We start from the raw sequence: 144,179 nt of genomic DNA, 5'->3' as shown, positions 1-144,179 counted from the left end.
TAAAAACACCACTTATTTGTCTCATACAAAATTGAATAGGATCTCCTAATTAGTATGCAGCCATTGGAAAGCCTTCATATACCATACTAGTTGGATCATCCTTTTTCTCGTAATCCTATAAGAGCGAAAGAAGGCCACCTTTGACAGAGCCATGCTGATCTTTTCTAAGCATAACTTGTTCTCCTATATAATAAATAGGCAACGTAATGCTGATCACCCTGCAGATATGTTTTGGCATATACTAGACTTTCTATCTCACTAGAGACATTCTCATAAGTTATGTTGATGATAGAAACTTGGCAGCTTCTTACGTACTCTAGAGCTTACCAATTCTTATTCTTTAAAAATATTTAACTTACATGTTTTTTTTTCCTGTTAATTTCCCCCATTAATCGCTCTAAATATATATATAAGTGGAATGCTAACAATCTTCTAGTTCCCAGGTACAGAAGCTGACCTTCAGAACATTATTGTTAATTCAACTATTTCAAATCTCAGTGCTTAAATAATTCTTGAATCGTTGCCATCTGGATATTGTACACTCAATGATTTGTATACTTAATCAGCTAGTTAATGTAAAGACTTCATCTTATATCACTAGTGCTTAGTTCAGCAATTTAGTTTTTATTCATTATAAGGCAAGTTATTTGCCATATACTACATCATGATCATTACTACTACTACTACCACCTTCACCATCATTTTACTTATTATTAGATTTTGTTCAATTTTTTAAAATCCTGTTTTTAATATTTTATAAGCAACTCAAGGCAGTGAACTTTTGTAATTCTTCTACTTTCTATTTTTCTTATCACAACAACCTTGCAAGATGGATTGGGATGAGAGAGAAAGTTACTGGCTCAAAGTCACTCAGCTGGTTTTTCATGACTAGAATTTAGTCTCCTGGTTTCTAGGCCAGCACCTTAATCACTACATTGAACTGGTAATCATTATCTTTATTTATAATGCACTTATCAATAAAGTGTGCAACAAACAACAAATTCAGGGGATAATTTAAAAAAAAGAATGCATAAACTAATAATTACAAATCTGAATAAGATTCAAAAAATGCAACCTAATAAAAACCAACTAATACAGAATCATAAAACCAACAAAACCAATGAAGATATATGAAATAAGACACCCTAACTAAATAGACAATAACTCAATTAAAATGAGTTTTAAAATGCTGCAGAGAATGAAAAAAAAATCGATACTGCAAGGTAGCAACTAAGTTTCCTGTAATCTCATTCCCTGATGATATTTTAATAAATTTATTATACAGCCATTCTTTCCTCTTCTTCCTCTGACTGACTTTAATGTTTTTAAGATTAAGCTCCTGAAATTCTTGAATTTTTACATCTTTTATTGTCATGCCATGTTCTGTTGTTGTTGTTGTTGTTGTTGTTGTTGTTGTTGTTGTTCTTCTTCTTCTTCTTCTTCTTCTTCTTCTTCTTCTTCTTCTTCTTCTTCTTCTTCTTCTTCTTCTTCTTCTTCTTCTTCTTCTTCTTCTTCTTCTTCTTCTTCTTCTTCTTCAATATAGTTTACTTGGACTTCAGTAAGGCATTTGATAAGGTAGACCATAACCTATTACCAGATAAAGTAGAAGAATGTGGGTTGGACAGCATCACCACCAGATGGATTCGTAACTGGCTGACCAACCTTGCTCAACATGTAGTCCTCAATGGAACTGCATCTACATGGAGGGAAGTATGCAGTGGAGTACCCCAAGGCTCTGTTTTAGACCCAGTACTCTTCAACATCTTTATCAATGATTTGGATGAGGGAATAAATGGGGAACTCATCAAATTTGCAGATGACACCAAGCTGGCGGGAATAGCCAACACTCCAGAAGACAGGCTTAAGATACAGAAGGATCTTGACAAACTTGAACATTGGGCACTATCTAATAAAATGAAATTCAATGGTGAAAAGAGTAAGGTTCTACATTTAGGCAAGAAAAACAAAATGCACAGGTACAGTATAGGTGGTACCTTGCTCAATAGCAGTAACTGTGAGAGGGATCTTGGAGTCCTAGTGCACAACCATTTAAATATGAGCCAGCAGTGTGCAGTAGGTGCCCAAAAGCCAACACAATTCTAGGCTACAATCACGTGAAGTGTTAATACCACTTTAAAATGCCTTGGTAAGGCCACACTTGGAATACTGCATTCAGTTTTGGTTGCCATGATGTAGAAAAGATGTGGAGACTCTAGAAAGAGTGCAGAGAAGAGCAACAAAGATAATTAGGGGACTGGAGACTAAAACATATGAAGAACGGTTGCAGGAACTGGGTATGTCTAGTTTAATGAAAACAAGGCCTAGGGGAGACATGATAGCAGTGTTCCAATATCTCCGGGGTTGCCACAAAGAAGAGGGAGTCAAACTATTCTCCAAGGCACCTGAGGGTAGAGTAAGAAGCAATGGGTGGAAAATAATCAAGGAGAGAAGCAACTTAGAACTGAGGAGAAACTTCCTGACAGTTAGAACAATTAATCAGTGTTCAATCAATCAGCTTGCCTCCAGAAGTAGTGAATACTCCAACACTGGAAGTCTTTAAGAAGATGTTGGATAGCCATTTGTCTGGAACAGTATAGGGTTTCCTGCCTAGGCAGGGGGTTGGACTAGGAGACCTCCAAGGTTGTTGTTGTTGTTGTTGTTGTTGTTGTTGTTGTTGTTGTTCTTCTTCTTCTTCTTCTTCTTCTTCTTCTTCTTCTTCTTCTTCTTCTTCTTCTTCTTCTTCTTCTTCATCATCATCATCATCATCATCATCATCATCATCATCGCCGTTCTAGCCACTGCAGGATGAAGACCTCTTCCAACCAATATAGCCAACTGAGCTTTCTTCTGCCAATTGGGCCCACAATATTTGCTGATGTTGTAGATCCATCTTGTTTGAAGTTTATTTTGTGGATGCTTTTCATGGAATCCATTCTATGACTGCCTTGGTCCACCTGCCATCAGTTCTTCTTGCTGTGTGACAGCCCATTTCCATTCCAATTCTTTTACTCTCTTGATGATATTGTATATTTTCATTTGTTTGCTAATCCATTGCAGGTCTTTTTATATTATCTTGTAATGCTCAGCATGTTTCTTGTGAGGTTAGTATCATGTTTCACAGGCACATGTTAGAACAGGTATCATACATCTAAAATTTTTTTCTTCAGGCATAGAGTGAGGTAGTTCTTGAAAATTACACATAGCTTGCCAAATATCTGCCAACTACATTTAACACGCTGTTCAATTTCCTTTATTGTATCACCTTCCATTCAGATGTGTTGGCCAAGCTATTTGCAATATTTATTTGGCCAACATTTTTGCTTATTTTTGTTCTTACTTGGATAGCACCTTCATTTTCTGAAATAACCCTGATTGTCTCATCGCAGCTTCCTAATTAATTTTGCTAACTAGCAACAGGTTTCTTCCTAGGATTAATATTCTTGTCTGATACAATATATACAAATTATTAAACTGTGATATTGAATAATCCTAAAGGTTCTGAAGTGCTTATTGCTCACTCAATTTTCTTGTTTTCCTTTTTTATCCAGTGTTCTTATTCTATATGCATCTATACAAATCTAAGGATAATTAGCAAACTTGATTACCTCAATAAAGAGGAAACATTATGCATGCCTTTCATAGAAGAGTGTACAAATAGTTTTTCATACATGAGTGTACAAAAACTTTAAGCACAATGAAGCTAAGAATTAATGTAAAGACACATTGCACAATCAAGGATTTTCATAGCTAAAGTGGAATCTGAACTAAAGGTTTCCTAGTTGATCACCATAAATTCTCTTACTTTTGTGCTTCCTTTCATGACAGCTGTGTAATGGGGCACACAATCAGATTAGTTTATCAAGCATGACTGGAAACAGTTAGAAAGCATTGTATATCAGTTTTCTAGATCTACTTTATATAATATTCATCAATAGTAAAAGGTAAAGGTTCCTCTCGCACATATGCGCTAGTTGTTCCTGACTTTTGGGTTCATCTCCATTTCAAAATGTTTCAAACGGTACTCATCTCCATTTCAAAGCCGAAGAGCCAGCACTGTCCGAAGATGTCTCCGTGGTCATGTGGCCAGCATGACTAAATGCCGAAGACGCACAGAGCACTGTTACCTTCCCACCAAAGTGGTCCTTATTTTTCTACTTGCATTTTTACATGCTTTTGAATTGCTAGGTTGGCAGAAGCTGGGTGTCAGGCCTGTAATTATATTCTTTTTAGGATCTTTGGCCTGCCACACTTTTAAATAATTTTCTATGCTGTTTCAATAGTGTAGTAGTTGGGAGGGGGGAATAGAAAGGAGTAGGATTGTAGAATGGATTGTTGACATTCTTTTGTAGAAGCCAAGGTCATCTTTTGTCTTCGCATCTCGACACCTGGCCGGAAGAAGATGGGTGTACATGCCAGCGTGGAAGAATATGATTGGAACATGTGATGGATTTGTGGGTGTGGGGAGAGATCATGAACTTTCAACTGGTTGAACTTAGAGAATGTACTTCCAGAGTTGAAATTTTCCATAGCCGTGCTAAATTGCCTGCGGAATAAATTGGACCAAAAAGGATGTTTTGCCTTGGACAATGATTTATTTCTGCATGGTATTTAGAACCCTAACACTGGGACAAGTAACAAGAGCTCATTCTGCTATGTGGCATTAGGAATTCCAACCCCCGAACTGTCGACCTTTCTGATTGACAAGCTCAGTGTCTCAGCAATAGCAAGGAACCTTTATTGGTCAGGACAAATTAAGGTTAAACTGAGCATCAAAGTGTGTAGCCCAGAATTAGGTAAAATAAAAGATGGCTCTCTAAATTTTCAGATTTTGCATCCTTCTTACTTTCTTTTGGTCCCACACTATGCCTCCTATACCACAGTCATCCTTCTCTTAGCAATTACAACACAGAATAGATCTCAGATAAGCTTCACAGCCAGAGGAAACCCTTTCCCTCTCTCAGTACTGGGAGAGAGAAAAGGGGCAAATCCTGAAAGAAAGAAAAAAGCATTGGGCCACACTTATCCTAAGGCAAAGATGTGCCATGCTTGGTCTTCAGTATGAAAAATAATTAAGAATATTGCACTTGAAATATCCACAAACTAGTGGAATTTTGTTACTAGAATGTTTTGCTCATTCTAAAAGAGGGAAAGGAAGCTTGTTTTAATAGATAGCCAACAGAGTGTCAGATCATACAAGCATAAAGCTTTGCAGCATCACAATGAGTAGATCAAGAAGTGAAAGGTATAAAGATAAACCCTAACATGCATACTGGAAGAGGATGAATGTAGCTTCTTTGAAGGAAGGAAATTGTGAGCTTTTCTATTCTTCTTTGTCCTGTTACAGCTTGAAACCTTGTGCTTTGATCAAGGGTGCCATATGGTGTTAGAAACATTACTCAGGGCTGTTTTTGTAGGACTGATGCAGACATGAATACCAAACAGCTTTAGAAAACCACTAAACCTTTAGCCAGATGGTTGTCTACTATAATTATTATTTAAAAGACCAAAGACAAATGTTTAGGAAATGCATCCATAACTGTGAATGACTGGTTAATTTCTCATAAGAGGTGCCTCCAGTTATGCATATTTTGTACAGAACAGCTTCAATAATAATCAACTTTTCTTTAGGCTTGAAAAAAAATTCTCAGGATGCAATGCTATTTAGGATTCTCTGGCATGTAATGTGCAGACCGTCTGGCCAACTTTAGGTTACTTTCCTGGATATTTGTTCTTCAGAATAATTTACCAGACATCCTTAAAATGGAATCACTTGTATGCCAATTTCCATTTCATGTCCCTTCTTTGCAAAACATAATATTGCATCTCAAGAACAGTGCCCCGTATTGTAATGCATTATAGTAATAATTAAATAATTATCTCATTAACTAAAACAGAACAGAACAAATGTAATTTATATGTACATGAAGTTGGTCTACATCTCTAATGGAAAAACTGGGATCTGAGGGCTATAATTAGCCCATTTTTAATAGGCCCTAGTACCCTTACTCACAATAAATAATAAAGATTGGGATAAAGCTTCCCACTTTTTGAGATGGAATTATTCAAGCAAAGCCTAACCTTGTGAAAAAGAAACCTGTGAGTGAAGAAATAAAATCAGTCCTGCATTATGGGTTGTGCTAGATGAAGAATCACCACCCCTATTTCAATCAGTTCATTAAAAAGGTAACCAGTATGTGAATACTTTGTTAAACAATTGAGGTTGATTTGGGCCACTCCTGTTCTACTATTTAGAATGAAGTTCTCACTACATAGATTAGAGGTACATCATGTTATTAAAAATTAAATATACTGAAGTTCTCTGTATATAGATTTCTTGCTTGGAACTGTTTATAAAAATCCTGGAAACCTGCCTGTGAAAGTTTATAAAACTATTTGTAAAGTTCTGGAGATCCACTGGTCTAGAGTCAAGAGTCATCCTCTTGAAATGGAGATAATTTGGGAGAAGAATGATTCTTCCCAACAATGGATATCCTATTAAAATCACTTTAAGAGTACAGCATACAATTTCTAATCACAAAGAACCCCAGAACAATATGTAATGACCTGCAAAAAAAATCAGTGTTCATGATTCCAAGTTTAGAAAAGCATTAGTTAAAAATGTGTTACAAGAGAGAATACTAAGGATGAAGCTATTGCTGACAAAAAAGGAATATTGATGCTTATTCCAAGTTTGTCTAAAAGTGCCTAGAATATTCTCTATAGTTCTGCAAGAATGTTAAGTGCACAGATGAGTAGAATTCTGGGGGCTACATGGCTATTGTTATGCCTAGCATAAATCAAACAGTGCATTCCAATTAAGAACCTCAGTTTAGCTCTCAAGCAACGAGGTGGAATTAGCATGGTTTGATGATGCTTTGCTTGAACAATTCATGGCTTGAACAACTTATGATTCTACATAAGAATACCAGGCTATGTGCTCAGCTGCCTGTCTGACAGCAACAAATGATTTCAAGCATGCAAGCAAGTAGAATGGTTGAAGAACAAATTAAATATTTTGGAGGGACCAAATTAAAAGTCCAGCCCCAAACCCCATATTAATGTTGTGATAAGACTTAAAACTAGCAATTCATCATCCTCTTTTAATTACCCCATAATCCCTTGCGGGATGGAGTCTGGGCAACTGAATAGAGCTGAGGGTTAACTGGCCAGATGCCCTTTCTGTCGTCATTTAACTCTCATCCTACTTAGTTAAAACAGTTTATCTTGGAGACATGGGCAGAAATTCTTATCCATGTGATCATTAATGATAAGAAGTCTTTAGCTGCAATTATTGTAAAAAATGCAATCAGTTACTGAATTTGGAGGTTGGTGGTGGTGTAGGAGTATATCATGTGTTGCATTTGCCACTGTAACATTCAAGGGTAAAGTTATTAAAAAAACATGACATTTGAAAGGAAATCTGAACAGAGACAAATATCCTAAAGCTCTATAGATCTTTACCATCCATCCATCCATCCATCCATCCATCCATCCATCCATCCATCCATCCATTGATATCTATCTATCTATCTATCTATCTATCTATCTATCTATCTATTTATCTATCATCACATTTTGAAACTGTCCACCTCCCTCACAGAAGCACTCTGGGCAATGTATAATAAAATATTAAAACATAGAAACAGTATATAAAACAATATACAATTTAAAAAAGAGACATCATGATTAAAAACATTGTTAAAATTAATTAGAAGAAGTGAGGGTTTTCAGGGCCCACAACTGCATTCTCCTCTGTGCTTCAGATCCACATTTTCACTCCTTTCTGGAAGGCCAGAAGAGTGGGCAGGGCACCTACCTTACCTTTGGGGTGGGAGGATGTTCTACAGGGCAGGGGCAATAGCAGAGAAGACTCTCTTCCAGGACCTGCCTGTCAGAATTCTTAAATTGACATGGTCTGAACGTACTTTCCCTGCACAGTAAAGAACTGATGTAATGAGGTAAAGGCACTTCCATGGGTAGCCTGGCCCTATTCCATGTTAGGTTTTGTTTTATTTTGGTACCTTCAAATCATCCTTCTGGTGATTAGATGGGCATATCTGTCTAATTTTCTTGACAACATTTTCACAAGTGTTTTGCTGCCTTCTTATGTCTGAGAGAAAGTAACTAGCCCAGAATCACCCAGCTGCTTAAATCATGGTTAGAACCTCAATTTCCCTGCCTCCCGATTTTCCCTGTCCAGCACCTAAACCATAGACCAAACAATCCAATATGTACCAAATCATCAAATCGTGACCACATTGTTGGATAACATATCTGTGAACTTACATATCTCTGAAAAAATAATAAGCCAGTCCTCAATGTCTTTGTATACAATTTCAATTATCTTAATTTTTTTACTTTCAAGTCAGCACTCTTTCAGGAAATGTATATGTCAAAAGAAAATTCATAAATAAAGGTTTTATATTTTGATTTCCTTGGATTCCAGAACTAGCAGAGTTCTGATTCTTTGTTTAATAGCACTGCCAGAATACATATAACAAAAAGGTAGCTATAATGTTACAAATGATAAAGAAGTCTAGTCTGCCTTTAGCCAGTGCTATAGAAACTATTTCCACTGGTGTGTAAAATTAAAAGTGTGCAAATTTAACAGTGTGCAATTATCTACCGAACATACCTAACCAACGTCTGTGAACTTAACAGTCACTTTATGAATAGCAATAAACAGAACATATACAAAATTGAAAGCCAATCATGGACTGACAAAGAGCACAATGTACAAGCAGCTCTTACAGTAGTTCTGTTCAATGTAGCACAAATCAGCAGCTCTTTTCTGTCTGGAAATGTACTGTAGATATGGTGAAGAAGTCTCTTTATTCACTTCTAAGAGATGGCATACAATGCCATCTCATCACAATGATGATGAGTTCAACATCACAATGCCTGGCTGATTACACAGAGAGTTTAATTGAGTTTAAACACAATTGCAACATCACAATGACTGGCTGATTGCATAAAAAGTTTAAAGGTAATTCTTCTGTTTGGAATAAATAAACCTATCACTTTTAATCTTAAAAGGATCCAAGGTGTTCTAGAGTTTGTTTAATCTAAGACCCTGATTTCTCTTTAATTACAAATATTCTTTTGACTTGATTGTAAAACATTCTGATTTTTTAATTCTCAATATTTCTGTTATTTTTCTTTCTCTAGCAATAATAATAACTAATAAGTGAAATTTTGTTCTCAGATTATTGCCAAGTAAATTGGACTGATGCTTAGTTCAAAAGAACTAGATTAATCGCCAATCTTCTTCAGTTGCAGCCAAATTATTTATTTTTCTAAGGAATCAATTCTGTGAGAAGAGCAGTGACTTAATATATGACTGTGTATATCTGGGTGTATTTACTGTATACTGTGTATCTGACTGATTTTCTTACAAAAAATTCTGATTCCACATTTGAGTGAGTTCCCAGAATTTGCTGGTAAACATTATGGACTAAATTGACTATGCAGAAATTATGTTATTTGCTCTGAAGTCTAGATCTGATATTCTAGAAATAAACAGACCTACAGCACCCAGGATTAGTCCATGATTGAGGAAAACTTGAATTCTGTTCTGGTTGGGAAAATTTGCTCAGCAGCATTTTAGCAAGTTTGAATATTTCCCTATTCTTTAACTTAAAAAATAACCAGGACTTGCACTACCATTTTATTGTCTTTCTTAAGGCAAATGAATGGTCTAGAAATGGAAAGAAAGACTTCAAATAATGTCCATCATACAACTGGGTTGGCCTATTAGCTGTCACTCACTCTTCAGTCAAAAGGGACAAATTCCAACAACCAATTTTTGTTGTTTGAGTTATGCTCATGTTCATTGAGACAATTTCTGCAATATTCTAAAAGTTCTCAAGAATCTCCTGCACACAAAATTTAACTGAAAGTCTAACCGCTTACCTGATTTTAATTTACTTTTGTCATTAGGCTTTGCTGTCTCAGGGTCAAGATAGAATCTTAAGATGACTCCCTTATTTTCACTCTCTCCTTGCCAGTGGTTTGCATATCTTTCTTTTTAAAATATATTTCAATTTTATAATTATTGTTTTGTATTGTATTGTTTATAATGATAGTAGTTTAATTGCTTAATATACCTATGGTTTGTATTCTTTTTGATTGTATGAAATTGTAGCTACAACCTTCTTAATCAATTTTCTAAATGGGGCTGCTAGAGAGATTTTTTTTCTGACAGGACATTAGTCCTCAGGAACTCCTAGATCCAGGCACATTCTCTTTCAAAACATAAGGTAAAGGTTCCTGACTCTAGGGGACAGTGCTCATCTCCATTTCAAAGCTGAAGAGCCAGCACTGTCCGAAAACGTCTCTGTGGTCATGTGGCCAGCATGACTAAACACCAAAGGCACACAGAACACTGTTACCTTCCCACCAAAGGGGATTCCTATTTTTCTACTTGCATTTTTACATGCTTTCAAGCTGCTAGGTTGGCAGAAGCTGGGACAAGTAATGGGAGCTCACTCTGTTACGCGACACTAGGTATTCAAACTGCCAAACTGCCGACCTTTCTGATCGGCAAGCTCAGCGTCTTAGCCACTGAGGTACCACATCCCTTTTCAAAACATAGATGCCAGTAAGTGTTTGTCTTGGAGCAATTTTTAATCACTTGAGTTCTATACACAGATGAAATACTACAGAAGGTTTGAGAAAATATTTGTGGATGAACAGATGAATAAAATGAAGAACATAAAAATCAAGAAATATGGGGGGAAAGGGAAAAAAAAAGAAATGTTGTAGTCAGACAGAGTAAAAAATAAAAATCCAAACAGGCACCTATTTGAATTGGCTTCTGTAGACAGCTAATTTTAATGCTTTGCAAAATGCCAACTATATGGACACTGGCTGGTGTTCATATTTTCCTAGCTTCAAGTTTTATTTGACATTTTGAATTGTTGAAAATATGAATAAAATTCTTAAAGAGAGCTTTTTCTCTAAATACTAGATTGAACAATTTGCTCTTTGAATTGTAGGTTGTCACAGATACTGAAGTTTCAGCAATTGTCAAACAAAAAGGAGAAAAGAAGAGGAAGGAAGAGAAGAAGAGTTCTGTTAGTTATTCCTGATTCCATCTAATTATTTAATTATTATAATTTGTCAAAGAAAAACAGGAACAATTTTGTATGCAATACCTAAGTCTGACCGCAAGCAATGCAGTTCCAAGTTATCTAAACCAAGAATTTTGAGCCTAGTAGCATAGCGAATTCTATTATGTATAGAAGAGTGCAAACTTCTCTCATAAAATACTTCTAAACCCGCTTGATTGTACTAATGTCAGATACAGCGGAACCCTGGGTTATGAGTGCTTCTGACCACGACCAAGTTGGGTGCCAACCAAAAAATCTGCTAAATGTTTCACTCTGTTCACAAACACATCCTCGGGTGGCCATCAATCACAGCCGCAGCTATTTTCCCTGGCGCAGTGATTTCTCCTTCCACGCCTTTTTGTGTGTGTGCGCGCATGTGCAGTCAGTCTTGCTTCCAGTCACGACCAAATCGGGTGCTGACCAAAGTCTGGGAATGGATTACGGTCATGACTGGAGGATCCACTGTATATGGTAGGGATTCCAAACAGTTGAACAGGACTCTAAGATTGGTCTAGCGTAAGTTTTATAAGTTTTATAAGCTCTAGTTAGCAATACAATGTTTTTGATTCAATTCAACTAATGTTAACATCTTTTGAAATGAATGAAGTGTAAGTTGTCATTTCTCTTTCTCTTTCCTGTTTTACTACTCTCTTTTAGCACAAAATGGCCACATACTTAAATTTTTGATAGACAAAACTATAGAATAAAATAGATGGTTCTGATTTTAAAAACAGCTTAGTTCTTTTAAACCATTTTGAAACTATCTTGATTGGACTCTGCAAATGTTTTGGGCCCACAAATTTAATTAAACTTGTACTTTTCAGCACTACATTTGGCTGATCTTTTATTTTTCGGATTGCTAAAACACTGAAATTAAAAAGCCCTGAAAACATTCAATATTTTAAAATTGCATTGATATTTTTTGAAAATCAATGACTTTTAAGATGAATAAAAACACATATGGTTGTGAAAATAAAGTATGAGAAATGCCAGTTCAGATTTGCAACTGTCTGTGTTCACTAAATAGTCATAAAGTTAATAATGGTTGATATTCAGTTGTGTGATTATTTCTCCTGAAGCCCCCAAATTCTGAAGAAGATGCAGGTGCTAAAATACTGGATCATTCAATAACTGCATCAGTTCTTTTACTTGGGGTTATTTTTCATAATTAAAATCAGTTCTGATCTGCTCTTCAAAAAAGAAAAGAAAAGAAAGAAACCGTGGGATCAATATGCAAGTATAAATCCTTCACTGATAAATCTTTCACAGGGGCTGCAGAGATCTTTTGAGAAAGCTCTAATTTGGATTCCTGAATTCCACAGAGTTGGATTCCATGGCTAAATAGATTTTGAAAATGCGTGAAGATGAATAAAAATGCAGATGCATCAAAACTAGGACAGTGTTTATTTAGTTGATATATTGTTAGGTGAATCAACTCTAAACTAGGATGTAACCCTAAACTTAACGATCTGTCAATAAACCCTACAAAACAAGTGAGATATATACTGAGTGTTCTCACATTGTCCATAATGCATGTGTAGGTACACATTAAGTACATAAAGATGCAATCTATTTTTATGGCTTTTATAATTCTGTTATTATTATTTTTCATGCAAGTTTTAATATTGGCATCATAGTTTAAATTGGCATACTAGTCAACAAATAATAGACATGCACACAAATAAGGAGGAAAAAAAGAAGAGACCAACCCAAACAATCAAGATAACCCTGTGATCAAAGGCCCAACTCTTTTACTTGGGTCTCAATCTTTTTTTAACATTCTCTCCCTCCCTCCCTTCCTCCCCTCCCCTCCCTCTCTCTCTCACACACACTGAAGGAATCACAGGCATATCATGAAATTAAGGTTTTGGCTAAACAAAATAGAAGGCAAATACATACACTTACACATACATATTGTAATGTAACCTTTGTCCAGTTGCATATCATTAGACTGATTTTATGGCAAATATTCCAAAAAGTGATTAACATTCTTCACACAGATGCTATGGATTTTGATTTCCACCCTCCATGCATTCTTAATATAAACCCAGGAAGCCACAGATAAATGTTTCCCAGGATCTCTCAAATCAGGGGTCTTTCATAAAATGAGCATTCTGTCCCACATCTTATTAGTTCTTGTGAACAAAAAGTATGAGCTTTGGGTATCAGTTTATAGCCTTTTTCAATTGGGTACCTGCCATAATTGTCAGACTAAAATTTCCTTCAGCCCTATCAATAACAACTAATGATAATAATTTAATTCTGCACACAAATCTTCTTCAACTTGGTCATCTCCAGATTATTTGGAATAGTATTTCCATCATTACTGAATACCTTTAGCTGATATATCTTCCTATTATCACTGCTTTCATTGGACAGGACAATTCAACAATTCAATTTAATTATTTAAAATAATTTTAAAAATATTTTACTTTTTGTCATTTACAGTTCATTCTGTCCCTCCTTTTGCATCTTTTCTTTAATGATTCTATCTTACCATTTCTTCAATACTAGTGTAACTTTTGTCCTGCAGCAAGTTATCCCACAATCAGTTGGCCAAGATGAGTTGGCCAAGGCAAGTTGTTAAGACCCATTTCTATGAAGTTACCTATATGGCCCAATCCATTTTAAAAATATGTTTGTAACTACCTCTTTGAAGAATATAAAGAATAGTTTTGGAGAAGAATCTTGGAACAGAAAAACTTTCCACATGAGGTACAAATGGTTACGCTCAAATGATCACATACATTTATTTGCTATTGACCTAGAAAGAAGAAGGTTTAAAATCTCTTGAAAAAATGAGCAGAGATATTTCTGAAAATTCTTCTCTTTAATAGACATCATCCAATCCAGAACTATGAAGTTAATTTTATAAAAGTATAAAGTTAAAAGTATAAATATTTTCACAATTCAGAATATTTTTTTAAAGTATAATCCTCCCTCATGTTACTGGTGTTTTCAAGGACCTTAAAGACCTGGCTTTTTACCCAAGTTTCTGTCTAGGATGCTTGAGGTCTCTGCTGAGTAGTGTGTATATGTTTTTACTTTGTATATTATTATTGTTGTTATTGTTGTTATTGCTATTATTATTAACTTTTATTCATTAAACGTGAAACTTAGTCAACTGAACATTTTAAAATGTATCACAAATATCATTGACTGGCGCTGATGGTTGATATGGGCTGCTGCCAACATCCTAGGTATCGACCAAGTATCTTCTTAAAATGTATGTTGTTCCAAGTAGTACAGTCTTTTGCAGTTCCACTGGTGTTATTAGAGGAAGCTGCAATTTCTTGATGTACTACTACTACTACTACTACTACTACTACTACTACTACTACTTATTATTATTATTATTATTATTATTATTATTATTATTATTATTATTATTATTGACAAAACCCTGGATAGTGGTTGTTTCAATAACTGGAGTCAGACGAATAAAAGAGAAAGAATGAAAAAACTGGAGAAAATCACAAACTACAAAGATCTGCAAATAGAAGTAGCAAAAGGACTGCAGCAAAAGGAAGTAAAGATAATGCAAATAATTATAGGTGCCTTGTGTGCAATCCAAAATGTGGAGCACCACTTAAACATCATTGGCATTGAAACAATCCCTATTATTCAATTGCAAAGGCAGCTTTACTTGGGGCAGTTTATATCCTGCAATGATACCTTTAACACTGGCAAATAACAACATCTGTTTTGGGGAAGGATTTGATAGGTGAATAAAAATGCCAAAGCCAGTCTAATCACCTGGCTGATTGTGCGACCAAGTATAATAATAATATTGCTGTTGCTTTCATGTTACAAGCATCAAGGCACTTCTGGGTTGAAAGGATTAGATGTTGACATTACTGTTGCCCAGAGGATGCCTGGTTGGGGGCTCCTTATAAGTTCCCATTAATTGCCCATCAAAACGGCACCTATTTATCTACTTGCAGTTACTTGCTTTTGAATTGCTATGTGAGCAGGAGCTGGAGTGGATGACAGGAGCTCATCCCATCATAGAGTAGCACTTGGATCTGATTGTCAACCCAGTGTTTTAATTGTATGAGCTACTGCATTTTTAAATAATATTATTGAATAATAATATTCAATAACATTTTAAAAGTTTTAAAATTAACTTATTTTATTAAATGTTATAAATAATAGTAAAATAATTTCTAAATTTTTAAGTTTACATTATTTTTTTAAAGATAGTACATAATTAAACTTATTTAATGGCACAGGACCTAGCTATTTGCGGGATCGTATCCTGCCCCACACATCCCTTCGGCCAATTCGCTCTCACAGGGAGGGACTCCTCCGGGTGCCATCCACTAGGCAATGCCAGCGGGCGACACCCAGGAGTAGGGCCTTCTCTGTGATGGGCCTGACCCTCTGGAATGACCTCCCCCCAGATATCAGAACTACTACCGACCTCCGCTCCTTCCGTAAGAAGCTTAAAACCCACCTGTTCAATTTAGCAGGCCTGGCCTAATACCAATTTTAGTACCTCAAGTCTGTATTGTTAAATTTTTAGGGGTATATGTTTTAGTTGATTTTAACTTTTATTATTCTGTACAGTTGAATTTAGGTTTAATTCGCTTTCAAGGGAATATATTTAAGGGTATTTATCTTTTGTACCTGTTTTTAATGAGATGCCTGTACACCGCCCCGAGTCCCTTCGGGGAGAGGGGGCGGTCTATAAATTTTGAAAATAAATAAATAAATAAATAAATAAATTTAATTAATAATTAATAATTAATTAATACTTTTTCAGTTGTTATAACAGGCATTGTGTTCATAACATGGCTGATATAATAGTTATTGAAAAGAACACTCATTGGTGCTGTTACAGCAAGTTATGCTAGAACTGAGAAAAACCTTGGAAAAATTATTAACTACTGAGATTTGCAGATAGAAATTGAACACTTATGGGAAAAGAAATCCATTGTTATACCAATCATATTACCTAAAGGACTTCCAGGAATATCTGGAAATATCACTCTGCTTGGAATAGCCAATATTCTTTGATGCTGCCTTAAAATTCATAAACCCTCAGAACAGGGTTTGCTAACTTTCCACTAGACTCAGATTTTGAATTTAACTTTAAAATACCCATACTTAATAATAAATTTGCAACATCCTAGGTTCCTGGGAAGAACTCGCAAATGAAGGCCAACACCAGCTAAGGAACTGGTAGCTGTGATTTCACATTTTTGTGTGTAAAATAATATTAAGCCACATTTGCTATCAAGAGCATTTCTAGTTCCCTACTTGGTCTGCAGTGAGTAAGCACCCTATGAGAATTTTCAGGGGGTTCTGATAACTGAGGAACCATCTTCACACCAGGACAATCAAGCCAAAGATATTTGAGCCATTATGGCCTCATTTAGTCTCAGGGGGTCCAACCAGATGTTCACCTTCAGAATACAAATCAAAAAGCTAATTTTATTGTGGTTCCTGCCAACCGTCTTTATAGAATTGTATTCTTCACTTTGTCCTTCTTGTTTAAAAAGAGATTAAGTGTATCATTCTTGGAAGATCTAGAGGCAGTGAAAAAAAATCACAGAACAATGTTAAGGTCATTAAATACAATCCATTGCATTAAATACAATCCAAATAAAGTATTTGTTAACAGACCATTATTTAGCCTCCACTAAATCAAGTGAAGGGAACCACCATCTTTCTGTTTATCATTTTATCTCTTAGGTTACTTTTTTCTAACATTCAGTTCGAATCCTCTAACCTCTAGTGAATCCATTAATCAGAGTCAACAGATCTTGCCTTTCTTTGGGGGAGTTTCCAGATATTTGAATGCTATGATGTTCACCTTTAACAGGAAGAAATAGTAAAAAAAAAATCAAGATAGTGAATTGTGCAAAACCAGTTTTGAGCTTTTTACCACCACCCCACCACCAGTGGAATGCCCTGGTCTCTTTTGAAGGCTAAACAGTTATTTAATTTAAAAAAAAAAAATCCTTTCCAAAGAAGTTGTTCCATGATCAACCTGTTGTTCCGATTTGTTTAAACCAGGGGTGTCCAAACTTGGGAACTTTAAGACTTGTGGACTTCTGGGGAATTCTGGGAGTTGAAGTCCACAAGTCTTAAAGTTCCCAAGTTTGGACACCCCTGGTTTTAATCCTTCTTAAATGCCAGAATTTAAGCAAAGCGATTATTTCACTAGAGGGCTAGAATAATCAAATTTTGATGGTTGGTTTATTCAAGACATTCATTTTAACTGCTCTTTTTTGGTAGGGGAGAGAGTTAAGCAAGAAAATTGTAGGTCATAAATGTCTGCTGCCAAATTTCAGGAGCACAGTGCTGTGGGCAATAAGCCGCAGAATGCCCATTGATGATGGGCAACTGTCCTAGGTGTGCCTTGCAGTTTAGATCTTGCAATTACCAGAAATTCAAGATTTGCCACCAAACTTCCTTTATATTATATCTAGGTCTGAGGAAACATGTATTCCTTTCAAATTCTTTGGAACGAAGACCAAATATTGTTAGCTGCATTTGAAGGTAAAACATAAAGCAGGGAAAAACTGACTCCTTCATCAGTGTTGACTTAGCAAACCAAAGACACAGTAAAAGTATACATTGCACATCTGACTCCTATTTCTTGCTCTTCACCGCCTGGCTGCATCAACTTGCTAAATTCCTCCACGTGTGATGCTTTGAGCCACTCAGGAGTTTTATACCTCCAGTGGTAATGAGTACTAAAGCATTTTTTCCTCTATGGTCTAGACACAGAAAACCCAGATTTTGTTTCTCTTGAAAGGCGGCCATCCTTGAGAATGTAGTTGCCTGCCCATTGCCATGTGTTTCTAAGGCCAGATGAGGCTAAACATGATTTGAAGATTTTTTTTCAGTAATTATTCTTTTCCTTTCTCTACTGACTAGCAGTCTGTTTGTTTTGTTCTGAGGATGATGCCAAGCATATTAAATGAGGAAAAAAACCAACAAAGAGGCAATTGCCAAAGTGGGAAAAAGAAAGAAGACTGCCAAGAAGCAGAAACAGTGCTATAGTTAGAATTGTGCCTAAAGGAAGTAAAGGGATGTATTAGGTCTATCCAGGCTTTACCCATTGATAGTGCAATTCATGGGACAATTGTTCCTCCTGTTTGGGGCAAAAGAGTTTCTTCAAGCCAACATTTGGTTGTGTTCAAATTGAAGTATTTTGTTACTGGAGAACACAGAGCATAATTTTGGTCTGACCTGAATTCATGGCAAAGGACTACATTAGCTTCTTTACTTTATTAAAGGCCAGGGAGAATATCCAATATGCTCTGTTAATGTTACACTTATGCTAGTGAGAGCCCAGCATTAGAAATATGCACACATAAACACTTGGAAAAGGTCTTCCTGAGTGTTTATTGGAAAGCTCCAATATTCCCAGCAAACAATCTGATTGTCACTCAGCCTGGAAGAAATGAAGACAATGAAAAAAAAAAAGACGTATGACTGCTTTTCACACCTACAACCATTGCAACAGTCCCATGATCAAAATTAGGCCACTTGGAAATCAGCATGTATTTATGACAGTTGCATTGTCCTGGATCATATGATCTCCATTTGTAATCTCCCCAGCTGTCTTCCAACAAGTAAAGTCAATGGGGAAAGTCAGATTCACTTAACAACCACATGACCAAAGAATAACATGTGTGTGTTTTATCAATTACAGAAAAGCTTTTGACTATGTAGAAGCTATGGGCAGTTTACATGACCTTGATGTCCCAACCCACCTGATCAGATCACTGTCACTGATCAGGAGGCAACAATGAGAAAACACTCTATAGTGACACAGTTTGGTTGAGGATCAATAAGATAAACAGGGAGGTATTTTATCACCATTTTGGTTCACTCTGTATGTTGATCATGCAACTCATGCAGAAATTACTAATTTAAGAGTAAAGATTGAAGAAAACCATAAATTAAAGTACACATATGACACAACACAATTGGCAGAAAACTAGGAAGACCTGAAAAAAAAAATCAAGGATGAAAGTAAAAAAGTAAGATTAAGTCTTCTCATCAAGAAAACAATGATAATGACAACAGCTTCAAATGGACGAGATGTTTAAAATCGATAAGAAAATTGAAATAGTTCAAGAATTTATCTTTCTTAGATCAAAAATTGCTCAAGATAGAAGTTCTACACTTGAAATCAAACATAGGATAACTTTAGGCCACACTGCAATGGTTAACATGAATACAATATGGGAAAACAGAGATATTGATATAAATACAAAAAATCAGGCTAGTTAGATCAATAGTCTTCCCTATAATGATGTATGGGTGTAAGAGTTGAACACTAAAAATGGCTGATCAAAGAATTGATGCTTTGAACTGTGGTGCTGGAATAAAATATTGTGTACTACCATGGACAGCCAGAATAACCAATAGAGACATGCTGAATTGTATGAAACCAGAAACATCACTAGAAGCCAAATCCACAAGACTACATCTGATTTACTCTGGCCACGTCATGAGTGCAAATTCATTGGCAAAGTCAATGATGCTAGGAATGGTTAGTGGATCGAGAAGAAGGGTCAAGGAAAGAACTCTCTGGCTTGATACCATCAGAGCTGATACAAAAGATGAGCATCCAACAACTGAAATAATCTTTGTCCAGCGTATATGAGAACAGTCCTGCCTTTAAATTAAAGGTTGATTCAGAAGAAATGCTTATGGAAGATAATGGAACTAAGAATTTAATATTGTTTATACCACTAGTTGTTATGATTTACTTTTAATCTCTTTCAAGTTTTCTAGGGCTATGATGCTTACTTACTTATATTACTGACTTAGATTAAGAGATTAAAATTGTGATTTGTTTATTTTATCTTTCAGACAATCTGTGTGTGATTGTTTCTTTTCCACTACACGTAAATCTGTCATTTTTATGATTATTGCTTGAAGCTTATAAATGAGATGCTACCCAACAAATATCAAGGCTACAACAGATTTATTTGTTTAAAAATGGCCATGGGAGATTAACTCTGCAATCTTAAATATGTCTATTCAGAAATAAAGCTTCAGAGGATTGTGCTGCCAATTTTTACATTGGCATAAATCAGTCCTTGGATTGCAGATGTAGCTGAGTCTTTGGGAAAGTCTAACACAAAAATGTGGCTGGAAGTTTTTTAAAGTAAGATTCCAATACATCTGGATGACACCACCTTGACAACAAGTTTGGGATGAGATGGAACTGCATATTTTTAACATGACTCCTTGATTATTGTATATCTATAATTTTCAGATCATAAATTGAAATATTTACCAAAGGCATTAATCCTATGTTCCAATTATTTTTTTATAAATCAGACATTTTCTTTTCTAAAACAATATAATATCCTTGATTTGGTAGAATGAAATATCAGTAATGCTGTATATTCCAGAATGTGTTGGAGTTTGTAAAGTCTTAGTGTGTTGATTTAGTTTAATGTTCATTGCTAAAGAAATAAGATGCTTCATATCGATTATGTTCATACAGAGAATCACAATAAAACAAAGGATAAGATATGTAACCCACCCAAAACAACCTGAGTTGACATGACAGCCTTAGTGTGGACCTGAAATGCCCTGTCATGTTGTTGCTAAAATTTGGCAATATGTCACAAATGCTGAAAAACTGCTAAAAGTCACTGGGATCTTTATGTACTTGTTTACTTTACTGTTTTATAGTTTACACAACTCAAAAGACTGGGTATGTTATTAAATGCTTATATTAAATAGTTAACCTTTTTCAAAGGTAAAAGCTAATAACATTTAGTTAGAACAAAAGTTTCTGTGAAACAAAGCTGTCTTCATTTACCTTTCAAGTGCTATTAAAAAGGAACTTTATAAATGTCAGCAAGAAGTCGTTCCAAAATATGGGTGCCACCACAGAGAAGATCTGTCATTTTAACCATCTCCCCCTAACTAGACAGGAGTTTCTTGATCAGTTTTTCAGATTTGTGACTCTAGATGGTTTACAACATAATAAGGTAAAGCATTAAAATATTAAAATAATAAATATTAACACTAAATATTAGCATCAAAAGTTTCAAAGAATGCAAGGAATGGAGAAAGGTACAATCAGAGGAGGAGGTAGGTGGATGTAGAATCTTCTATCATTCCATTAACCTCTCCAATATGAACCTTCCTCCAGGCCAATTAGCAGAGCTAGGTTTTAAGGCTCTTATGGCCAAGAGGATGGAAACAGATATCACCTCAAGGGGCATGATGTTCCAGACGGAGGGAGTCAAAGTAGAAAGGCTCTTCTCCTGGACTCTGCCAGCTGGAATTCTTTGACTGATTGGGTCTGCAGCATGCCTCCTTGAAAGGTCTTAGGATCATCCTCTTCTGCAGTGAAGAATTTATCACTGCTTGAACCCACCTGGGGGTCACCGTCCTAGAGGCTTTCACCAACCAGAAATGTAATTGGTAAGTAGTTGCACTGACAGTGTTGAGTACTGTTCATCAAGCTGAACAGGATCAAGCTGTTCTCAGATAACCTGATCTGATTGTTCCGTAAGCATCTCTGAAGGATCTGCTCCACACTTAGATTCCAAGTAGGAATGGAACCTGAAGATGATCACTCAAGTCCTCCTGTCCTTTAATTAATTTGGACATAGAAAATGGAGTGTTTCCTGATTCCCAGTAGAGAGTCCTGATGCTTTACTCTCTTAAAAATCGCAGTGTAGATGAATCCACTGTAACAGAAATTCTTGTGCTGGCAAATGTTTTATTCTTCGAGAGAGCATCAACCTTGGTGGACTTATCCAAAGAAAAATATATATATATATATTTTGATTAGGCCATATTTCCAATTTTGTTCAGTTAAACAGAAGAGTCACAAAATCAAGTATATTTGCAGCAATAGGATTTTTGCCATGAATACATCACAAACTAACCAACTTTATATGCTCACTTATAGTGAGAGTTTAATGTAGTAATATTCTGATGTAAATTGTTTCTCTGTTTTTCCTTAATTCTGAAAAGCATATGAAGTGATCTGGATTGGACTGTTGAGTTCTTGTTTGTTTTCATTTAAAATAAGCAAGAATGGCTAAAGGAAAAAGTTGGGAAAGTTTTAAAGTTGCTTAATACTTTTTATTGAATTGAAAAATCATGGGATTTATGTTTCACCTGATACTAAATGTTGTTCTAGGCAATTCATTTATTTTACATATTTCTATCCTACCTTTTTCCATCAAAGAAACATACATGAAATTCCAGACCAATCTCCCAGGCACTGGGCATTTTCAGCTATATTAGTTTCAGCATAATCAGAATATGTCCTTTGATTATATATTTAAATTTTCTTCTTTATGGGTTAAATGTTATAAATTGCAATGCTTCTTGTCAAAATACTACGTAACAGTCTCAGAATATGATTCCTTTAAAATAAAACTTTTAATTTTCCATCTGTAGAGGGTTAGTGTCCCAGCAGTTAGTGTAATATAAACTTGGTGCAATAGTAACTTCAAATCATTTTGCTAAACAAAAGTCAATAACACCATGTTGTAATGATAGCTTGAAATGCTATGAAAAATAGACATACAGTATGAGCTATTGCTTCTGGATAGAAAGTTACTCAGCAGCGTTTCAACACTGGACTCAGGCCTTTTTGCTACACAGTTAAATGGCAGCACCTTGGACAGAACACAAATGCAAGGTGCTCTTTTGGGAAGAGATACAGCTGCATAGACCATCACTTGTGGATCCTTATTTCTTGTATTTTTTATGCTGATATACAGCATCAGATTATTATTTTGTTGCAGAGTTTTAGATTGAAGTTAAATAACATGCACCCAATATTTTGAAATATCTTCTATTTAACCTATGCCCAGTTCAGCTTCACAGCTGTTTTCTCAGATATTTGAAGACTGAAGGAACCAACACTTCTTTCTTTTTTATTTTCAATTAATATTACTTGAAATAGCTTTACCTACTGCACAGTAAAAGAAGGCACTTACGAAAATGATTAGAACTTCAATTCAAGGGTTTGTTCTGGATTCTGCTTAATTGAACATTTCAATTCTCTTAGCTCTCATTGGATCCTTTATTGATCTAATTTACCCTTAAGTTGAATCCTGCTTTATCTGCCTTTTTGCAATGGGATTATCCCCACACTTTCTTCCTTGGATCTTTCTTAGATACATTATTAATCAGAAAGATCCTCAGCTCTTTCTCAGTAGCGTGTGGAGTGCCATCTAATACAGGGGTGGGTTGCTACTGGTTTTACTACCAGTTCGCAACCTGCGCGCAACTCACATGCTGTGCGCGCTTATGCTGTTCAATGTAAATTACAGTGAACTGCCCACGCGCAGTCACTAAAATCCAACATGGCAGTGACATCAGCGGCGGTGAGGGAACCAGTTCGGAGGTGTGGCAGGCCTGTGCAATGCTCCTAAATAATCAACAGTGTTTTAACTGATCATTTAAACAGATGACTGGATTATGCTGCACCCTTCCTGCTCTCAGAATCACTGTCCTACTGAAAGTGTAACCCTTGGTAACATATGCTATTTTCTGAGTATCATTTGCCTACTAAAAAGGCTGCCTACTCTTTTAACACACCCACATATTTCATGAATCAAAGGAAAGTGTTCTTCTGTGCTGTCCTTATTCATAATGCATTAAACAATAGTCCTTTTTCTCATTAATGTTAAAAATGCCAGTGTCTGCCTAACATTGTTTGAAAGCATTCTTAAAATATTTCATTCATTAGGCTGTAATACTTTTACTTATAAAAAGGACTAACGCAGTAATGTTAAAAATTTCCAGAAAGGAATCATTGATATTTTTAAAATGTCCATATTTGTCCCTTTTCAAGAAAATGATAATATCTCAGTGACATATTCAAATTCCTTTGAGGAAAAAAAAATACTGTTTGTTTCACACGCCACGCAGGCTGGATAGGAGCATCAATTTTACTTCTTTTGTCTCTTTTCATAGCTTACTGAGAAGAATTTTTACTCAGGGGTCCTGTTTGAAAACATTACTGATTGATTTAACACCAAGAGATTAGACTTTCCAAGCAGCCTCTTTGCCTGAATCTAAAATATTGGTTTTACAGTAATTTACAATACAATTTCTTCCACATGCAAATCTGAGAAATCGTGTAATTTTTATCTGTTGTATAAAAATGAGTAATGTTTATCTGAAGTTGCTGACTGTTTAAGGGAAAATGAGAAAGATACATTATGGCAAACTTTATATTGCATATAAAGGGAAGGATATATATGTATTTGTCCCAGGAATAACTTATTTTAGGTTAAAGACAGTCTCACTTCTTGAGACTGTGAATTGCATCTTTCAATTTTCCTCCCAGTTTCTGAAGATTACAGGGTATGTGTTGGGTATACTGATACTATTGGAGAGATAGGATCAAATTCCTCCCTCTTTTTCTTAAGGTTTGATATATTTGAATTTTTTCTATTTAATATCAAATTCGGGCCATTATGTCTGTTGGAAGCTTTCCACAAAGTGGAAAACTATTAATGTAATTACTGCTTTGCCTCTGAAGTCTGTGATTTGCTGATGAATTTAGGCAGTTTGAAATTCACTAGCAAATTATTGTCTTCAAAGGCCACTAAGAAAAAGAGCTGTTTGAGGGATAAAATAACTTCTGAAATTTCTATATACAGTAATGGCCGATGGGAACTGTAGTGCTTAGATTAAGTTTTTCCCTTGTAAGAATGTATTTATTTATTGCTTGCCCTCAGGGTTCTAAAACTTTTCTTTATTCTTATTCTTTATTCTTAGAAATAGGATCTAGAAATTGATAAGAGTTTCCATAATACACAACTGGTTGGTGAAATTATAATTAAGTATTTCTATTGTTTCCTCATTTCAGTCACTTATCATTTGAAGAAGATACACTTGGTGTTCAATATATGTTTAGTTGTTAATTAAAATATAGTTTAGTTGTTAACTAAAGTAACAACTATATACAGAGATATTAAGGTCTGATTCTGGAAAGTTTATCGTAGCTCCCAGAACTATACAGAACATGTACTTAAACTTCAGTTTGTATAAAATTGCACCTAATTCATCAATTTGCCTACTGTAAGGCTGATTATATTATAATGGAAATAAGGAATGGTTGTAATTATAAGAAACTTTCACTGAGCTTTTCTGTGCAGTTATTGTTAATGTCTACAGCAGCTTTATGGAACAATCTCAAAGTGAAAAATAGCATGAATGGTTGAGATATTTAAAATTGTTCATCAAGTAGGATAGTTGAAAGCAAGCAAAAATATGAACAAGTTATTGATTCTCAGGGTAATTCCCACCCTGCCCCTCCCCTCCCAGGATTCTCCATGTTCATCATGCCAGGTAAGTGCAAGGCCCACACGGAGGCTTGGGGAGGGAAGAAAATGGGCCAACCGGAGGTTCCGGAAGTCCGGAAACGGGCCTGTTTCCAGCCTCTGGAGCCTGGGGGAAAGCAGTTTTCACCCTCCTGGAGGCTTGAGGAAAGTCTGGGGAGCCTGGGGAGGAAGAAAAACTGGCCTACTAGAAGTTCCGGAAGTCTGGAAATGGGCCTGTTTCTGGATTCCGGAGAGACTCCGGAGCCTGGTGAGGGGGAAAAATGACACACACCCCCGGTGCAGGAGACTGGCTAGATCACGCCCACCATGGCCACGCCATGGGCAGCGAACCCATTGCTGCAATTTTTGTAGGCCACCCTTGACTCCAAGATCCTTCTCACTGTTACTACTATTGAGCGAGGTATTACCTATACTATACCTGTGCATTTTCTTGCCTAAATGTAGAACTTTACTTTTTAAGATAGCAAGGCAAGCAATGTTTTGAAATATGTTTCAGTGTTTTAAAATATATTAGCTATCTCAGTTATGGTACAGTTTAGTTATGGTTGTGCTCAAAATATGTCCACATTGTTCAATGAAGTACAGTATCAACTACTCATAGTAAAACTCAGATACTATTTAATGATATAATCTATCCAGTTTAAACAAATATCTATTTATATTGCTATAAATATTTAGCAATATAATCTATCCAGTTATACAAATTATCTGTGAGATTCTTTTTCTCTCTGGAAAGGCCTCACATTAAATCCCATACCTTTCCAATCAGAGTTGTCTATAAATCTGTAACATTTAATAGTTTCAAGTTTAAGCCTACAACAGTGAAAGGAACCATGGAGCATCACAGCATTTTTGGAGAGCATGGAGAAATGAGTCCCAGAAATATTTATACGGGGTTGACAACAGGTTAACAAAATAAATACTGTGCTGGTGAGGTTCAAGATAATATTCTTCAGTGTTTTATATGGGTACAAGAAAGAGCATGAAGTACTACTAGCCCCATATCCAATCAGGAGGTGACTAAGGCATTAAAGGCATAAAACCTGACATTCCAGAAGGAGTCAAAACTGGAACAACAGATGGAGTTCTGCACTCACCCCATTTCAGGCATAGCTGCAAACTGCTCCATGAATAAATGCTGTGGGACTGGAAGATCCCCAAGTTACAACAGCTTTTGGCATAGGGGAGAATTAATCTCTCTAAAGACAGAATCTCTCTGGAATTTGATGGCACATTGATAGGGCACATTGTCTTCAAGCCTTTGAACTAAATGTAATGCATACCGTATATTAAAAATAAAAACAACTTAAATCCATGAGTTACAAATTAATACTTAACAGCAATTTCTGGAGCTTTTGGCACAGCAGGACAAATTGGATACTGTATATTTGCTGTTCTTTTCCAACATAAATCAATGAGTGCTAACAGTCTTATGAAATTATTCCTGTGGGTAAGGGGCTCTCTAATTAAAATAAATGCTATATTCATCCAGTTCAGCACTTTTCATGAAAGGAGAGATCTGCAGGAGGAGATGTGGCTTCCAGCCTTTAATTTACAACTTATATATCACCCAGACATTTCCTGAGCAAATAAATATCCTGGTGCACCTAATAGGCTCTGTTTTATGTGGTTGGTTTGAACCTTGCTTAGAGTGTTCTGCAAGATCATTTCATTATGGTTTATTCAATGGTGCATGATTAAACAAACCATCATTTATGTTGTTGTGTGTATCTAACCAGTTTTCCCACATGCCTCTTTTCCCCCCTATAATTACTATATTGCATTACATAACATATAGACTAGCTGCAATTACTTCAGAATAGAAGTAATTGCAGTATCCTGAATGACTAGTTTGCTTACTTCCATAGTATTCTTCCAAATTAAAAACAAATGAACCGATTATTTGAAGAAATATTTTTGACATTCTAATGTGACCATAACCAAAGTTGATGACTGAGATCTTCTTCATTAGAAGTATGAATTATTACAATTAGGTACTAGGATTTAGAGGGACATGGTAGCTCAGTGGCTAAGATGCTGAGCTTGTCGATTAGAAGGTCAGCAGTTCAGTGGTTCGAATCCCTAGAGCTGTGTAACAGAGTGTGTTCCAGGTATTTGTTTCAGCTTCTGCCAACCTAGCAGTTCAAAAACATGTAAAAATGCAAGTAGAAAAATAGGAACCCCCTTTGGTGGGAAGATAACAGTGTTCTGTGCACCTTCGGTGTTTAGTCATGCCAGCCACATGACCATGGAGACATCTTTGGACAGTGCTGGCTCTTTGGCTTTAAAACAGAGATGAGCACCGCTCCCTAGAGTCGGGAATGACTAGCACATATGTGAGAGGGGAACCTTTACGTTTACCTTACTAGGATTTTAAAAAATAATATCCATGGAGGTAATTTTAAAACTCACTTTTGATTATTTATAGTATTTTAAAAATCTTGGTTTTAATTTTCCTTCCTCTAAAAGTTAACTAGCTCTTTAGATAAAAGTATTGCATTTCTTAATCTCATTTTTTTAAAAAAATGAAAACATAAAGTCTTTATTCATTTGTTATTTATGATGAATCCAGGATGGTCTGGAAAGCTCCACTTTACAATCAGTTTCCATGATGCTGGTTTTATCTTGTCTCCAACAGGCCATAATTTATGCAGTCTTATCCTGTTGTGTTTTGATACCACAAAACTCCAACCAGTTTCTGAGGAAAATGTATACTGTAAATATTAGCAACTATATTTTACCCCAGTAGTAGCTGATATTTGCTACAGATGTCTAATTAATAAACATTTATATATAATTTTGTCAATATTCATCTCTGGAGCTGTTTGAATATTTCAACTTTCTAAATATTTATTGGAAATAGTCTAAGGTTTGTCTGGAAATCAAATTAACGTTAAGAATTGACTTTGCATGTGGGAAACTGACAGGGATGATTGCAACTGGTAAACATGAGACATGGCTCACAATTATAACAATGTGGCAATTCATGTTCTCATGATCACCAGTTGCAACCATTCCTGTCAGCTTTTCACAAGCAAAGTCTTTGGAGAAGCTGGCACGGAAAGTCGCAAATTGCTCCAGTTAAGTTACTCCCAGTGTTTTTCTCCCAAGGACCCCATTATGGAGCACAAGATCTCACAAATCTCATACTCCATAGCACCTCCCACCCTTCATTCCACAGTATGTCCACCTGTAGCAACCCCCAGTGCTCTCACTGGCCTGCCCATATCCCTGCACTTACCCAAGCCGTTTCCTAGACATCCCTTGGCCAACATACCATGTTCTGAGGCACCTGCCCCTGGCATGTGCAACCTCCCATGCTCCTTCCCTGGGACCTCTACCTCTTCCTGTACAGTGACTTAAATGGTCCTGGGGTGACAACAGCAACTGGGATGGCCAGGATTGCTAATGCTACATAATGTGGTTATGTGATATGATATTTATGACTGAATCGCTTGGTTACGGTAATCCTAGCACAAATTGCTATCATTACCTGAGGACTATGTGATATACAAAAGTTTCCAAAGTGTCTGAATCAACGGCACACAATGCTATAAATGTGATAGAACTGAGTTATGAACCACATCATTTATTTCATGAATTGTAAAAATAAAATAAACAAATATTGTAAATACCCTAGTAGACTAAGCTAGTGAGATACAATATTTCTTACCATCCTTAATACATTAGACTGTTTATGTTGCTGAATCTTTATAAAGTGGGGGTTTTAAAAGTAACTTATTGATGTGACTTTAACATCTTGGAGATGTTAAGAAGTGTATATTCATAAAGAAAATAAAGGAGAAATAAGATTTGACTGCTTATCTTTTGGCTTGGCCAGAAAAATACAAACTGAAGACAGGAAGAATGGAAGGTAGTTTGTCTAATCAGAAAAAAGACATTCACAGGCACTACCAGAATGTAGGATCATCAGTAGTTGAAATGAGAAGGGGGATTTTAAAGCAATGGTAAATAAGGCTAAGAAAATAAAATATTTAAGAATTTACAGTGTATTACTGATACTTTTTAGTCAGAATGATGCAACTAATCCAGCAGCAATTGCAGTTTTGCCTATGTCTGGTACAATTCAAAATTTATCTTTCACATTACTGATTTTTATTACTGTACAGATTAGTGACCATTATTACACCATATAGTAGCAAATTACATTGTTTAGCTGTGTCTACTGATCTCATTTCCACCAGGTTTAGTTAAATTTGCAAGAGCAGAATTCAAACATAAGTGGCTGTAGGTATTTGGACCTACCTGAGAAAAAATTCTTCCACTTCTGCTTATGGATAGGGTGACAATATAGTAGACCTGGTGTGCAATATGGGGACCCTCCTAGATTCACAGCTCCTGCTTTAAAAACAGATGGCAACTGTGGCTAGGAGAGCCTTTGCACACTTTGGGTATTGTGCTAATTGCATCCATTCCTAGACCAGGAGGCCCTGCTCACTGTCACTCATATCCTTGTAACCTCTCTATTAGATTACTGTAACAAGCTCTACATGGAACTAGCCTTGAAGAGCATTCAGAAAATTCAAATGGGATAAAATGCGGCTGCACGGATAATAAGTTGTGTCGCCTATACAGCACATGTAACACCACTACTCTGCATTGGCTGCTGGTGTGTTTCCAGGTGCAATTCAAGTAATGGTTGTCACATTTAAAGTCCTAAATGGCTTGGGAATGGTTACATGAAGGACTAACTTTTGCCAACAGTTTCCACCAGGCTGCAGATCCCGTCAGGCAAAGAGGGTGAAGTAGCAGGAATTAGAAGATAGGCATTTTCTGCTATAGCCCCTGCCTCATGAAATATTCTCCCCTTGGAAATTAGAATGGCTCCAAATTTAGAAGATTACCCAGCTGAGCTCAAGGGTGGAGTCAAATGCACTATCACTTTGGAGTTGCTATGCAATGTAAGAGACATAAGTCCAACCCCCTTGAAGTTCATCGACTTAACTGGTGCCAATTTGTCTTGACTGTTAGTAAATCAGATTCTTTTGTATCGGTTGCATGGAATAAACTTGTAGTGTTTTTGAACTCTGTTCTGGCTCCTGATTTCCTGTGCCTGACACCAACCCGGTTGGCTTTTTGCAAATCTTTAAAATTTGGCAATGTACCCAGGCCTAAAGCTCAGAATATGTTAAGGGACCTGTTACTTGGCTTTACTATTAGTTATTTAATAATCATGGTTGCTGTATACTTATTTATTTTATGGATGTTTTAAATGTTTTAATGTTATTGATTTTTTAAATATAATTTTAAAAAATCTGTAAGCCACTGAGAGTGATTTAGCTGAGTTAGATGGCTACAGAAATTGAATAAATAAGTAAAATAAATATATAACAAAATGTTGTAAGACAAACAATTAGAAAAGATACAGTAAGCCTTTATACTAGATTAGAGTCTCTGAATTTGTCTATTTTGACTGGCAGCAGCTTTACAGAACATGAGGCACAAGATTTCACAGGCCTTGCATCTAATCTGTCTATCCACATGAAGGGATTTTATGCATGCAAAAACTCTGTTCTCTCTTCCTAGACTTCAAGTAAGCAATCTAGAATCTTAGTCATGTAATCTTGAAAAGCTGAACAGTAATGTTGCAGAAAATAACAGGACGTAGATGTTTCAGGATCAAGGAGAAGTTTATTTGGCAGCCAGGTTCAGAAAAGCTAGTCAAAGCAAGCATGTAACTTCTGAACAACTAATGGAAGTACGCATTCTTATACTTTGTAAAAAGCAGCACAACATGGAAATACTTAACCCATTTCTGATTGGTTACCTTGAGGAAAGAACCCTTATAAGCAGATACTGTCTTGCTTCCCCTTTTCTCTGGGCCGCAGGTCATAATGACTACGTGGCTTGGTAAGAACTTTAGCTGAACTTTGCGGTTTTGGCATTCACACTTCCTATTCTTCCGCAAGCTTCAAACTCCGCCTTTTACTTTATAATAACAAGATGAAAGGGGCCCTGAGAGGCTATCCAGCCTGACCTTGTATGATCACTCTTAATGTCCAAATCTCACTTTACGTCCTACTTTAGTAAAGTCAGTAACTCTGGGGCAGAATGGTAGTTAAAAAAAAGTTCCTGGCGGATGGAACATACAGATGTTCAACAATTATACCTCAGAAATGGTTTTGATAGCAGTAGATACAAGCAGAGATTAGACAACTGAGGCAACCATTGATGAGGCCCAGAGTGGAGAGGATTCCCATTCACTGCATGCACTAACCACTTGGGTACAAGGGATTGCCTAAAACAGAGGTGTTAAACTGGATAACTTTGAGGGCCAGATCAGCATTGTAGTTCTCTTCCACAGACCAGTCATGGAAGGGGAGGGAGAGGGAGATGGGATGGATGCTTCCTGCAGCATTCTGCTATCCAAAACAGGGCATGGGGGACCTCATGCAACCTACCTGCGCCCTGTTTTCATCCTCCACAACCTGCTGCAGCACCCTGTCAGCCATTTTGTCTGACAGGCCGGTCCCGTGGATCAGATCTAAGCATTCTGCAGGGCAGATCCCGCCCGAGAGCCTTGAGTTTGACCACCCCCCTGACCTAGAAGAAAGTAAAATGTGGCAAATGTACCAGCAATGCTTGAGCCAGCAGAAGTTGGAAACATTGTTTTCAACATGGAACAGAAAAACACAATTGAAAGATGTGTGTATAGTAGTCTGGAAATGAACAATGCGTGGTATTATCTGTTCCTGACTCCATGACTAGGTGGTGACCCAGGTCATTAAATATAATTGTTAACATTTGCTCATATACTAAATATCAACTGCTTTCCAAGAATTATAATTGGTTGCATATGTATGGTAACAAGTTTTTAAAAAATAATCTTACCATATAATTAGTTGCATTCCAGTAACAAATAGTGTTAGCAATTCAGTTCTGGAAGATACCTTTTAAGACATCTTGTACAGTTCCTGCTTTATACAAGAATCTCTTAGCATTCCTATTAGGTGACTATCCAGCTATATAAATAGAACAATAAACAGCCTTCTGACTATAAACTTGTCCTTTGGCGGAAAAAAAACACAGTCTAGTTTTCTCTAATTCTTATCAATCTGTAAGCAATATGCCCGTCATCTTTTTGGTTTCCTTTACTGTATTCCTCTTTTGTAACTTCTCTTAATCTTATTATTGTATCTGTGGAGTTGATATTAGTACCTTGCTTGATTTACACATGGAGTGCTTTTGTTAAACTGGAGATGGTTACTGATGTCCAAATTAGGAGATTCATGGTTCAAACAGAAATTGTGGGAAATTGCTGGGAAGTAGTAGCATGTGCCTATCAAAATAGGAATGATTAATATATTTTTCTGTCAGAACCTCAGGCTCACTTACACAGTAATATTGTAAATAAACATGTAATAAATTGTACTTTATCACCACACATACTTACAGCTCACTTTGATTCATGGATCATGGAGGATGCTGTCTAATTGCTGGATCTGCATTTGATTTAAATTCATATAGTCATTTGAGTTTGATAAAGAGTTATTAAGGCCTAAGCTTGCCTGCTATGGAATGTTTTCTTACACAGGATTCTAAATCTTACTATAAACATGGTAAAAATTCTGAGGGATGGCATAGATTTGCCAATGCGGTACAGCAAAGCAAAAGCTTTGAATTCTGCAGAATACACCGTAGGTATGCTTGTTTTCTGCTCCTTTATCTTTATCTGCACTAACTCTTACTCTGCAAAAGTCAGCCGCTTGGGCTCTTCAGCATTCTCAAAGGAAGAAATTGCATAAAACCCCTACAGCTTAAACTTGTCATTGTTGGAGCATTGAAAAGGCAATGAAAAACAATTTATTGGGTTTAAAAAAAAAACAATTCTGATCAATTAATTTTTATTTTTTCCACCAGTATTCCTGTCACATGAAGGAAGAAGATTCATAATAGCTGTCAAAATATACAAATTGAGTAATTAGGTATACATTTACCAAAAGTCATCTTGTTTTGGAATAGACTCTTGGACTTGAAAGGTTTTCTCAAAATTAATGCCCAGGAAACTGTAGACAGTAACAAAGCAAAGTTGCTAAAATTGATTTGCAAACCTCCAGATAATGTGTGGATATTCAGAGTAAATGATTATGATATAAAGTGAAATGCTCCACTTAAATAACAATAGATCCAGGAAAAACAAAACAGATTGAGGCTGCAGTTTGTTTAGGCATTTATTCTATCAAAATATAAACAAAGGCTTAAGAAGAAAAAAGAACATCGTTTTTCATAAACCCTCAGCATATTTCAAGCTTAGATAAGAAGAGAATGACTATTAACATTGCATGAGTTTTGCAATGATAACTCTCACTTCATTAACAATCATAAATGTATTATGCTTGTCTGAAGCTTTCTCTTCCACCCATTTCACATGGCTGTCCATCTCAACCTCAGGAATATGGCAAGCAGCACTTAAAACTAACAATATAGCCATAAATACAAATTGGTATCCCTGTAAAAAAAACTTAATGAGAAAACTGTCCAATTGTTCTATCACACACACTGACCCTCATGCCTGGGGACCTAATCAGGTCTTTAAAGCTCTCTGATAGACTATCAAAGTTCTAAACAGTGGGTGCCATCATGATGGAAAAGGCTCTGCTCCTGGGTCCTGCTAGCGGCCACTCTTTAATAGACATAAAAATTGCTTAATTCATTTTTAGTTTTTTTAAAATATAGGTCTATCATCTAAAGTTTCACTGAATTGCCTTAATGGAGGCATTTTGTCCTTCATCTTTTGAAAGGGAATTTTCAGAATTCAGGGTTATATTCCTAAAGGGCAGAGAGTTTAATAGAGCATTATGAAATCACTTTTTAAAAAATCAGAGTACATCTGAGACAGAGGTACTTTGCTATTTTTTTTTTACTACCAGTTTGGGTGTGCTCCCATGCATGCTTGCGCGCCGCTTCTGTGCATGTAAAGAAGCGTCCGGACAAGTAGACAGAGCCTCCTGCTGCCACTACTATTGGTTTGCCCAATCCGGGCCGAACCAGAAGCAACCCACTTCTGATCTGAGATCTGAAGAAGTTTGAGATTTCTCATAGACTATCTCTACAACTGAATATTATGAGTTAGCCTGGGAGAAAGGATGACTTTTCTGGGCTTGTTTTTCTTCCTGAGGAATAGGATTTAAGCAGGGAGGGGATAAGGTGCTGCCATGCCAAACTGTTAGTCTTGTTCATTGTGACATAAGAGCCTTCCTTTCAAATGACCAAACAATGAAGCCTTTGGATATACAAAGAGTTTGGTTTGAAGCCACTGAAGCCAAAAGGACTGCATGCATATGCCTGGACAAGTACACTAGGAAGAAAAGGGAAAAGAAAAAAGACAAAGGGCAACCTTGTGTAAGCTACTTTATAATAGTGAAAATCTTCCCATTATAGCTTCAATTTCAACAGCCCTTGTTACCAATCTCCATGTTGATATAAATGATTTTGAATTATGTCAGTGCCAATACCTTTTCTACTATTGGAAAACATTTATGATTCTGAATCTTAAGGACAAAAGATGGGATCTACGCTGGAATATCTTTCATGTGTGAAACATAATAATGCCACTAATTTTACAATTGTTGTTCATCTGGGATCTCATAAACAGCTCTGCAAAAAATCCATTGGATTAGACCACGAGTATAATTTACACACGTTGGAAAATGGGTTAAGAGATGCTAGAAAAGCAATTTATTTTGGCAGCAAAAATCTCCCATAGATTACAGTTACTGCTGTTTGCTTTAGTTCAGTTTTCTGTCTGCACATGATTTGTTTAATATTTAAACATTTTGGGCAATTCTGAAAAGAAACTGATCTCTATCTTGCCCACAAACCTTTGGGGCAAAGAGATTCATGGACACACTTTATTTCCTACCATCTCCTTTGTGCTTGGCCACTTTTATAAGCCAATCTTATTAGCCAGATATAATAAGTTTCCTAATCTTTTAATTTCACAATATTCATAAACAATTTTCTGGTTCGATCTATTCATACTTCTTAACTACAGTAGGTTGCATCTACTTTAAGCAATGTCCAACAAATGAAATGGCTATTCCCCAGTTCCATTGCATACTAAATAGTACATGGAAGCCAAGATTTCCTGGAAGACCTTGGGAAAAATCACTCAAAGAAAAAAAAATCCACAATTTAAGGGAACATTATGTCAGAAAGATTAATTGGACCATGTGTTGAGTGAGAATGAAGCACATTGATAAGATTTACTGCTAGGAATGAGCCACCTAAGTGTCACAGTCTCAGCTTCCAAATTGCCAGATGATACTTAACATGATATGAAAATATAAGAATGCTTATTGTATATCAGAATGAAACCATTTAAAGTAAATAACCACTATCAACATGAAAGTGAACTCTCTTCTTTTGCCCACTGAAGTTTAAATTGTGTGTTTGTGTGTGTTTCTTTTTCACCAGTCCAACAGAAATAGCTTTTATTTTTCAGACTTAATGGTAATGATGATTATTGACATGAACTGGCCTTTCTAGTCCTTAGAAAAGTAGAAATTTTGAAATGTATCTCCTACTTTAGGATTATTCCTTTCATTTAATTGTTTTGTGATCCTAACCAATGATCGTTACCAGTGGTGTGATTCAATTTTTTTTTACTACCGGTTCTGTGGGCATGGCATGGCTTGGGCATGGCTTGATGGGCGTGGCAGGGGAAGGATACGCAAAATTCTCATTCCCTCCCCACCCCACTAACCTACTTTCCAGCTCTGTTCTCCTGTGCAGGGCAAGAGCCGATCAGCTGGGACTCGGGAGGCAGCAAATAAATCGGGACGGAGCCAGCCAGAGATGGTACTTGCCAGTTCTATGAACTAATCAAAATTTCCGCTACCAGTTCTCCAGAACTGGTCAGAACTGGCTGAACACCGCCTCTGATTGTTACCCAAATGTTTTTTTTAAAAGCTTGGGATTCCTCCAAATCCACTGTTATGTCCTTCTAATGCATACAATCCAATATGTTCACTATGTAACCATATGATAATAGGCACTAAGGAAACTGATTTTGCATATGTCTTACATATAATTTTGAATATTTCGACTTTATTTTGACATGTAATATTGAGATTATTGACTTTTAATTCTTTTGTCTATAATCATACTCTGCATTTTTTTAAAAAATGGATTAGATAATATATCGGATTAGATTATAATGCTTTATAAAAGTTAATCTTTTTAGGTCCAGCCAGAATGAACAATCGGATTCAAGACTACTTTCATCCATTTATATGAAAAAAACCAGCCAAATATTCCTGTTCTTGAAGATTAAGATTATACAGTAGTACTAAAACTCACCCCACCCGCCCCAACCCAGTTAGCCAACTGTACCAAATGGTGCACTATGCCAGAACAATTTTTAAATAAATGTACCTCAAATCTACTAACAAAGAATGCATAAAAATATCTGGCATCCATTACTATTGTGAAATTGAAATTTCCACCATGTCCACACCCCTTTTATTTGCAAAGTTCTGGCTTTTGGGGCATCTCCATTGTCATGTGATCATGGTTTCCTATGTTCCCTGCCAGCTTCCCACAAGCAAAATCAGTGGGGAGGCTGGCAGATAGTTGGAAGTTGCTTACGCTCCTGGTGCACTATACCGCAACAGTTTTTGAATCAAGATATCTCAATTCTGCTAAGTTAAAGAATGCATAAAAATCTGGAATGCCTGACTCTAGTAGCATTGAAATTTCAAACAGTCAGAACAAATAACACGAGACAAGGAGAGACAGAGGAGTAACATCATGTCTCCGGAAAGATAACAGAAGGAGAAGAGAAGAAGAGACAAAGGAGCAGAGAAATGCATGTCTCCAAGATCAGACACAAAGAACAAAAGCAAAAGAGATGAAGAAGCAGAGAATAAAGGGTTGCATGTCTCCAGAATTACAACAAAAGGCAAAGAATGAGGAGAGATGAAGAAGCAGAGGAGGAAAGGGAAGATTGACCCAAGAATATGTGGCAAACAGTATTTTATGGTCAGCCCAAGGAGTCATAGGTTATCTAGTAATGTACAGATCTCTGACATAAAAAGTAAAATCTACACAAATATCAGGAAGATCAAGGTCAGTTATTTAAGTGACTGAACTGAAAGATCAGGGTATATAGTTGGATAATGTTGATATTAAGGCCAATGGAGTGTGAACAGGCTGCCTCTTGTATTGCATGACATTTAAATTCCTCAAAAATGATCTACGAGAATTCCTATAGGCTGTTGAAAAAAACCTATTATACCTACAGCATATGAGAAGTCAATTCCTAAAGAATGCCTTTAGAAAATCAGGTGTTTGTAAGTCAGTTACCTTATGACTTTGCATGACTTTTCATAAACACATCTAATAAAAAAGGAAATAATCTTTTGGGAGATGTAAGGCCTCATATAATTTGGAGGTGGGGAGATGGATGACCACTGTGAATAATGTAACAATGCAAACCACCTATGGTATGATCTTACGCAGTGGTGGAATTCAGGTTTTTTTACTACCGGTTCTGTGGGCCTGGCTTGGTGGGCGTGGCATGGCTTTGTGGGCATGGCAGGGGAAGGATACTGTAAAATCTGCATTCCCACCCCACTCTAGGGGAAGGTTACTGCAAAATTCCCATTTCTTCTCACTCAGATGGGATTCGGGAGGCGGAAAATAGATGAGGGTGGGGCCAGTAAGAGGTGGTATTTACTGGTTCTCTGAACTACTCAAAATTTCCGCTACCAGTTCTCCAGAACTGGTCAGGACCTGCTGAATACCAGGTTCTGACCAGTTCTGATCTTAAGGCGTGTTAAGAGTGCCCCCCCCCTAATTAAGAGGTTAAAAGCAAAAGTTCTTGTTTGGCTTTGAAAATGCATGTTTTAGGCTATCCTTTCATGTTACATAAAGAAGCTGATCTAATAACTGCCTTGAATGTGGTCTATATATTTTAGAGTAGAGAAAACTGACGTTTATGTTTTCGTTAACAATTAAATATAAGCAGTAAAATTCATTAGTTGGGCTCAAGAGAGAACCCTTGAGCATATTACAAAACATGGCCAAAGCATGAAACATGTTCACAATGGCAAGTTCCCAGGACAGGAAACACCGAGGCTGTATTTTCAACTGCCGCATCTCTATGTCAGAGCAAGTGCTGAGTGAGCCCATTAATCATAGAAGCCAGAGTCATGGCGTGATATTTCCTTTTGGCAAAAGAGAAATCGCTTCATGTGAAATAACAGTTTCTCACATGAGTGTTTGCATTTCAAACCAAGGAATAAGAGACAAAGGCTAACTGGAGTCCTCAGATCCAGGGCCTGGATGGCAGGCCAGAAATCAGTCTAAAGAATCAGTTCCTGTTCTGACCTAGGCTTCCTGATACAGTAAAAAGCACACACTTACTCTCATAAAACCTCTTTTTATTTCAAAGGCTGTGATTATGTTCAATCACAGCTCGTAATGAGTCCCAAATAGTTGTAAAGAGTCCTACAGTAGGCTGCCAAAGTCTTTCGGGATAAGGCTAATAAGCCCCCACCTTTATCTCCCTTGAAATGCTGCCAAAGACTTAATTGGCAATTAGCTTGGCAAGGCCACAGGGAGCAAAGAGTCAAAACAGAGTTTCAGAAGGTAAACTGACCAGCATGAACCAAGTTGCTTCCTGCAAAGCTCATGTGCCTTTGCTCCTCCTTTATGTCCTATGGGAGGGGCCAATCACCTCCAAGCCTTACTCCCGAGTAGTCCCTTACTGTATTAGCATTTTTTGCTTTCTGGCAGCTGACTCTAGAGGCAGCACATAACTCCCAGATGGCCCTGGCCCCCTCTCTGCCTCTGACACAGAGCCCTCGCCAAGACTCCAGGACTAGCTCATGTTCCTCCCCAACCTCCTCACTGTCTGACTCTGCTGCTAGCTCTGCAGGCCACCGGCGGACCACAACATTTCCCTTTTGAGGTGAAGAAAACGAGAATCCAGTTTAACAGATAGGATCAAATTCATCAGGTGCAGGATAACAGTTAAGACTTTTATTTTGTAATCCCACTGTCATATTTATGGAACTTCAATGGGAGAATCCCATGACAGATTTAAACATTATTGAAATATGTGTAGGAAATATCCTTCACCTTAATTATTTTCTGTTTTAGATAGTTACAAATGAATTTATTATCCCTGTGCATTTCTCTCAATGTTTTGACCACTTTTTTCTCAATATAGAGAATTTGATTATTCTGAGAGTGATGGAAGGATTTTTTTAAAGGTGTTATGGCTTGATCTGCATAGTTACTCATTTAACTTTAGAACATTTTACAATTCATGAATACCCTCTGAAATTACAGCAGATCTCTGGAATGTGGTTCTTGCTAGGGAGAAAAATAACCTTTTTGTTGATTTTTTAAAAATGAATTTTGAAAACATATACCTAAAATTGCTCCTTAATTCCATATATTTCCTAATTTTCTTGTTTGGAGGCTGTTTTACAATCTGTAAATGTTTATAAATCAGTTCTATACTTTAAAAAAAATTACAAAACTTTCACTGTATAATCCGGTGGGTGGAGGGAGGTTGGAGAAAGAAAATTAATAATGATTTCTTTCTTGGCAATTTCTGAAATAGCACTGGAGCTCCTACTGTGTAGTAAGCACACTGGATTTTTAAAAGTTAATGGAACATAACCATACATTTAAGAAGTAAGTGCAACTCCCTCTACTGTCACCAGTGATATTTTTCGGGGATGAATAAATGCTAACCTGACAGATCTATTGATTGGCAACCATAAGAGACAGGGCATTTTCTATAGCACCTGATTTTCTTACAAAATTAACCATCAAAGTATGTCTATCTAGCCTCATCCATAATTATTTCTAAAAAAGCCTTGACTGCCTGAATTTTCAGACTGTTTTTTTTAAATTGATGGGCCAGATTTATTTTGTAGATTTCAGTACTCCCTATTGCTATTAATTTAAATATTGAATGCAGTTACGTTTAGTTACTTGCATGCTCCATTCAATTATATTACGTTTTAATCTTGCGTTCGACACTGAAATGAAGGTGACATGAAATATTGTATAGATATACTTTAAATGGTAAATAAATAGGAGGGCTTTCTACTTCTTTGGCAAGTTTATTGATTTTTTTTTTAAAAAATCACTCTTAGTTGGGCAAAGTAGGTTATGTAAGCCTATCCCTTCTTTGAAACTAAAAGTCTAAAAGGCAATTTTTCCTTTCCTTTCCTCAATTCAAATAATGATTGTGGAATAAACGATAATCTAAAGAAAAAACAGTACCATATTTTGTGTTGTATTTATCTATTTGTCCTTTTCTTCATGAGTTCACAAATTAAATCTGACAACGGCATCACTCAAAATAATTATAGGACTTATCAGTGCTTTCTTTCTATAGTCAATGAATAAAATGAAAGAATTAATTCCACCAAGCACCAAAAACATTTCTGAATGTCTTTTAGATATGCTGTATGTTATTATATAATAATAAAAAAATAACAAGAAAGGCTTTTGGTTACTCTCTCAGGGTTATTCTTTAAAGTGATGAAGTCCAAGAATTAATTTCTACTTGAAGTGGAGATAGTCTACTTTATTACTGTCATCCCAAAACTCATTTATGATCTTATTGAGTGCCAGAAGACAGCAAGTTTTGCTAAGATTCATAATGTAAATGCCTTTAACTTGCACTATTCTCAGAGTATATAAACAAAAACTCAATGTACTCCCTTAAATTTTTTTAGCATATGTTCTCCCTTTTTCAAATTATGATTCCTGAGCTGAAATCCAGAAAACCCTGAAGTCAGCATTGTTAGGAGATTATTAGAACACCATATTAATGGTCTTTCCTCTTTTAAGTTGTCACATAGCCCCAGATATTTTGTGCCTCATGGATACCATCAAATTACTTTGTCGCCTAGTGTCTTCTTCCAGGGATGGGTTGTTGCCGGTTTTACTACCGATTTGCAACCCAGGTGTAACGTGCGCACCAGATGCACACTGGGTGTGTATGCACTCTTCAATGTAAATTGTTCTGCGTGCATGTGCAGAACAATTGACAATGAATTGTGCACATACAGTCACTGAAATCCAAAATGGTGGCAGCCTTCTTAGCATAGGTTCTTTGTACTTCCCACAGTCATGGCCATCTTTTGAACCCCAAACTTAAATCTGTTACCACTTCTCAATTTACCCTTACTTTTGACCAGCCTTGTGAATTCTTTTTTCATGTAGCAGAGCACAACTATTGTTAACTCTTCCATCAAGAACAAGGTCATTCAGTTTAATTTCTCCTTAAACTTTCATTAATATAAATGAGTAATAAAAATGCAATCTGACAGCAGAGGAATATATATTGACATATGAAAAATATTCAGTAACATTGGTTTTTTTTAAAAAAAATACAGTAGGGGTTGCAAAGTAAAGCATGAAGAAAGAAAGCAAAAGCAAAAATATAGTAAATGTAGTAAATACAACATTTCTCCAATACAATAAATGCAACCTCAATTTAATTGTAGCTAGGAATCAGGAGAAGTCTAGTAGCAATCTTTCACATGAACAAACTTGATAAAATGTCTATATAAATATAAATTTGTATAAGTTGCAGCTCAATTGATCAGATGTATAAGAAGTATGTAACTTGGGATGCAATATTTAATTTGGAATGGGGGGGGGAGAAAGGGAAAGCAGGTTGGATACACAGATGCATATTACATTGCGCCTCCTACATAAAAACCTTCTACATTACCAAATGTGTTTGTTGAGATTGGAAGATGTTAAACTTTAGTGTCTGCATTAGAGAAGCTTCTGGCATAGGAAACGCCTGGACACCTTTGCTGTGCCACTTGAGTTGGGAGCATTTCTCCTAGGATTTCCTCCGAGGCTTCTTCCAGAGTAGATCACTTACCCATTTTGACACGGATTCAGCTTCTCCATATAATAGAAGTTACTTCACATTACAAATATAACCAATAATAAAGATAATATGGTACAGAGAGTTGCAAGTTTCCAGATGGTCTGGAAAATGCTTAGCTATAGTTTAAAATTAACAGAATTAATTTATTTTTTATGTTCTTTCTCTCTCTTCCTGCAAAGCTCCAATACAAATCTATTCTATTCTCCTTTTGTACGCCACAAGGAGCACTTTGAAAAGTGTTGCTTTGACTTATGATTCATCAGTTTTCATGTTGCCTGAATTTAAATAAATTGTGATTATAATTCCACCACCCTCTGGGAAATTCACATGTAGGCAAAAGCCCTCCTGAAAGCAAAGTTCCTCTGAAACTGTTATCTAAAGAACTGCTAAACGCAGCGATAACATTTTTTTCCAAAAGCCCTAGAAGAGATGTCCTTCAAGAATTTAACTACTTTCCTTCTAAACCAACTCAAAATGATGGTATACATGGTAATGAATCTTGTCAGCAATGAGCCACGATCTCTGTGAAGGTTCACACAGGTTAATTGTGTGTGAAGAGTTTTAGGGGGTGGGGTGTCAATTTTAAATCTCTTCCCAGTTAGCTTCATTCATCAGCTTTGGAACAAGTAATCTAAGAAAGGGAGACATCTCCCTAATTTCTCCATGCCTGGCAAAATTTTATTACCTTCTCAATCTCCTTTTTCCAAACTTTTGGAAAATATTGTACCTTATCTGACAGGGAACATGTTTGAGTCCTTTTATCATTTTAGCTTTCTTTGATTGCATTTCATTGAAACAACCATACTGTCTTGGTCCTCAGTCATCTGAGCTGTGAATCATGGTCCACAAATCACAGCGGCCAGGGGCTATGCATTATACTAAGCCATTATAATTTAGTGTTACGTGAAAACACAGCCAGTACTGTGTCTGGTAAATCAGAGGCTGTAATGAAGGTCTGCTGACAAAAACAACCTGTTTTGAGCACCCTTAAATATTTTCCAGTGATAAGTGCCCTTAAACCCAAAGAACGGAGTCTTGATATCATTGGAACTATACACTGTCCTCATTTCAAAACAAAAACTGAACCCAATTCTGATAATACCCTGTAGAATCTGAACCAAAGCAGGGTCCTGTTATTCCCTTGCATTCATGCATTTACCATTGCCATGTTCTGAAAGACAGCAGCATCTGCTTGTCCTAGCGGCCTCTGGCTACTGTCTGCCTACTCACCAACAATATACAGCAGCTCCTCCCTCCTGACCATAAAAGCCAACGGCATGCTACCGGCAGCTGATCAGAGCACTTTCTTCCTTTTCTACTGATCTCTTCTCTCTCTGGATCTTGCATGCTCAAGGTAAGAAATCTCTGGATCTCTCTCTCTTTCTCAGTTACTCTCTCAAATCCTTCAATTACATGCCAAGAGTGCCCAAGCAGCCGTCCTCATCTGCTGCTATATTTTGAGGTACTGAGTCTTTTTCAATGGCAAGTAGCAAGCTGTTGTTTTAACAATGAAAGAGGATTGCTTAATTTACTGGAAAATATGTAACATCTGTGGCTACAAAAAGCTGTTTTTCCTTTCAGTAGTAAGGGAAAAAAAGTAGGGGGGGGGAATCCTGAAATTGTTATTTAACCTTTTCAACGTTGCTTATAGTTTAATAAGAGCAAGAGTACACCCAGTAAAAGTCACAAAACATGTGTACCATAAAGGACATTAATATTTTCCCCCTTTACATCAGAAAGGGCTTTACTGATTGTTTCCTGAAATGTTCATTATAAGTTTGAGAAAGAACAACTTTCTGCATTTTATTGCTTTGCAAGATAGGATTGTTCTGAGGTGTCACCCAAAGTACCCTAATTAGATAGAGGTTTGACAGTGGGCTAAAGTTTGTTGAACTGAACACCTTGAGCCTGTGTTCAAAAAGCCGCTTATGACTTTTGAAAAACAAGAATGTTATACATGTTACCCCTTCGATCTTATCCCTTTTATAATATTCCAGAATTCGGTGCTAACCCGAAGACTGTTATATTTATAAATTACAGACTCAATATTAAGAGTGCTGTCATAAAATCAGAGATATTAAAAGGAAAAGATACTGAAAACAGTTTTTAGAATACACAACTCTGCCTTCTGTTTACCAGAATATATTGTTTTTATGCTAGTCCACTCAATCAATTTGTCCCATGGCATTTAACCACAAAGTCCATTTTTAAAAGGAATGCAAATCCTAATCCAGGAATGCCTGCAGAAAGTTCTGAAATGCAAGCAGTCGGGAATTAGTGCAGTACAAAATGTCACTGTTAATTGTGGTCCTGCATAGCTTTACACTGCCTAAGACACATTTGTGCCATTCATTTCTTTGAAATGTTTTGTTCTTAATAACAAATATTGCATGTTTAATAATACTTATTAACATAAACATTTCATTTATACACATTGCATATTAATATTCAGTTTGTTTAAATACAAAAACATACCCTTAAAATTAAGTTTGAGTTGTCCAACTATTACTTTAGCCAGTTTTCAATAATGTAAACATTTTTAATAAGTATCTGAAACTACATCTCAATAGTAATAGCAAGGGGGGGGATCTAACCAGAAGTTACATAAATGTCTGATGAGTCTGAAATTGCTATTAAAGTAGAGAACATTTTGCTAAGACTTGTGTTTTTTTAGGAAACTTGGATGGAGAAAAATCTGATTCCTTTGTTGAAAAACAAATGCTGCATGTAGTTTTTGGATCAAGAAAACCTTGTATGTTTTGCACTCAACCAGTATTTCCTTTGCAAAAATCATTTATCAAATTATAGTTATTAATACCACCCACTCACCCATCTACCATAGTTAAATCCTTGTAATTTAAGGAATGCACTGTCTGAAGAGTTCAGATTAAAATAAGATTCTACTGTGAAATTCTACTTAATGTGCAAGTTCTTTTTAACCAAATACTTTTGAAAATGTGTCAACCATTACTTCAGAAGAAACCGTTCTCAAAATGTACTTAAAACAGAATAACTGTGTGTATCAAAAATGAAAGTTAAATAAATTTGGAATGTAAAAACTAATAATAATTTCAGCTTTTCAATTTAGTATTAATTCTCCTGCAGATTAATCTTCTTTTCTAATGAAACAGATCAGAAATTCAATCAAATATTTGATAATACTAATCAGGTAAAAGTAAAATCAGACACATTTTATTATTTATCTACAATTAATAGTAATCAATCAAACATGCAAAGACTACAGCTTTTGTAGCATCCAGCTACAACAAAACCAGGGAGCATAAGTGTGTATGGTGTTAGTAATTTCTAAGAATAAAAGTTAAATTTTGGCTTTACAGAGAATTCTACCACTTCTACAAGCCAAGACTTTTAGCTTTTTCTGTAGATGCTGCTAACTTTCTCCCTTCCTATATATTGCATTTTTTCTTCTCTGGAGGCACTTTGATTTGGAAGATGATGGAATTGGTAGAGGGGATGGATCAAAGATGAGCACTTTCAGTTGTTCAAGAGGAAGGATATTTTCTTATTCTATTGTATTATGCTTCTATATACTATACACCAAAAAACAAAGTGTCTCGTATTTAAGACATCAGCCTTAAAGCAATCTCTGTTCAAAACCTTTTTTTTAAATCTTTCATGTTCTCTAGATATCATAATAGGACACATTTGATAGTTCTAAAAAAAAAATTGTAAGAATTCAGTCAAGAAAAGTTAGTATTATTTTATTCATTGTGCAATATGAATTGTTAGCTGAAAGTGGAAGGATGATGCCACAACCCAATTAATAGTAAAATTGCAGATTTCTTATTTGTTATGCGCCCTCTTGTGTTCTAGCATAAGGTTCTGAACACCAGAATATGACTGCTACTGACAGGTGGAAAGTCAAGTATCAGAAAAGTAATAAAGGAAGTGTGCAATAATTTTCAACAGAACATGGTCATTACTTTTGCTCAGTAGTTATTCCAATCTTTGGTTCATGTTACTATAATTAATTGCTGTAAGCAAAAAATCTTTTCAGCTTCATTGAGAAAAATGATTTGGCTTGTCCATGGCTCCATTTATATATGCCAAGACCTAAACTATGGTTTAGGAAAACATTGCGTGATGGGTCCATTGGCTTTTAGAATAGCTTCAAGGGGATCAGATGTTTTCATGACTGCAATTTATTTTTATTCAAAACTAGAAAAAGATTCCGAATCTATTTTTGGAAGCAAGCCAACTTCAAATTGGTGTATGAAGCTGGCTTGTTTTCTTAAATCATAATTAAGATTAAGGTTCATCTGAAGATTCAGATTAAATGATAAATTATGGCTGGTTAACAGATTTAAGTGCTTCTGTATCTCCTTGCAGCAACAGCAGATAAGAAAGTTTGACTTGAGCATAGAATTCTAAATCATTACACTGTACTGAAACAAATTGCATACAGAACTTTTATAATCTAGACATGAATGTATTATGATCATATTTTTCATCAGTGGAGAAATAAATGAGTAAGATTTGGGAAGGAGAGGAGTCTGAATGTTTATAGTAAGGATTCTTTCCCCAGGTAAGATGGATAGTTTATTGCTTTTAGTAATGTTTGCTTTCTTAAATTAATTTCTTCTTTGGTGATATTTGTCTAGAAGAATTATTTGATTGTGGCTTTACTTTTTTAACCTGATAGTTGCGCAATGAAAGGCATTAGAATGAAAATAAAGTTAACTTGCCAATAGGTCCTTCTTATTTAAGTAATTAGACATTTAATAGGGACGATCAAAATCTTTTCTGCCAAAATGCTAAAGTTACAGCAACAATTCCATCTCAGCAATTTCTGTTTCCTACCCACTTTGCTCAAGCTCATAACTCACCCTTATAATGCTTTTATAGATCAACTGACTAGAGTACATATATGCTTTTTAAATCAACTGATTCTTTGGCTTTAGCACACGATAGTCTTCCATGCCATCTATTCACATGACTTCATCAATCTTATAGTGAGTTTTATATTTCAGTGAAAATTAGAACTGGATTCTTCCCAGTCCCAATATTGTGACTCTTAGGTTGTAGTTGACTAAAGAATTGGACTATTAATAGTTTTCAATTACAACTGTACAATGTTGTACAATACTCAATTTAAAGTAATTCATTAAATGATGTTGCTTAACTATTATAAGTGCTTATTAATATTAACTTCCTGAAAGTATTAGGTGAAGAAAAGAATGTTGCTTAACACTGCCTAAAATTCTGTTCACTAGCAGAAGGAATCTAATACTTTGGGTGTGTATAACATAACTATTCTTTGTTAAAAACTTATTCCCATATTTATACATATGTATGAGTTTTCCCAGATCTGATACCCTCTGTATAATTATGGACTCCAATTCCCAGAATTCTTAGCCATTCATTTGAAGTGTAATCTCAAGACATCTGGAGGACAGTTTATACATCACCAGTGATTTACAATTTTTTAAAGGTTAGGAAAACATTTTAAATGCTACTTCCCACTGATTTTTCAGTAGTAAATTAAACTGAAAAGAAAAAAGGCAAATGTTATCCAATGCTTCAGAAATCTCAATCATAGGCATTTTAGTGACAGTGTTGCATTATCTCACTACATCTAATAATAGTAAAGAATTTGGTCCCAGCGTGACATTCATTATTTTTTATAACTTGAAAATCCCTTGTTATATTTAAATCCCTGACAACTTTATAATTGTTCCAGCTGCTGTGTACAATTTCTCTGATTCTGGTGAGATTTTTCATGCTGCAAAAAAAAAAAAAAAAAAAAAAAATCCACCTAGAAATTCAATAAATTTCCAGAATCTGAGATTATTGGTTTGACTCTGGATTTGGGGATCGATTGTGTCTATGGCAGAATTAAAACATAGTGCAAAGTTATAATGAGTTTTAAGGATATGAAAATTTATTCCATGAAAGAAACCTTTTGTTTTTGGTAGGTTTTTTTCAAAGACCATAATTTGGAGCCATGGTTTGTTGATTTTAAGCCTGACTTGGGATTTCATTTATCTATAGGCTAGTCCAAGTTTTATGCTGTCTCCATTCTTTTCAATACTGGCAAATGAAGTGGAAAAAACAAACTAGGAATTGGCTAAATAAATCGTGATTACGTTGCTTCTCTGCAAGATTGACTGACTTTTTCTTTTCTGGCAGATATTACCTATGAAAGCAGCATGTATGTGTTTTAACTTAACAGAGAACCACTATGTAATATTAGTAAACAGTCATTTTCATGACAGTTGGAATCACTTTAGACTTTAATCTTTAATATATATTGCAGTGCCTTGACATCTCCAACCCATTCATCAAAAACATTTTCAGTGACCTTGTCTGACACATGTGTAGGCTGTTCTTCACATGTTTGTATCTGTGAAATACAATATTGTATACCACTGCCACTCACCTATAAGAGGAAGGCAAAAATGATAATACTGGTGTACAGGCCAGATAAAGTTGCCCTGATTCACTTCCCCGTTGTTGTTGTTGTTGTTATTGTTATTGTTGTTGTTGTTTCTGAAGTCATGTCTGACCCATTATGACCCCATAGACAACGTTCCTCCAAGCTTTTCTGTTGTTTACTATCTCTGGAGTACATTTAAGCTCACACCTACTGCTTAGGTGACTCCATCCAGCCACCTCATTCTCTGTCGTCCCCTTCTTCTTTTGCCTTCAAAGTTTCCCAGCGTTAGGCTCTTCTCCAGTGAGTCCTTCTTCTCCTTAATGGATGATAAACCTCCTAAATATGATGGCAGCAAGTTCAATAAAGTAGGAAAAAGAAGATGAATGAATTACAACCCAAATCCTGAAGCACAAAGGGCATGAAGCAAGAAGTAATCTTGTACATTCATATTCCTGCACTATCAATTTATTTTTCAATAGGATTTTCTTATTTTAGGGAAGGATAAATTTTGGTTCACTAGACAACAATATGTACATATTCTGGAAAATAGCCTGGGATACCTCATCCTTCAAATTTTCAGAATCTTTTGAGATTCTGTATAAAATCTCATGAAGTTTCAAACAAAATAAGCTACAGTAGACGTCTTGAGATATTGGCATTTTCATCATGTCTTAAAGACAATTAAGAGAAGTGCTTGAGGGAGTGACTGAGTGAGGGAATGACAGTGATTTTACAACCTAGGGGAAAATCTTGTTCTAAATATTTCCTGCATAAAAGCTTGTTTTTGCAAAAGCAGTATTTCATATTCTGTACACTGACAATCTGCAGTCAAAAGAAGAAACTCCGGTCAGGAAATTGATGTCCCTAATTCATAGCTGTGGATATAATCTGATAATACTTGATAGTCTAAACTTGTATAAACTAAATATCTCCCACTGTATTGCATTAAATCATTCCACATTTGTTTTGTAAAATAATTTGTCTTTATATATTACAAATACATTCTGGCCCCCATAAAGCTTACCTAAAAACTAACATAAAGACAGAAATGTTCCACCCAAGAATAACTGCTAGTTATTTAGTTATTTAATATTTATTCCAGGTTATCTCTTTTTTATATAAATAATGCAAAGCAGCGAACATACCTAATATTTCTTCTTCTGTTTTCCACACAACAACAACAATAGTGTGAAGAGGATTGGCTGAGGTCCAATGTGGTCCCAAAGTCACACAGCTGGCTTTCATGCCTAGATTGGACTAGAACTCACAGTCTCCTGGTTTTTAGCCTAGTGCCTTAGCCACTAGATCAAACTGGATATCTAGCTATCATATAATATTATATAATATAATACTCTTACTGTTACACTTTTCTTGTAGTTGTTTTCAGCAAGAGAGAGGGAGAACAGAAAAAAGGTAAGTAAGAGGAAAGTCAAAATCTAGTTATCTGCCATTTGGTGATTTTTTTTTTCATAACCCTTCTTTTCCACCACAACTAGTAGTGGGAAAATTATAATCTGCCTCCAGATAACCACTTGATCATTATGATCTGTTGGCTAGTGTGAATGTGCTACATATTTTGCATCTGAAGGCCACTTTTGGCCACCTGTGATAATTTTGAATGCCCAGCTTCATGTGACCAGGAACATAGCATCATAGGCATACAATCTTCCCAGCCTAAATTTCCCTTTCAATTTATGGCACTGAATTAAGTAAAAAGTGTCAAAAGGTATTGAAACACAGCTCATTTTCCTGCCTTTGAATTTTGCCATTGCTCAGCCTCAAGCCGCAGACCAGGCAACTGAAAATAGCTACTCCTTTTATGGTTTCTCACAGAGAGGGGGAGGGGGAAGGGGGCAGAGAGATGTTAACAACTTCACTCTCCCCAATGATGTGCTACTGTACATGAACTTCTAATGACTATGTAAGTTCATATTTAAATTTATATTTCAGTTGTCTGCAACATGAAGGGAATGCCTAGTGACTAGAACACATGTACAATGTTCAGCTGGTTTTCTTTTACAAGTGAGTCCACTATGAACTTCATAAATTTCTAGAAGAAAATATATTGTAGCTTAAAAGGAACAAAACCTCCTTGAATCAGAACTGAAATGATTTACACATGATTCATTTGTACATGATTCATCTTCAAGGGCAAAGGTGATTTTGTTCACAGGATTGATACATGGCCCTTTTTAAAAAGTAAATGCGCTATTATTAATCCTCATGGAAATACAGGTCTATGTTTTTTTTCATGTTAAAATAACATTTTATATATGGCTTTTTTTTTTTGCACAAGCTACATTGCATTAATTTGCTGTACTGCTCAGTTACTAGGATTAAAGGATAATTTTCTATTTGCTATGTTTGGGATTAATGAATTCTTTATGTTAATTGGTTTTGAAGCTAGTGCCTTTGTTTTCCAGACAATAATTAAAATTAACACATGTAGGATTTGATATCTCATTTATAGTTAAAATCAAATACAGAAATGTACAGTGAACCATCTATATTATACAATATCTCAGAATATCATTTATTTGCAGTCTTATTACTTTCTTGATAACTGGAGTCTGCAAACTAGAAAGGGACATAGTGCAACCCGAAAAACTTTTCGTGTAGAGCCTTTTACAGAGTAACTGCCAAATTGATGATTAAAGTAATACAAAGGAAAATACAGAAAGACAAAGGATTTAATTTCAGCTAAAATTAAATCACATGTGGAGGCTATAATAACTCTGCATACTTTATCAACTATGCCATTGAAAATCTACATGCAATTTTTGTGTCAAAAATTAATAGAATAGAATAGAATAGAATAGAATAGAATGGAATGGAATGGAATGGAATGGAATGGAATGGAATTCTTTATTAGCCAAGTGTGATTGGACACACAAGGAATTTATCTTTGGTGCATATGCTCTCAGTGTACATAAGGAATAAAATACATTCATCAATAATAAAAAAATAGAAAACTTAGTGATAGTCAAGGTTACTAATAAGCTATCAAATCATACTGGGAAACAAATAAAAACAATATAAATTGAAAGATACAAGCAACATGGTTATAATCGTAAGTGTGGAGAGATAGATACTAGGAAGGAAGAGAAGAATAATAGTAATACATTCTTAGTAAATTATTGATAGTGTTGTGGGAATTAGTTGTTAAGCAGAGTGATGGCTTTCAGCAGGAAAAACTGTCCTTGTGTCTAATTGTTCTGGTGTGCAGTGCCCTATAGCGTCGTTTTGAGGGTAAAAGTTGAAACAATTTATGTCCAGGATGTGAGGGGTCTGTAGATATTTTCTCAGCCCTCTTTTTGACTCGTGCAGCATGTAGGTCCTCAGTGGAAGGCAGGTTGGTAGCAATTGTGAATTCCTGATGTAGAAATATGAATACCTGCCTTTGATTCGATTTGTACACAATGAAAATGACAACAGTGTAATCACAGACGTAGACAATTCCATACATTTGTAAAAGGTAGTGCTCCGGAATCTGCTTCTCTTGGGCAATCTCTACTAAAATTCCAGCTGACGTTTCTGGTGATGAGAGAAGAGAAGCAAGGTCTATGTAACCATTCCTTACCTGGCCACCAGAGATGTCTATGTTGGTATCACATGTGCTTGAATAGATTTTAATTTTTACTTTGTGAAAACAAAATAAATGTGTTAATTATTTCTCCAGAATTGAAAGTCAACAGTTACTCTCACAACTAGAATTACTTTTGCAATATTTGTCTGTGTATGTTGAGGTGGGGAGGAGAAACCAGTGATAGGCATTAAAAATCTCATATGCCTTCTATTATTTCAGCCTAGTTTGGGTGCCAGTCTTTAAGCCTTAGGTTGAATCAGATTTCTCTTCCCCTTGAAAGCTTTGATGATACATTGATAATGGTGTGCCTTGAAATAATTATTCTGAAGATATTCCTAAAGCATGTACTATTTTAAGCCAATGAGTCAAAACATTTTTTTGCAGCAAGTCAAAACAAAATATATTTAAAATAAATGTCTAAACAAAACAACACAGTATATGAATGTTTGAAAATGTCATAATGGAATGTTTCATCTCTATTGTTTCTGAAATGTTAAGGTTTGATACAGAACTATTAGATTAATTCTTTTAAAATTCATTTAATGGAATGAAAAATATTTTTCTCATCTTCACATATAGGACAAGTGTTGGCCACAAAGCATTTAATTAATACATGAACAATGCCAATTCTTATAGTTGCCAGTTCTTCAATAGAAGATGAGTTCTTAGCTGGCATTCAAAACAATGGAAGTTAGTTAAAGCCAAAATACTGTCTGTCTATCTCTGTCTGTCTAGAACAGTGATGGCTAACCTTTTTGTGGTCACATGCTGAAAGCAGCCTTCTGGGAGCAAAAATGCACCGCACACCACCATGCCCTGTTTTGGGCCTAGTAGGCCTTCCTGCATCTTCTTAGAACCAAAAACAGGCCACCCCCATGCTCCCCCCTGCCCCCTATGCATGTGCATGTGATGTCCCAGCCCCGCAATGCACGCATGTCTCCTGCATATGCCCTGCCCTCTGGGCATGTGCAGCAGAGACCCAAAAATCAGCTGGCTGACGGGAGGTGCACACGCATGCTTGGTGAAGCTGAGCTGGGATGGCGGCTCGCGTGCCTGCCTCCTGCCCGCCTGTCTGTCTGTCTGTCTGTCTGTCTGCCTGCCTGCCTGCCTGCCTGCCTGCCTGTCTGTCTGTCTGTCTACCCATCCACCCATCCATCTATCATCAATATCTATCTATGAAGATTTTAAAATAGGAAGATAAAAACGAATACAACTAAATTTAAAGAAATAAAAGGAAAAGAAAGAAATCAAAGTTAAAGTAGAAGTACAAAAAAAGGAAAACTAAAGGAAAAGAAAATAAAAAAAGAAAAAAGATACAAAGAAGGAGCTTCCAATCTTCTTTACAGCAGTTATAACTATAATGATAAAATTAACTCTTACTCTATGGTTACAACATAACTCTCTTCTTTCTATAATCTGTCCTGTGTAATCATCAAACCATAAACCATAAGTTAGTGTTTTATCTGTTTTATGCAAAAAGCCCATTAGGCCTTTCCAATCAGCAATAAATGTTGACATTATTTTCAGACATATGTTTTTTCTGATCAAAAAAAGTCATTTTAGCATCATCTTTCCATCTTTCTACAAACAATAATCTTGCTGGAGTTATCATATGCAAAAACTAAGTGCCATGACTTTTTTTCCAAACTGTTTATTCATCAATCCAAACTAAAAACTATGTTATATTAATCTTTAAAATTCTCCGAATCAGTGTTTGTATTTGAATCCAACATTTTGATGTTCCTTATTCATGTGTTGCTCTCCTATATATTGTGGTGGAATTCTGTTTTCCAAGGCCTATTTAAGTTACATAAATCCTGAAATTTTAAATAGTTTAAGTTTTGTGGTTTCCACCAAAGAACTGGGTGTATATTTTCAGCAAACGAAGGATAATCTTATCCTTCGCTCCTTCCGAAGATCTGAACCAATGATATGTTGGAATTTATTATCAAATTAGACTCTATCCAAATTAAATCATTAAACATACATACCCACCCACTCACAAAGAGATATATGTTTTTAATATAATATTACATGCTAGCTGAAGACTTTGGACATCTTTTTTTCATTTTTGTGCTTTTGTCCTAAATTTAATGAATGATTGCTTGGTTCTAATGAGGATCATTAATTTGGACATACTTGTGATGCTACTAAAATTCCTTACTAGACAGAAGAACTTTAGGTCCAAATCATTGCTCTGAAAATTAATGTGGGAAAAATTGAAATAGAATGGTTAGGCCAGACATAGATTAATTTATCTAAAGTGAGTGAGGTTGTTACTGTTTGGAGCTACAGCAATTTAACTGTCTTTATGGCATAGTAGGAAGAATTCTTCAGTCTCCTCCAAGATTATTCAGTTATATTTCTTATCAACAAGTAATAGTGAGTGACGTTAATGATTCTAAAAGTTCTTACTTCGGTGTCATGTCTTCCAGTCATGTCTCCTTTATTGTCTAGGTAGCCAACAGTTTGGAATCCTAATCAAATAACCAGAAAGCTGTTGGATATTCGGTGTTTCTGTGACTTTTTAAACAAAATCTTGCCTTACAATCAAACAACTTTTCCTTTACAGAGAATTACTGGAGTTCAGATGCCTTCAGTTCATTTGACAGGCCTTGCCTATCTTGTAACCAAATCAGACTTCTGTTAATACTATGATATATATAGTGTTGAGCTTGTTTGCCACTTCCAGGAATCCATTGTAAAATGATTTATTATATCAATTCCTATGAATTTATTTCTACTATGCCTCTTGTGTTTGTTAACATTTCAACCTATATATGTAATGCGGTGGTGGGATTCAAAAATGTTTACTATGGGTTCTGTGGGTGTGGCTTGGTTGACGTGGTGCGGCTTGATGGATATGGCTTGGTGGCAGAGGAAGGATACTGTAAAATTTCCATTCCCTCCCCACTCCAGGGGAACGTTACTACAAAATCCCCATTCCCTCCCAATCAGCTGGGACTCAGGAGGCAGAGAATAGATGGGGGTGGGGCCAGTCAGAGGTGGTATTTACTGGTTCTCCAAACTGCTCAAAATTTCCACTACTGGGAAGGAGGAGCCAACATTGCGACGTTACAACGTGCGGTCTCGACACTCTGAGACCGCTGTTGACACTTTTGCTGCTGGACGGTCCATTTGGACCTAAACCATCCCGCAGAGATGGTGATCAGGAAGATGAAGCCTTGCTGGTCTCAGGGACACCGCAAAGTCCCTGATTGACCCAAGGGAAGCTCTTCAAGCCAGTGGTAAACAGACAGCCCCAGGCTGATGAAGTCAGGATGGCTCCGGAAGGAAGGAAGTGAAAAGAGAAAGTGAGTCCATCTGGTGAGGTATTTTTTCTATTTTGGGAAAGATTGCCCCAAGAAACTTTTTTTAAAAGCCAAATTAGATCCGTAAGCAAAAGAATTACACAGCAAAATTAACTTATATTGGATTGCTTTGGAAAGCTTTTTTTCTGTTTGTAATTATACTTTGTGGATTGAAGTGCTCGCAATGTTTCTCGTTTCTCCTCTTAAAGTGAACAGATTATTTTTTTTCTTCTACTTTTTGTTACTTTATTTTTTGACTTCTGGATTAAAACCTCCCTTTTTATTTTAACAATTTTTCCTATTACTTATTATTAAATTTCATTAAAGAACTTTGTTTCCTATAAGCCAGAGACAAATATTAGAAAGTGAAAAGTAGCAACACTGCCATTCAGAGGTCAGAGGCTGGAGTTTTTGAAACAATGTATCTCTTCTTTTTTCCTCTTTGATCTTACTGACTTTGTAGCTGAAGGGTTTGCAAATTGTTTACAGAAACTGATAAAGAACCAAGGGCATGAATTGTTTTCGCAGGTGCTTTTGAGAACTATTTTGGCAGGAGAGAAAAAGGGGGGAAAAACAGAACCCTTCTCTTTTGAAGAGCATAAAAGAACTTGTGTTTATGACAACCTAAAATAAAGAAATAAAAGAGGCTAGGGAAGGCTAGAGTGGCAGTGGCTACTAGTTTTTTTTCCCTTCTTCTTTTTTGGAAACATGGATCAATATTCAGATGAGGAAACTTTAAAATGCCAAAATATCTTGGCTGGAATTCAAAATCTATTGGAAGGATATGGGAGAATTGAGAAGAAGTTGGAAAAACTAGTGTTCCCCACAGCAAATGATGAAGGGGTTGGAGCCCCCAAAATTAAAGGGGAGAATGAAGACATAGAAGATAAAGACAAGACAATAGATGAATTTATTAATGGAGCAAATGTGGGTGAAAGTGGAACGAAGGGAATATGGAAAAGGGAATTCAATGATCTGGAGCTCTACCCCAGATTCCAAGATGTGGAAGGAAAAAAAGGCTAATGATGATGGATTTAAGAAGAGAATTTTTTTCAGAAGCACGATTGACAACCAAAGACAAGCTAATTTTAATAACAACTGGAGGGCAACAAGATTACTTGAGAGACCCTTCAAGCAACAAAGTGCGGAGAGAAGTCTATAAAAACCTTATAAAGGAGATAAAAAGAAGACTGACACCACAATTGGCAAGAGAGATAAGACTGTTTTGTTACTGGATTGACAATGAAAGTTGATAATAAAAAATTAGTTAATTTTGGTGATCAATAAGTAGGAATTTAGTAATTCTTAGATTGTTTTAGATTGTTATTAAATGTTTATTCGTCAACAAATAATTAACTATAATAACAATAATGAAATGATAATGGATACAGCTTAATGATATATACATGTACTGGCAAACTAGTAATGTTTTTTGTGTTTGACGAGATGAGGTGGGATATAAATAGCAAATGATTTTTAGCCAATTATAATAACAACAAGGAAATGTCAATGGATATTGTTTAATAATATATACATGCTCTGGTATTGGCAAAAGCAACTTGGATATAAACTCTAAACAGCGAGTTGGGGGGGGAAATGGGGGGGAAGGTTTAGAAATTTTATTAATTGACTTTTACTTAGAGTATGTCACAAAGGTGTAATGTTATTGGAGGATTTTTGAAATAGCTAATGAATACCATTATGTGGTTGTGTTTTTAAGTATGAATGATTCAAATAATTGTAGTCAAATGAGAATTGTGGTACATTGATAGTAAGATATACAAAGATTTTTGATTTAAAGTGTATAATCTAATATGAACGATAAGTAATGACTGTGGAAGAAATGCACAAAAGTTATCTGTAACCAATCGACATGCTTTCTACAAGATGTAATGAAGGATGATTCTTTTTGGGGTGTGTTTTTGTTTAATTAAAATATTTTTTAAAAAAATTCAAAAAAAAATTCCGCTACTGGTTCTCCAGAAATGGTCAAATCCTGCTGAATACCACCTCTGATGTAATGTATATGTTTCTGCATCTTCTACCTTGGATCTTATATTCTGATGCCTGACCAAGAAACAGCGAAATTTAGTTTGATTGGGGGAAAGAGAGTTAAGATGGCTCCTCCTTCACAATTCCCAGAGTATATCTTTAGTGATGGAAATAGTTGCTTTGGTTTGGCAATATTTTTGGTTACAGATAAGGAACAATAAAGCAAACTACATAGAAGTAACTCTATGTTCTTTCTTGGTTTTGGAGGCCTGATACTACAAGGCAGAACCCAGAGCATACCTTCTCTATAACATTTGGAGAGACCCCAGGGAATTTATGCATATTAGTATAAATTGCCGATTCTCAAGCCACATGCCAAAGAGGTTGACAACATGGAAAATTATAAATATTAAGAATAATTTATTAATGAAAATCCAGTACTTACAGGGAAGGAGAGACTTTTTCCACATGTCCTGCAGTGAGCCAAAGCTGTAAAGAGGAGATTCCAAGCAACCAACGGGATGGGTTTCATTGGGCGACCTCCCCCCCCCTCACTTCCCACTCCCAAATGGATTAGTTTGAGCATCATCAAGGGAAGTTCACATATTAATGTGGATTAGGTGTATAGGAGGGTATTAGGCACCTAGCTAAGACAAAATAAGTTAATAATTATTTAACTGGGGTTAGAGCAGGAAGTTTGTAATCTCACAATTTACAAGATTAATTTATAAGAATAAATTGGAGAACAAGCTTGTCCAAGCAGCCTCTCTTCGGCATGTTAATTTAAAGACATGGGTTAATCTGGTTAACCAGTTATTAGTGGTTAATCACAGGATAACTGTAATAAATAGTGTTCATTCATCAAATTCGAATTCCATCTAGTATTTCTATAGTACTGAATTCCTTTTTTCCCCTTCCTATTCCTCAATGCCATAATGGAATCTCTTTGATTTACTGAATTGCTGAAAAAAATATTTACATTTTTTTCTTATTAAAAATAATAACATTTGCTAGTTTTAGCTCATATTTTTTCTTGATTAGTTTTTATTGATTAAGTTTAAGATGAGATACTTTGTTGGTTACTCCATCAGTTATCTCAGTCTAAATGTTTTCATATTCTACTGAAACAAAAAACCTCTGTTTCATTGCCACAAATTTGATTCAAAACTTTTGTTCTTCTGTTCTCATAATCTTGAATTTATGTCAGCATTCAAGTTCCATATGATGTTATGTTCAGACAGAAGAACAGAAGCTGGCTTTTTGCCTCAGCTGGAAAATAAGCAAAAGTAATTAAGTGGTCGATGCTTTGCATGGAATTTGGGGGATGTCACTGAAATAAATAAGCCAAAGATTATCTTAAACCTTACATGCCACAGAAGTCCTGGATAAATTCTAGAAGTTGTTCTATCTCAATGTATGTAAAAGTGGAGATCAAAAAAAATGACAAGGCAATGAAAGCAGCTCATATTGCCAGTTCTTTTAATGAAAGGATGGGAAACATAAGGCCTTCCAGATGTTGTTTAACTGCTATTCAGCATGCCTCAGTCAGCATGGCCAATGGGAAGATATGCTAGGAGCTATAGTTCAGCAACATCTGGAGAACCATCAAATCCCCACCCGTGCTTTGACTTCACTGCTTTGCGTGGTGGCATATCTTCACATATTGGCAAAATTAAGCGTATTTGTTTCCTAAATCTTCATCCATACTAGGGAATTTAAAGATGTTGGTATTAAATATCAATTTTCCAAGCTTTGCTTAGACAGCCACAGCCACAAATCTTTCAGTTCATTCACATTTAGTACTTATATGAGTTTCAAGTAGAATAATTTAATTGAAAATGTTATATGTTGTTTCAGACGGGTTTTTGGCTACATTTCTTTCTATGCTACTTTAGAACAGCTAACAGTTAGCCAATCCCTTCCATTGGCATCCAACACTTATAAAACATATTCTTTAAAAGAGGAAATAAATAATTCATTGCTCATTTCCATTTGGCCAGGGGATAAAATGTATCATTGTAGCATTCTTGTTGTTTGTTGCAGAAAACGTTAATTTGAACTTTTAGGCATACATCTTTCACATTTTAGCTGTTCCAGAAATACTCATAGTTGTCAATGTTGGAAATAAAAGCTCACACAATATTTTAACATAAGTTTTCCAAAGCAACTTGGGCCAAAACTGATTCTTTAACTTTTCATAAGTAATAAATTGTATCTGTAACTTCAAAGAGGCCATGGCTCCAATCACAAAAGAAATATTCAGAATATCAAAGAACTTTAAGTTCTTCATTAAATGTTCCAGCTTTGTCCAGCCTTGCTGAAAAAAAATATGCAAGAAAATTTCTCACCCTTGAAGAAGGATCTGGATTTTCTGAGGACATGGAAGCCATGGTCAGAGAAGGTGCGAATTTTCCCAGACCATTCCATGGGTAAACTTTGATCAAGACATATGACATGTTGCCAGTCATGCATTTCTGTACAATGCCAACCTGAAGAAGGGTTTTCTCCACTGCTCATGCTATCCACATTAAACTATTGTGAGCAAACTCATTATCTGTAAAAAAAGAAAAAAAATCAGCAGATGCATTTGGTAGGGATAGAAAATCTATAGTTTCTAACCTCCCTTTTTGTAGCCTTCAAGCATTCTTTCCTATTTCTATTTTCCTTGTGCCATGGGTAGAAAACAGATGGAAATTGTACAGTAGCCTTGCCTGTGTATGTGGTATATCCTCGCCCACTTTACAATCTGATCCCCTTAAAAACTGCACCTCTTTGCTCACCAAAAGTTTAATGCAGAAGTATATAACACTGCTTTTTTTTCTCATGACAAGGATTGATTGAGTTTCTGATAGAATCAAAATGTGTGCAATACTCAAAATTATTTAGACTAGAATGGAAAGAAATATTTATATTGGGTGGTTGCCAGCTATAATTAGATTTGGGGAGGGAGTTCCAGTGGTAGTAATGCAAAATGAATAAGGCTATATTACACCAGGATTTTCTCTTTTTTATTTGTTTCATCATCCTACTAGAGGGGCAGTGGCTCGGTGGCCTTATGACATTGAGAACAGTCTCTGCTGTAACAGTTCAAATCCTAGCACTGCATGGCAAGGTGAGCTCCTGCCGCTCACCTCAGCTTTTGACCACTCGTAGTTCGAAAGCATGTTCTATGCAAATAGATGAATAGGAAAACTTTGGTGGGGAAGCAAGCTGTGGCTTCATGCAGTGGCTAGAATCCTGTTGCCACTGAACCTTCCCAGTTACAATACCAATTTGTGATGTGGCTTTGGCGGAGGGAGATGGCCTTGGATGCTGCTGCGGGAAAAGTTGCTCGTCTTTCTGGTGCGAAGCTAGCTCGCCCTCCTGTGGCACACCTTGGGAAGCACGCATGTGTATACCCAAGAGAGCTGGTAAACAGGCAGCTGAACTACTACTCAGCATTAGCATTGTAGCCTCCTGGCTAATGTAACAACATCATATGCGAAACAAATAAATCAATCATACTAAGATGTTCTCCTTTTTAAATGCATACTTGGAGCCTGTGGTGTGGAAGTAGTATTTTAGTTGTTTTAAAGGTTATAAAATTAAAGCTTTGCTTATACTACAGTTTTCTATATTGTAATATCTCTCAGATGTAATATGTTCTGTACATGATTCTCAACTCATCCCAATTTAAACCCTACAGCAGTTTAACCGCTCCATGCAATTGATGAAGTGAGCTGCAGCTTATGGAAGTTTGTGTATTTTAAAACAAAACGTGTTAGCTGGAAGCTAGCACCTTCTGATTTTCTGTGGCTATAATGTAGACCAATGTATTGGGCAGATTTGATTTCATAGAAACCTCAACTCAAGGTTGGCCTCTGGAATGTTTGTGTATCTAGATTAAACCCTGTGTTTGCAAAAGCGAGAAAAATGCATGTTGAGACAGATGGGCCCAAGCGTTTATATGGTTGCTTTGTAGATGGTAATTGCCCATGGTCCCCTGCCAGCTTGCTAGCTGCACCCATCTATAAAAACATTTGTATAACTAAAGTATATAAATGGGAAGCTTTCATGCTCCCCACAGTTATACCCCATCAACTTGCCTTTCAAAAAGTGATTAGCGAAGATAGCTAAAGTGTATTTGGAATAGGGGCTACCTGACCTGGCCTGCAGAATTCCAGATGTCCAGCAAATGAGAGCAGGGAGATACAGAAAATTCTAAGCTATTGTTTCCATCTACTGGCCATCAGGATTTTTGCAGCACAGACCTGATTGTTTTCTTAGAAAGTATATTGGGAAGCTAGAAAGAATGGCAAGGAGCTGGCTCAGTAGTTTCCTTCTGGAAACGAGTATTTTCCATGACTACGTGCACCTTCACTACCAGAAAGAACTTCACCCACAAAAGGAATTAGTCCTAAAGACTTGACTAAGAAGTATGAAAAGCTACAGGCTTCACAGACACCCACATCACCAGTTAAATTGTCTCTTGGTATTTAAGATTAAGCTTATGCTTTTTCCTGGAAACAAGTGGAAAGGCTAGGCATGGAAACAAGTAAATTTCTGATTATGGTAAATACAGATATCTCAGTCAGCCAAGAAATAGTTCAGATGCATGTAGGGAAGTCAGTACAATGACTAAAAACTGTGTTATTTCAAGTTGCTTCAACTGTGCCTTTTTTGTGCTCAGGATCCTTACAATAGACCAGGCTTCCCCAAGCACATCGGGTATCTTCCAGATGTGTTGGATAGCTATGATTTCTGGGAATTCTGGGGGACAAGTGTTCAACACATATGGAAGGCGCCAAGTTGAGAAAAGCTTTAATAAAATATACATTTTATAATACAAGGAATCGGTCTATTTGGTTCATCTAAAACCATGACTCATGTATTTCCAACTTTTCTAATCCCCTCTAAAATTCAAGTGCTTTCATGCATGAGGATTTTAAAAGCAGGTAGATATGTATTCATCGATAAGTCTTCTTCATGATTTCTTTTGAGAGGGACACAGTGCTTCTATTTCTCAGTCTAAAAAAAACTGGGACAGGATGTACTGCTGGCTTGCCTATTTATGGTACTTAGTTTATTTTTTTTTTAAAAAACCAGATTATTATTTGAATGAGAGTCCAGTTTGCACTCTCTTTAAAGTTAAGAACCATGAAAAAACAGAGCAAGACCTTTAAGTTGCCCATTACTTAGCAGCATCAATTGGACAATAGACTGAGTAGATATGCAAGTCCCAGATTGTAATATTTTGAACTATTCAAATATACTTGATTTCTCTTTAAATTTTTATAATTTGTAGCATGTGAAAATTATCTCTAAGTAAATGTCTTATCTTTTTTTCTTCCTTCCGTCCTTCCTTCCTCCCTCCCTCCTTTCTTTTACTACACAAAACCTCTTAGCTGCATGTTATGTCTTCTTTTCTGTTCTGTTGATTAGAATAATTTTAAGAAGGAGAATAGCTGAGAGACGGATTTCTAAAGAAACAGTAGAAGTGAAGCCATCTTTGGCAAATAATGGCAGGGCAAAATATGACAGGACTAAATGCAATAATTTAGAGTATAGTACTTACTGAATTATAGACAGCTAACAAAAGTCCTGAGCAATGTGAACAAGAATAATTTTAAGCAATGTATTTTGAAATCAGATCAATATCAATAACTCTGTCTGAAAGATTTTATACCTTCAGTGGCAAGGGAAAAGATCAAGAAATGTGAAGGATGCATTGGAACAACAGTTGAATAAACAAGGAAGGAATTCAAGAAGAGAACAAAAAGAAATAAAATATGCAGGCAGACTGATGATTAAAGGAAAAATTAAAAGCGACTTTTCTTCTTTAAACTACTTTGAACTAGCAAGAATGAAAATAATGTACTAATAGTTTTTGATTCCTGGTATTAAATATTTATTAGCATGCTGGAATTTTCTTGATTTCATTTTAGGATAAGATGTGATGCACAGGCATTTAAATTAGAATAGTCATCTGATTAGATAGTATAATCTGTTTCAACAATGATTACATGATCTAAGATATCCAAATACCATAACAAATTCTGAAAACAGCAAATCAACATTTTAAAAATTAAAATATTTATGTCCAATGCAGACAAAGATGTAAGTTATCTCTATATCTATTAGGACAAATAGGTAAAAATGCTTAAAATAAGATATTGGCATTCCAAGTAAAATTTTATTTTAAATAAAATTTCACTTCTTAGATATTTTATGATGAAGCTTGAAATGAATGTAACAGCCATTGAGAACAATAACATTCCTTCTTTATGCATTAGGCTTTGATATTAATCTTGTACAAAAGCAGAAGGAAGGAAAGATTAAGTTCAGTTGTATGCTGTCTAGAATTTTGCTAGCTAGGCTCATGGTTGTCTTCCCTGTAGCTGTAACTGGAACCATATCAAAATCATCTTTATTATGGTCAGAGTAGACCTGCATGGATGTAGTGACTGGGTGGAAATATAAATGTCAGTGAACACCCTTGTTGGAGATGAGGCCATTGGTGGGGTACCAGTGCACAGACACCTTTTCTGCTCCATTGCTCTTCCTGAGCTTAAAGAGAGGGTGAAGCCAGGGGTGAAATCAACTTAGCTTCGCTACTGGTTCGCAAATGTGAATGCATGCATGCACAGGACTTTCTGCACATGCACAGAGCATCAAAAATGGGACATGATTAATTATTTTACCGGAACAATTTGGCAAATGAGTCTAAATATTAAAATTAAATATTTAGCAGTGGGATAATATTTCTTGACTGATTCTGTTCCATTTTGCAATCTATCTGAATAAGCAACATTAGCCACAAAAACCTTTCATCACTTGATGATGTAGTTTTATTAGTGTCTTGCATCTTAGATATAGTCTGTGGACTGCAGCTGAGCTTCTTATACATATTCAAAACACTTGAATTAAAAAAAAGAAAAACAAGCTTTTCATTATTTCAAATTCCTTTTTATTAATACTTTATTAGTAATTTATAAACAGAAAATATCCTGGATGCATGAATTCTGTATGGTGAAGAAACACAGCCCTATGAATTGATAGAACTCTTCAATAACAACTCTTGCAGCATTTTGTGGTACTTTAGGTTGGTTAGATGTATTATTCTGGATAATAGTCTGGACTGTGTGCACACAGTCTGGACTGTGTGCTTCCTTTTCTATGTGGATTTATATGTATAGTCTGGCTTTTTAATTTCTTAAAACTTGCAAAGAGAATGAAGTTGGTATTATCTACTTTGCAAATGCTGCATGGAAATCAATATAGGAAGAATATTGCTACAACTAGTGTGTCTCTTATAGAAGTATTGTGTTGCATATTTGGGACATTATTTGGGTTATGTGTGTATAATTTGTGTGATTGGCAATGAAAATCCATGGAAATGTCTACAAACCACCACTAGCCTTTTACACAGATTTGAAAACCTCAGTAAGTTTTCAGTAGATGTAACACTTCCAAACTCAAGAAAGCTGAATTTGTCCCTTAAGCAAAGGTCTAATGTGTTTTGTTTGACTCTGATATGTTAGCCCATTAATTATAATTTGTAAAACATATTGATTGAATTTAGACCATTGTGATAATTTCAAACTATGGCTAAGAATAGTGCATAGTGCAAGTTGAAAGTCACAAATTTTCATCAAAATACACACTAAGACTTGAAGCTCAAATTTCAGATGGGGAGATTCTCTTAAAATTATTTTCTGATAAACTCCAAACAATATGTTCAATTCCAACTTATATAGTTGGATTATAATGTTGAACCTGACTAATATTGTATGAAGCAAAGTATCTTGACCACTGTAGCTTTTCACTGCCTTGCTGTTCAGTCATACCAAAACTGTTAAATGTTTCATTACCCAAATCATTTAAAAAGTGATGCAATTACATCTGAGTAAATGTGTTTACAAATCAGTTGCCAGAGAGATAGAAGTTGGCTATATTACTCTACATGTTCAGCTGGACCTTGTCTTATCACAACTTTGGATAGCTAAGTTTATTTTGTTGTTTTCCAATAAAAAAACTAGATTCAAATGAGCAGCAATTGAGCAGCAATATTACAACTTAAGCTAAGTATTCTCATGTCCTGCAGTAAGCATTCTCATTTCCCAGCAGAGCTGGTTGCTGCCGGTTCCTCGTGGATCGAGCGAACTGGTAGTAGCCAGAGCAGGAGGCTCCGCTCACCTGTCCAGACACTTCTGCACATGTGCAAAAGGGGTGCACACACCCAAACAATTGGCAACCCACCACTGTTTCCCAGCATTTCTTAAAATGCTATTTCATGCTTGATTGGTGGTTTTACGCACCTGACCACTTTTCTTTGAATTGTATCTGTGTAGCACTTTCATGCATCACAAAGGATGTTTTCAAGACATCTGTGCAAGGCATTGTTGAGCACCATTTAGCACTGTCTAAACCAGTTATAACTCATTTTTATATAAATGGAAAAATGTGTGAATCTCTAAAAAAACCTGCTTTGTCCCAGTTGTTATTATTATATTATTTAATAAAAGAACAGGAAAATTATTAAATTATTAAATGCATGACTAAGCTATATATTTAATTTAATTTATGCTCTTTTACCTAATTTATAATTGTATCCTATCGCTATAATTTTATGTGAGATGCAATAACAAGGCTGGTGGCATTGAGGGACATTATAAACTTGCCTTTGAAGGTCCTGGCTGATGTTTGGTAGATCTGTATCTATCCATCTATCCATCCATCCCTCTATCTATCTTTTATCATCTATCTAATTTTATTGTGCCAGGTTGTAAAAAAAAGAATGGTTTGTTTAGGATAGGACCTCTCAAAATATGACTTATGAATTCCCCATTTTACATCCAAGTTTTTGTGATTACCAAAGGATGTGAATATTGAAATTATAACAGAGAAAAGTTGCATAGAAATGCCCATTTTTGTATGTTCCTTCTCATTTCAATGTCAGAATTTTAAGATTAATTTAACCTTTAAAAATATATGCCTTTTGGGGTCAAAAATTACTTCTCTGTGTAATCATTGAACTATTTTTTCTGTTAGCACATCATATTAAACCTTCCTCATCTTTCACAGCCCAGTACAACATGTTTTTGTAAAAAAAAAAAGAGAGAACTATGAGAACCATTACATGGAGTGGGCTTAAGAATTTTAAAAATGCTTTTTGTCATTGAACATATCTCTACTGTCATCATCAGGTTACATTTTTTCTAAGATTAAAATCTGGGTTACATCCAAAATATAATTTGTTGCTTAAGTGTTGCTACTGGACTTAAAGAAGTGCTCATGCTGTCTTCTTTTACTGAAGATAAAACATGTGTTATAAGGAATAAGCACAGCCAGCATACTATTAGGAACAAAGGAAATTCCAGAAAAGAACAGAGGAATTGTACATTTTGTCTGATATCCTGGATCTGGCCAAAACCTGATTTTGGTGCTTTTACAAATTTTCTCTTTGTTTTATCTTCCATCCAGCTTGGGTTCAAACAAAATTGCTTAAAGTCTCTTGTTTATAAGATTTATATTCATAGCAATTTTCCTGAAATTGATGGAGAAATGTCACTCGTAAAATAAAGATGAAATATACCATATATATACATTTCTTTTCCAAATGAATTAGAGCATGATAAATTACTAATTTTGATCCACCCCTCCAAATCTTGTTTGCTTTCTGGCATTTAGATCTGATTGCAGTGTAACTTGGGTCATATCAGTAAGTATATAAATGTCTTTCTTTCTCTTGTCATTTGGCTGTCTTGTTTAGTTTTGCATTTAGTTTGTTAACTAGTTGTTAGAAATTTTCAGCAACATTGAGATGCTATTTCAAACTTAGTCATGTTAATCACCATTAGATAGATGATCTTATCAAGCAGAGAGGATAATATCTAAAAAATATATAGAAGCCCAAACTACCAAATTCTCACGTAATAATAAGATATTAAGTTTCAATATTTGATTTCAGAAGGATTTTTTGAATACAGACTATATTTGAATAGTATACAGATATACTAATAACTAGCTGACAGAATAAGTATAGGAAATGAGAACAAAAATGGGCACAGTCACATCTTTCTTATATTCACCACAACCCAATGCCCATCTTCTCTCTCTTCCCTGTCCTCCTTTTCTAATGTGCTGCCATGGGAAAGAGAGATCTGTCTTTCCTGGACTTTGGTCAAGGATTATGGGTTGTTTTCCTGGTATATAGTCTATATAATAAATTTCATTTCACTCTATAAACATGATGATGCACCCAAGTCAAAAGACATGCAGAAAAATATGACTTGAAAAGTATCGTTCATTGATCATCAAAATTATTTTTAAGGTCTAATATATTTATGCATAAATTATTTGTATTCATAGTGAGTTTTTTTTTTAGTATTTAACATTTTACTTTAAACAGACTTATAAAAGTTGTAAAAGAAAGTGTATAAATTCCTCAACAATAATCCTCAAGAAATAATTTTAACATGTTTGGTAAAGAGAATGCAATGGGGTCTTGGTTGGAAATATAGGTGCTAAGAAAAGTTAGTTCTAGAATCTCTATTTATTGCATAATCCTTAATGACACACAATCTCTGACAGAAAAGCACATGCGAATGTGTGATACCACTTTTCTACCATGCTATGACAAAATATTGTTCCTAATATCTTTAAGACCCAAAAGTAGGCATTCAAAGTGTCATGCACAAAATTCTACTCGCAGAAAAGGGCAAAGAACACTTTCTGACAATAAGGGTTTTGTTTGTAAACCTTTCCAAATATGATTTAAGTCTCAGGAACCAGGAGAGGTTCTGAACTATTCTGATAATTTGGCATATCCACACTGCATTTTTCAGCTACTCTTTTCCTATCATGTCTTTAAGCCTATTTAGAAATCCTGCCTACACTGTGATACTTCAGCAACAATTTGTAGTCTGAGTAACAGATTACTATGTTCTTCCATTGAATACTTCCCTTGCTACTGCTACTGCCCATTTATTGTGAATGGATCTTACTTCTGGCAGATGATATGATGATAGATAGATAGATAGATAGATAGATAGATAGATAGATAGATAGATAGATAGATAGATAGATAGATAGATAGATAGATGATAGATAGATAGATAGATGATAGATAGATAGATGATAGATAGATAGATAGATAGATAGATAGATAGATAGATAGATAGATAGATAGAGGGATGGGTGGATGTATGGATGGATCGACAGACAGACAGACAGACAGACAGTGATAGAGATACAAGCACACAAAGCTGCAAACATATACACAAGATTAAAGCTACAAAAATAATTATATGCAGGCTCAATAACTAATTCAAAACAAAAAATATTTTTACTGTCTTGTTGATTACTAATAACATCTAATCTACCATTACCAGGAAATGTTATAATAGCATAATGGGTATAATATTGAGTTAGTAAGGAAAAAGGTGATAGCTTGAAACCTAAAAAAATGTTTTTTAAAGTTATCAATAAATAAGCTAATTACAGTTACTTACAATTTATTAAATTACTATTAAATTGAAATTACTGTTTCTGATCCATAGTTAGACTGAAACCATAATTTGGAAGAGCCCTAATTTTAAACAATTCCTTCCACCCATTGAAACTTTGACTTTCCCTCCACCATTAGCTCCAGGTGATTGGTACAGAATAGCAAAGGGGACTGTAATCAATAAGAGACTCACCAAGTGAATTTCTTTCACTCACTTCATTTTATGGACTCCTTTACTGGTTTCATTATCCTAATACCAATGACACATCTTTAAATGCAATTTATGATATAACTTTTTTTGTAGGATTAATCTAAACACATAAATATGTAGCCAGCTTTCCTTTCCTTAGTGGCCTTCAGTGTGATGTCCATGGATTGAAATTCTAGGAACTGTAATATTACACAAATTGGGAAAAACGGTTAATATTTTTTGATGGTATTCAAGTGATTTTCTGGATCAGAGTTTGCATCTCTAAGGAAAAAAGGATTTAAACTTGCAAATAAGTTTATGTGCTTTTCATTTTTTCCTCAACATTAACATTCCACTTACCTCAACTAACCAACCACTTATATAGATTATGCTCCAAGGTTTTCATATCAAATTTATTGTTTGATGACAAGCAATAGTTTAGCTTTCAACTTTAAGTTTTTGGGAATATGACCATGAAAAAGTGTTTCAAGAAGATTAAGCATTTTGGATGCATTTTTTTTTTGCTTATAGGAGAAAAGAAGATTTATAAGCAGGTATTTGTTAAGCCTCAGTATGGTGTATAATAATCTACCATAAATTTAAATTCTAGTCTTTTCCGATGTTCATTCATATTGTGGAATATGTTTCCAGAGTCCTGGATGATTGTTAAACAAGTCAGCAATTAAGTCATAATACATAAGGAAATTTATTGCTTTCATCATTTATGGATTCTAAATAGCAACTTTATAAAGCTGCTAGGAATTCTGTTAGGGATCATCTGAAAAATAGGACAAGAATTAGGGGAGGGAAAGTGAATATAGCCTAACACAGAAATGTGTTAACAAAGGGAAGATCTGAATTATATTAAAAGCTCACTGGATAGACAATCTACTAGCAGAAAATTGTGAAGAATTTCTCTGTCCTAACATTTTAACAATATCAGAAGAAAGTAATTTTCCTTTAGCATAAATTATATTGCAGAAATGAAAAGGCATTAAAAAAGAAGAAATAAGATTTAATGTGTATGGGATAGAATTGTTCACTTCTTAGCATTCAACAATCTACCTAACATTCTTTATTGTTTAAATATATATTTTGTTTTTAAATATTGTTTTTTAAAAAACTAAATATGTGTGTGAGAAACGATGTACAATGTACAATGTAATGTACAATATTACAATGTAATAAGGGTTAACGGAGAGGCAGTTTCTGTAAGTAGGGCAATAAAGATTAGGTTAGAAACAACATCAGAATGTTTCCTTCCTGCCTACCTTAAAGAATTAACCCTGTAAAGTGGCAAAAAACAAAACAAAATAAGATTTCCACCAACAACTGGTTCTCTGAACTGCTTAGAAAGTTAACCAGTTTTCCCGAATAGGTGCGAACTGGCTGAATCCCACCACTGCCAGCAACCAATATTCAATAACCATTTTTGTTCTGTTTTAGTTCTAGCCATTTTCTCTAAAATGCCAGTTTCAGATTTTTTAAATTTCCTTAAAGAAAGAAAAATATTTTATGGGACACCCTGGCAATTTGTTTTGTAGACAAAGCAACTCAAGAAAATAAGAATTGCTCTTTCCTTCCTTTCCAAAAAGGACTAGTATTGAAGAGCCAATAAAGAACATTTATCTGCCACTACTACAGCAAATAAGAATATTGAAGTAAATATATGATTGATTTAAGACCATAAATTCCAGGTTTTTTTTTGTTATGCCATTGTTTATGCTTTCATAATGAACATGGGGGCAGACAATACAGATAAACATCTGTGAAAGATACCATTAACTACAATTCTGGTTTTAAGGAATTCTACTTATTAAAACCCAAACACTTGGTAGAGAAATACAGAGAAAGTACACTTGCAAAATAATTCAACAATGGAATTGGGATGAGTTCTACTTATCTCTGTATACTTGTTCAGGACATGGCATAATATCTGTAGAGATGTTGTTTAGGAAAGCTTAACTTGCATGCTCTTTTTTGGGACTTATCTATATTTCCATTATTCTTGAAAGTTATTTCCTAAATCCTGTGCAATATATACCATCATCTGGACCATCAGGAGGTAAATTGCTGTGAAGTTGTATTTGGCACTCACTTGTTTTCTGTTCTTAATATTTTTTGTTAGGTTCTATGATGTCACCACAATTGTACAGTGAAAATTATGTTGTAGTTTTGAATACTATTTTGTGTAGGCAGTTTAGAAAAAGGACAACATATATCCTGACTTTTTCAAATTTGGTTTAAATCAAGTGTTTAAAGAATAATTGAAAACGTGTTTCTGCAACTGTGCAAACAGAGAAGCAGGGAAGCCAACAGAACATACAGAATTCAGAGCTGCATTCTTTGTGAAACTTCAAATAAAATATAGTATCACACCCCAAAAATTCTTATGGATTAATATAAAGTAAAGAATTGAATGGCATACTTGCGCCTTCCCTGATGGCTTTTAGGAAACAACAAAAACTGAAATCATCTTAACTTAAACATATTATCCTTTTTTCATTGTTCTTGTTTGTTGTCTGTCTTTGTTGGAGGTGTTGTTATTATTACTTTTAATCATACCATAATGTTTTGTTTATTGTATAGTCTGCAAGCCACCAAGAATTATTAGAAAAGGGAGGGAGGGAGGAATGAAATAAACAAACAAACAGAATGAGAGAGAAACTGACTCGGGAAGAGTAACCCCAAAATTATCATATTTTTTTCCTAGAAAACCTGATTTAAATTTGTAATAACATTTCACTCTCATTTAATTTTTTACTTTTCATTTTGCTCAATATTTCTGAAATGATGAGAGGAATGTATGTTTATGAAGGAAAGGATTGAAAATAAAATATATTTCACTCTAAAATAGTCCCAACTCCAAATATTCATTGTCAGAACTGGCTTATTATATATGCTTAAAAATCAATTTCTTTTCTTTTTGTTTAGATTTGGTGCCTGAAAGTTCACTGTCGTTTTTTTTATTTTTCACTTTGAAATATTATGGGCAAGAACTCAGTTGAACATTCGATAGAGTTGGTATATGTTCAAGATTTTAAAATTGCTGCCAATTTTCCATCGGAAAAATCCATACTATCCATTTAAAATATTAATGGCATTTAATTCCATTCTTTCTTTAGTGTTCTTTCTTCCATTTATTTTCATATTGATGTTCAGATTAAACTGAGATCCAGTGATTCACGCTAAGGACCTTCATGATTGAAAAGGATTTAAACTTATTTTCCTTAGTCTGAACTTTACACTCTAGCCCAGGGATGTCCAAACTTGGGAACTTTAAGACTTGTGGACTTCAACTCCCAGAATTCCCCTATGCTGGCTGGGGAATTCTGGGAGTTGAAGTCCACAAGTCTTAAAGTTCCCAAGTTTGGACACCCCTGCTCTAGCCAATATAACATTGTTCTCTAATTCAGTTCTACCAAAAAACACTATACTGAGGCATAAATGTTGCGTATTTTCTTTCCATTCTTGTTTCCTGAAGTTGACACCAGAGGTACTAGAATCCATACTTTTGTAGTGAGCATTTTCAAATTTTAAGCAGTAGAGTAATAGCATAGCTCACAAATAAAATGTTATTCTGTTTGCAAAGTTTCTATTAAGATGAAAACATTTCCCATAGATCAAAATTAAAATCTGATTACGATGCAGTTGCTGTATCCCAAGCTCAGTTAAAATAATTGCAAGGAACTACTACTTGGTTGATCATGGCAAACTAATCTGATGCATTGAGAGGTTTTAATTATATACCCAAGAAAAAGAGGCAATGACTATTTGCACATAGTTTTGTTCCAGTAGACAGAAAGTTGTGTTGAAACCCTGGCTGTGATCCTGCTGTTTGTTCACTGTACCCTATGTTGAATAAAGAATACCTATTAAAATAGAACCAAGAGTATTTAGAATATTTAGAGACAGGTGCTTATGGTCCATATGGACAGATAACACTCTTTATTGATATTGCATGGTTTGATAGAATGTATTCATCACTGAATCATCTGTCCTCACAACGAGAAAGAATGAAACACTGAGCATCTATCTTCTAATCAGGAAAAAACAGATATATGACAAAGAGAGGAGCAAGGAAGTCCATTGCTTGCTGATTATACTCCTAATAATCTTAGTGGTTAATATGATAAGTTATATCAGTTATATCATATTTGTAGTAGTCAAAGCATTGGGTTAGAGACCAGAAGCCATGAATTCTAGTCCCACTTTTAGCCACAAAGCCAGCTGGGTGACTTTGAGCTAGTCACTCTCTCGCAGCCCTAAGAAGGAGATAATAGCAGTGGTGGGATTCTGTCAGTTCGAGCTGGTTTGAGCAAACCAGTTGTTAACTGTCTGGCTGGCCCCAACCCTTCCTGTCCTGCTCATTTCAGGAGTCCCACGAGCCCCATTTTGGCTTCCAGGTAAGTGCAGGGAGGTCTACTAAGTCCAAAACAGTGCACATGGGGATGGGGCAGTGCGGCATGTCCCCCTGGCCCAATTTTGCTCCCAGGAGGCTGTAGGAAGGCCTACTAGATAAAATGGGGCATGGGTGTGGGGTGCAGACCCCCATGACCCGTTTTTGCTCCCAAGAGGCTGCAGGGAGGCCTACAGGCCTAAAATGGGGCATGGGGTGGTGGTCCCCCTGGTGGCCCATAGTTGCTCCCAGGGGGTGCAAGAGGCCGAGTGCTGCCTGTTACACCCCCTGGCCACATCCACCATGACCACGCCCACGCATCCAGTCATTAGGGCAGATAACTCATTGTTAAATTATTTGAATCCCACCACTTGATAATAACAAACCACTTCTGAGAATTCTAGCCAAGTAAACTGCAGGGATTTGTATAGGTAATCTCTGAAAATCAGGCACAATTGAATAGAAGATAAAACACTGATATGATAGAATGCTATCAATATCCACCTCCTACATTATAGTATATATGTTATAGTATAACCTGAATGGTCAGAAGCCATGGTATTTGAATGCATCCTTTAAATATAACCACATGTATCCATTTCAACTTTTTTGCTCTATGCATTAAAACTGTGACTATGGGTTTTTAGAAAATCTGGGTTTCATTCATTCATGTTTCAAAAAGTAGATTTCATCCTCAGCCAGAAAAGCAAGACATCCTAGAATACTTCCAACTTGTATTGTTGTAATTAACTTTCATTTTCTGTTTCTTTTCTTTAAAGTCCTCCCATATAGAATATCTGTTAGGTCTTGCTGTTCATGTTTCTGGTTTCGCATGGAAATAGAAAGCAGAAAAAATTGGAAGCATCCTGGGAAAGTATTAACTTACTCCTTTGGGCTACATTGACTTATTTGTACTTTGGCATTTGGGTAGCTCATCTACCTCTAGTTTCACCATGTCCTTTTTCTCTCAAACAGATAATTCCACAAGAAGCATTTCTATATGCAGCTGTAGTTCACTGTGTTTAAACATTTCTAAAGAGGGGAGGAGTTGCTCTAAATTAAAATTGAAATGCAACCTCTATAATCTGCTGTATCAGACAATTATATTGGTATAAATCCAGGTTCACTTCCCAAAATCTTAACTATGTAGATACCCTAATGGGATTTATTAATAATCTCACTATTTAGAAGTTTATAACACAGCATGTAGACACATAAAATGATTTCCTTTAGTTTTTCTCTTTCTTCTATCTTCAAAGGCCAATCTCTGCAGGACCAGATGTTTAGTTTTAGTTGTTTGGAAATCCAGAACATCAAGATGCCTTTTCTTTTGTTTGCTTAAAAAGTGATAATTACCCTAAAAAGACTATTTTCATGGTCAACGGAGTGGAGTTATACAGTAAACTATTTATACAATTATTTATTAGCATATTTCAAACCCGCTGCTTTTAAATAAATTGAGCTATAACTCTAGAAATTGATTTCTAAAACCGTATTTCCCCAAACAACTTAAAGTTGTTCTTTCAGCAGATTCCAAGTTCCAAGAGAGCATTTTTCTGTATTTCGGGCACACTGTTTTACTAATCTAATGATACTTTTGGTTCAGGAAATAGTGGCAAAGTTTTCCTCAAAAATTGTTTTGAAACAGTTGGAAGAAAATATCACTAGAAGATTTCACAGAAAACAGGAGTTTTTAACAGAAAAGTCATTGAAGATTCTGTATTTAATAAGGTTGTTTGATTTTCAATATTCAGTCTAATTTGGACTAAATAATAAGGTGACTCCAGATATTAACTTTGTTTACATATACAAATTTATATATCTCATAATTGATAGTAAACCAGAAAAAGAAGGGCAAAATCCTTTGTCGGTCCTTACTATAAATGTTACATAGTTTGTATCCGGAAATGAACGTATGGGATATAGGTTGGTCTTTGTCTTTAGATGCCTCTAAACTATTTCTTGATCTTTTGGTGGAATAAGGGTTGCTTTTGCTCAGAAATAATTTTGTATGCAGTTATGTATTTATGTAAAGTTATGTATTAGCAATTCAAAGCCTCTGAACATGGAGCACTTTTTTTAAAAAAAATAATCAAACCATTGCACTGGATATCCTACTCTAAGTTATTCGAAGCTGGATGCTCATCAAACACTACAAATGATTAGCAAACATAAAATTAGAAAGGGTTCCTTTTAGGCCATCAAATCTTACTCCATCTCAGTGCCAAATTAGAACATTCCCACAAGATGCTGCCTAGCCTCTGCTTGAACACATGTGGGGAGGGGAACCACTTACTCCCTACTATTTAATATTTCTATTTTTTTTCTTTGAGATGATAGAGAACAGACATCAGCCCTTCAATTACTAAAAAAGTCATAAGACACACAAAACAGCCCTTTGTCTTCATCTCTTTGCAAAGGACTACAAAGATAGGTATTTTGTGAATACTCCAATTAGTAAATGTTTTTTATTGGTGATAAAATAAAACCAAAACAATAATTACATTTTTACTAAGCATCTTTGATATAAATTATAGGAGTTGCAGTCCAGTACATCTAGAAAGCATCTGATCGGAGAAAGATAGGATAGAATTTCCAACTGGGGAAATTCATATTTCATTTAGACATGAACTTTCCTAGTTGACTATTGACTAGTAGCCATCCATCAGTTTAGCCAATCTCTCAAGAGATGATGAAATGGAGTGCAAAGAACAATATCCTAAGTTCTCTTGGCTGTGTGTATATATGCGTGTGTTGGATTTGTTGCAAAATACAACTATATTAAGAATATTAAACTCAAACTTTGACAATTCTAGGCAGAAAGAAAATGGATTCCTTCTTATCTTCCCTTCCCCTTCCTAGCTCCTTGTATAAGACAGTGAGAAAAGGTCTCCCTGTTCACACAGCTGCTCTCCCCACCCCCTCTCCCTTATATGGAATTTGTTTTTAGGCAGAGCCATGACAAATTCCTAGTCATTTTCTTCTCAGAAATCTGTCCAGGAGAAATTATTAGTGAGGTCAGACTTGCTCATGAACTGTGAAGCTGAAAGATGGAAAAGGCACATGAGATCATATCACCTCCCTGCCAGAGAGACATTGTTCCTTGCAGTACGTTTTCTGGTACTAAATTTTATGAGTCCTAAGAAATGGAGAAAGATTCTCACTTCCTTTGGAAGACAATTCCACAGCCTAACACCATCCAGGGACTTTCCCTGGCACTTAGTTTAATATTTCATTCAGATCACCTTTTAGTATGCCCACTGATAAACAATGCCATTTCCATCCAAATAGAATTATGTACATAAAAGTGACCACAAATGCACTTATAATAAATAAGGAGAAATGTTTTGATAGGGAGAGCAATCAACCAATGGAACAGCTTCCTTCAGAAATTGTTGGAGCTTCATCACTGGAAGCTTTCAAGAATAGACTGGATTGCCATCTGTCAAAAATGATGTAGGGTCTGCTTGAGTGGGGGGTTGAACTAGATGACTAGGTCCAGTGGTGAAATTCAATTTTTTTTTACTACCGGTTCTGGGGCGTGGTTTGGTGGGCGTGGCAGAGGAAGGATACTGCAAAATCCTCATTCTCTCCTCTCCTGAGGGAAGGATACTGCAAAATCTCCATTCCCACCCCTGGAGCCAGTCAGAGGTGCTATTTGCCGGTTCTCTGAACTGCTCAAAATTTCTGCTACCAGTTCTCTAGAACCTGTCAGAACCTGCTGAATTTCAACCCTGCCTAGGTCCCTTCCAACTCTGTTAATCTGTAATATATCTACCAATACCTGTTAGTTAAATCCTGGGCGGCCACAGGAAAAAAAGAAAAGAAAATCCCAATTTCAACATACCATATTAAGTTAATTACATTTTAAACATGGCTAAAGAAATCTCATTTCCTGTGGTGTGCATATTTTTTAAAACCTTGCATCTTTATCCAACACTTACATCAATGTCAAAACGAATACAAAATCACTCCATACAGTATAAACAACAACAACAATTCTGATCTTCAGTCATTGTCCTATAGCACTTTGATGTTGATACCATCCCCACATTCTGGCAGCAATTCTTTACCTTAAATCATAAGAAGGTTCACAAGCTGAAAGTACGGTATAACTTGAGTTATGCATGTAACTAATTCAATGTAAAAAATGTGTTATGTTATATTAAACAGATAACTAGCTACTAGAAGCAAACTAGATCATTGTGTGTTGACTTCTTCCAGCTTCTGATTTTATTTAGTTAATTAATTATAAACACATAATGTTCTAACTTGCACATGGAGTGAACATTCTAATCATTTGCTGTAGTCCTTTTAGCAGAAGCTTTATAAAAGATAGTTTAGAAGGAAGAAAGTCCTTCCTCAGCATTATAACACTTAAGATACCTGTGATTTTGGGATCAAGGTATAGCCACAGTAAAAAGTTAGAATAACCTCTAAAATAAATTATTATATGTATATTTATACATATATTGAACATTGGCTCAGATATAATTTAATAATTTCATGATGAATTATACCAACTAATCTTATAATTTACTTTGCTTCCATTTAATCCCATTTTACAAAACAACTTCGTTTAACAGTGTTCACCACTAGGAATCCCACTCCCCCCCCCCCCCCCCCAGTGCTGTGTTATCTACCTGTTCTTCAGCCGGCAGAAAACTACTGAAATTGATTGATTCTGTTACCATCCTCAGTTGCCTCTGTTTCAGTTTCATAGCTCTTCAGGTAGTCCTTGACTTATGACCACAACTGAGCCCAAAATTTCTGTTCTTAAGTAAGATAGTTGTTAAGTGAATTTTGCCCCATTTTACAACCTTTGTTGCTACAGTTGTTAAGTTAGTCATTTCAGTTGTTAAACAAGTAACACAGTTGTTAAGTAAATCTGGCTTCCCTGTTAACTTTGCTTGTCAGAAGGTCACAAAAGGTTATCACATGACCACAAATATGAGGCAGTTGCCAAGTGTCTGAATTTTGATCATGTGACCATTGGGATATTGCAATGGTTGTCATTGTGGAAAACAGTCACAAGTCACTTTTTGCATTGCCGTTGAAAATTTGAACAGTCACTAATGAGTTGTTGTAAGTCAGGGTCTACCTATATTTGCAGCTAGGGGAAGATGTGAAGAAAGAGTCATGATGACAGATAGAAGCTTTATTGTGCATGTCTGTAGCATATAAGGTTACTAAATTTAAGAAAAACTTTGTCTGATTTTAGAATTTTCAAAAGAGTTGTGTGTTCTGAACTTCAGTCAGACTGTCAGATTTCCCATTCACAGTACACTTCTTATTCTTCTCCCCTTCCTATGCATTTTTCCTCTCAATCAACTTTTCTCACAATTTTAAAAAGATGTTTGTTCTCACCATTAATTAACATTCAGTTTTGACATGTAAGGCTGGAAAAATTCTACAGATACTCTTATTTTTCATCTATGACATATTTTCCCCAAATAGAACACTTGTCATCATTACACAGATGAAAGGAAAAAAATACTAGCAAAGGAATTTTAAAACTGTGTCCATATAACTATTAATCTTTTCATATTTAATCCCAAGGATTAAGAAAAAACCATGATTAGGAGGCTGGCTAAGAGATGGATGATTTGTTTGTCAAATTTTTACCACTGAAACAGATGGTTATTTAGGCTGTATTCAAAGCATTGCACTAAAGCATAGAATGGTTTGTTTGGTTTTCTATTAATACATACTGTGAACCCGGCTATTGAATCTATAAATTATATATAAAATTTTAAGATTATCACAAAAATTGAGTAGAGCCAGTTGTGATTTAATCCAAAGAAAATTGGTTAAGCAATTGTCTTGTCATTATGTATTAATTCTTACAAAACTTCATTTCCAGTTAAAAAAAATTGACATTCTTAATAAAAAAAAAATACAACACAATAGCAGCATTAATTTGATTATTTATATTATTTTTTGTCTGTTTCTATGTAGACATATTCAAAGAGAATTTCCTTGGTTAAAAGGGTTTATTCTCAAGTAACTGTGATCTGCTTATAATGAAAAACATACAGATAGGCACAATGAAGTAAGTAGAAATTCTGAATTCTATGGACTTTTTTTACTCAACAGATATAGAACTGTATTGTATAGGCACATATACCAGAAATTAAAGTATATGGAATTTATAACACTTAGCAAGTGTTGAGCAAACACAGAAAAGTTTATGATGATTGCTGAGAATTACTACTTTAGTACTATTGTTGTCTCTTGCCAACTTACAATTTTATGCAATTGGCCTGAGTTCAAAATTGATTGGTATATGTGTTTCAAGATTACAAGAAAGGTTCTTTCTTGAAGTTAAGAAAAACCATGGGTTTTACAGCTCTTAGTCAACCAAAGTATATGCCATTCAAATTTGTTTAAGATATTAGAAGACTTTGTATTGTTTTGTTATTATTGTTGCTACAGTTGCTGTGGGCCATTTTGGAAATAAATGAAATCTAAAATAAACAATATATATAAAAATGTCTGTTTGTGTGTGTGTTCCAGCATAACTCTGGAACGCCTTGAGGAATTTCAACCAAACTTGGTACACAGATGACTTACTTTCTGGAAACAAATACTGTGGGGGGTAAGACACCCCTAACACCCCTCGGGGGGTGTTCTGTTATGGTACACCCTGTTGTGCCTTAAAATGGCTTTTACTGTACAGCACAGTGGAGTTGTCATGGTAACAGCTTCACGGTATTCCACAAGGCGGCTCCCTCTGGTAAGGGGGAAAATCCAACCTTAGAAATTATGTTTGGTCCAGACTCCCCCCCCCCCATAAATAAGTACCTGGGCAATGCCAGACTATCAGCACTAGTAAATAAGTATGTCTTTTCTCCTTCAAAAAAACAGTTTTATGCATATGCAGTTCAATGTAGATCTAAGCAATTAATTTATTAAAACTACTGAAATTATTTGATTAATTAGAGCTACAATATATGGGCTATGGACATCTAGACTAATACTTCATATTCGTAAAGAGACACAGAAAAAAATAATTGCAATTCTTCACAATTACAATTTCTTACTTAAGTGATAACTTGGCATTTGTTATATAATTCAGATCATGATCTCTGCATAGATCAGCAGAAGTCTGTTTCTTGTTAGATTTTTTTCCCTTCATTCTCCTAAGACATTTAGTTGACATCCTGAGAACTACATTTGTTCTTCCGATGTTTTTCTCTCAATTAACAACATTCTCTTGTCTGTGGGTGGGTGTGCATCCCTCTCTTCCAATGTTTAGACTATGAGTGCCGTTGCATCTCTAGCCAAAATAGCAACTTTCACACATGAGAAGTATTTTAATAGGGGCAGTATACAAACCTTGTAATAAACGAATAAAATAAAAATGTCATCAGGCTGAACATAAACGTTGAAGAAAATCACAAGAACAAAGAAGTTTCCACAGAATACAACGTAACTTCATAAAAATGCAGCATATTCAGTGACGGTGGAATCTTATCTGTTGCAGGAGTGTATAAATGACAGCATAGCGGGACCAGAATCCTGAACAACAACCCTGTACACTAAACATTTTATTCCAGTTCCTACTGATGTTTTCTAACTGTTTGCCATTGTTAAATATAGTTCTCTGGTCTGTTTCTAATCAGCATCACTAAAGGTGGAGGATGAAATAATCTAATTTTCTTGAAAAGGCGTTGAGTAGAATCAGATTGCAAAGGAGTTCAATCCGCATTTTAGCCAGAGCAAAACCACATTGGCAGCCAGATGGCTTGCAATATATATATCCTATTCCACACTGAAGCCAAGAACCACAGGGTAGCATTTTGTAAAGGAGTGCAATCCACCTTGAGTGTGGGAGGCTTGCATTAAGCAATTTTTCTCATGCCATACATAACCTTGCCAAGGGAAGCCGCCTTGTTAAAAAAAATACTTCCTCTCAGCTATCAATCAGCTGCTCTTGCATTCATTCCAATTAGTTTCTATTCACCAGAAGAAAATCATCAGAAAATGCTTTTCCCAGAATGATGGTGAAAACACTTCTATCAATACTGACCAGATGTTTACTGCCAGAATCACTAAGCTTCACCAGGGTCTTAGCCTCAAAAAGCCAAAAAAGTCTTTAGGACTCAGCTGAAGCATTGACTATTTGTAATAATAGTAATGATTTATTAAATGTTTATACTGTCCATCTCAAGCCCAAAGCAACTCTGGGAAGCCTACAGGTTAGTAAAAATAGAAATATAAAAATTATGAATATACACTCAGTTAAAATGGCAAAAATGCAAATACAAACAAAAATACAAAAAAACGCTAAAAGCGGAATGTGGTAGTACCTTTTCTGTCACTGCACAAACCACCCCAGTCAGGACTCCATCAAAGCAGATGATAAGATGTTCCAAAGGGCTGTGGTAGAAAAAAGTCTTGGCTGACAAGGTCCTAGCAGAAAATTCTTTGGCTGACGGAGTCCACAATAGGCCCATTCTTTGGCTGGCGGAGTCCACAATAGGCCCATTCTGCCAACTCTATTGGAGCAAGATGGTTCTCAGTTTAATCATTTAGGTATGTATGTATGTATGTATGTATATATGTATGTATGTATGTATGTGTATGTACATTTTCTACATATCAAAGTCAAACTTAACTCACCCTCATATTATTTAACTTAAGTTTATTTAATTTAACTCACCCTCATATTATTACACTAAATCTCATCCTGTTATCAGGCCTTATTAATAGTCAGTTGAACTATATCTATCTGTCCATCTGTTTATCAAATGTGTTTGTCAAAAAGGATCCTGGACTGTTTTTTTCCTGGAGGAGGAGGAGGAGGAGGAGGAGGAGGAGGAGGAGGAGGAGGAGGAGGAGGAGGAGGAGGAGGAGGAGGAGGAGGAGGAGGAGGAGGAGAAGGAGGAGAAGGAGGAAGAAGAAGTAGTTGTTTCACTTTTCATTTTCATCTTCTTTTTCTTCCTCAAGAAAAAAACAGTCCAGTTACAATACCATTTGATAAAAGCACCTTTGACATAACCTGGATGACTGAGAATCTCCATAGATATTCATCCATCCTTTTGTTTTAAATTTTGTATGCTTCCCAGAATCATTTGATGGGAAGCTATCTAAATATACTAAATAAATAATCCTCCCTTCAGGATTTGACAGCTTCTCTCATTTAAAAAAAATAGAAGAAAGGAAGAGAGAACTAATGCATGAATCCCTATGCATCACTGTGTACACAAGTGCTCACTACTTATTGTCTATCTGGAATTGCTAGATCAGGCTTGTGTTTTTGCTTAAATATTCTCAAAAACCATTCTCCTATCAGTGTGTTGAGTCAAAACAAGCTGTTCTCACAGCATGCACTAAAGATGCATATGGAACATTATGGAAAATTAAGCTAGGCTTAAAGAAGACCAGACCAAGCATCATCAATAAGTCAGAATGGCTCAAGACATTTTTCTGAGGGAATCAACGGTTATTAGATTTACAATAATTTAAGGTAATATTAATAGCACTGTCTCCTCTCATTTCCTCCAAATAACAAAACCTGTGAGGTAGGTCAGACTGAGAGAGAATCTGCTTGCTTACTCATTGACTTTTTGAGACTGAGAATGGACTAGATTTGGGTTTCCATTGCAAAATCAGCAACACAACTATTATCATACAATCAGAATAGACATTGGAAGGGACATTGGAAGTCTTCCAATCCAACTCCCTGCTCAAGCAGGAGACCCTATACCACTTCCAGGCTTTTTTAAAAGAACCTCCAGTGATGAAGCACCTACAACTTCTGAAGACAAGCTTTTCTACTAGTTAGGAAGTTTCTCCTTAATTCCAGGTTGCTTTTCTCCTTGAGTAGTTTCCATCCATTGTTTCTTGCCTTGCCTTCTGGTGCTTTGGAAAATAAGTTGACCCCCTTTTCTTTGTGGCAGTCCCTCAAACACTGGAATACAGCTATCATATCCCCCTTTGTCCTTCTTTTCTCTAGACAGGCCATATCCAATTCCTGCAACCGTTCTTCATATGTTTTTGTCTCCAGGCCCTTAATCATCTTAGTAGCTCTTCTTTGCATAAAACTGTACAGGTTCTGTTAATGGTACTTCAGTAATTGTACTTCAGTATAGTGGACTAGATCTTGCTACAGGCTGATTTGGGGGATGTAGATGGGAGGGCAGTGTAACACCCTTATTTCTGTCTCCATGAAATAGGAATATTTGAGGAACTGAGATTGCTACTACCTTGCTTTACTTTGTCTAACAAGAGGACCTAGCCAGTGGTAGAATTCAATTTTTTTTTTACTACTGGTTCTGTGGGCGTGGCTTTGTGGGCATGGCAGGGGAAGGATACTGCAAAATCCCCCATTCCCTCCCCACTCTCAAAATTTCCACTACTGGTTCTCCAGAATCTGTCAGAAATGGCTGAATACCACCTCTGGACCTAGCCATCTGCCCTGTTAGGGAGTTAAAATGCTCCACCTGATCAGAGCTATGGAATGCTAATGGTAGCCTCATTTAGTACATGTAACAGTAAAATATGATCAGGAGCTTCTCTTGCTTAAATCTTGCCCGTGCCATACCCCACTATCTGTGCCAGAGCCAGCAGCTTCCCTCTGCCTAATGGTAGACTCAGTTCTGAAAATGCAGTGAGCTTGGAGGCATTCCTTTCTCAAAGATGCTGGATGAATTCAAAATATGACTACTCTACAAGGGAGTGTATTTTCCAATTAAGGTCTGAATTGCAACAAAGCTTTGCTATTTGGATTTTGAAGAAAAGTATGCAGCATGTTGTAACAAACTTGTCCCTCAAGGCCTGGAAGCCTAAGATATGGGAAAGCGTAACAAGTGGCAAGTAAATTGAAGAAAATTGTTGGCGAGTACATTTCGTAATCTACTGTTAATGTAAAAATTCAATTTATTAAAGGCAATAAACACATAGCCCAGTGTTATGCCAATATTATCATACAATTTCAAAGATTTAGTGCTCCCACTGAATTTTTATAGCCTGAGGATTATGACTAAAATCCAGACAGATTCTGTTTCTGATTTGGAGCTAATCATAAAAATGAAGTAAGCATTCAAATGAGTCACATTTTGGAGAAAGACATGCATACAAAATCTACAAAAGTTACATTAAGTCATGTTGGGTTTTTAGAAAGCAAGATCCTATTAAAAATGAGCAGTCTGGTTCCTTTCAAACACTTTCAAATGCAAGAACTATATCTTCAGTACTATCTGTTTCTCTCTGTGCCGGACTCTGGATTCCTAAATAATACAGACAATCCTAAAGATTTGTAGAAATGAACTGAATAAAAAATGAAATGAAATTCGAATAATGTTCTAAACAAGGCTGAGAATTCTTAATGCTCACAAAATGTCACTGGATGAAGGGGAGCTTGAAAAATTGGAATAAGGAGTCAGAAAATGAAGTGGTTGGCTGGGTGGCTAACTGGCACTCAGGACAGCATCTCGGCGTCCACAGATGAACCTTTTCGTGGGCCCTGGTTGTTAACTTTTTATGATTAAAAATATGAGCTTGCTTTTTAGGGGCCTTATATGCCAACATATGTTACCAGTTGTTACACTGACTAGACTGCTTCATCATATCTGGCCACAAAGTAATCTGGCCTGAAAGAAAGCACAGCAGCCTATTAATCTTGTATCTAGCCACTTTCATGGTATTAGTATTTGAATACAAAGCCTTCAATAGCTCCGGTCCATTAAGGAAAGATCTCCAGTTATACCAAGATGCAAGAGATAGTGCTTGCCCCAAGATCTCCAGATTTTAGTAACTATGCAGAGTTGTGCTTCTTTCCAGAGAAGGCTTTCTGGCAAAATGATTTTCTACTTCTTTGCTCACCCACCCTGTCCCACAACATTTCTTTTCTATGATTGTTTTAAATATATTTTGAAATATTTAAGGCACTTCAAGTGTTTTTTTTAATGAAAAGTATATATATAGCAAGTAATCTTAATAAATAACAGTAAGAAAAACTTAGACAGCACAGAATCTCCTTCTCTGCTTGTTATGGGTCTGGATCCCAGATGAGCTGCCAAGTTGTCCACTCCTAGTCTTCTTCTGGGCAAATATCCAAGCATGCAAGCTTGGAGTGTTGAGACAAACAGGACCATTGGCCTCTCCCTGATAATCAGAACAGAGTTGGAAAGGACCTTAGAGTCAGGGGTGGGTTGCTCCCGTCATTACTGCCGGTTCATTGTACGCAAAAATTTTGTGTGTGCAAGCAAAGCGTGCACATTTCCATGCACATTTGTACATAAATAGGTCTACGCATGTGCAAAATGTCAAAAAGGGAAAAAATAAATATGTGCAATTATAATTGTTCTACGCATGTGCAGAACCGAAAATCAAGATGGCGGCCCTGTAGGAGAAACGGTTCGGGGGTGTGGCAGGCTTGAGTCTGCCAGTTCCAGCAACCCAGGCTGCCAAACCACTACCGGTTCAGCCGAACCAGTAGGAACTCACCTCTGCTTAGTGTCTTTTACTCCAACTCCCTGTCAAGCATGAAAACCTAGGCCTTTCAGACAAATGGTTGTCCAATCTCTTCTTAAAAACCTCCAGCATTGGAGCAGCCATAACTTCTGGAGGCAAGTCATTCCACTGATTAATTGTTCTAACTGTCCAGCTGTCTAACTAAAGAAATTTCTCCTTACTTCTAGATTGGTTCTCTCCTTGATTAGTTTCCATGTATTGGTTCTTGTCCTGCCTTAGAGAATAAGTCGATCCCCTGTTCTTTGTGGCAGCCACTTAGATATTGGAATAATGAGGTGGTATATGCAGTAATGATTCTGTGCAATCTTTCTTGTTTCTAACAAATTTGTCTTTCTTAGTCTCAGGAAGTAAGAGACACACATTAGGCATGATTTCAGACATGCCCTGCTAGTTTCAGTTTTGAAACACAACTAACAAGAATTTGGCTTTTGTTGTGAGCATGGAACTTACCCTAATGCAAGCTTCTGAATTTGCCTTGATAGCCCGACTGAGAGGGTATGGATGATTATTATTGAAAGCTGCCTTTTTCTGAGTTAGCTTATTATCCACTGTGCTGTATATTGTATACTGTACTATAGCCAATTGTCAATTTTGCTGACAATAAATTTCCAAGAGACTTCCGTCTAGATTTCAGGGAGTCTTATTCCCAGCACTCCCAAGAAATCCAAAATTGAATCTAGTAAGCAAAGTAATGGTGTACCACAAAACTAAGGCTTTCCCAACCACTGCAACCAATGTACTTTCACTAAGGAAACCATTACTCTGTTTATGTGGTTTGGCAGTAAACTTTGTAAAAAAGTATGCATGCTGTTGTAAAAGAAAAGGAGAGAGAACGAGCTAAAATAATTATTTTAATGTTGAGTATCCAGAAGTCTCTTCTGCAAAAAAAAGCATGTAAGCAATGAAAAAGCAAACTTTTTTTATTATTCTGTAATCAGTTGAACAAAACAGAAGGCATGTTTGGTGAGATGAGAAATGGGGCAAAACAAAAGTGCCAGAATAAACCTCCTCTAGGAATGCCTCATGGGAATCCTCTCATCAAACCCTATTTGTTAATGTAAGTAAGATAAATAAACAGTCACAACAGATTTCTCCAATATGCATGATTTAAATATGATCAGTCGAAAAACTAAAGAGGTCTTTGGTGAATGGAAATCTCATTTTTCTTCTATCAGTCCCAAAGTAGATCATAAAGTAATGGCAAGGGAACATAACCAGCATAAGACATAACCAGTAAAAAGAGCTACTTTTCTTAATATGAATCCATAGCACAGTCATTTTAGGACATCCTGCTTGCTCCATTCCCATCTGAAATTTTTTCCTACCCTTTAGGAAATAAGAAAGAAGTTTTAGTTATAAGGGTGTGTACAACTAAAGTGACAATTGCTTGAAAAGCTGCTATTGCACTCCAAAAATCTGCAAGCAGTCAGATAATTAGCCCCACGTGAGCTTGGCAGGAGAGAAAATAGCATACCCTTCAGGATGTTGTCCATATTGTATTTTGTTTTATACATACACATTTGCTTTCAAACTTGTGTGAAATTTTATATTGATGTTTATATCCCATTCATAACTTGTGAAAACCAAGTGCTCCTGAAAAAACATTCTGGACCTTTTGTCATGTACATATTAAATGCTTATGTGTGAAGTAATGTGTCACATGGCATCACATTAATATATATATTTGTGAACACATATTTGTTGAACCAAAGCTTTAGAAGAATTTTTTGTGCGTGAAGGAGACCGTGTTCCAAGTCAGCAATATTGGCAATTTATACTTCCCTTTTTTATATCTCAGTCGTGAATATTAACTCCATCTCTAGATTATTGTACAGCATTTTAGCCATCATACTTTTCATACAAGGATAATATGCAGCTTGAAAACATGAAGAAGAAGAAAAGCAACTTTATTTGGAGCAATTTTCTATAGGAAAAGCTACAGCCAGTGAGAGGGTTTAACTCTGTGTGAAAAGCTAGTGCTGGAACCATATAAAATTATAAAATAAGATGTCAGGTTTAATGAGATGAAAAGGATAGAGAGTTTAGACTAATAAAAGGATGCCCTTGTTTACAAAATGCCTAGTTAGACTATAGATTTTGTTGCCATCTAATATTGGTGACAGCTACAAAATTGGATGATTTTAAAAGGCAGCTAAATAAATTCATGAGTAGCAGGTCAACTAGTATTATCAATAGTTATATACAACACTCTAAATCATGTACTTGATCTTTTAGGGCTTTTCTGGTGTTCATTATATCTTTGGGCAAAGGAAATCTTTGGGGCAAAGAGAACTGCTGCTGTTCTGTTGATATTTGTATTAACTTGAATTTGCTTATTATAATATTTCTTAATCTATTATTCCATTCTGAAAATCTCAGCTTTCATGACCTTACCGAATACTGCACCATTTTGCTCTAGACTGCAGTTACTCAGAATTTCCAAGGAAACTAGTTCTGAAACTAGATAAATAATTTCTTCAACATTGTCAAATTATTTACTAGGTCTGCATTACTATTACTAATAATCTTCTCCTCGTTTCTATCACCCACCTCCTCATACTTATGACTGTATGATTGTAACTTCGTTGCTTGTATCCTTACAATTTATATTGATTGTTTCCTAGTATGATTTGATTGTTTATTTGTACCCTATGACTATTATTAAGAGATGTACCTTATGATTCTTGATGGATGAATTTTATTCTCCTTATGTACACTGAGAGCATGTGCACCAAAGACAAATGCCTTGTGTGTGCAATCACATTCGGCCATTAAATAATTCTATTCTCTTTTATCCTATCCTATCCTATCCTATCCTATCCTATCCTATCCTTCCTATCCTATCCTATCGTATTCTATTCTATTCTATCTTCCCCCTATGCTTTCTTTGTTGTAAGTGCCATATATATTATATCACATATAATTAATTTCAGTGATACTAAAACATTGAATCCTGAAATTACCTACATAGACCTTTGTTCTAGGACTAATTTTCAATGTCAAAACTCAGGTGTCCCTGTTTAGCTATTTATTATATTTTTATATGCCGCCTTTATTTTTTTTCTACCATGAAACCATTATACTTATCCAAATGCATGTTGAACAAATATGTCTTGTTCACAGCTACTCTTCTTTAGCTAGGGTGTTTTCAAAGATTTCCACATGCCATCAGAGAGTAAGTATTCAAATGGAAGCCAGGTGTTAAAATTGTATTGGATTTATTTTGTGGAAAGCTCTTCCAAGTGCAAAGGGAGCCAGCTAAGTAAGTCTATATTGACATGTAGGAACAAAAATGTAACTTTGGTGCGAAGGTCAGATAGGAACAAATGATATCAGAGATGTTTTGCGACTAAAATGTAATAAGTCCTCAAGGCTATGACACCATTGACTATCATTGCTGGCCCCTGATTGGTTAAGACATGAGCAGCCAGCTGGCGGGAGAATGCAGCCATTCTATTGGTTCAGCATCTGACAGCTCTAGTATAAAAAGGGCTGTCAGCTGTCAAATGTTGCTGTTTGCCGGGTTGAGGTTTGCCTTACATTTTTGCCATGTTATACTGTTAATAAAGGTTGTGTTAGTTTCAACCTGCCATGCCTCAGTTCCTGTCTGCCTCGTTCTCCCTACAGAACAAAATGAATGGCAGATTCCAAAGTCTAAAGAACAGGAAAACCAAAATGAGCCTCCGGGCCATTCATTTAATCGAACTCTTCTTTGTTTCTGGATTTTTTGAAAAGTTCCACTAGAAATAGGAACCTGGGAACATCCTGAGGAGAAGGCTGATTTCCCCGACAGCTTTGGATGGTGACCTAAAGAAAGAAGGAGGGACAAAAGAGGGACACTCTTTTTCAGTTCTAGTGCAGGATATTCAAATACCAACAGAAACAAACACTTATTACAGGGGTGTCCAAACTTGGGAACTTTAAGACTTGTGGACTTCAACTCCCAGAATTCCCCAGCCAGCATGGCTGGCTGGGGAATTCTGGGAGTTGAAGTCCACAAGTCTTAAAGTTCCCAAGTTTGGACACCCCTGACTTATTACCTCCATGGAATTCTTTATTTTCTTTTTCCTATTTGTTAAATTTAAAAGCATTTTTTAAATCATGCTTTGGGATTCTAAACATTAACTGATGTAGGATAAATACATTGGATCTGTCTTGTGGAAAGTAACATCATTTAATTTCTAAAAGAATTGTGATATTCCAGATTGTATGCTTGGGGATCCAAATGGAAAAGTATACTCATATCCTTGGTATTGTATTCTTTTGTTGATAAACAGAATGAAGATATGGATATCATTTAGATTTACAAATGTTAGCTGGGTTGGAGCCTTTCCACATCATCATTATAGTGATTTGTTGTGTTACCTTTAATTTAGGACTACAACTTATGTTTCCTTTTATTATAGATGAAAAGATAAGATGCACATTTCAGATTTGCTGAGGAAAAATATGTACCACACAAAGAATATTATATAAACAAAATCGTAGAGAAAAGACTAAATCAAGACATGTATAAATAGAAGGATATCTTCTTCTATCTACACTTTCAAATTTTGGGCATGACTTGCTATAATTGATTATAATTGGTCTTGAATGTATTTACTGTAATATCATTTATAATAATAGGAAGGAGTATTTGCCTACAATGTATGCAAACAGTTCAGGAACAAGAATTTTATTTCAGAAATATAGCTAATACGTATAAGATTCATAGTTGGCTTTTTCTAAAAATCCTTGGACAAAGTACCTCCTTTTAAGTTGCAAATGTAGGATAATTGGATCCTGAAAAGCAGGAATGGTTTTCGTGTCTATTTGCCACTTTAGAATCTTATATGCACCATTGACACTGTGAGAAATTAAAATGGCAGTTGGAAAGGGAAGATGGGGAGGCTATTTTAGATACCCAATGTTGGCAAATGCTCAGATATATATACAATAAAACATAAAACTAGTGAGAAGTCGCTTCTGTTATATGAAGCAGGAAGAACTGAATGGGGCGATAGCCAACAAAAAGAGATGTTAAACATTTTTTTTTCCTTTTCTGCTTCCAAAAGAAAGCTGGTTATTGAAAACAAAAAACCCCGGGTTGTTGTCATGCACATCTGCAAAAGTATTGTCAGTTCCAGGTTCCCAATCTGGTCTGGATCCAAGATGGATGAGATTTCTTAGCAAAAGAACTAAGCCTAGCCAAACCCACTGAGGTGACCTCACATCAATAAAGCAATCAATGGCACAGTATTAAAACTTGGGAGGAGGGGAGGGCTTCTCTAGGAAACAACTTGTAAATAATAGAAAATAGTGATAACAAATGAAGAATTTCAAAATATAGTGTGAATCATAGCTGAAGTCCGCAAGAGGTAGTCTACAGCTTTTTAAATAGTTTTCTTCCAAATGCATGGAGTGCAATGTGGAGATGTGTTATTCTTGTATTTTGATTACTTATTGCAATTTTATTATAAAGGGCAAAATCTCAAAGGACATTGAAGTGCAAAGGTTTTAGTCATTGAGATAAGGAATGTAAATCATTTTTCATACACTATTCATGGAGTGAAATGATATTTGATTTCCAACAACTGCACTAAGAGAAAAGACTGTCTAATACAGGGCTGTTAAACTCCCAGCCTGTGGCCCAGATGCGTCATGCGCTGGCTCCACCCATGCCTGGTTTAGTGAAAGGGGGAAGTCCCAATATGTCATGTGACACCACCATGATGGTGTAAGTTTGACACTTCTGTTCTAAAATATTTCTTTATGGCTATAGAGCAGTGTTTTCAGGCTCAGCAACTTGAAGTTGTGTGGACTTCGTGCTGGATGGGAAATTCTGGGACTGAAGTCCACACATCTTAGAGTTTCTGAGATTGAGACATTGCTTTATACTATGATTTTGTTGGTCTTTAACATGAAATCTAAGGCACACTATACACTGTATATGTCTAATGTACAATTCAGATGCTTCTATATTTTTGAGCTAGAGCTCTATAGGGTTTAGGAGATCAGAGTGATCCTTTTATAAAGAGCAAGAACAACAAAAGTAGAGCAATCGCTACCCTTACTGACACTGTTGTCCTAGCACTATACAACCTAAGAATAGAGGCACAATTAAACCAAGGAGATATATGCTAAGAACTAAGAGAAATATAAAAATGAAAAATATAATTACAATTTTAAAATTGCAGTTGAAATAGCATTTTTCAACTGTATTTTTAATTGCAGTGTTCAGTTTGTACTCATGTTGTAAACTTATACAATAAGAAGATGGCATGTAAACCATGAAGTTGGGTCTAATTAGCCAATGCAGTTGCTACCCAGGCATTGCTTGAATCCTTTAAAACAGAAATTGAATCATAACCATTCTTGGTAACTGACTAACTTGGTTCAACTGTGATTATTGTTAGGGTGATTTTTTTTTAAATAGTCAAACAAGAAATTTTGAAATTTTATTAAATGGTTTAGGACTGGGGAATAAAAAAAATTCTTTGAAAAAATGTTGCAGCAAACTATGTCCTTATCACAAAGGATACATATGAATGAAATCCCAAGAAGTTGAGTTCAACTCAATGGATACTTTACTTTTATATTTACATTTTAACAGTGGCATTAGATATGCCATTATAACAGGTGTCAGGGAATCCATGACACTTCTAGGTGACATTTGCAAAAGCCATAAATATTTTTTTTAATTTAAAAAAATGATTATTTTTTTTAATTCAGTATTTTCAGTATTTAGTATTTCAGATTTCAACTCATAAAACCTTGGAGTAAAGGTGCTGACATTTCATGTAAAATCATGTGATAAAACCCAGCTGCTTTCTAAGATAGCTGGTCTAACTTGGAAAAAAAGGCCATTCCAAGCCACTACAGTTAAAATAGTGTTATCTGCAAGACAAATGTGATGTGTCACATTAAATGTCATGAATACTTCTAAGAATCCAAGAGTTCATAGAGATAATGGGAACACTTTGGTCAGGATCCCTAAATATGGTATCTGTTCTTTCTCTGAACTGCAATTGTTAGAATTCTCTGAGGAAAAGGAAAAGAATTCGCTATAAAACCACTACATCTCTATCGTGATTAAGTCATTAAATAATGGTTAACCATGTAGTTTAGTTCCACATGATTTTAACTGACATAATTGCTTTATTAAGTATTTTTCCAAATGCCCCATATCTAGCCAACAAACATTTAAGTCATTTGAGTAGTCTGTTCAATCCTTTCCTGACTTACTCATAATGAAATTCTTGAAAGTTTAATCAGTGGTTTTAATGGAAAATAGATAGGCCAGTGTATATTCATATTTCACAGGTCAATTTATTTTTATTTCTTTTTCTCCTCTCCAAGGTTTGTATTAAGATTACATAGAACAAATGGCCTATTTTCCCTCATTATTGACTCCTAGCATTCAAGAATGTAGATTGACAAATATACAGTTGTAGAAAAACAACATTAAGCGAAGTGTGTTAGACCCACAGAAAATTGTAACTAAAATATAATGTTATTTGTTGTATATTTTTATTGCATGCATGCTAAAGTATTTTGTTTATATGAATATAAATTAGAATTGCTGATTGAAAATGCAAAAAGTAATAAAAAGATTTAACATTTGTGTGTGTGTGTGTGTGTGTATACAATTTCGTTGTATTTAAGTACAATGACAATAAAGATTATACTTTTATATACATACAAAGATTTAAATGTGATAGATAGATTGATGATAGATAGATAGATAGATAGATAGATAGATAGATAGATGACAGATAGATAGATAGATAGATGATAGATAGATAGATAGATAGATAGATAGATGACAGATAGATAGATAGATAGATAGATGATAGATAGATAGATAGATAGATAGATAGATAGATAGATAGATAGATAGATAGATAGATAGATAGATAGATAGATAGATGATAGATCTGTAGTGGTGTTTACATTTTATATTTCATATATATTACAAATTTCAAATAATAAGTAAAAATAATTTACTGGAACTTGATGGATTCAGAAACCAGTCATAGCAGAGTATCCAAAATGTCTCTCTTCCTTCGCAGAGTTTATTGCTTTTTATCCAGTTATAACAAGCAGCAAAGAGTATATAGCAACAGCATCGTTATTGGTGTATTCTCCTTGTCAATCTTTAAGAACATCCCAGCCAGGGTAGAGTCTCGCATATCTTGGTGGTGCCTGGTGATGCTAATTAGGCGAGCTCATAGACATTTGAGGTAAACAGATACTGAGGCGTGGCAGTTTGCTGCACATGGCCTCTACGTAACCTTTATATGACCTCTATCTACAGGAACGCAAGTAAATGTGCATTTGAAAAATTATTAGTTTGGCCTGAAAATTTCCCACTGCCATTGGTAAACTTTGTAGTTATTAATAGTAACTGATCATAAACTTCTTTATATAATTGTTATCAAATTATGTCTGTGCAGAACTTCATATATTTATGTTGAAATTATAAATTCATACTCATTTATATCCTGCCTTTATTTTTTAAAAATAACTCAGTGGCAAATTATCTTTAGACTCCTTCTTCCTATTTTCCCCACAACCATTGAGGTGGATTGGGCTGACGGGAAAATAACTGGCCTAAAGTCTTCCAGTTGGCTCTCATGCCTAATGCGGGGCTAGAACCCACAGTCTCCTTTTTTCTAGTCTGGTATCTTAACAACTAGGTCAAACCATCTGTTATACAGTATATCTAAATAGAATAGAGACAGAGACAGACGCATAGTCTGTTACTGATCATCGCCCTAACATTCTCCAAATGTTCGTTCTTTCTAATTCCAAATTAAATCTTTTCCAAATATTTTGGTGTGAGGAAGCTTTTGATGAGTGTATCCACCCCTTTCATCTGGATTTTAACTTTTTCATCACCTGCTAGTTTCAGTTCTCATTTCCAAGCATCACGAGACTTTTCCCTTCTAACTTTCAATTATTTATGCCTTCCCAATTGGTTATCTTTGCTGTTAATCCACATTGGGATGTTGTAGGGAATAAAATGGCAACTTGTTTACTTCTTCAGTGCTGTTCACTGTCTCCCAGATGTTTCCTATGTTATGTCTTATCCATGCATGTTTAAAAGAGCCAGCCACTCAATAGTCACCTTAGTAGTATTCAGGATTTATGCCTGAACAAAAGCCCATGCAAAGAGAAACAGATCTACACATATGAATATCATGTCCAACCTTCCTATCCTGAACAGCCCCAAAAGATGGATGCTGAACCTCTGCTGGAACGCATATGATGAAAGAGAACCCATCTTCTCCCTGAATAATTGATGCCACTGTCATACTGATCCCTCTATTATGAAGGGGCTTCCCCCCCCCCAACATTCTCAATGTATAGGTAGTCCTCAACGTATGGCCACAATTAGAACCAAAATTTCTATTGCTAAGCCAGGCAGTTAAGTGAGTTACACACAATTTTATGTCCATGTTTGCCACCATTGTTAAATGAATCACTGCAGTTGTTAAATGAATCATATTGTTATTAAACAAATCCAGGGTCGTCCCCCCCCCCCATTGACTTTGCTTGTCAGAAGCCAGTTGGGAAGGTCACAAATGGGGATCGCATGACCATGGGTGCTGCAACGATCATAAATATACATTGTTTGACCCTGGGGATGCTGCAATGGTAGTAAAGGCAAGAATCAGCCATAAGTCATTTTTTCAGTGCCTTGTAACTTCAAACCGGTTGCTAAATGGATGGTCGTAAGTTGTGAACTATCTGTAGCCATCCTGCAATTTAAATCCATTATTTTGTATCCGTGAACTAGGTGGTTACAGAGAGCAGTTTTTAATGTGCTATGACATTCTTTATGATAACATATCCCCACAAACTTTTCTTCTTAAGAATAAATCCTCAGCTATTCAGATATTTCTTTCTATGACTTTTAATTCCATGGTCATCCTCATTGGTCTTCACTGAACCTGCATCTTAAAGTATGGTGCTTGCAACTGAACATAACTCTCAAGGTGGTCTGACCGATACAGAATAAAAATGAATGATTTTGAAATGATACTTCTAATGGTGCAGCCTAAAATGTTGTTTGTCTTTTCTCTAGTCACCTTATACAGATCATCCATTTTCAGTTTCTTCCAAAATCTTTTTCATAACAAAAGATTGAAAAATCATTATCAAGAAAGGTATTTCTCCCTACTATACCTATGCAGTTGGTTTTTTTTTTTTTTTGCTTCTTTCCTATGTAAAGAACTTCACATTTGTTTTTGTGTACCCTATGATAGCTTCTGCTACTCTGTCCACTTTTTTTCTTCATTAAACTTGTTTGTAAATGTACTTTGGGTGTTTCCATTTGCTTCTTATGCCCATTCCCATGCTTCCCATTGACTTGAAATGAATCCTATCTATCACTGTCAAAAAGTTTAATAAAATATTTCATTATAATACCCTAACCCTGTATTAAATATCTTTCTCCTCTTCCTCTTCCTAATATTCTTTCTACTATTTTCCCCATTGATTAACATCAAGTTTTCCTTCATGCAGTTCAAGATTATTATTTTTTTGAAGGACTATATTGGGATAATCTTGTTGTCCAACAGTAATAATCTGGTGATTATTATTCCTTGTTCCTACTACTTTTATCATGAAGTTACCCAATTTGTCTCTATGACCTTCTGAAACCAAATCAAAATGATGGTTTTCCTTGCCAAAACAATTTGCCAGATAACTATGACTAGATTTGCCAAACTAAACTGCAACAAAATTTCCTACTGTCATTTTATGTAGATTTTCTTTTTACTCTGTTTGGTAGATTTTCACTTAAAAACCATGACAACTTGGGTTGTATGGGATTCTATTTTACATTTACTTTTTTTCTAAAACATAACTGTTTTGGTTTTAGCTAACTAGTATAATGCAGAACTCAGATTTATGTAAAAATTCATATGTTGATATTTTTATTCAACATATTCATGAGCCATGGTGGTGCAGTGGTTAGAATGCAGTTCTGCAGGCTACTTCTGCTGACTGCTGGCTACCTGCAATTTGGAAGTTCAAATTTCACCAGGCTCAAGGTCAACTCAGCCTTCCATCTTTCCAAGGTGAGTAAAATGAGGATCCAGATTGTTGGGGACAATATGCGGCTTAAACGGCTTAGAGAGGGCTGTAAAGCACGTAAAGTGATATATAAGTCTAAGTGCTAGTGCTTTTAAAGTGTTTCCTGCAATATACAGTAATATACTTCAAAACAATGGAGAAAATTACCTTTAGTTGGTCTATATTTTTATGACTAATTAAATCAAACATAGACTTTCCTGCAGACTATCCTCTGAAGTGGGACATATATAAAGATAGATACAAGATCTTTTTTCAATAATTGTTATATAACTAATGTATTAAAAGCTTCATTTTTACTATGGTATTTTCTGTATCATTCATAATACATTATCTAAAACATTCAAATTTTGTGTTCTAATGTTACAAACATCTAACTTTATTCAATTTATTTTTTTAGCAAGCACACTTAGAATTAACCAGTCCAGGGACCATTGCTGTTGGCTATTGTTTAACTCCTTTCCCCAACCCCAGAAAACAGAAATATTTGTGTTTAAATAAAGTACCATAGCTACTATAACAGATTTGCTGATATGTAAAGACCATTACAAGCTCCAGAGGTATTTCTAGGAAACAAACATCATCTAATACTGACAAAAATCCAAAGGTTGAACACAGAAATCATAATCAGTCATGATGATATGATAAGGGAAAAATGATTTTATGAAAATGTCTATCTGAAGTAAATTGCATTCAAAATTTGTGTAGCACAGCCAGTTTCTGTATGTTCATAGCTCCAAATATCCTTTTTATTGGTTTGGTTATGCTTCTCTTGGGGTTTATTCAAAGGCACAAAGCTATAGCAAACAATTGTCCATTTTTATTTGAGAATAAACTGAAAAATTTACATAGTAATAATTAAACTCTGGGACAGGAGAAGACCAATATCTATCTACTTATTTACCTCATCTTTAGTAGCTAGTCCCTACATATAAGATGAATGCAAGGACTGTCAAAATACAGAGACCATTTGCTAGGAATAGCTGTGAAATGCCATATAAAATACAAAGTGAAGATGTGGACCAGCTCTTTTATTTTTTCAGTAAGCAACTTGTGTTAAATTTGTGATGGCTCTAAAATTGCTTTGCATGGTGTATCTAGGTTCCAGTTTGCCAAATGTCCATCTAGACTAGGGTGGAGAACAACTGCCCTTGTGATTTAGTGGCTAACTTACTTGATTAGGGCAAGTTTCAAGTTTCCACTTCGGAGCTATTGCTTAATGCATCCTGTTTCATTCTGGATCTGAAACTGTCTTTGAGGGGACACAGTCCAAAATAATTTATTAGGCATGGGCACCATTTCCAATCCATAGCATTCGGAATGTATTAAAACTATCTTGGTAGAGAGGCATAGGCATCTGTAGGAGGAATAAAGGTGGTAAAGGGGAAAAATAATATAATAATACAAACTCAATCTCTTATAGGCTTGTGTGTGACATTGTGATACAAGTAGAAAAGAATGATCTTGCATCATAATGTTATAATGCAGCTTTTGGCATCACCATGGGTAGGGACAGATAGCTAAACAGATAGGTTGATAGGTAAATAAATGTCAGGCTCAAAGCACCAAGAATGACACAATGAGTTTTCAAGTAGTTTTCTTTATTTCTGTTTACCTATAGACAGGAATCTTGCCAGACTAAAGCACACACTGCAGAATTATCAGATAAATCCCATGAAAGGTTTAAGGGAAAATCCTTTCTGACCCTCTTTCTGCAAACCAAGGACTAAAAGCTTATTTGTTTCTTAGCTCTTTGGAAAAGAACCCCTCCCTCCTCCAACTAGATTCCACCACAATGAATGTTTGAACCTAATTATTCCTTAGTGTTCAATGTACCATACTAATTAAGAACACAATAATGTGAAATCAGACTGGGTTCCAAAAATGGGCAAGTATTCAGAAATGTTAATAAGATACTGCTCTGATTCCTTTATCCAAATCCACACAAAGCACAGTAGATTGAAAATCTTTGTGTGGCAATTAGTTGTTCATGGCTTTCAAAGTAAAAATCGTTGGTAACAAAATCCTGGTAAAAATTGTATGCAACTTAATGCATTCACTCCCATTAATGTATGAATAGCTATCTAAAGGCTGCAATATCAGTTCAGTTGCCAAAGTGTAATAAGAACTTGTGCTTCCCTGCTTTTCTAACTGCCATAATTCTTGGCTCCTTAATCATTTATATTACTAATATGCAGGATGGAAATGGTCTTAGAACAAAGGTGGGATTCATTCAGTGGTGGTATTCGGCAGGTTCTGACCAGTTCTGGAGAACTGGTAGCGGAAATTTTGAGTAGTTCAGAGAACCAGTAAATACCATTTCTGACTGGCCCCGTCCCCATCTATTCTCTGCCTCCAGAGTCCCAGATGATCAGGAGGGAATAGGGATTTTGCAGTAACCTTCCCCTGGAATGGGCTGGGAATGGAGATTTTACAGTATCCTTCTCTTACCATGCCCACCAACCCATGCCTACCAACCCACACCATGCCCACCAAGCCATGTCCACAGAACCGGTAGTAAAAAAAATTGAATCCCACCATTGGATTCATTCTAAGGGCACTGTAGGTCAGTGATTTAAAGTTCAACTATTTTAGTTTCTTATTCCTTGCCTGTAGCCAACTTTGCAGATTCATTTTGATTATATTCATCTCTCACTACAATTCTTTGAATCAAAGCATCTAGTTGGTTTATCTTTATCCAAATATTGCAATTAAGAGGAGGGCTTATATGCATTCAACATCAGGAACTCCCCGCAATTCGTCATCTGAAGAATGGAATATTTTCTGTAACTTTTGATGCTCTAAGACTGAAAGAAATTGTGCAGCTATTTTCTCTCTTCATAGCAGGTTTTTTTTTCTTTTTTCTTTTGTTTTGCTTTGTTTTAGTGATAAGAGAAAAGTGACATGCAAAATAGAAGCCAAAAAAATGCCATCACTGTAATAATTTCAAAATTGAATTGAATTCACTATGCCATTTTATGAATGAGATGGAATCATTAAAGAATGAAATCATGATTTGAATCGTTCCAAATGTGATTTCTGTTTTCCCACTTACTTGGTCTGTACAAATGCCATTATAAAGTTTTTTTTGAAATTCATGATATTAGAACATGTGTATTCAGGTATTCTTACATTCTGAAAATAAAGTTATCAAACTTTACTTTCCAATTTTCTTTATTCTGAAAATTAAGAAGAGTTATCAAATGTGATGTTATATATGACATTAATATTAATAAATATGTCTTTCAGAGATAATAAATCCACATCAAATGGATAGGATGTCAAGATAGGATGTCTGGGTTCATACAACAATAGAATACCTTAAGCCAGGGGAAAGGCAAATTAAAGGGTGTACTATAGTGTGTAATATTGTGCATATTCCTAAAAGCTATGTTTTTTAATTTGTAAAATATGATTTAGCAAGCCAGCATCTTGGATTAAAATCTGAAGAAATAAAATATGGCTCCTCCTCTTTTGCCAGGTTTCAGAATAAACAAAGACTGTTATGGCTATTTCAGAGGATCAGTGTATTTTGGGTGTAGCTAATGAGAATGCTTTTCAGCAAACTTGGCTGCTGCTCTTATATTTAAACATTTAACTATGCAATTTGTTTTTATAATAACAGATTTTTAACTTTTAGATCATTTAAAACTGAATGAAAAATAAAGGAATAAATTGGTGTATGTCTCTCTCTGTGTGTGCGTGTATAAGAACGGTGCATGGCAGAACAGATATATACTGTATTTTTCGGAGTATAAGGCACACCGGAGTATAAGACGCACCAAGATTTTGAAGAGGCAAATTTTTAAAAAAAGGATTTGCACTCTATAGACCTCCCAAAAATGGCCCATTTTTCACCAAAATGGGTCCATTTTTTGTCAAAAAAAGGGGCATGCATAGCCTTTAGGAGGCCTATAGAGTGCTCCTGGGGGCTGAAGGGGAAACAAGCAAAAAATTCCTGGTTTTCGCTCATTTTTGCACTTTCCAGCCCCCAGGAGCACTCTGCAAGCCTCCTAAATGCTATGCACAGTCATTTTTGCAAAGGGGGCAGGGTTTCGGGAGGCAAAAATGCTGTATTCAGTGTATAAGATGCACCCAGATTTTCACACTCTTTTTTGATACTCTGAAAAATACGGTATATTTCTCAAACACTGCCTGGGTAAGCCCCCCACAGTTTTCTTGACAAGCTTTCTCAAAAGTGGTTTGCCATTGCCTTTTTTCGAGGCCTGAGAGAGAATGATTGACTCAAGGTCATCCAGTTGGCTTTGTGCCTAAGAGAGGACTAGAACTCACAGTGTCCCATGTTTTAGTCTAATGCCTACACCAAAGTGTCTCTCAAACAAAATACATGCATACATATACACATATAGTACAAAATAACAATGGAAACTAACATTCTGTAAATTCATGATTTAAGATAGTACTATACAAATAATAAACAAGTAGTACAACAAAACTCTCTCCTTCTTTTTCTCTTTCAGGTTGTCCATGCTATGTAATGTAAATCTCCTCAAGTCAAGCTCCATTGCATGTGATTACATTGATCCATCCATATTGTTTTCTAGCAGAGTGCCAGTGGGAAAGGTAAGCAGGTAAAAATGCAATGTGCATGTACTGTAATCAATCCTGTCTAGTACTTGAAGATTAACCATGATTGGCTAAGTGCTGTCTTTACAAATAGTTTATACCATGAGAACAAATGCAATTGAAATATGGAAATATGGAACAAACAAATGTTGACTACTACTACGCAACTACCGTGCTTCCCCCAAAATAAGACTCTGTCTTATTTTATTTTAAGCTTATTTTTGGGGTGTCCTATTTTTTCCTCCATGTACAGGAGGCTCACTTTTTCTGCTTGCTCAATATGGGGAGACCACACAGTGCACCACTGCCACCACCATGAGGCAGGGAGTGGAGCTGCCCCACACACCCTGCACCAGCTTACAGACAGGCCATCCACTGGCCAACACTTGCTTTGCCTCATGGCCACAGACTTATATTAACCACACACATTAAAACATGCTACGACTTATTTTCAGGATAAGTTTTATGTTCGGGGAAACAGGGTATTAGTTTTTGGAATGGACAATTCTAGCAATTATTTGCTACAATTCTCTAGATTTGAATCTTTCAATGCAGCCATTCACAGTCATGTTTTCTCCTAATATCATAATATTTTGTAGTGTGATGTATGTTTACATTATGAATGCTGAATAAATACTATGCAAAAATAAGGTGTGAAAGCTTGAGGCTAAGATTATTTCTTGCAAATGCAAACATTTTGACTGCATATGGCAGGAAATGGTTCCACATTAAAGCAATGGGTGAAATGATATTTAGTAAGCACAATTAGCAACTGGTGAGTAGGAATGGACTTTATGAACTGAATTAAAAGATTATTGAAATTAATTAAAAGAACGGTTGCAGAAAACCATCAGTTTGAAACATTAAGAATTGGTATTACTTACAGAATATTGGATGCAATTAATTTCTGGGTTCAATTTGGGATGCTGATTATCTCCTTTAAAGCTCTAAATGACATTGGGCCAGGTTATTTTAGGGACTGCTGCTCCCTGAGGGTATCTACCAATACTACCAAGTGAGAGAGGATGTTTGTGCTCCATAGTCCTTCCATTAAATGTTGCCATTTGGTACGACATTGAAGACAACCTTTTCTATGGATGCACCAGCTCTTTGGAACAACCTGTACTCTGAGATTCAGAGAACCCGTACCCAGTGGCAGATTAAGGCTCACTGGTGCCCTAAGCATTGACAAATCTTGGTTCCCTTCCTCCTTTGTACATACTGTACAAATCTTCATTGGGTTTTTTTCTATCTCAACTACATAAGGCCTGGTGCCCTCAGCACGTGCTTAGTCTGCTTAATGGTTAATGCACCACATTCCCCACCCTATTGGTTTGCAGAAGGCTATGAAAACTAAGCTCTTCAAGCCTGGCATTGGACTGTGGAAGTAAAAAACGTACATGTAGAGTCAGTGATATGTTGTGGTACTCTGATGAGGTAAACAATAATGTTATGGGGGTTGGGAGTTATATTTAATTAGGATGGTTGTTGTAAATCACCCAGTATGGACTAGAAGACCTCTAAGGTGCCTTTCAATTCTGTTATTCTGTTCTGTTCTGTTATATTTAAGAAATAAGTTTAATAAATCAATAAACTGAAATAAACACACTTTCAAAACTTAAATAAAATTTAAAAAGAAAGAGCAAAAAAAAAGGCAGGATGCCCCAGTAGCATGAGCTACCTAACATTGCAGGATTTTTTCCTTCACCAGAAAAATTCTAAATGTTTAAATCATTGCATTGATCCAAATAAGTGTGCAAAACATGGGTACTATTGTTATAAGCTCCAAATATTTGCTGATTTTAAGCAGTGAGTTAAACAAGGTATGCAAAATTTTGCAGTATAGTTCAGTTTTTATACAATTATCCATGAAAATTGGGATTGTCCTGCTAACTCTTTATAGCTGAATTATTTCCAAAATTGTCAGTCAAAGTTTCCATCCCAAGCAAACATTGCTTTCTCTCTGAACGGTTCAATTTAGACAAGGACCTATTGTATTTTGTTGTATTAAACACAACTGTTTTAATGATTAAATGCGTCACTTTTAGAAATTGCTAGCATTTTTTATTTGCCAGATTATTTTATTAATTGTGAATACGACCCAATAGAGTTTAAACAGTTTACTAAGCTGCTACGAATGTCATTTTATCTACAAGCTGCATAATTGCAGACAGTCCATCTGTTATTTGTGTTAATTTATTATAGACTAACTGATGAACATAGTGTTCTCAGACAGCAATCCTAAAGTTGCTAGTAATGTCTCACTACATGTGGTGGGACGTAGTTTTGAGTACTGGCCTGCAGAAAATTCAATTCGTACTTGCAGAAATCACTGTGTGCTCATGCTCCTGAATCTGAGAAATAAAATGAAGAAAGAGCTGATACTAGGAAGGAAGATAACCTCTGTGATTGAAGAAACAATTCTGTTGTTATATAATAAATCTTTGCAGACTATTTAAATGAACTGATAGTTTGTTGGCAATTTACTTAAGAGCTGTAATCATGATTTCATGACAATAAGGAAAGCAGGGAGAAGGTATAATGTTTTTCTAGAAACAGAATATTATATGGAAGAAGAAGTAACAATTGTCCTTAATCTAGCTTCTTGGAGGTGAGGTGAATGACTGCTCAGATTTTGAATAAGCTAGTGCGGAGCCAAAAGTAAACAAACAAGCCTCCGCTCTAAGATGATTCAGAAATGATGCAAACTTCCTTGTGGAATTAGTGGACCATGCTGAACTGGTTGCAAAGTATTTCTACTTAGATCCAATTGAAGTCAAAGTAAAAATTTAAACAAGACATACTACTTTCGGTGGGAATAATAGTTACCAAGTTAGTTAACCTAATAAATTGGTTTTTAAAAAAGTAATGATGATGCTAGGACAGCGATGGCGAACCTTTTTTGGCTCATGTGCCATAAGGTGGGAGCGCAGGGGGGTCGTGTGAGGGTGTGCTACACCCATACTGCAATGTGTGACCCCCTCCAGTGTGCATGCACACATGAGAGGTGCTTCCCCCCATTTTCTGCATGCTTTTTTCACCCTCCCCAGGCTTCAGAGGCTTTATAGGACCCTGGGGAGGGTGAAAAAAGCCCCCCCAGGCCCTCTGGAGGCTTCGGGGACCTTCAGGAGGCTTCCCTGAAGCCTCCGGAAGGCAAAAAATGACCCTATGTTTTTAGTCTCCTGAAAAGCCTCCTGAAGGTCCCTGAAGCCTCCGGAGGGCTTAAACCGACTCTAGGAGCAAACCATAAGTCTGTTCCCAAATGTTTGCCCATAGGGCCGGTTTTTTTGTGCTCCAGAGGCTTCAGGGAAGCTCCGGAAGCCTCTGGAGAGCCTCTGGGGGGGGGACAGGGAGGCTCTTTCGCCCTTCCCAGGCTCCTATAAAGCCTCTGGAGCCCGGGGAGGGCAAAAATGGCTTTTAAAAAGGCTGAACTCAACTGGCCAACGCATACATACACGCTGGCCAGTGACAGGGCAATGCCTCGCGTGCCCTGACAAATGGCTCCCATTGCCACCTGTGGCACGCCTGCCATAGGTTCGCCATCCCGGTGCTAGGAGATGCAACAATCTCCTTGTATTTGTTGCCGCATGATATTCTTTGATCTTTAAAAACCATCATTTGTTTGATGTAGTTGATGTATTTAATACTGCAAGTAAGAGGCCAAATCTCACTGGGATTCAGTTCTGAGGAGAAATGTTTAAAATCTGTTTATATTATTTGTACATAATACAATTGTGAATGAAGACTGGCTTAACTGGCTGTCTCATCAGCTGCAAAGTACACAGTGACATTAAATCATTACATTGGAGGTTTTTTTAAAAAAACTAACAGACTCAAAGAAATGTAGCATTTGTATCTCTGGCTGGATCTGCATAGTGTGATGAACTATTGTGTAATATGTTTGGGTTTGTCTTTGGATTTGTATGTGTTTTATAAATCACAGTTTACAACTTAACAAAGTTGAACTAAAGAAGTTTAGTAAAGAATTAACAAAATAAATGTTTTGTTCTATGACTGACTAAAACTTTTATATCAGTTAAAGTATGTGAAATAGTAGGATTCTAATTAAATAATCCTCCTGGGTACCCTTCTTATTAGTCTGACGTTCATTTTCTGAACTTAGTATAAATAAGGTCTTCCATCGGACAGAATACACAATTGCAGATATTTTTCTGGATTAAGAAAACCTCACATATGCATAGTAATGGCCAGTGGATCAGAGTAATATTTCATTATTATACGCAATAAAACAGCACAATTTTTCTAGTATACTTGTCCCTTTTACTTGTCCCTTTACAATACTCCACAACTTTGTATAAGCTACAGAACATAACAAGAAATATACTAACTCTGAGGAGATAGAGTACCATGTTTTCTTAGGATTATGTGGTACAATTCTTGACGTGCTCTAGGAAACATCTGGTTCTTATAACAGGCTCTGAAACATGGAGGCCTTTTCAATGACTCCATATGCTTCTAAGATGTCTCTGCATTCCTTCTTGGAAGGATCCCTATCATCAAGATGTCCATGATAAATGCAAGAGGAAATATGGCCACTCAAGACAATCATCATCTAATATGACTGAATATTGGGCTTCCTTTCTGTAAGATATGAAGTGGTTATAACAAGTTTTTTTAAAATACATTTAAGTAATTATTTTAGGTCAGTTTTACTTTTTAGATAGTACTTAAGACTCCTGCCCTTTATACATAAGTGTATTAGTGTAATTACATTCAATATGATTTGTTTCTTCATAAGTTTCAGTTAACTAATATTGAAGATAATTTACACATAGCCATTTTTACAACAGTTTTTACATGCAAACTTAATATAGTTCCTTCTGTAAATCTCTGTGTCTACTGCTTTTCTGTGTCTACTGCTTTTCTTTTGCAGAAAGCAAAAGAAAGATAATTGCTTAAGTTCGAAATCTGATGAGTTTTTTCCTGCAAAATAATGCCATTATGGACATCAACAGAAGTCTAAGATTAGAAATGCATAGAATCTGCAGGCATCAATCAATCTATCTTCTTTCGACAATTTGAATAAAATAGGGTATATTAAAAAGTGAATATTTATAAAAGACTACATTATTGAGAGCATTATAAAAGTGTATTATATAAGTTGATAACAACAGGGTATGCTGGGCATACATAAAAACTATATCTTTAGGAAACGTGTCATTTAACGATCTATTTTTTAATCTTAAAAATCCAAAAAATGGTGTATTCTTTAACATCCTTCAGCATACACAATGAGGGGGCTCTAAGAGGCAAGATACCAATTGCAGGAGTGCAAATGAAGACCTGTCCTTTTGTACATGCTTTTGATATCAATATTTGTGAACACTTTATTGTGAACACAAAGGCTAATCATGGTTGCTAATGCTGGTGACAATTTAAGGGCAAAGATGTGCTATCCCAATGTTGACCTTTCAGAACACATTTTAAGTACAAAATCTCTATATCGGTTTCTTGAGCTGTGGAAGGCTTTTTTTAAAAAAAAGATTTACCACAAAATGTTGATTTTAATATGTTGTGATCTGGTCTCTATATTTCTTAATAGTTGTGATAATGTTTCCACTTTATCTTGATAATTTTATCAGTTTCTGGGTTGGACATTCTAATGTTTTTAAATTGACCATAATTTTGATTTCTAACTTTCAATTTCTTTTTTTTAAAGGTAGTGGTGATTAAAAAAAAAAAACCTTTCCTTGCTTATCAGAATCTAACAAAAGAAGGTAGACCTCTGAAAATCCTACTGCACTGATCCATATCATTTCACCAAAGTTCTAAAGTAAGTATATGCAAACTTTAAAATATAAAGTGTAAATATAATTGGAAACTTATGAACAAATATAAGATGATTTCCATAACTTTCAAATGCTGATATTTGACCTGGTGGCAGAACCTGTCAACAAATATAAAGAAAATTTAATGAAATAGTTCATTGCTCCAAAGGCTTTTAGAGTCTTCATTACATCTTCAAAATATAAAACATGAAAATAATTCTGCTGTGTTTAGATCTCATCAGAAACATATCTTTGATATGTGTGTGTGTGTGTGTGTGTGTGTGTGTGTGTGCGCATGTGCGTGCGCACCTACTACCATGGAGAAGTGAGAATTAATATCATTATGATAAACAGCTTCAAAGAGCTGAGAAGGAATGGAAAGTTTCCCTTCCACCTTCGATTGAGGTGCGGACCGTCGCCCCTCCTTGTTAGCATATCTCCAGATAAGAAATAAAAACCCGATAACATGTTCTAATGAAAACAAAACTTTAATAGGAAAATGAAAATAAACAAATCTATCTAATTATTACATTTTGGCAAGAGCAATTGTCGCCCACCTTCTTGGCAGACGAACAGAAGATCAGAAGTCTCTGGAATGTGTGTGAGCAGGCGCAGTACATCACTTGCTGATAAGGCCAGTGACCTGCGCAATAACTCTTCAGCTCGGCTAGCAAACAATTAATGCATTGACAGTAGCTAAAAACATATATGTCACATATAAAGTAAATTGGCAGACATGAATGAATAGGCTCAGATTATAAGAAAGGATTTTGACTAAGCTTTGGAAAAAGCTTAAAATAATGTAGGGGACTGAAGGCTAAAATATACTGTATAAAGACTATAAAATGGAATTGGCTTGTCTAGTTTAATAAAAAGGACTAGGGGTGACGTGATAGCAGTGTTCCAATAACTCAGAGTTTGCCACAAGAAGAGGGAACCAAGCTATTCTCCAAAGTACCTGAAGACTCTACTGGAGACTCTAGAAAGAGTGCAGAGAAGAGCAACAAAGATGATTAGGGGTCTGGACACTATAACATATGAAGAACAGTTGCAGGAACTGGGTATGTCTAGTTTAATAGAAAGAAGGACTAGGGGAGACATGATAGCGGTGTTCCAATATCTCAGGGGTTGCCACAAAGAAGAGGGAGTCAAACTATTCTCCAAATCACCTGAGGGTAGAACAAGAAGCAATGGGTGGAAACTAATCAAGGAGAGAAGCAACTTAGAACTGAGGAGAAACTTCCTGACAGTTAGAACAATTAATCAGTGGAACAGCTTGCCTCCAGAGGTTGTAAATGCCCCAACACTGGAAGTCTTTAAGAAGATGTTGGATAGCCATTTGTCTGAAACGGTATAGGGTTTCCTGCCTAGGCAGGGGGTTGGACTAGAAGACCTCCAAGGTCCCTTCCAACTCTGCTATTGTATTGTGAAGACAGGACAAGAAGCAATGGGATAAAACTAATCATATTTATATAAATACCATTTAGCTAAATGGGTAAAGAGACCATATATGATTTAAGTCTCCTTTTTAAAAAAATCTGTTCCTGAATTATAAATAAAGTTTATTTCATGAGCCATAGTTTTTGAGATTGGATGAATCATTGTGCTTTTTATGTAGAACAGAAGAAGCAGTATCAAAAAACCATCATTCCTTTTTTTAAACTTTTAATTGGAAAACTTTAAATAAGTAGACATTAGCTCATAGTGTCCGCAGTCTTTAAAAAACCTATGACTATTGTCTGGTCCTAAGTGAGATTTTTGGAAGAAACATTTATTTCGTTAAGAAAACACTTCCTGTATTCTGTATCAGAGAGAGAAAGAGAGAGGGAGAACTAGAATATGTTGGAAGAAAAATACAGATAATTTTCTTTTCAGGTGCATTTCCTGCTTAATTTTATGAAGTCAGGCCTAAATACCAATTAAATTCCTGCACCTTACTCCAAAGAAGTGATATGAGCTATAGATTTTATGTTAAAAACCCAATCTTTTGTAAATTAAAACTGGAGAAGATTACAAATAATGACAGAAAACAAAATAAACCTTAGGCAAAAAATAAGCACCAGTTACCACGAAGGGTCCTTGGTGCAAACAATCAACCAATGGAACAGCTTGCCTTCGGAAGTTGTGGGGGCTTCATCACTTGAGACTTTCAAGAAAAGATTGGACTGCCATTTGTCATAAATGGTGTAGGGTCTCCTGCTTGAGCAGGGGTGGGGGTTGGACTAGATGACCTATAAAGTCCCTTCCAACTCTATTAAACAGTTAATCTGAGCTAGGTTGTTTTCTTGCAAACATGTCATTAGCCAAACTAGATAATCTCACCAGTGCTAAGGACCATATCAAGTTCAGTGACCGTATAAAGTCATCCTGTTCCCATAGAAAGGAAAATCCTCCAACATTTGTCACCTTCCTGCAATTTATTTTATTTTATTTATTTATTTATTTCTTAGATTTTTAGACCGCCCCCTCTCCCAGCAAGGGACTCGGGGCGGTGTACAGTCAATGCAAATAAAATACAGTCATAACAATAAAATACATTTAAAATACATTTGGAGGGGGAGATAGACTGTACAAGAAATAAATATATTCTAAAACCCTAAAAACATCCCAATTAAAACCCCAAACCCAATTAAAATAAATCCCCGGGAGGTAAAACTAAGAAAGTGCCAGGCCAGCTGATTGAAATAGGTGAGTCTTTAACTTTTGACGGAAAGAACGGAGGTCGGTGGTAGTTCGAATGTCAGGGGGGAGGTCATTCCAGAGGGTTGGGCCCATCACAGAGAAGGACCTACTCCTAGGTGTCGCCCGCTGGCATTGTCTAGCGGACGGCACCAGGAGGAGCCCCTCCCTGTGTGAGCGGATAGGTCGCAGGGACGTGTGTGGTAGGATGCGATCCTGCAGATAACTAGGTCCTATGCCATGGAGCGCTTTAAAGATGGTGATCAATACCTTGAAACGCACCCGAAAGGCCACAGGTAGCCAGTGCAGCTCGCGCAGGAGAGGTGTTACGTGGGAGTAACGTGTACTCCCCATAATAACCCGCGCGGCTGCGTTCTGAACTAGCTGCAGTCTCCGGATGCGTCCCAAGGAAAACCCCATGTAGAGGGCATTGCAGTAGTCCAGGCGAGACGTCACCAGCGCATGAGTGACCGTGCGCAGGGCACTCCAGTCCAGTAGGGGGCGCAATTGGCGCACCAGGCGAACCTGGTGGAATGCCCCCCTTGCCACGGCTGCCACATGGTCCTCCATTGACAGCCGGGCATCAAGGAGGACGCCCAAATTGCGCGCCCGCTCCACAGGGGACAGTTGTTCGCCCCCTATGGCCAGCGATGGAGTCAGCTGGCTGAACCGAGGTGCCGGTACCCACAGCCACTCGGTCTTGGAGGGGTTGAGTTTGAGTCTGTTGTCCCCCATCCAGACCCCGACGGCTTCCAAACACCGGGACATCACTTCGACAGCCTCGTTGGGGTGGTTTGGGGTTGAAATGTACAGCTGAGTATCATCAGCGTACAGGTGGTACTCAACCCCAAAACCACGGATGATCTCACCCAGCGGCTTCACATATGCGTTGAACAGGAGAGGCGAGAGGACCGACCCCTGTGGCACCCCACAAGTGAGTGGCCTCAGGGACGACCTCTGCCCCCCTGTCAACACACATTGCTTCCGGTCGGAGAGGTAGGAGCCGAACCACCGCAAAACGGTGCCTCCGACTCCCATCCCCTCCAACCGGCGCAATAGGATACCATGGTCGATGGTATCAAAAGCCGCCGAGAGGTCTAATAGGACCAGGATAGAGGAACAACCCCTATCTCTGGCCCTCCAGAGATCATCAACCAACGCGACCAAGGCTGTCTCAGTGCTGTGCCCGGGTCGGAAGCCGGACTGGCGTGGGTCTAGATAGTCGGATTCGTCCAGGTGTCGTGGAAATTGCTGCGCCACCACATTCTCAACAACCTTCGCCAAGAAGGGAAGGTTGGAGACTGGACGATAATTAGCTAGTTCCATTGGGTCGAGCGAAGGTCTCTTGAGCAAGGGTCTCACCACCGCCTCTTTCAAGGCAGTTGGTAAGTATCCCTCACCCAGTGAGGCGTTCACCAGGCCCAGGAGCCAGCCTCGTGTCACCTCCCAGGCTGCCAGTACCAGCCAGGAGGGGCACGGGTCCATTAAACATGTGGTGGGTCGCAGCCGTCCACGCAACCTGTCCAAATCCTCGGGGGCAACAGAGTCAAACTCCTCCCAGAATGGTCTCTCAAGACTCGCTGTTGGCGGCTCGTCTGGTCCACTGACGGAGGTCCACCCGCTCCGGATCTGATCGATTTTGTCCTGAAGATATTCCCCAAATTCCTCTGCTCTACCCTGTAAGGGTGTCTCCCGCGCCCCCTGCGATAAAAGGGAGCGGGTCACCCGAAACAGGGCGGCAGGGCGGTTATCCGCGGACGCAATAAGGGCAGCACAATGTCTACGTTTGGCCGCTCTTATTGCCACAAGGTAAGTCCGCAAATAGGCTCTTACCTGTGTTCGGTCAGATTCAGCAATGCCAAAAGATAAGCTTTCCACTTCCCTACAATGAACCAAGACAGGTCTTTGATAATTAAGGTTCCGGATTTTTATTAGATGTCTATACATTTAATGTGAACATATATTTATGGAAAAGTAAACCTGTGTCCTGGTTGATAAATAAAAATGTCGGGCTGATACATTGTTTTAAATGACTGTAAAACCATTAAAATGTCACAATAAATTGGGCTATTTCCCTCTAATGTTATGTAAGAAGCAGATTACCAGTTGAGTTCCAGGAGTTAAACTACAATAATTTGTTTGGTTTTCTCCAAGTGCATTACCACATTGTCAAAGCTTTTTCTTCTTAATTCATGAAAAACAGTTTAAAAGCTTTTTATTTTTTTTATTTTATGCCCACCATAGACTTCTTTTTTTAAAGAATTTTTTTTTATTTCAATTGAACAAAAACACACACAAAAAGAATCGTCCTTCAATACATCTTGTAGAAAGCGTGTCGATTGGTTACAAATAACTTTTGTGCATTTCTTCCATAGTCATTACTTGTAGTTCATAATAGATTATACACTTTAAATCAAAAATCTTTATATATCTTACCATCAATATATCACAATTCTCATTTGACTACAATTATTTAAATGTGCTTCTGCCTGAACTTATTCATACTTAAAAACACAACCACATAATGGCCCTTGTTAGCTATTTCAAAAATCCTCCAATAACATTAGACTTTTATGACATATTCTGAGTAAAAATCAATTAATAAAGTTTCTAAGCTTTTTTTTTCGCTGTTTAGAATATTATATCCAAGTTGCTTTTATCAATACCAGAACATGTATATATTATTAAACAATATCCATTAACATTTCATTATTGTTATTACAATTAGCTAAAAGTTAATTATTTATACCCCAACTCCTCTCGTCAAACCTCCCAAAAAACAAAACATTACACCTTTATGACAAAACCTAAATAGACTTCTTATACACACAGAGAGAGAGGAGAGAGAGAGAGAGAGAGAGAGAGAGAGAGAGAGAGAGAGAGAGAGAGAGAGAGAGAGAGAGAGAGAGAGAGAGCGAGCAGTGGGATTCCCTTCCCTACCGGTTCGCAAATGTGAGCAAACATGCCACGTCTGCCACACTGCTTTCTGTGCATGCGCAGTGCTCACGCATTAAGTCGGGGTGGGTGGGCAGAGCCTCCCGCAGCCGCTGCCTCCCGCAGCTGCCGCTATTGATTCATGCGAACCAGAGAGAACCAGCTGAATACTGTGTGTGTGTGTGTGGTGTGTGTGTGTGTGTGTATGTGTATCATAACAATAGAAAGTCCACAGTACTAAATGAAGAGAAAAAAAATCATATATATATATTACTGTTTGGATGAAGAGACATCCACCTGACTAGGGTAGAAGCCAGTAGTGGGTTGCCAATTTTTTCACTACTCGTCCGGGCGGGTGACTGAAGCCTCCCGCCGCCACTACTACCGGTTCGCCTGAACTGGAAGCAACCCACCCCTGGTAGAAGCTAATTGTAGAAACTGATAATTTACACAACTGCAATCAAGTGACTAATATAACTGACATAGCAAACCACTTAAAAGAAAATTTCAACTTTATACTACCGCAGGGCAGACTGCCATAGAAAAAATCCAAAGGAAGCCTCTTGAGGCCCTGTTAGGATTTAATAAGGGTAAGCTTTGAAAGCCTGAATCAAAAACTCATTCCTTCATAGACACATCTCTGGAATGAGAAAAATATGTCTATTAAAGTCAGCCTTAAGAAATTGAGAACATGCTGTTGATAGGAATTTATCCCCAAACCAAATCTTATATAGCAAGCTCTGTCTTCTAATCTTCCAAAGTTCTTTTAGTGTTTTGGCTTAATATTCTCTGCCAAGTGCATTTGTATCCAATCAAAATTTTATCTTTAACCAAAAGCAACAGTGGATTTGTCTCTGCCAAAAACAGGAGACTGCTCTTTTTTGGATTTCCTGCATGTAAATCCTACCAACTTCCCTCAGAAGCAGACATTGATATGTTGTGTTTGATAAACAACTACAAGGGTGTGTTAAAACTCCCATCTCCAATTTAGTGCCCTCCAGATGTGTTAGACAAAAACTCTTATCATTTGTCAACAGGTGGCTTAAGAATTATGGGCACCAAACCCCAACCCAACCTCTGCTAAAGGTGTAAAAGGCCGCAGTGGAAGTTGACAGGCAATGGGAAATTAATTAAGAAATAAAACTCTCTGAAAATAAGCGTTGTGGCAAAATTAGGATGGTTTAACAGTTCTTAAAAGCCTAACATTTTTTTAAATAAAACCTCTATTATGCGAAAATATTAGTCTGTGAAGGATTTAGATTTTCTACTGAAACAATGAAGTATTTTAAGAATGTGTTTGTATGGGTCTCCATTTTTCCTGTCTGTGTTGGATTCCTTTGCTGCGATCCAGGATAGAACTGGCCCTACTTTACATTATGAAATGGCTATAAAGGTACGTACTTTGTGGGAAAATACATGTGTTAGAAATCATTGAAACTAGAGGAAAAAGAAATACATTTCCAATACGTTACAAATAAAGAACTATTTGTGATGCGCACTCCTGTTTCAACTACAAAATGAAGGGAAATATTTATGGGAAACTCAAGGGTACTTGTTTCAACATATTGGTTTTAATTAAGATATAATAAGGACACAAAGTTGTCTGGGTTTCAACTATTGATGTTTCTTCATAATCTCAGATGCATAGGACCATAGCTCAGTGATGGTGTATAGTTGCATGGAGAAGTCCCTGGGTTCAATGAACTCTACTTAATAGTTCCAAAACAACAATAACAACAAAAACAAATAGTAGAAAAGATTTTTGCATAAAACAGGACAATAATGAATTTCCAAACCAACTTCATTAATGTGTGTATGCAAATACATATTAAATAACTTATGTAACATTTCAATCATAAAGTTAACTTTAGACCGATCTTAAAGTTGGTTTAGAAATCTCAGTTAATATAGAAGGTCATGTCAACATGAAATCAGAGTGTATGTAATCCTAAATGATAATATTTAATTATAAATGGCTGATTTACACAAATCTTTCTGTTGTCTGGATTTCTACATGAGTAAAATCTCATGATGTAAGATAGAAGATTGTTCCAGGCTGATATTCATCAGATTTAAATTTGGAAAAAAAAGAGATTTGAAACTTTCAATCTGTGGAATGATCTTTGAATTTATGTCAAATTTCTAAGCTTAGTTTATTTCTTAACCCCAAGATTCTGTTTGACTCAAAACTCAGGAATTGGAATGAAGCCTAATAATGCCTTGTAACATGAATTTTGGACAAAAAAGGCAGTAATAGTAGTGCCTGCCTTGATGGAACTTTCTCTCTATGACAAACAGCAATGTTCTCCCTTGAACTTGCTCATGAACTTAGAGGTGACAGTTTCAAGAAAAGAGCTCAAAGTTTACTTAAGCAGTTTCTTTCATTCCTCACTTTTTTTTTTTTTTTTGAGAAATGTCGCTAAATAAGTAATGCCCAAGAAAAGATCCTGGCTAAGAGCCTGAGTAATGATGCGTAAGGATGCATCATGGGTAGTGAGCAAAGTTCACAGTTTGCAGTGAAAGGTTGTCAGGAATTCATGCATTCTTAGCATCGTTCTTCAATCAAGAGGAATGCATCAGACTTAAAGCCTGATATATCTACTCCAAAGCTGAGACAGAATAGGGAGGATAAAGCAGATGACAGACGTATGAAAAGTCTTTTTATATGGTCTGTATCATTGCAGCCACTCAAACAATTATATCGACAGAAACACCAAGGGACCATTTGTTTTTATTTCAATACTTTATTTAGCCATTTGAAAGGCACTTTGAATGGTTTAAAATGTCTTTCTTCTTCTTTCTAGAAACCCTTTAAAAGCTGTAAATTAACAAATGCATTTAACATGCAGCATAGTGGCAAGGCTGCTGTGATTTAAATGAGTTTAAAATGCAAAAGTACATATTTCAGAAAACGTTTATGAGGCTGGCAAGCAGGATTTCCCAAACAAGAGTATGGGGCAGGGGGAACAAACTGAAAGGAATATAAGGCCTATAATCTTCCTTGGCTAAGAAAGAGAGATACGCAAAGACCACCCCCCAGAGTCGGACACAAATGGACATGGGAAACCTTTACCTTTAATCTGAAGGTGAGTTTCTCGACTTTCTTAGGGCTACCAAATCTGGACTGCAAAAAACTAGACTTTTGGGTAGTAACAGAAAAATATAGAAATTGTAACCCTTGGCTATCAGCTAACAGTTTTTGGGATTTTTGTACTCTTAATTTGGTAGCCCTAGTTTCCCAGTAAGTGTGGTTGATAATAGGGAATGAGTCCTTAATATGTTCACATAATATATCTGGGAAAGATATTTCTCTTTGCATACTACTCGAGTCTCTGCTACTATGCATGGAAATGCCCCTATGGATGCTCACTGGCATTAACAACGCCTGCCCAGATTTAATTTTTTTTTAAACTATTATTTTCATTGAAGAAAAGTGGAATGCTGGCATGCTGCAATCAGAGGACCAGGCTTTCAGCATAATATGTACTTCCAGGAATGCCTCTGGATGTCTCTTGGAAAAGGAAATGCTGCAGCCTTATTTGGAAGTATGTCTAACTGCCAGAAAAAAGACAGCTGAAAATATAGACAGCTTCCGAGAAAGCTAGAGAAGTTAATAGTTACCACCTTTTCATTTGGTAAAAGAACCATTATTTGATTGGCCATATGTGCCATGTTAAGATTGGAATATACACACTTGAAATGCTGCACCCAGTTCTGATCACTATGATACAAAAGAGATACTGCAACTTTAAACCAGTGATGGCTAACCTTTTCTGGACCAAATTTCCAAAGCACGTGCACAAACCCCCAAAATGCCCCCATGCAAGCACATCTTTCCCCCCGCAATGGTATAGAGTCTCCTGTTCAAGGAACTGGTTGGACTTGAAGACCTCCAAGGTCCCTTCCAGTTCTGTTCTTCTGTTAAGGTGCATAAAAATGCTAATAATATCTTCAAATTTTCCCATAGGTACCAAAAAAATTGAGGAGACCAGGCAGTGGTGGGATTCAGCCAATTTGCATCTATTTAGGAGAATCGGTTATTAACTTTCTAAGCAGTTGGGAGAACCAGTTGTTGGAAGAAATCTCATTTTGTTTTTTTGTTTTCACTTTACAGGGCTAATCCTGTAAGGAAGGCAGGAAGTAAACATTCTGGTGTTGTTTCTAGCCTAATCTTTATTGCCCTGCTTACAGATACTGCCTCTCTAGTTAACCCGTCTTACATTGTGATGTGACTGGGTGGCCACGCCCACCCAGTCATATGACCACCAACCCCACCCCCTGCCCATCTGGTCATTAGGGCAGAGAACTATTTGTTAAATTATTTGAATTCCACCACTCAACCCAGGCTTTAAACAGGATTAATGCAGATGGGAAACATGCAGGGACTTTACAATTTACATAGGATTTAAAATAAGAGTGAAACAATTTTTTCCAGTTGCACTCTCCCCTGGGCAGCCCGATCCGTGATTATGGAAAGACTATAAGTCTGAATTGATTCAGTACAGGAGGGCTGTTACATTCAATTTATTTTAAGTAGCACAATTGTTTAACTACAAGGTCATAAAAATGTCTTGAGATGTTTCTAAAACAGTACACTGGGATGTGATCAACTGTAAACTTGACGTCTGTTTGGAGCATTAACAAAGATAATTCCCGTGCCAAAAAGATGAGGTCATGACGGCTCTACTCAATAGTCATTGCTTTAAAAAATGGTCCTGTGAATTTGCCTTCAGGGTCCTTTCCGCATTACACAATACTTAAAAGAAAAAAAAATCTTCATTTTGTTTTAAAGGCAACATTGTGCATAGCATTCACATTATGTTTTCCGTGTAGCAACCTTGTGATGTCTAGTGTAACCAGGGGAGGCTCAAATGGTTATTTATTTGACTTACCAAAGTTGGATCTTCCAGATGTTCTGAGCATCAATTCCCAGAATTCTAACCTATCATGGGAATTGGATGAAGACATCTGGAGGGTACTAGACTGATGTCTATGACAATATTATAGAGGTCATTTCAAGCAAACTGTCTATGTAAAATTGAATGGACCACGGCTACCATCTAGTGATCAGATTTATGAAATTCAGTAAACAGAAAGACTACCTGCAGAATCCTCCACCTATTGGTGCAGTTTCATAAGCAAACCACCCCATAGTTAATATAACCAACCTGTGTTCCTGTTTTCTGATTTTTTTCAAAGAAAGGCCATTCCATTAAACTCTTAATTACCAAGAGTATTAGGGCAGGAACTTTAACTGCAATTCAGATGATTCATTTTCAGTTCTACCTCCTTACGTCTATGCTTAGCATCAGTACTTTATTTCAGTCGAACACTTGACATTACAAACTTCTGTCTCTATTGCGTCTAGGAGTTTAATATATGTTCATGGATCTTTCAACATTCTGGTGTTTGTGTTTACTCTGTTTAGGATTCAGTGACATGCGGTGAGGTTTATGGCTGGTGAGGCACTGACACAGTGGTGGGTTTAAAATATTTTTAGCCTTATGGACTTCAACTCCCAGAATTCCACAGTCAGGCATGCTCAGTTCCAATTTAAAACGACAGCATTTGTTTTTCTCCTTTGCGAAATAAGTTAAGCCTAAAGTCAGACTAGATGAGGCATGCAGTTCTCCTGCCTCATAGTAGAGGACGTTTTTTTAGAGGCTTTTTTTTAACAGTTAAGCAGACTCATCCACGGTGAGGCAGCAACTAGCTCAGCTTTTTCCTTTTACGTTTTTTTTTTCTTTTCATGATGAGAGCGGCGAGGCTGTGCCTCATTTGCCTCACCTGACTGCACGTCACTGTTAGGATTTTGCTTCACACTCTTTCCTGTTTATACTATCTTGAAAGGCTTCTGCAGGCTTAAACAAAATATTCATATCTATGCTCCAAAATTCCAAATGACCATTAAAAAGCAGGAGCAAATAATAGTCTGTGTATCACCTTACTGCCATAGAATGATTATTAGCATTTCAACATTATGATTATGGCACCACCAGGTTCCAAATTTGCAGCCATTTAAAAGCCTGCTATATAGAGGATTGCGCCAAAGTCCCATGACATAATGATCATAGCCATTCAGAGGGATTTCTGCATGAAGACTTACTGCTTATAGCACTATAGTTTTCAAACTGCTCTATCCAGGGGTAATTCATTGACAGACCACCCATCCTTAAGCAAAGTTTCAGAAAATATTTTCCCCCTTTGGAAAGCTTTTAGAGAAATGTAGATAAATATATGTAGACAGGCAATTCTTTTGTGGGAGGGAATGAAAGGATTTTTTTTGTCAATTAAAGATCTGTGCAAACTCAGAAGTCCTAGAATTAGGAAGTATGAACAGGATAAAAAGCACTCAGCTACTCATAAGCTTAGAAACCACATGGTTTTGATTGTGCTTAAGTACATGTAACTATTAATAGCTTCAATCAGTCCACCACAGAATCATCACTGTATGTTGTGGATCATCGGGCACCATACTAGTCATGTCCATGTTCATAGATATGTTTTTTTTTAAAAAAAACTTCCTTGGCCAGGGCTAAAAAGAATGACTGGCCCAAAGTAATCCAGCCAGATTTTTGTGCTTAAGGATGGACTAAATTTAGGTTTAGATTTTCAGAACAATTTTAAACAACATAAAACAATAGTATGACATGGGGAACAATAAACTAGCAAACCATTTAAATGTTTGTGGAAAAGATATTTACGTACTAATATATGTATTCATTTATTCATTCATTCAGTTCATATAGTCGCTTATCTCAAACCCATGACTTTGGATGGCAAATAATCATAAAAACAATTAAAACATGTCACAAAAAGAGATTAAATAAAAATAGCAGCCAAGAGATATAATGCATCAGTGTCAGCATAACCAGGAAGTGGGGCTCTTCACATATTCAGGACCAATGCCTGGGCATATAACCAGGTCTTCAAGGCCTTCTAAAAGGCCAACAGGGTTAGGACCATCCTACTCCAGAAAGATAGGATGTTCCAGAAGGGAGGTGCTAAAGCAGAAAAGGCACAACTCCTAGTCCCTGCCATCCAACATCTCTGGTGGGACCCACAGTATGCCCATCCTGCCAGACCAGATTGGATGGGTAGAAATGACTGGAAGAACTAGAAGATAACCCAGTTGCAAACCATGAAGATCTTTAAAGATGACAACCAGCACTTTCAATTGTATTCAGAAACAATGCAGCCAACACAGCTCCTGAAACGGAACAGTCGACACCATTTACAATCTGTGCAGCTTCATTTGTGTTCCATCTGAAGTTTCCAAATATTCCTCAACAACAGCCTCATATACAGTAGAGCCAGAGGTGGTATTTTGCCATTTTACCCCGGTTTGGGTGAACTGGTAGCAGCGATGGTGAAAGGCTCCACCTTCCCTCCCAGACATCATCACGGATGCTCTGCGCATGCGCAGAAGCGCCGCATGCTCCCAGTTCCGAACCGGTAGTGAAGATAAGAGGATACCATTACTGAGTAGAAACCTTTGCAATAGTTCAAGTAGGAGGTTGCGGGGGCATAAGTGAGCAGAGCCTTCTAGTTCAGGAATGGGCATAACTGGCACAAAGGACAAAAAAGCACTCAGCTACTCCCCCAAGACCATAAGTCTGGTGACATCCAGAGCCAACCTAGCAATAACATGCAGAAAGTCAGGCAGCAGAGAGTCTGGTACAGAGGTGGGTTTTAGCTGGTCCGGTCCGGTACATGCATACAGGTGCCAGAAATCCAGCCTGCATTTGCATATTAGGTCCTCTGGAGGCCCCGTATTGGAATGGTCTCTCCCCTGGTCTGCTCCCCCCCTCGTTCCGCCTGCCCACCTGGTTGCTGCTCTCTCTCTCTCTCACTCTGTCTGTCTGCACCATGCTTGCCCTGCCCACCCACTTCCTATTCAGCTGTTGGAAAAAGCCCGCACTACCTTCTCTTTGACAAGCGCCTTGCAAAACCAGGACTTTGCAAACCACTTCTCAAAGAGAAGGAATGGGGGAGGTGGACGGACTTCTTCAGATGAGCCCAGAATGGCCTCTTTGCCTCCACTGCTCTCCTTCCCACACTGCATGTGTGGCCTCGAGGGGAAGATGTCCTACCAAGGCAACAACATCCCTGAGATCACAGTGAGGTGAAGGGCCCTCAGGCATATTCTGCTGACCTTGGGCGGTCTAGGTGGGTGAGTAGGAAGCTCCAAACATCTGGCAAGAAGGGGATGGGGTGCCTGGCAGGGGGCGCAGCTTCCCTTTCAGCCTCCAAAGCCACACTCAGCCTGCTCAGCTCCCAAAGATGCTCTCCCAGCCAGCCACCGATTTATAAACAGAAATTAGCCATTTTTTTAAACTTTCCATTTCAATGAGAATTTAAGAAGTTTTAGAAAAATTATCATTGAAATACAAAGTTTAAAAGAAGTTGGTTAATTTCCATTTATAAAGGTGACATGCATGAGCTGCTGAGTGACCCAGCGCCTGGCCAGGAAGGGGCACCAGGAGAAAGTGGGACTGCCAAAAGTCCAACTGCAGCCAGCAATGGGGCATGAAGGAGAGGCCACACAGTTGAACTGGAAGCGTCTCCTGGTTGGTGAGCTGGTGGGGAGATTGTGCGGGCCTGGAGGCAGCAGGGAGGTGGGCGCTGAGGCTGCCCTGGGCACCTGCAGTGGGTGGCAGCCTGCCGCCCACAGTTCTCGGAAGAAGGAGGCAGGGAAGCGAGCCTGGGCCTCATTTCTTCCTCCTTCCTGGGGACATCCAGCCTCTTCCACCACTGTACCCTTCACTCACCTTCTACCCAGAGGCTCTGCCAGTGGGGAACCTCCCATTTTGCCTCCTGAGAGAAGCTCAGGAGAGATACACACACAGCCACAAGCCTCCCAAGGAGGACACTGGATATCCGGGAGTGGTGGTGGGCCCCGCTGCTGCTGCTGCTGCTCCTGGTAATGCAGGCTTCTTGGAGAGCATTAAGTTGAAGGGCACTGATTCCAGCAGCTGCGTTTTGCCTTGAAACTTGATGTCCCAGCAATCCGAAAGGGACATTCTCCCAGCGGCATCTCAGGCGCTCCCACCCTTAGCCGGGAGGGAGTAAGTATGGCTGGGCACAGTTTGGAGCCTCCCGGCTCCCCTCAGATCATCAGGGGGCCTCGCACGCCTGCTCAATTACATGGCCTGCGTGCTTCTAGCAGGAATGGGACACATGGGGATCTTAATGTAGTAGGGCAGGGGAGGCTGGAACAGGAGATTCCCTGATGCTCATGACCGCGGCCGCTGCTTAGGAGAAAATCAGCTGGAATCTCAAGTGAGAGCCGCAGGGCGAGACTCAAGCAACAAAATGGGTCACTATGGGCATAAAAAGTGCCAACAGATCGCCTCCCACGTTCCAGGAACCTACCAACCAAATAAATAAATAAAGTTGGCTTTGCTTCCTTGCACAGCAAGAGAGAAAGTTGCCTGAGATGCCTCTGGGAGAATGTCCCCTTTGGGTTGCCAGGACAACAAGTTTCAAGGTAACTGCTGGAATCGGTACACCTGCAACTTAATGCCCTCCGAGAAGCCTGTGTTACCAGGTGCAGCAGCAGCAGCAGTAGGCACTACCACCATCTTCTGGTGTCCAGCATCCTCCTTGGGAGGCTAGCGGCCATTTGCGCATCTCTCCCAAACTTCTCTCGGGAGGCGACTGCCGGCAGAGCCTCCAGGTGGAAGGCGAGTGAAGGGTGTAGTGGCGGGAGAGGCTGGCCACCCTCGAAGCCAGCTCTCAAGGAAGGAGGCAGAAAACGGTATAGGGTTTCCTGCCTAGGCAGGGGGTTGGACTAGAAGACCTCCAAGGTCCCTTCCAACTCTACTATTGTATTGTATTGTATTGTAAATGAGGCCCGGGGCCTCCTTCCTCCAAGAGCTGTCGGCGGCAGGGAAAATGAGGCTTCTTTGCCAGCCTCCCAGCTGGCAAAATAAAAAGGGTCTGTGTATGCGAGAGAGAGGGGGGCGAGAGAGAAAGAGAAAGAAAGAGAAAGATTAAGAGAGAAAGAGCGGAAGGAAGGAAGAGAGAGAGAGAGAGAACAAAAGAGAAAGGCAAAGATAGAAAGAGAAAGAAGGAAAGAGAAATAAAGAAAGTTGGAGAGAGACACACAAGAAAGAAGGAAGGAAGGAAGTGTGGGAGAGAGACGAAAGAAAGAAAGAAAGAAAGGAAGGAAGGAAGGAAGGAAGGAAGGAAGGAAGGAAGGAAGGAAGGAGGAAGAAAGAAAAAGAAAGAAAGAAGGGAAAGAAAGAAAAAGAAAGATAACTTATGATCACAATTGAGCCCAAAATTTTGGTTGCTAAGCAAAAGCGTTGTTAAATGAGTTTCAACACATTTTACAAGTTGCCCACTCCTGCGTGGTCACATGACTGCCAAGCCATGCCCACAAAATAGGCCACACCTACAGAATTGGTTTCTAAAAAAATTTGAAATCCACCACTGGTCTGGTACAACAGCAACAGTCTCAACTGAGCCTTTTTAGAACCCAAGACAAAATGTTTCAGCCCAGCAATCTGAAGAGCAGAACCTCCCAGATGTCTCCCATGAGTTTCAGATGACCACCACCACTCCACCATCCCTACACTGATGCCTGTCTGAATGTCAGCTGGGCATACCTCTAAAAGGAGCACTCCTCCCTCCTCTTCCAGCCAGGTCTATATGACAGGGGCAACAATCTTTTGCTTTCATATACAAATGAAGACACCATCTTTGAATGTTCAGTGTTATATTTACCACTAACAAATAAATTCACTCTGCCAGTCCCATCTTATATGAATATATGAATTTCAGACTTAATATCCAACCCAATTTTGAGATATTTTTGCTTCTTCCCTCTTGCCTGATTTTTTTTTTTGTAATAGACTTTCTGATTTTAAAAAAACAAAAACAAAAAATAAAACATTCTTTTTGGTCACATTGGTGTCCCCAATAGAAGGAATGCCTAACTATGGGTGTTTTGTTCTTTCTGATGTTCATAAAGGCTGTGCCAATATGAGATCAGTAGAAATATCTACTACATCTTATGTTTCATTTTTCTCATCATACATAATTATTCTTGGATTAATCATACATCTGACAAAATGGATTACATCTTGTAACAAGATTGCTTGTTGTTTAAAAAGATTAGCACTTTGCTTGAAAAAGGCAGTTTACAAGATTATATGTCACAGAACATAATCAAATAGTTTACTTTAGTAATTTAGTAGAGTGTTTATTTTTTTAAAATGTGCAAAACTAAAAATGTAACCTGAAATCCATCAAGTAAACAAATAATGGTATTATTTCCATAAAATTTTCAAGGCAGCTCATAGAATAATCAAGTCAAAAATGGTGTTCCATTAAACCGAGCCCTTTATGTATTTATATAGCTTTGAAAAACCTTGCCCAATAAATAGCATTTGGTCTGAAGCAATTCTCTCCCAAAAATGTGTTTTATGACCATTGTAATCCCTTTGAAGCTGAGAGAATCTGAAAAGCACGTTTTTGTTATAATATTGACTAGTTTTGGCTTGGACTGTGGTTTTATTTGCAGGATCTTTGACTCCAGTGGTCCCTAATGTCTGGATGAGTTTGGGAACAGTAAAAAAAACAGTCAAAGAAAAAAGACATGTTAGTTGAACAAAAAATAATGCATAGCATGATCAGCCTAGCAAACACAGAAGCATCAAATCCTCCTCAACAAACCTTTTGGCTTTAGGGAAGATTTGGCAGGACTAGTTATTGGTTTGACATTTCTTCAAATAGAGAAGGAATAGTTTCACCATTCACATCACTCGCTCTTTCTCTTTTCTGTCCTGTTTAGTACATTCTTGCTAGATTAAACTAAATACCTTCTCATTTGGCTTTCCTTTCAACAATGGCTTGTGCCCGGTATCCTCTGAGGGTGGGTGGGGGGCTCCTTTCTTGAAGAGCTCTGGTAAGGCTTTTCAACCAAGAGCAGCAATAGACAGATGAGCAAATTAGGACTATCATTGGGTCTTATAAGAGAGGATTCAACACATTTGAGGTTATGCAGCTTGGGAGCAGGGGTGATCTTGGAACTGCCTCTAGCCTTAATGGCTTCAGTGGCTTATAATGAGAAGCACTAACTTCAGCCTTTTATGAAGAATGTTCAGGCCATACAGAATTATGTCCAGAGGAACTCTTGCTGGGATCTTGCAAGGCATCAGTGTTGTCCATGGTCTCTGGCCCATGCAGCTCCAGTTACCTCTAAGATCATGCCATGGTAATTTAGTAGCAGATTGTTAAATTTTCTTCCGTATTTTTCTTTCTTGGAAAAAAAAATCTAAAAATAAAAAATCTATCATACCTTAATATAATACCTTAATAATTCCTATTCCTTTAGAATCATTATCATCTTTATTATATAATACCAGATTCCTTGCAGTCTTTGGCTACCCTACAGAAAGAATTATAAATGTGTTCCTTCCCGTGCAGAAAAGGTTATACTTGTATTGATTTTTGTATCTGGGGAGTCTCTTCTTTGATGGAAAAGAAGCAACAAGAGATCTAACTGCAGTGAGAAATTATGAATATATGACAATTACTTAAAATGATTTTCTATTTCCAGTTTACGTCTCTAAATTTTCACCCGTGTTTTAACTGCTTGTCTGATGGTTGCTTTAATCTTATCAACTGCACTCTATTTTACAGTGTAACATTGGTGAGTGTTTACCCAGCCTTCCACATTTTGTTACAAATATTATTGTCTGATTATCATGGAGTCATCTACTGGTATTTAATTATGAAGTATGACATACAGTATTTTTCACACTATAAGATGCATTTTCTCGGCCCAAAAAATGGGTGGAAATGTCTGTGTGTCTTATAGAGCGAATATTGTAGTGGGCGGAGGGAAATTGGTGAAATGCCGCAATATTCGCCACTAGCACTGCCTGTCACTGCTGCTGCCATTTGCTGTTGCCAGGGAAAGCTGGAGCCTTTGCTACTGAGCAGCTGATTGGCAGGTGTATCGGCCTCCTGAAATACTGCCAATCAGCTGTTCTAGGTTACAGGGATCACCGCTACCAATCACTGGCGCCGTTTGCTACCACCAATTGCCACCTATTCGGCGGAGATTGGCACCGAATGGTGGTGATTGGCAGAGAATGGCACCAAATGGTGGTGAATGGAGGAGAATGGCAGCAGTGGTGAACAGCAGTGGCAGCGATAGGCAGCAGTGATAGGAGGTGGCAGCAATTCTCGCCGCCTAGAAAAGTTGATCGGCGGTATTCCAGGAGGGCCTATCCAACCGCCAATCAGCTGCAAAAGCTCCAATGTTCCCCAGCGGTGGCAGCAGCTCAGCTCAGTTGACCGGTGGTGGGTGCAACAGAGCAGAGCCCTGATGAGCCACGTGCTGGGGCTGCGATAATGGGCTGAAGCTGACTAGGCTGTTTCCTGTTTTCTGCAAGGACACTAGCCATATGAATACCAGATGGATGCTGGGAGGCACAGGCAGATTTTTTTTCTTCTTTTCTTCCTTTAAAGCTAACATGCATCTATGGTCTTATGCGTCTTATAATGTGAAAAATACAGTAAATATAAAAAATGTGTTTAATATTCTACCCAGTTCCAAAATGATGACAAGTCAGGGAGCCTGTGAGAAACTGAAATGATATTTAAACTCAGCTTCTGGTTGGGGTAGATGTTCTGAGCTGAGAATAACTAAATTAAATGCAGAACAGGGTAGATTTCAGCAGTGAATCTTCTTTAGGATGCCAAAGGAATTGCATGGTGTGGTTTTAGGTCTTCCCAGGAAAGAAACTAAACACACAAAACCACACTGCATTGCCGAGTGCTTGAGTGTTTTCTGTCACTCCAGGCCCCATTCTTCCTGCTGGGAGAGTGACAGAGAATTAATTATCTGAGTGCTTTTGAAGTCATGTCTGGGAATGCCTAAGGCCTCTGTAAATTGAGTGAGGATGCTGAGTTTTGATTCTGGCCTTGGAGTTTTGTCAATAAATCTAGGTATAAAATGACATTGTTATATAATGTATATATAACTCAGCACAATTTAGATGTTTGTTTATCACATACCCTAGATTGGGATTTAGAGAAAATTAATTCTTGCATTAATTTCTAAGATTCCATATTAGCACATTCTCTGTGAATTAACTAGATTTCAGTGGAAGAATTTTCTTATTTATTATTTTATTTTGAAACCAAAAGTAAGGGTTTTTTAAATCTATATTAATGTTTCCTGCATGTAGCTTATGCCTTTTAATCTTATAAAAGCAATAGAACACTCTTGTTTGTGTGGTCCTTGAAACTCTATAGGTTCTTTGAGACCTAGAATGAGATTAGAGTATAAACAGAGAGTTCAAAGCAGCTTAATCTACCTTAGGATGCAGAGTTGGACTTTATCCAATGGAGACCTCTTGTTGGCAATACCCAGAATGTAATACTTAGTCATTATTGTTAATTTATAATATGGACTAAATTCTGGTTTATTCTACTTACTTTGTTTTGCCAAAGAAAGGATTTTATCATTAAGCCACTTAAAATATATGGATTCCATTTCAATTTTATTTTCAATTACAAAACAGTGAGAGAGCTTGAAAAGAAAATTCATTTTCGCGTGTATCGTTGAAATTGTTGAAGTCCCATTATCTTCTCATCAGAACTAAGGAGAAATTCCAAATAAAAGAATGTCAACAATTTATAGTGTTGGTGCTTGACTGATAATGCTCTTTAGAAAGCCAAACATAAAAAGCCTGTTCTTCAGGTATGGAACAATCTGGTTGCTATTGTAATTCAATGAATTATGTGTAAAAAAAACTTTGTTTTGACATTTTCAGTCCTATGTACTAATTTTACAAGCTGTGATCAACTGTTTATAAAAATATATATTAAGACTATACAATGGGCTGAAGACATGCTGATGCCTGAAACAAAGGTCAAGATCACATCACTTTTCATTCCACATGCAAAAGTCTTTTGGACTGGTAGACAGATCTCATTTTAACACTTGTGACAGGCTCCTTTTCCACACTTTAAAGCAGCAGCGTAATATAGGATTGTAAAGTTATGTGCGCTCATAACTCTATCTTCTGAAAATGAAAAACACCCAGAATGTCTTAAAATATATAGGAGACTCTCACTATTATTTTTTCTGTCCAGTAGTAGGGCTGTGTAGGAAATAGCATCTGTGCATCTTCCCACCACCCGATTTTCTTTGGAAAGTAAGAATCGGCTATAGATCAGCTCTGAATGATATTTTTTGACTCATGCATAGCTTCCTTTGCCATAAAGGAAAGATTGAGAAAACTTTTTCAGGTCAAACACCACACTGGGAGTAATATCCTGGGAATTTCAATATATGCAGGGTCAGGACAACATAAGGAAAGAGGCCATGGTGAAACAAAATTTGCTTGAATGACAATTAAATGTAATTAATTGAAATAACCTAATATAGATTATTATTTCTCATATATTAAGTGATTTACAACTTTATTCACATGAATTACTATACATTATTGGCAACATTGAGAGGCTCCAGGTAGGTTTTCTTTTCCTTGCCCCAGGGATACTGTATATCCCTGGGGCAGAAGATAGTGCTATTCTAAAACTAAGGAGGAAACAGGGAAAAGAAAACTTTTATGTAACTGAAATATGGTAATATATGAAAAATTTTCATAGAAGCAGCATATTAACCCTTTGGTTTAATGGACCTCAGTTTCATGGCTTTAAGATACAAACAAGCAAATTTTGCTTTAGAGCATCTTTCTATAATGTCATGCTCGCCATATAGGTTTATTCCCTTTATTCCTCAACCATCTTGACCCACAGCCTTGTTGTTAGAGGGTATTCTTTTTCTGTGAATGTGGAGGACTCAGACTGAGGGAAGAATGCCTTAGAATAAAATGAAAACGAGAGCGAGAAATGAGACATTAACACACACACACCTTATTATGTGTTGTTTTCTGCAAAGTAAATCATCACATTTCATTTGTTATTTGGGCAGACATAGTTTATTCCAGAACTGGAAGGAGCTTATAGACAAGGCAATCAATCAATTTATTTATTGTTTTTACCACCGGTCACAGCAAATTATAGAAAGATTCCGCCTTTGCAATGGGGAAAAAAAAAACCCTTCCAATGAAAATGCTCTAACTGCAGGAGACATTTTCAAGAAAAATACTGTAAAAACATTTTTCATGGTTTGAACATCTCCCTTGGATTGGGATCCTGGGTTTCTAAAGAGCTATAAAATTAATACAAAGCAAAGAAAATAAGAGATGCTATTGTTTTGCATTCCCACTTGGAAAGGATAATCAAAGTACAGTGTGGTGAAATACTGTACATGGCAGAAACTCAGGCTCAAGATGCAAACTTTAAGACAGCTTTAGTTATTGAAGACAAATCGCCCATAAAGCAGCATGATGGCAAGGGCTAAGAAAACACAGCGTGAATTGTATCAAAGTGAGAAGATGAAAGACCAGTAACATTTTTGCTGGTTTTTAAAAAGCGCTGGAAAAGAAAGTATTTTCAAAGGGGAAAATAAGCTCTTTTTTTCTTGTCTTTCTTTTTCTTTTGTCTTCCTTACTTTATATTAGTTTTTATCTTCTTGTTTAAACGTTTCAATGAAAATTATATTTTTTTAAAAAAAAGAAAGGAGTCTTTTATGACAAAGTATCAGGCCATAAAACCACAGGATTACAGCAGAGAGCCATAAACAAGAGTGATATTAAACGATTCTAATCTAGCCTCACACACTGTATTTAAAAACTTCTTTCTATGGTAGAAAGTTCCTTGATTGAACACAAAATTGAATATGAAAATTATCTTCAATATGCTTCCAACAGTGGTGAGACTTTTAAGGGCAGCACAAATAGATTTACCTTTTTTTTTCCAATAAGGCATGAGTTCTGGAAAGTTCAGATCTTCTACAAATAAAAGAGAATTTCATTTCTCTTGTTTTGTTTTGTTTTAAGGACAATGATATTTTCAGAAGGAAAAAAGACAAAGTAAGTTGTAGGAGAGATTGGATTGGATTGAATTGAATACTTTTTTTGGTCAAGTGTGATGATTAGTACACAAGGATTTTTGTGCAAAGAAAATAATAAAATATAACCTTTATATAGTTTTCCCCAAAAATGTTAATATGTGTTAGGACATGCTTTGAAATTATTTACACTGCAGTTCACTCTGGAGCTAACAGAGTAGACTATATGATTCAGAATAAGTGTGGTAAAGAATAGAATAGAATCAGTGGGTTCCTACACGTTTGGACCAGTTCAGCCGAACCAGTAGTGGTTTGGCGGCCTGGGTCGCTGGAACAGCCAGCGATACAAACCTGCCACACCCCCGAACTGGTTCTCTGGCCGGCACCATAGGCGCGGTCATCTTGTTTTGTGCTTCTGCACATGCGCAGAACAATTTTTATTGGACTGTGCATGCGCAAATAACGCACATCATGTGCGCACAATGTGCATCAAGCACACTCAACGTGCATCATGTGTGCACAATGCGCATCAACTTCATGTGCACACATGGCGCAGCCACGAGTGAACCAGCAGGGTGCCAGAACCCACCCCTGAATAGAATAGAATAGAATAGAATAGAATACAATACAATACAATACAATACAATACAATACAATACAATAACAGAGTTGGAAGCGACCTTGGAGGTCTTCTAGTCCAACCCCCTGCTTAGCCAGGAAACCCTATACTGTTTCAGACAAATGGCTATCTAACATCTTCTTAAAACCTTCCAGTGTTGGAGCATTCACAACTTCTGCACGCAAGTTGTTCCACTGATTAATTGTTCTAACTGTCAGGAAATTTCTCCTTAGTTCTAAGTTGCTTCTCTCCTTGATTAGTTTCCACCCATTGCTTCTTGTTCTACCCTCAGGTGCAGATGTAGTCTCAGAGCACACACATCTTCTGAATTTCCTTTTTTGCTCCTCGGGTACATTCATTTCACAATTACTATTTATTTGAATATGTTTTAATATGCAAATGAAACATTGAGCAAAGAAATAAAATATGCGAACTGCCCCGATTATCTTTATTTTAGTCTACTTGTTTTGGAAAGAGTTTCAGATTAGGCCCAGATTAATGAATAGCCCTTTTAATGGTCTCTGCATACTTTGGACTGAAAGCAAACATGTGCTTCAAAATGTCTAATGTTGCAAATGTAGCACTTGCCTGCAAATCTTTCAATCAAGCACATTTTCCCAAGACCGTACATACAACTTGACTGTGGTAGCCATACAAAACTTGAGAAAAGCTACTACTTCTATTTTAAGGATTTGCAAAGGGAGTCAGTCTTCTTCACCAACACGCTCCAAAATGCTGTCAGTCCTATTGCAAATTTTAAATATAAATGTTTCATATCAATTTAATATCATGCTAAAACTATGCTACATCCACCTGGGTAACAAAGACTGACTTGTTTAAAAGGAATAATACCTGGGAATTTAAATATCAAATGCATTTACATGAAATATTCTGATTAAATTTACACACATTTCTGACCACCTTTGCTTAATAATTCAACTCTTGGTTTAGCTGACTTTAAACAGTTGTCAGCTGATGACTAAAACCAAAGAATGAAAGCTGGGTGTGATTATGGATTTTCACAGTATGTGCTTCTCAGCTATTTTAATACGATATATGTGGGCCTCCAAATCCCAAATTGCTTGTTCTTAACTTTCACTTTTATAACAAAATATGTGCCAAAAATGAATCTAAATTCCTGAGGCTTTAGTGCCCTGCCCACTGTATTTCATTGAATAATATGATTTATTTGAAGTAAAATTATTTTGTTTGAAGCTTTGTGCTTATCCAGCTGCAATAATTGCAGAACAAGATTTCATATAATCAAGCATTAAATTTGAAAGTTGGAGATAATGTGATTTTTCTTGAAAAGAAAGCTTACCTTGAAGGAAGATATTGGAATGTTAAGCAATTGATAACAATTTTATTTTTACTATTCAATAAGCACATCTTGTTTTTAAAATGAATGTTAGTTAAATAATGGGATTTCCTATCTTGAAACAAACACTCCATCTAGTGTACAATTACTAATATTGCTTCTTGGTTTCTATTTTCTGCTGCCCATGAATTGTGAAAGGTTCCTAATCCATAGAAATTATGATTATGCTTTAGAAATAATTCCATATACACTTTCCCTGAAAATTTTAAGGAGCGAGTTAGACGCTAGGGACGATTAAAAAGACACGAAGCTTTGAATAATAGTTTCTCAAATATTCCTGGTTAAAGGCCTGCTTTCCAGAAAGGGTGGTTCTTCATATAGAAAGTTGTTCATGAATAAGCTTATTATGTTATCACCAAACAGTTAGGAAACAGTCTAAAAGGCTATTTAAAACACACACAAGTTATGCACTACTAAATTATTTAAATTTACTGAGGATTTAGACAGGTTTTGGGGTGAATAAAACTAAGGGAGTCTTTTGCTGAAATACTGCAGCAGAAAAAGATCAGAAGCAAAGGATTCCTGAAAGATCTTTGAGGAGTATAATAGGTGAACATTAAAAACGTTGACCAAATACTTGAATTTATCACTGTTGTAATTGATGATTTGCAAACCTCTGGAAATAAAATAAGTATGTTATGAGATTCGTTCCTGGCATAGTCTCTATGGTAGTTTGGTATTAAAGGTGGTTTTCAGCAGGTTCTGACCAGTTCTGGAGAGTGGAAATTTTGAGTAGTGCAAAAACATCCACCAATATGTTTGCAGTGAAAGCGAAAGTACTATTAATGAGACTGAGGATTAGTAGGCTTTTTTACACAGGCTAATTTGTGTTTTATGACAAGAAAGTCCTGTCTAATGATGCTAATATTGGCTTTCAAATATCATGGTGACACTCTTTGTACTACTCATACATATAAGACTTGAAGAAAACCGATTCATAAGGCATTACACATTATTGGTTGTCTAAATTATATTGGTTTAATAAGAAGAGAGCAACTTGTAGGACTACCACTGAAAGTCATGGTGAACCCAATTCTTATAGACCAATGAAGGGTACGAGCAACTCTTTTTAAAAGTAAGTTAACCAAAATATTTGTATAATTGTTCATGACAATAGTATACTACTTTCTGAGACCATAAAATTAAATACGTATTTCTATAGCATAACAGTGACTTTGTAAAACAGACTAGATTTCTTGAGTAATCTTACTATTTCTTCTTTGAAAAAATTTGGTCCTCTGTCAAAAGAGCATTCCTAATTTGTAAATATCAATATAGGAAACCAGATTTTAAGGGAATTGGGGTATTTTTCTTACAGATACTGGCCCCTTTGCACTAGATTTTGTAATACTACATTTAGGCTCCAATCATAGGCATTCTTATATAAATTGGAGAAAAGTATTCTGATCTCGGTTTCCCCAGCAGCACAAAGCCGAGTCTGAGTCCTGATAAACCCGTTTTATTTAATTTACAATTAATTCCTCTCCAGCAAAGTCCCGGCCCACAGTCTTTCATGGTAGTTCACAATTACCGACCTTTATCAGGCTTGGAGAGTGGTCAGGCCAATATCTTTCAGACGCCGCAATACTTGGCAAGAATGCAGGAATGAACTAATTGTCTCCTGCAAACAGCCTCCCCTTTTGCTCCTCTTTTATTTCCTATGGGATGGACCATTCACCGTCCTCCTGTGGCTTTACTCCCAAGTTGACCCTTGTTCCTTAGCTGTTCCCTTCGTCTGGAAACTCTGCACATGCGCACACTGGGAACAGGCTCCAGCTGTTCATCTGCCTCACTGATGTCCGACTCCAAAGGCAGCTGATAACTGTCAGTTGGCCCTGGCCCCATCTCTGCCTCCGACGCAAAGCACTCATCAGAGCCTTCTTCAGACTCCAGGACTGGTCCATGTTCCTCCTTAACCTCCTCAGTGTCCGAATCTGCCAGCTCTGCTGGCTGCTGTCAGGCCACAACAAAAACTCATTCTCACAAGACAGAGTGTGCCTGTGATCTGGATGATGTGTTTTTATTTCCCCTCACTTAAACATGGCCTCTCAATCTTGTAGGGCATCAGACCTAGAATGACAATTTCTGAAAGCCCTGAATTCTTCAGCTCTACCTTATGGTTCCTTGAAACTGTTGTTCTCCTGGGACAACTAAGTCTTCAGGAGAAGGGGCTCTCTCAGTGAAAAATTCTTCAGCACAGAAATAACACAGGGATCCTTAATAAACAGGGATTCTTCCTGCCATATACCCAGTCCCTAAAAGACTCAACAAGTGCAGGCTGCCATTTCAAATTTATAATTATATTCATACTGTCTCATACGGGTTATCATGGGAGGAACAAGATACTCCCATATAACACCATTCCTGCGTGAGCTGCACTGGCTACCTGTGGTTTTTCGGGTGCGTTTCAAGGTGTTGGTTACTATCTTCAAAGCGCTCCATGGCATGGGACCTAGTTACCTGCGGGACCGCATCTCACCTCACACATCTCTACGACCTATCCGCTCTCACAGGGAGGGACTCCTCCAGGTGCCATCTGCCAAGCAGTGCCAGCGGGTGACGCCTAGGAGTAGAGCCTTCTCTGTGATGGGCCCAACCCTCTGGAATGACCTCCCCCCCGATATTAGAACTACTAACGACCTCCGCTCCTTCCAACAGAAGCTTAAGACCCACCTGTTCCAATTAGCTGGCTTAGCCGATTTATAGCTCCATCTTCCACCTCCTGGCAAACATTTTATTGGGGTATTTTTTAAGGGAATTTTAATTTTATTTGTATTTTAACTAAATATTGTACAGTATATTTTCTACCTCCTCCGTCTACGTCTATGTCTATGTATTTGTATATGGTTTCAATAATGACTGTACACCGCCCCGAGTCCTGCTTAGGAAAGGGTGCGGTCTAGAAATAAAAGATTATTATTATTATTATTATTATTATTATTATTATTATTATTATTATTATTATTATTATTATATTATCTTATTTCACAATTACTTTTAATGTTTTGTTATATTACTATGCAAACATTTCCATGAACTATTGTATTTTATCATTTCTTGTCTTTTCTTTTTCTTTTTTTCAAAACAACTACATGTTTACAAAAATCTTGAAAGCTTCCCCCTTATTTTTTTTCATCAAAACATCTTCCAAAGCACTGTTGGAAACTCAAATTATATTCCCACTGAAAATCATCATTTTAATATTCTGCAATGTAATGGAACAATTTTCCCAAAGCAATATTATAAATATAACTTAGCAGTTCATCGTTATCTTTATGCTTCCAAAGCTAAAATGCCAGAAATACCATAGGGATGCATAAGACCTAAAACCAGCTCTGTTTGCTTTAATGCAGAATAGCTAAAAAGATTACCAAAAGGAAATACCTTCTTACCGGGGATAATTTTCATTGTCCAAAATTAAGTTTCTTACATTTGTTCTTGCTGTTTTTCTATTTTGAGAACGGTTTATTTGTTGTTGCAGATTATGGCTATATTGCTAGCACCTACATGGCTAATCATTTACCTTGGGCTACTGAGATCTATCCAAGCTGGTGCTTATTATGGGATCAAGCCGATGCCTCCTCAAGTGCCACAGTACCAACCCCTTGGGCAACAAGTACCTCACATGCCACTGGGTAAAGATGGAGTGCCAATGCAGCACATGGGAAAGGAGGGACCACACCTATCGTATGGAAAAGAATATATACCTCAGTATATAAAAGAAATTCCACAGATCCCCATGCTTGGCAAGGAGAGGATTTCAAAGAAACAGAAAGGTAATATGGGCAAGATGTGAAGTTGGGTGGGCTTAGTGACTGGACCAAGGTCTCCTGATGAGGTTCCATAGCTGAGGCTGGAGTTGAAAATGACCCTCTCTGGTCCTTTTCCAGAATCATAATTATTACATTATACAGGATGGAAGAGAAGGCAAGTTTCATATATTGACTGTAACTTTATGCAAATGCGTAGAATATATTGCAAAAGTCAACATTTGTGAAGAATATTTTGTTGAGCTTTTTTTGGGGGGGGAGGCAAGACGGCTTGTGCATTTATTCCGAAACAGCTATGAGCTTAAGTTTACAGAGAGTTGGCAACAAGCCCAGATGTTTAAACATCCCCCTTTTTTTCAACTCATTTCTAGTTGTACACCAAAATTGGTCATTTTCCTCACCCATTTCCAAATGTTAAGTTTATTCTGTCCTGTTACCAAAATGTTCTCATATCTGCTTTAGGCAGAGTGAGATGGCTGCCTCAGAAGGCAGGTTCTGGAGTGTGATCTTGTGAGAGGCCATTGGCAAGCAGCTAGTTGTCTTTCGTACAATATAAGACTGTCACTTGCACTAAAGCCAAAGTACAATTTTAGTGAAATACAGAGAGTGGCAGGGGTGTGCCTCTTGTCCACTCCCATTTCCGTATCCTTATCTTCCAGATTCGGAGAAGTCACAATGTGATTTCCAACTTCCAACAAGTCATTTTTCTTTACTTTTCTAGATTTTGCTGCATCAAAAAACATAGAAATATCAACTTGAATATGGGTCTAATTCATCAGGAACAATTTAGGACAGCAAAAATAAAAATAAAAATTGGGGGGCCAGCAGCATTGATCACAAAATTGCTAATGCTCTTTGAAAGGAGGAAATCCATCCTTCCTTTTGAACATCAACTATACTGTAAAAATAATCCAGCCAGTAGGCTGATACATCAATTCCTCTTGAAGCATATTGGTGACATCTAGATGAAAGTCAGGATGAAAGTTAATATTCCTTTATTTCTTTATTTCTCTTTCTCTCTTTAAAAAGCAGAATTGCCATTAGCCAGTTTGAGAGGTGAGCAGGGTCCTCCTGGAGAGCCTGGACCAAGAGGGCCTCCAGGAGCTCCAGGGCTGCCAGGACACGGAGTACCAGGAGCTAAAGGAAAACCAGGACCGCAAGGATACCCAGGAATTGGAAAACCAGGCATGCCTGGAATGCCAGGAAAACCAGGAGCAATGGGGTCTCCAGGATCAAGAGGTGAAATGGGGCCAAAGGGGGAGAGTGGATCTATGGGAATTCCAGGACCCCAAGGACCACCAGGACCTCAAGGACTGCCTGGAATAGGAAAACCAGGCGACAGAGGATTACCAGGACAACCAGGAGGAAAGGGCGAGCCAGGAATGAAAGGGCAACCTGGGATAAAAGGCCCCCAAGGCCCAAAAGGAGACAAAGGTGTGGGGATTCCAGGGTTACCAGGGCTAAAAGGACCGCCTGGTTTACCAGGCCCTCCCGGTCCTGTTGGACTTCCTGGAATAGGCAAACCAGGAATGATAGGTTTTCCAGGCCCTCAGGGAGCTGTAGGCAAACCAGGAATTCCAGGGGAACGAGGGCCAAAGGGCTTAGCTGGGAGTCCTGGAATTCAAGGTCCTCCTGGTCTTCCAGGTATAGGGAAGCCAGGACAAGATGGAATCCCAGGACAGTCAGGCATGCCAGGTGGGAAAGGGGAACAAGGCCTGCCAGGTTTACCAGGGTCACCTGGTGCTCCAGGGATTGGAAAGCCAGGTTTCCCTGGTCTTAAAGGGGATCGAGGCATGGGTGGTGCTCCGGGCCCATTGGGACCTAAGGGTGAAAAAGGTCATGTGGGCCCACCTGGCATGGCTGGGCCTCCAGGGGAACCAGGCCGACCAGGCCAGCCTGGATTAATGGGGCCCTCAGGTGTGATGGGATTCCCAGGTCCAAAAGGAGAATATGGAGCTGTTGGGCCTCCAGGACCTATTGGTCCCAAAGGTGAGCTTGGTTTGCAAGGTTTCCCAGGTAAACCTGGTTTTCCAGGAGAGGTGGGCCCATCAGGTCTGAGAGGCTTGCCTGGTCCAATTGGACCAAAAGGAGAAGCTGGTCACAAAGGTTTGCCAGGTTTGCCTGGTGCTCATGGGCTGATGGGCCCCAAGGGAGAACCTGGAAAGCCAGGAACTCAAGGCCATCAGGGCCCTACTGGAATCCCAGGTATTGCAGGACCAAGTGGCCCCATTGGACCTCCTGGACTACCTGGAACTAAAGGTGAACGGGGTTTACCAGGCCCGCCAGGTTTTCCGGGAATGGGGAAACCTGGTGTTTCAGGGATGCCTGGATCACCAGGGAAACCTGGATCGCTTGGTGCTCCTGGCCAGCCAGGTCTCCAAGGACCTCCTGGTCCCCCTGGCCCTCCTGGCCCTCCAATAATAATGCAAACTACACCGCCAGCAATGGGACAGTATTTGCCAGAGGTAGGGCCAGGCCTTGATGGAATAAAGACTCCATATGGTTATAAGGGGAAGAAAAGCAAAAACAGTGCCGCCGCCACTGCCGCCGCCGCCGCTACCACCTATGAGATGCCAGCTTTCACGGCTGAGCTCACCACTCCTTTCCCACGGGTCAGGGTTCCTGTGATGTTTGACAAGCTCCTTTATAATGGCAGGCAGAATTATAATCCACAGACTGGTGTCTTTACCTGTGAAATTCCTGGGATCTACTACTTCGCTTACCACATACACTGCAAAGGGGGAAATGTCTGGGTAGCATTATTTAAAAACAATGAGCCGTTGATGTACACATATGATGAATACAAGAAAGGTTTCCTGGACCAAGCTTCTGGAAGTGCCGTTGTTCAGCTGATGCACGGTGACAGAGTTTATATCCAGATGCCATCTGAACAGGCGGCGGGACTTTATGCTGGGCAATATGTTCACTCATCTTTTTCTGGATATTTATTGTATCCAATGTAAACTGCACACTCAGATCAAATGAAAGCTCTTTTTTCTGTGTTTCCAAATCTATACCATTGAAAGGTGCATTTATTGATCATTTTTGGACCAACATGTACAATGTTAAAATAAAATTACAAATTTAAACATTTTATGTACAGCTTGTTGTAAAGAAAAACTATTGATAAGCCCAGCATTAATTGGCTTGCTGCTGTACAATGAATCTTTTCAACATTTGTCTGCTTTTTTGCATTAAAAATAATGTCATGTCAGGATTTACATTCAGTGCTTACTGATCACTTCCTTCTAGGGTGAAACTTTCAAGTGGAAGGTGATAGACAAAGATACAAACATTTATTCTATAATAATACTATAAAGATTTATTTATAACAAAAACTGCAATGACTACAAGAAGGCTCCGTAATCATGTACCGACTTCTCTTTGCCAAAGTTTCTCTTTTTATGTGAAGGTTTTAATCTGGTTATACTGACAAAAATAGTAGAAAAGGACAAATCTCAGTGTTAGAAAGCAATTTAATTATTAGCAAATTGACTGAAATCTATGGCATTGATTTCTATTCTCCAGCAAGCAATAGACCATATTCATATTACAAGTAAATGTTTATATTTCCAGATTGGTTTGTGGAATAGTTTAAATCAATGACTTAGAGGTAAAATGGTATTTACAAACCAAATAATGTTAGTGCAGCACAGATGAAGAGTTTCATATTGATTTATGGATCACAGAATATAAATACAGAAAATGGCAATGTGTCTCTGAAATCAGGTAAGTCTGAATTACCTGATACACAAATAGGGAATGAGTGATCCTTTTTCACTAGGAAATCATTGTTGCAAATTTTGATCAAGAAATGATAGGACTGGATGTTTGATATGCTCAAAATAGAAGTTTATTCGTTCATTTTCCTAGGTCCTTTAACAAATACTGGAAAAGGTAGCTACAATGACTGAGAATAGAACAGTCCTTTAGTTTTGTATATTGTGTGATTTATCCAGTATGAGTTATATAAAGGCAATGGCATATAAGAGTAATTTACCTTCAGTTCAACTATCCTATGGATTATTCCTAAATGCCTATTTTGGCTAAATGGCTTTTAAATACATGGAGATTAGAAAGTCATATGTTTATGGGAGCAGCAAAGTGGCTATTATTATTTCATCCTGAATAAAGTCTATCTATCTGGTTGCCAAGAATTGGCACCAACTTAATAGTGCATAGATAACTTTTATTGATTATTAGTGCCACACATATGCCATGCCAATAATTATGACATCTAGGTTATTGGGAAGTGAGTATGAAGGCCAACACGGCTAAAGAACTGGCATCTGTAATTTCACATTGTTGTGTACATAATAATAATAAGAGGCATGGCATGGAAAAGTATTACATGGCCAGTACATTAAGAAAAATTGCAGACAAAGCAAATAAAAACAAGTGCTGGCAACAATTAAGAGTAGTAAAGGTGAAGAAAGAGACAAATGGGCTAATGCTGGTTGTGCAAGACCTAGGCTTAAGAACAAATTCATGCAACACTAGAATTGAGAAGCCAGCAACAGAAAGCAAATCCTACCTTTGCAAAGAATCTGCAGAAACAGTGTATCACTTAGTAAGCTCCTACAAAAGTTCACACAGACTGATAACAAGCAATGCTAACAAAGTAGCAACATTGGTGCATTGGAATATCTGCAAGAAATACCACTTGCCTGTAAGCAAGAACTGGTAGAACCACAAAATGCTAGTAATAGAATGTGAAGAAGCTAAAGTATCTGGAACTTTAGAATTCAAACACATCATTCTTCACAATTATGGATAAGACAAAACAGTCTGGATAGTAGATAATACACTAGAACAGGGGTGTCAAACACATGTCGTCATGTTTTTCCCATTCGCTAAACTGGGGGTGGGCATGACCAGCATGTGATACATCCAGTCTGCGGGCCACGAGTTTGACACTCCTGCACTAGAAAGACAGCAGAATAGAAGTGAAAGAACTGAAGAAAATAAAGAAATATAAAGACCAGTAAATAGAGGTGGAATGACTGTGTCAAAAGAAAGCAAAACTAGTACCAATGGTATTAGATACCTTGTGTGCAATCCCAAAACATCTGGAGCACCAATTGAATACCATCTGCATTGACAAAATCACCACCAGTAAATTGCAAAAGGCAGCTTTACTTTGAATAGCTTACCACCTACAGTGATATCCTTAACCTCATCAAACAACATCTGACTATCCCAGGTCCTTCAGAAGTACTTAATAGGTGGCTAACAATGCCAAATCAAGTCTTAAAATCTGGTTGACTATGCAACTGACCATAATAATACATTAACTATTTCCAGTCTGCCACTAAAGATAAAAATCTTCAAAGAACCACTGATAAAATAAAATCTTATTCAAAAATAAAACGGCAAAAAAGAAAAAAGAAAATCAACAAACATCCAGCACTGATAGTTTTAAAATCTAAACCAGCTGAAACTCAAACCAGTCCATTAAGAGATGTATATGAAAGAGTAGATTACCTCAGATTCCTAAACTTGCAACATATCCTTCATAGCAACCCATCTGAGAAGCATGAAGTTACTGATGAAAGTCTTCGTTTTTGTTTTCTTAGCAATTTAAGAGTCTTCAAAGATTAGCACATGAGGACTTCCATAACTGTTTTAAAGTATTTGTAAATCCCAGTAGAAAACACTCCCAATTACCATTTTCAGTTAACACAGATTCTAGAAGGATATTTGAAGGACATAGATATACCTGAATAGATTGTGCTGAAATCCTGTGGCTCTATTGAACAATATTTGCATGTATAAGAACTGTAACTGGGATCATTCTGTTGAGCATGAAATTACCATGTGGATTGGTTGTTTAACAGGAGGAACTGCAGGGGACTAACTTCATCCTTTCTTCTGCTTAACAGAAATCTTATGGTGAAAACTCTATCCAAATTTCAACAGCATTGTGTGCAGTGCCACCTGTTTGATCCACAGAGGATATTTTGGATGCTGCATGTGTAGGGCTGCCCAGATCTCAACGATTGCACGTATTCAAGAAGTGCAAGGACTCCTGGGCAGACAACTATGTTAGAGTAGAAATGTCTAATCTCCACTCAGGATTTAACCAAGTGAATCTCTGCTCTTATTACTTGAAAAGTTATAGACAAAGGATCTATTCAGGAAAAGCTTGAAAAGGAAGTCCTTTTCTGCCATGCCTAACAAAACTAACTTTTATCCATGGCAGCCATTTAGCTAGAGGTAGCCTTATATGGATGAAATACTCATTTACACAGTCCACATCCAAATGGGTGGTTTGAGTAGAAGCATCTATGGTACAGAAGTACTTCTAGCTTTATCGTAGTTGAGGAATTAATGGACTTGGCCATTCTAGTTCCTTTGATAGTTGATTTCTCCTTGACATAGGAAAAGTAATCTATGAGTTATTTAACATCCATGTGCTTTTTCATTTATTTAAACATTCCAACTAGACTAATCATTATTATTTCTATGAAAATTCCATGCTTAATTGAAAGATTATCCTAATATAGATGTATACAAATCGCAAGTGGAATTTCCATTATTTAAATTTCAATGCATTACAGCACATACTATTTGAGAACAATGGGCAATTCAAAGATCTTTAGGCCAGATTACTATGGTAAAGAAATAAAAAATGAAAATAAGAAATAATTTTGTATTTAAGTTTTTGTACTGATTGCAAAAGGTCTCATTAAATAACTTTTTACAATGTTTCGGTATTTTATTTCAGTTATTTTCTGAAATGTGTTACTTGTGGCTCCTGCAAATTATCCTCTACAATTATTGATTGCATTAGTTTACTATCAAAAACATCATTTTTATGGCTCACTCTTCATACAAACAGCAATTATGTAGGGAAAATGAGGACTGTATTAATTGATCATAACTACTAGGCTGACCACATTCAATGCAGTGCAAGTTCTGAAAAGAAAAAAAGAACAATTTATTCTATGCATACAACCTTGCAGTACTTTAAATAGTTACTGTAATTTCCCATGAAAGGAGTTTCTGCATGTAGAAAAGATATCTTAAATAAATAGCAGGGAATGCAACCAGGAAAAAGGAAGCAGCAGCAAGTACTGTTCAAGTTAGAAACACCCATACCCAGCAGATGCTTCAAAACATCTTAAAGGGACAGGACAAAATTAAACAAGAATTGCAGGACTTAAAGGAAGAGCTCAGAGAGACAAACCAGCAAACCACACGGAATGAACAGAGGATTGGTGTGCTGGAGGAGGGGGCGGTTGGGATTAGAGATGAGATGAAGACAATCCAGAGGGGGAATACAGAATTTGGGAACCAGATGTTAAAAATGGAATTGGAAAGGATCTTTTTTTCTTAGGTTCCAAAATTTGCCAGAAGCTGAGAATGAAGATTTCAAGGAGATTATGACCACAATACTAGCAGAGTATATTAATAGAGAGAAACAACAGCTTTGGTGGGACATTGACCTGATTTATAGGGTTAATTCGGCCTACACAAGAACACATAACGTCCCAAGGGAAGTTCATATTAAATTTCTTAGAAAAACTACAAGAGATGAGGTTCTAGGAGCTCAAAGGGGAGGATCACTAAAATATAAAGAGAAAGAGATAACCATTCTTAAACAGATCCCCAAAAAAGTAAGAGATAATAGAAGGAAATATTCCTTCTTAGCAAAAAAAAATAAAAAAAAATAATGGGGTCTGGTTCAGATGGCTTTTTCCAGAAGGCATGCTGATTTTTTGGGAGGGCAGCAGAATTAGAATTCACACACCAGCGGAAGCAGAGGCTTTTGCTAAAAAACATAGTACTCTTTTAGGTGAAATGGGGGATGTCACACAAGAAACAAGGGAGGGAGGGGCTGAGGCTCAGCCAGTGGATGGGAGAGAGGATGCAACAGGTAGAAGACTCAGATCACAAAAGTGATTTGGAATACTATTGCAATTGTTGCTACAGTGTATTTTTATGGAAGTGATACAAAACAAATGATTGAAACATACTGATGATTTTGTGTCAAATTTTAAACTGCTAATACTTAGGTAAATGCTGATATTTTTCTATCATTGTTTGTAAGTTGCAAGACCTGGGGGGGGGGCTTCTCCTCCCTGCACGATGTAGCTGTCAAAATGTTTCATACCCTATAAACCCTTTTCCCTGAAATCTTTTTAAAAAACCAATAAAAAAAATTGAATTAAAAAAAAAGTTAGAACACACAAACGGGGGAATAATTAAAGGGAACTACACAAAAAAAATTAAATATCTACTA

General features: G+C 36.8%; 1 protein-coding gene across 3 annotated transcripts; it reads left to right on the top strand.

The window, feature by feature from the left end:
- Positions 1 to 43,553: 43,553 nt before the first annotated feature.
- On the top strand, positions 43,554 to 142,642 carry COL8A1 (collagen type VIII alpha 1 chain). 3 transcript variants are annotated; one of them, XM_081951130.1, is made up of 5 exons: positions 43,554 to 43,668; positions 101,718 to 101,820; positions 107,504 to 107,617; positions 135,646 to 135,940; positions 136,964 to 142,642. In XM_081951130.1, exons 4-5 carry the CDS (start codon positions 135,649 to 135,651, stop codon positions 138,895 to 138,897), a joined length of 2,226 nt encoding a protein of 741 aa, XP_081807256.1. In that variant the 5' UTR covers positions 43,554 to 43,668; positions 101,718 to 101,820; positions 107,504 to 107,617; positions 135,646 to 135,648; the 3' UTR covers positions 138,898 to 142,642. The 3 variants fall into 3 exon arrangements, with proteins under 3 accessions (XP_081807256.1, XP_081807257.1, XP_081807255.1); XM_081951131.1 differs by having other exon boundaries at positions 101,718 to 101,828; positions 136,967 to 142,642; XM_081951129.1 differs by having other exon boundaries at positions 101,718 to 101,828.
- The last annotated feature ends 1,537 nt before the right edge of the window (positions 142,643 to 144,179 follow it).

The sequence above is a fragment of the Natrix helvetica genome (assembly GCF_964273705.1).
Source record: "Natrix helvetica genome assembly, chromosome: 4".
In the NCBI taxonomy this organism is placed as follows: Eukaryota; Metazoa; Chordata; class Lepidosauria; order Squamata; family Natricidae; genus Natrix; species Natrix helvetica.
Note: the sequence above shows the minus strand (reverse complement) of the source record. Positions and strands in the feature narration are given on the sequence as shown.

What these genes read in the sequence shown, in the direction of transcription:
- COL8A1 (XM_081951130.1), top strand. Translation starts at nt 135,649, where the DNA reads ATGGCTATATTGCTAGCACCTACATGGCTAATCATTTACCTTGGGCTA. An exon ending in GATTTCAAAGAAACAGAAAG is followed by an intron (nt 135,941 to 136,963) that starts GTAATATGGGCA and finishes CTCTTTAAAAAG; the next exon opens with CAGAATTGCCATTAGCCAGT.